At 47.3% G+C, this 111580-nt stretch overlaps 1 protein-coding gene across 1 annotated transcript; it reads right to left on the bottom strand.

The window, feature by feature from the left end:
• Positions 1-31503: 31503 nt before the first annotated feature.
• LOC143929632 (uncharacterized) lies at positions 31504-91259 on the bottom strand. The gene is made up of 7 exons (XM_077453543.1): positions 91163-91259; positions 88505-88786; positions 76414-76770; positions 68273-68602; positions 59803-59892; positions 46334-46762; positions 31504-36670 (listed from the first exon to the last, which is right to left on the bottom strand). The coding sequence occupies exons 2-7, from the start codon at positions 88587-88589 to the stop codon at positions 36612-36614; spliced, it is 1350 nt and encodes a 449-aa protein (XP_077309669.1). The 5' UTR covers positions 88590-88786; positions 91163-91259; the 3' UTR covers positions 31504-36611.
• Between the last annotated feature and the right edge of the window lie 20321 nt (positions 91260-111580).

The following is a 111580-nucleotide window of genomic DNA, read 5'->3' as shown; positions in this document are numbered from 1 at the left end:
ATGAGCAGGGACAACTGAGGACACTGATGTAAGAATGGGTTTGCGACATATGAGGAAAGGGGAGGCTGTGAAGTCTATGAGCCATCGGGCAAACTTGTGATTTGGACCTCTGCTAGAAGAAAATTTTACTGACCGGACCTCCATTCATTTTAATTCAATGCTCGTGCTCTAGAGGGAGCCTGATGGGTGCTTTCACATAGTTCCAGTCGCACCATCACAGGGGTTAACTCAAGAGCCTTTGCCCTCAGTTCCTCTATGACTGAAAACCAGTAGTAAGAATGGAGTTCTGGACGTTTTCTATTTGATGGTTTAAAGAAGTAGGTAGGGAATATGAAAGTGGATTTCATTAGAAAGAAAGTGGACAGAATGTTGTAGAATTATTAATGAGTGGCCCTCGCAGAACAAAAGTGCCTTGATGGATGTGAGACAAGAAAAGGCTGAGGATATTTTGATTAATGTGTCCAGTCCATGGCAGAGACAGTAAATGGGGATGTGACTGAATAGTAACTTTACTGCCATAAAGAAATAAGGATTTGGATGGGCTTTGCTAAGAGAAGTGTGCAGCAGCATTGAAGCCCAGAGAGAGGAGAGAAGAGACAATACAACAAACTTGATGCTTTTATAGCCCAAGATGAGGAGCAAATGTTTATGCTCATCTAAAGCCAGAGACCAGCAACATGAAGAAAAAGATGGTGACGAAGGCAAAGATAGGACTGGTGCCAGTACTCTAGCACTAAGTTCAACTGAGAGGTGTCCAATTTGTCTGAACAATCTTTCCCTGGAGGTTGGCTTTCCAGAAGATTGTTGTCATGTTTTCTGTATATCCTTCATTCTTAAATGATGTGAAACCTCCTCATCCTGCCCTGTTGACCGCAAACCCATTCAAACAGTGTATGAAATAGATCTGGTTGGTGGATGCATCAAGATCCACGTCGTGGCAAGAACACAAAAAGACTTGGTGCAAACTGCAGCTGCAACCTGTGCCAGTGGTGCTTTACAAAAGGGATGATATTATTATTATTATTATTCAGGATTTATATAGCGCCAACAGTTTGCGCAGCGCTTTACAATATGAGGGCAGACAGTACACTTACAATACAAATCAATACAGGAGGGATCAGAGGGCCCTGCTCGTTAGAGCTTACAATCTAGAAATGATATGCTTTAGAACGGATTTTATGAAGAAATTTGCAAATTAGATCTTGAAAAGAGCAAGGACAAAACATTTGTCATCAGCAAGGCTGAGCAAGTATGGAGCAATTCTGCTTGATTTAGGAGAAAGAGAAGTGAAAATATTTACTACAATCAATCCGGCCAGCTTTTTCCTAGAGAGAGAAGACCTTGAAGAGGAGGGTGACCACATCTACTTAAAAAATATGGAAGAATAAATGCAGAAAATCTCCCAGTAAAGGACACTCCTCTTGAAAATTCTGATCTGATCCTGTTGGCAGAGGGTTCACGCCTGTACAAAGATGGAGTTCCCAAGAATGGCATATGTGGTAATAACATTGGAGGAAGTGATTGAAACCCAACTACTCCCTTCATCACTTTCATCGCAGGTTGCCAAAGTGGTAGTACTCACCAGCGTCTGTGAGGCCACTAATAATCTAACATCCCAAATCTACACAAGGCTGGGGCAAGGATTTCTGACACCCTAGGCAAAACCTCATTTTGCCACACCCCCCCACCCTTTGCCCTGCCCGTGTATACAGTGGCAGTGTATATGCTCATCCTCAGGACACAGAGGGGATTCCCAATTATAAAGCACAATAAATCCTAGTTCTCAGGTCACAAAGTGTGCCCCTCATTACAAGGTGTATAAAACCTCCATCCCCAGGTCATATAGGGGCTCCCCCATTATAAGTATGTACTGAGGTCCCCATCCTGAGAACACACAGGTGGTGCCCATTATAAGTACAGTGCCCTCCATCCTTTAGGATACACAGGGGTTTCTCAATATGAGCGCAGCCCCCCTAATCCACAAGATGGGGGGCCCCCAATTATGAGTACACTGTCTCTGCTCAGGACACACAGAGGCCACATGTACACATATTCCATCACTGCACATGTTACATTACTGTACCCTCTCTACTGCACGTTACATTGCTGTACTCCAGCTGCACACATGTTACATTGCTGTACCCTCTCTACTGCATGCATGTTACATTGCTGTACTCCAGCTGCACACGTTACATTGCTGTACCCTCTCTACTGCATGCATGTTACATTGCTGTACTCCAGCTGCACACATGTTACATTGCTGTACCCTCTCTACTGCATGCATGTTACATTGCTGTACTCCAACTGCACACGTTACATTGCTGTAATCTCTCTACTACACACTTTTTACATTGCTGTACTCTCTACTGCACACATGTTACATTGCTGTACTCTGTAAAAATAGCTTAGTATTGCAAAAGCTTTGAAATGATGACTGTGCGACAAATTTCTTTATTATATTTCTGAGTCAGCTTGAATCAAAATGTGTGATTTATTTTCACACAAAAGTTACAAAAATGCTTTCAATAGTTGTATGTTCAAATACAAAATTAAGGCAGCTTAAAATATGATTAAAAATATGAGATAAAGTTTTTTGTTTCAAAATAAAGGTCAAAACATGTGCTCAAAAGACAGCTGCTGTTTCCTTTGTTCTGAGAGCCGTTGTCTGTATGTTGCTTGCTGTACGTTGGAAGAAGTGTGTAAGAAACGGAAGAGCTGTGAAAGAGAGCTTCTCCAAAGAGCATCTCTCCTTATATCAAGTCTGTTTTCTTTGTCAAAATTCACACCAAAAACCAAACACTCCCATTCCTCTCCTCCTCCCATCCAAGGGTGGGAGTCAAGGGTGTGTAAAATTTGACCATCATGTCTAATTAGCTCCAGACTCTTAGCCCCTGTACACACGGTTGGAGATTTCGACAACCAAATCCATCGGATTTTGCCCGTCGGATCTTGTCCGAAACTGTTGCATACACACGGTCGGACTAAGTTGTCGAAAAATCCGATCATTCAGAACGTGATGACGTAATTTCGTTACGATGGGACTACGTTCAGGCTAGTAGCCAATAGCTCTGATGTAGGAATTTGATCTGAGCATGCGTGGCACTTGGTCCGATCAAAATTCGCTACACATGATAGGAGTATGTCCGATCGAACCAGTTGGTTGGAAAATATTTCCAACAAGTTGGAAAATTGGCTCCGACGGAATCAGTCCGATGCATACCACACACAGTCGGATTATCCGACAACACGGTCCGATAGGACACATTCCGACGGATTCTCCGACCGTGTGTACAAGGGCTAACACAGGGAGAGAGGGGGATAGGAATCAACTCTTCACAGACTGAGTATACATATCATTTCTCAAATATAGATACCCATTACATAGAAATTCCTTCATGAAAATACAATCAGTTATATCAATCAAATATAATCTGACAACTTCTTGAAATTGAGAACTCAGTTCAAATGTCACCATCTGTAGATAATTAGCTCAGAAAACTCACATTCATACTATTTTTTACAGGGGAACTCTTCAGAGATATATTTTTTAAAACCAAATTCAATTTTGAATATTAAGAATATAACATTCCCCTCTGTAATATGAATAATTACCATATTTCATATCTAATCATCCCTACGTCATTCATGTCACAAATACTCTGTCTTTGATCTAATATTTCCAAATGTATTTTCATTTGTAACTGAGTTTGCAACTCCAAAACCCATTCTCCTTTTAAGATTATTTTGCAATAAATCATCTCCTCTCCTGATTTCACTTCTAATTTGATAATATAATTTTTTTCATTCTAAACATTAAACATAACTGGAATATAATGAATAACATAATAATAATAAAAAGAAAAATTATAGGATGTGATAAAATATTTCCTGCTGCTGAAGTTATTGAAGTTTTTCCCCAAATTGATACACTATTACTGAATCTTTTCCACCAATTATTTCCTGAAAATTCTGACCATTGATGAGATATTTCTTGTAAATTACCTTGTTCATGTTTAAATATTATTTCTGCATTCTGAAGTTCCTTAGCTAAAGCTATCAGTAAACCTTTATCCTTTGAATTACATTTGCCCACGGAAATTCATCTATCCGAGATATATTGTATTGTGTGGGAAGAGCACTTACATTTTTCATAAGCATATTTGTTAAATTTGTTCTCAACCCATTAACACTTATTGCTACAATGTCTCCTTCTATACAATATAAGCCTTGATTTAGGTTTTCTGTATTTGTACAAGAAGATCATTTTTTTTAACCCTTTCTGTATCTGACATAATCTGAAAACAAACCTTCTTTTTATCTACAAGAGTAATTAATTCAGAAATAGTTTCAATTTTTTCTATTCTTGCTGAACATAATGTATGATTATGATAACAAGAATGAAATATACTTTTGTCTTGATTAGGTAGACAAATTACTTTAGCCTGGAATTGTAAACATGATGACAGATCTAATTGTTCTAATGTAGAACTTTCATTGTTAATTGCAAAATCTGTATACTGTAATGTATAGTATAATAATTGTGTATTGCTGGCAGGTAATCCCAAGACAGTAATTGGAACCAATATTTGTTCTTTCCCTGCTACTGGAACCATAGAAGAGCTATAACATACATTCTGATTGCATCCTATCCATTTATTTACCCATAAATATGTATGATTTATAGCATATATATATTCTCTGGGTAAATTCTGTAAAATGCCAAGAGGCATTTCCACTCTGAAATGCTTGCGCAATTATTTTAAAATTAGTGGAATATTCAGTCTGGATTTCTAAACATGCTCGGGATATATGAGAATGTTGTTCACTTGTCATTAAATTAAGAGTAATATTTTGAAGATGTAATCTGGATGGACCCACTACTTGCAAATTGCTGCATTTGTATATTCCAAAAGCCAATATGAAGGAATAGTAGTGGTATAAAAAGCACTTGCAGGTTTAATCAATCTTGTTTTTTTGGACAATTCTCCTTTAAGGGGGCGTGGCAATAGGGGTGTGTCCTATGCCTGCATATTTTTGCTGATAGGTGTCCCTCATTCCCATCTCAAAATGTTGGGAGGTGTGACATTCTTCCCCCCTGACCACCAATGTAGGGAACATTCTTCCCACTGATCACCAATGTAAGGAGCATTCTTCTCACTGATCACCAATGTAAGGAACATTCTTCTCACTGATCACCAATGTAAGGAGCATTCTTCCCACTGATCACCAATGTAAGGAGCATTCTTCCCACTGATCTCCAATGTAAGGAGCATTCTTCCCACTGATCACCAATGTAAGGAACATTCTTTTCACTGATCACCAATGTAAGGGACATTCTTCTCACTGATCACCAATGTAAGGAACATTCTTCCCACTGATCACCAATGTAAGGAACATTCTTCTCACTGATCACCAATGTAAGGAACATTCTTCCCACTGATCACCAATGTAAGGAACATTCTTCCCACTGATCACCAATGTAAGGAACATTCTTCCCACTGATCACCAATGTAAGGGACATTCTTCTCACTGATCACCAATGTAAGGAACATTCTTCCCACTGATCACCAATGTAAGGAGCATTCTTCTCACTGATCACCAATGTAAGGAACATTCTTCCCACTGATCACCAATGTAAGGAACATTCTTCCCACTGATCACCAATGTAAGGAACATTCTTCCCACTGATCACCAATGTAAGGAACATTCTTCCCACTGATCACCAATGTAAGGAACATTCTTCCCACTGATCACCAATGTAAGGAACATTCTTCCCACTGATCACCAATGTAAGGAGCATTCTTCTCACTGACCACCAATGTAAGGGACATTCTTCCCACTGATCACCAATGTAAGGAACATTCTTCTCACTGATCACCAATGTAAGGAACATTCTTCCCACTGATCACCAATGTAAGGAACATTCTTCCCACTGATCACCAATGTAAGGAGCATTCTTCTCACTGACCACCAATGTAAGGGACATTCTTCCCACTGATCACCAATGTAAGGAGCATTCTTCTCACTGATCACCAATGTAAGGGACATTCTTCTCACTGATCACCAATGTAAGGGACATTCTTCCCAATTTTTCTTTATTAAAAGTCTTGCAATCATTAAGCATAAAATCACAATATATAAATATACATAAATATATACATATTTACATAAATTAAAATGAATATAGCAAAACTGCTCTCAAACCAAAAAAAAAAAAAAAAATACTTTACAGCAATAACATAAATCCTATTACGACTCACACCACTACACCAGACATAAAACTTGTGAGGTCAAGAAACAATCCCGCACCTATTATGCATGCAGCCCTTCTTCAAAAAGAAGATACTAACCAACAAAAGCTAAGGGAGTGAAAGAACCAGAAAAAGAAAAGAGCTCCTCACCCAGAGATGGGCAGTTCACCAAAGGCAGGTCTGATATTCCTCCACGCCCTTATCCAGACTGCCCGAGGCTCCCTGCCCTTCTCAAGACCCCGAATTTTCCCAACCTCACCCAGAATATCGTGCACCACCACCTCAACAGAGAGGACTTTCTTCCGCAGGGTAATCTGGCACCGTGCATTCCATGTGAAGTAACGGACAACTATACTAACTAAAAACAGTGTATCCAAATCAAAATCCCAGTGAGTCGGGAATGCCCCATACACCCACTCCGCATAACTCATGCGATAGAAAAAGGGGATGCCTAGAGCCCTCCCCACCCTTTTATACACCTCTATGTTAAAGGGACATTGGAGCAAAAAGTGGTCCATAGACTCCACTTTACCAACACACTCCGCTCTAGGACAATCCCGATCATCCACAGGGCGATGCTTCAAGTTCCCTCTCACATAGAGCCTTCCATGGAAGGCGAGCCAGGCTTGATCCCTAAACTTCAAGGGGATTCTTTCTAAATTGATTAAACGCAACCCTTCCCTCATTACAGAGCCTGGGCAATCCCTTAAGGCCAGTGACACACTGAAAGCAGAGCCCAAAATCCTCTTCTCCAGAAGCTTCCTGGGGAGGGACTTGATATCCTCCACTGTCACCTGCCACTGCCGAAGTATTTTCAGACACGGGGCAACATAAGCCGGGAGCTTGCCATGTCGGACTCTCAGACTTTTCACTGGCCCGCCATCTTCCCAGGATCGCAGAAAAGGCCTAAAACAAGATTGAAAAATACCCACCCATCCCGGCGGGTTCTCTGCTAGCATGTTACCAAGATTGTACTTTAAAAACAGCAGAGAAAAGAAAACTATTGGGTTGACCATTCCTAGGCCACCCTCCCGCCTAGACAGGTAAGTTACATTGCGTTTGATCAGGTTCAGCCTACTTCCCCATAACAGTTGGAAAAAGCAGCTGTACACCCTTGCATAGAGAGATACTGGCAAGATACAGACGAAGCTGACATATAAAAAAATTGGGACCAGGTACGTTTTGATCAAGTCAACCCTCTCCCTCAATGAAAGCTTCCATTTCTTCCAACTTGCTACTTTGGCATTGGCACACACCAACCTGCTTTCCCAATTTCGATGACCATAGTCACCAGGACCAAATTTGATGCCCAACACTTTAATTTCCTGCTGGGGCTCTGGGAAGGCATCCGGAAGTTCGAAGCTTTCACCTTCCTCACCCATCCAGAAAACTTCACTCTTTTCATGGTTGACTTTAGAACCAGAAGCCTCCGTGTACTGCTCTATCATAGAGACCACCTCCTGCGCCTCCTCCGTTCCAGAGACAATAACAGACACATCATCGGCATAGGCCACGACCTTCAAAGGTGGCACACCAGCAATGCCCAAAGGCACCCCGCACAAAGATCCACTCTCTAGCCTTCTTATGAAGGGGTCGATTGCGAATACATATAACAGGGGGCTCAGAGGACATCCCTGGCGCACACCAGAGCCAACCTCAAAAGGCCGTCCAACCCAACCATTAACCAGTGGGAAGCTCTCAGCCCCTTTATATAATGTCTTCAGCCAATCTATAAACCTCCCCTGCAGGCCGTATCTACCAAGTAGCAAATACAGGTACTCGTGATTGACTCTATCAAAAGCCTTCGCCTGATCCAATGCCAGCAAGTACTTTCTCCATCCAGCAGCCCTGCATCGTTCCAAAGCCTCCCGGACAGCTAAAACCGCTGAAAAGGTACTTCTACCTTGGACCGAGCAGTGCTGATGACTGGACAACAAATCGCCTGCCACTGACGACAAGCGCCAAAAAAGAATCTTCGCCAAGATCTTTCTATCAACATTGAGAAGACTGATGGGGCGCCAGTTCTCAATCATTGAGGGGTCTTTACCTTTTGACAGAAGAATCACAGCGGATTGCCTCATGGAGGGAGGGAGCGAACCTTCTTCTAGACAGCTGTTATAAACCTCCGCTAAAAAGGGAGCCAGAATGGACTTAAAACACTTGTAGAATTCAGCTGTCAACCCATCTGGCCCAGGCGATTTTTTGGTAGCCAGCTTCTCTATAGCATGAACTACCTCATCCACTGAAATTGGTTCTGTCAAATCCATCAAAGGCAATGTACCATTTCCCAATCCTGGAGTAGAATCCAGAAAGCTTTCCATCTTGTCCCGACAAAGGTCCTTTCTTCCCAGAAGGTCTGCATAATATGATCTGAAGATCTCCAGGATCCCTGATCTGGACTTCACCAGGGAACCCGTACTATCCCTCAGGCCTATGACCGTCTTAACTGCTATGCCTTGCTTACAGTTCTGGTAAGGATCAGGCGAGTGATATTTTCCATAATCCCTCTCCAGAACCAAGGAGGCATGCCGGTCGTATTGACACTTTCTAAGAAGAAACTTCACCTCAGAGATCTCCCCTGGATCTCCTCTATACGAGACAAGACGATCAAGCTTCCTCCGCAAATGCTGGTAGGCAATGTACATACCAAGCTGCTTCTTCTTACTTATGGCCTTGAAAAGTCCAATCGCCCTTTGTTTCACAAGCTCCCACCACTCTGACTTAGTGCTGCAAAAGTCCAGAATAGAAACCTGTGCCTGGAAAAAATCCTCAAAGGATTGTCTTACCTCTACGTCTTCCAGGAGAGCCGAATTCAGTTTCCAGGTACCCCTTCCCCTGGGTGGAGTGTCCGAGGCATTCAGAGTCACAGACAGCATACAGTGGTCAGAGAACTCCACCGCCCTCAACTCAGGAGCCGAGAAAGCAGAGTTCTCCTTTAAAAAAAACCTATCTATCCTACTCTGACTATTCCCTCTCTGAAATGTGAATCCCGTGCTGCCAGGGCAGTGCTTAATATGCACATCTACCAGGCCTGCTTGTCTCACCATATCTCTAAGAAAAACGCTATCGTACGCCAGCCTGTCTATGGAGCCTCTCCTGTCTTCAGGCCTAATTATGGTGTTAAAATCACCTCCAAAGACAACCTGCTGGGATGTAAAAAGGAAGGGCTTGATCTCTGTGAGGAGGCATTTCCTGCCCCATCTTGACTGCGGTCCATAGATATTAATCAGACGCAAGTCCTGCCCCCTAACAGAGACGTCCAAGACCATGCATCTCCCAATCTCTACCTCAATTACCCGCCGGCACGTTACCATATCGGTTTTAAAAAGGACCGCAACTCCGCTGCAGGGCTCTGCCGCAAGAGACCAAAAGGAGGGACCGCATCTCCACTCCCTTTTTGCTAGATGGACATCGGCCAAAGTATTGAGCCAGGTCTCTTGCAAAAATAAAATCTCGGCATCAAACTCGCTGAGCAAAAATAAGGCAATATCACGAGCTCTTGCAGATTTCATGCTGGCGACATTAATGGTCGCCACCTTTATCGGAGTGGGAACTGCCATCAGGATGATTGGGGTAGTCGTTTCTTAACCTTTGCCACACTCTCATCACCAGAAACAGCTCTCTTCAAACTATGTGACTCCCCCTCATCCATGGATGATAAAGAAAAAGATATATCAGACATCCCATCACCTGACAAAACTGAAAAAGGGTTACCAGGAGGAACCCCTCCTGGGTCCGACTCTGAGGAAGAAATAACTACTTTATTTGTCTTCCTCTTCTTCTTTTTCTTCCTCCTAAACGTCTCCCACCCCTCATCATCTGAATCCCCCTCAACAGAGGGTGAGACATGGGATATGGACACCCTTCCATCCGCCCCACCCCCATCCAGCACCCCCACATTCCCCTGACCACGTTTGCGCTGCCGAGGGACAGGGACTGGAGGCTGAGAAGGAAGATCCGCTAAACCTGCCCCCCCAGCAGCCTCCGCTAGTCTGGAGGACCTACGTACAGCAGGAATAGGGACAACCACATGGGGGACAGACTTAGGGACCACATCACTAGAGGGAACAGAATCTGAAACAGAAGGAACTGACACAGGAGGGACAGACTCAGGGACAACATTACCAGGGGGAACAGAACCTGAAACAGATGGAACAGACACAGGAGGGACAGACTCAGGGACAACATTACCAGGGGAAACAGATGGAACTGACACAGGAGGGACAACAACAGTTACAGCGGCCTGATCCTCCTTATCCAGCCTCTGCAGCTCAGCCTCCAATCCTTGCAGGTTATGTAAAGCCTCTGGACACTTACTGTAAGGATGGCCAAGCTGTTGGCACAGATTGCACCGAATTTGGGTACAATCTTTCGCCAAGTGGTCCAGACCCTGGCATAGCGAACACTTTTTACGGGTGCAGGTAGAGGCAAAATGGCCCTTTTCACCACATTTATTGCAGACTTTGGGCTGTCCCTGGTAGAAAATAGTCAGCCGATCTCTTCCCAGAAAAGCTGAGCAGGGCAGATGTTGGACTACATTGCCCAGCACCCCCAGTTTTAGTGACACCGTCCAGGCCCCTGTCCATATCCCATGCTCATCCAGGACCTTCCGCAGTGGAGTGAGGACCTCACCATATCGGCGTAGCCATACTATCAAATCAGCCTCTGGTATGGATTCGTTACGCACCAGGATGGTCACCGATTTTATCAGAGGCTGCCTGGAAATCACCTTTGGCACCAAACCACTCCACTGCGAAAGGCCCTGGCACCTCCTATGTCGCTCCCAAAATAAATCCAACCCCTCAGGTTTTACAAAAGATAAATCAAATTCATAACTCCCCACTGGGCAAATCAAAGCAAAAATATCCACAGCTTTAAACCCCATTTCCAAAATCAACTCTGCCACCCTCCCCCTCACTGGTGGGGTCCCCTCCCCCTCCCACTTGAACTGAACCACATTCCTCCTCCTATACCCACCACCAAAACCCCCTATATTGTGACCACCAATATTTACAGTATTCCCCCCACCCTCCTTGGTGCGACTCCCCACAACAGATGCATAACTCCCCATATTCCTCCCAGCAGAAGAGATATTTGTGTGTTTTGAACTGTCTGAGACATCTTTAGCAGATATCGATTGTACAGATTTGGTCTGTACAATCGATGAGTCTTTCCTCTGAGCAGAGAGAGAAATGTCATCTTTGCTTTTCCCAGCAGTATTAACCCCTCCACCATCACCACCACCACCCACCACATTCATTGTTTTATCATGACTGCCATTGTTAATACTTGCTGGTATATTCACATGTCCTGCAGTCTTCCCAGCAGTGTCAGTTCCCACTGCTGTGCTGGTGGAATCTTCATCTGGCCTGTTCTCTTCCATCAGGACAGGGCTTTCTGCAGAGGACAGTGCAGGCTGGACTGACACATCCATGGCTTCCATTGCACATGGTGCAGTATTCTGACCCCCTCCCCCACCAGCATCAATCAGCTCTGCTGGAACACAGAGAGGCTCAGGTGAAGCAATCACATTGCAGGTGTCAGACACAGTGTGTGAAACACATGCAGCAAATGTGGTAGTGGAACTACAGGTCTCAGCACATGCGGGTGCAGCAACATCCATGTTCAGGGGATTTGGTGCAGGTTCATCCTCATTCCCTGGCTGATTCTTCTGAACATCCTCCGGGACCTCTGATGGATTATCAGACATTACAAGCTTGTCTCCTCTCAGGGGGGATTCCATCCTCTGGATGAAGGTCAGGGTGCCATTCTCACTCTCAACCCCCTGGCTGGTTGCCGCCGGCGACTCCAAGGCCTTACATGGGGGGAGAGGAGCAGAGGCAGATGGACCCGGGTCATCCATATGCTGAGGCTGATCCACTGAACACGATGAGGACTGGCTGACAAACCTTCTCTCGTTTTCAAACTTTTCTTTAAATGCTCCACTTTTTTCTTTTAGTTTTCCCAACAATAAAGTTTGCTGCTTTACTTTTTCCTCTAATTCCTGTAGCTCAGGCTTCATGGCGGTGCGATTCTTACTCCAGGCCTGGAAGTATTTGGCTTTGAAGTTTTTAAGCTCCACTCTCAAAACTTTAAGTTTCTCCTCCGCTCTCCCAATCGCCCTAAAGCGATTAACAACCTTAAGGCTGAAAACGCTGGCATCCATACCAGGGCCCGGACCCACAGACAGATCCTCCACCTCCTCCTCACTGGGCCCCGTGTCATCAGGGGGATCCATCTCAGGGCCTCCCCCAGGATCAGGCATTATTCCTGGGCCGAGCTAGCAGGCAAGGCCCAGGCTTGAAAAATGGGTGGTTCTCACAGAGAGCTCTTTGGGTGTGTCCTCCTCCTCCTTCCCACTGATCACCAATGTAAGGAGCATTCTTCTCACTGATCACCAATGTAAGGAGCATTCTTCTCACTGATCACCAATGTAAGGGACATTCTTCCCACTGATCACCAATGTAAGGAGCATTCTTCTCACTGATCACCAATGTAAGGGACATTCTTCTCACTGATCACCAATGTAAGGGACATTCTTCCCACTGATCACCAATGTAAGGAACATTCTTCTCACTGATCACCAATGTAAGGAGCATTCTTCTCACTGATCACCAATGTAAGGAACATTCTTCTCACTGATCACCAATGTAAGGAGCATTCTTCCCACTGATCACCAATGTAAGGAACATTCTTCCCACTGATCACCAATGTAAGGAACATTCTTCCCACTGATCACCAATGTAAGGAGCATTCTTCCCACTGATCATCAATGTAAGGAACATTCTTCTCACTGATCACCAATGTAAGGAACATTCTTCCCACTGATCACCAATGTAAGGAACATTCTTCTCATTGATCACCAATGTAAGGAACATTCTTCCCACTGATCACCAATGTAAGGAACATTCTTCTCACTGATCACCAATGTAAGGAGCATTCTTCCCACTGATCACCAATGTAAGGAACATTCTTCCCACTGATCACCAATGTAAGGAACATTCTTCCCACTGATCACCAATGTAAGGAATATTCTTCTCACTGATCACCAATGTAAGGGGCATTCTTCTCACTGATCACCAATGTAAGGAGCATTCTTCCCACTGATCACTAGTGATGGACGAACTTCCGACGGGACGTTTCGCGAACGCGAAACGCGAACGGACACAAACGTTCGCGAAAACGACCGTTCGCCGCGGGCTCCATTGACTTCAATGGGAGGCGAATTTCGCAAACCTTTAGGTCGAATTTGCGGCCACGGGGTAATTATTAGGGGGTAGCACGTAGTCCCACCACCTGGACAATAGCATAATACATGTATGAGGTGAATTTGGGATCGATAACTACAAGCATTTTTTTTTTATTTGGGAAATTGTTCTGACAATTCAGGACTATGGAGCTAATGAAGGCAATGGAGGAGAGGGAAGGTCAGGGACCAGGGTAGGCAAACAAGAGGGTGCAGGAGATACAGAGCACTGACAGCAGCACCGTAATACAGAGCACTGACATCAGCACCGTGACATACAGCGCTGACAGCAGCTCCGTGACATACAGCGCTGACAGCAGCTCCGTGACATACAGCGCTGACAGCAGCTCCGTGACATACAGCGCTGACAGCAGCTCCGTGACATACAGCGCTGACAGCAGCTCCGTGACATACAGCGCTGACAGCAGCACCGTGACATACAGCGCTGACAGCAGCTCCGTGACATACAGCGCTGACAGCAGCTCCGTGACATACAGCGCTGACAGCAGCTCCGTGACATACAGCACTGACAGCAGCTCCGTGACATACAGCGCTGACAGCAGCTCCGTGACATACAGCGCTGACAGCAGCACCGTGACATACAGCGCTGACAGCAGCTCCGTGACATACAGCGCTGACAGCAGCTCCGTGACATACAGCGCTGACAGCAGCTCCGTGACATACAGCGCTGACAGCAGCTCCGTGACATACAGCGCTGACAGCAGCTCCGTGACATACAGCGCTGACAGCAGCTCCGTGACATACAGCGCTGACAGCAGCTCCGTGACATACAGCGCTGACAGCAGCTCCGTGACATACAGCGCTGACAGCAGCTCCGTGACATACAGCGCTGACAGCAGCTCCGTGACATACAGCGCTGACAGCAGCACCGTAAGCAGCCCCAGGAGGAAGTCAGCACAGCACAGGGATGGTGTGATCCCCTCATAATAAGAACCCCCAGGAGGAAGTCAGCACAGCACAGGGATGGTGGGAGCCCCTCATAATAAGAACACCCAGGAGGAAGTCAGCACAGCACAGGGATGGTGGGAACCCCTCATAATAAGCAGCCCCAGTAGAAATATGACACCGCTCAACCTCTTCAAAGAGGAGGGTAGGGGCATATAGTACGGTGTGCTTTTTTGGGTCAGGGAAGTGAGCCAAATGAATTAAGAAGGTCTGTGTGCTTGATTCCAAAAATTGTTTATAGACATATACATGGTCTACTGATCACATGTGTTGAATTCCTCCGAGATCCATGCCTCATTCATTTTTAGAAATGTGAGGTAGTTAACACTGTGGTGAGCTAGGCGAGTACGCTTATCGGTCACAATCCCCCCTGCTGCGCTGAACGTCCTTTCGGACAGGACACTGGATGAGGGGCAAGCCAACAGTTCGATTGCAAATTGGGCAAGCTCTGGCCAGAGGTCAAGCCTGCCCACCCAGTAGTCTAGGGGTTCATCACTCCTCAGAGCGTCCACATCGGCCGTTAACCCAATGTAGTCGGACACCTGACGGTCTAGGCGTTCCCTGATGCTGGATCCGGATGACACCTGTCGATGGGTCGGCTGAAAGAATGACCTCATATCCGAAGTCACCAACACATCTTCAAACCGGCCTCTTCTTGCAGGCGCTGTTGGATTGGTACCCGCAAATCCTTCTCTGGGAGTGGGAATTGCTCCTCTGCCAGCGCACGCAAAAGCAGAATGCAGCATTTCTCGAAGCAAGGCCTGGAAGTGCTGCATTCTGACAGCCCTCTGCGACGGCGGTAACATTTCCGCCATTTTGTGTTTGTACCGGGGGTCTAAGTACGTTGCCACCCAGTACTGGTCCTTGACCCTCATGCTTTTTATACGGGGGTCCCTATTAAAACACTGGAGCATGAAGGCCCCCATTTGCACTAAAGTGGAAGCGGTGTGGTGGCCTGGCTCCTGCTCATCATCCAGGATAATGTCGTCCTCTTCATTCTCCTCTCCCCATCCTCGCACAACAGGGATCCCAGAAAGGTTTAAAGCATGCTCTTCTTGCTCCTGCTCATCCGCCCCGGCACCATCCTCCTCTGACTCCTCATCAGACTCCTGTTGTTGACTTGTCTCAGATAGAGTAGCCCCCCCTGGGAATTCATCCAGCATTGCGACTTCCTCATCTTCCCGCTCCTGCTCCTCCACAGCCTGATCAATGACACGACGCAATGCACGCTCCAGAAAGAAGGCATAAGGTACCATGTCACTGATGGCGCCATGGCTGCGACTGACCAGTTTGGTGATCTCCTCAAATGGCCGCAGAAGTCTGCATGTGTCGCGCATGAGCAGCCACTGGCGCGGTGAAAAAAAACCCAGCTCCCCAGAACCGTTTCTTTCGCAGAGTTCATACAGGTAGACGTTAACTGCACGTTTCTGCTGGAGCAGCCTATCAAGCATATAGAAGGTTGAGTTCCATCGCGTCGGGCAATCGCAAATAAGACGTCTGACCGGCAGATGGTGTCGCCGCTGAATGTCAGCAAGGCGAGCCATGGCCGTGTAAGATCTTCTGAAATGGGCCGAGATTTTCCTTGCCTGCCGCAAGATGTCCTGGACCCCAGGGTATTTGACAAGGAATCGCTGCACGACCAAGTTTAAGACGTGTGCCATGCACGGCACGTGCGTGATTTTGCCCTGTTTCAATGCGCTAAGCAGATTGGCACCGTTGTCACACACCACTTTACCAACTGTCAAATTGAGCGGTGTTAGCCACTCATCTGCCTGTGAACGCAAAGCTGAAAGGAGTGCCGGGCCAGTGTGGCTCTTTGCTTCCAGGCACAACAGACGCAGCACGGCATGGCAACGTCTCACCTGGCATGTGGAATAGGTTCTGGGGAGCTTGGGCGGTGCAGTGGAAGAGACGCTAGCAGCGGAAAAGGAGGAGGCAGCTGAGGAGGAGAGGGAGGAGGATGGAGTAGGAGGAGGAGAAGAAGAGTCAGGCCTGCATGCAATCCGTGGCGGTAAAACCAAATCTACACGGGTGCCACGGGTTACATGCTTGACGGCCGTCAGAAGGTTCACCCAGTGGGCAGTAAAACTGATATACCTTCCCTGCCCGTGTTTGCTAGACCACGTGTCTGTGGTCAGATGTATCTTGGCACCGACACTGTGTGCCAGAGATACATTCACTTGCCGCTGAACATGGCCATATAGCTCTGGGATGCCCTTCTCTGAGAAATACTTCCTTCCTGGGACCTTCCATTGTGGTGTTCCAATGGCCACAAATTTGCGAAAGGCCTCCGAGTCCACCAGTTTATATGGCAGTAGTTGGCGGGCTATGAGTTCTGACAAGCCAGCCGCCAACCGTTGGGCAAGAGGGTTATCCGGCGTCATCATTTTTTTACGCTCAAACATTAGGCCCACGGAAGCCTGCCTTTTTGCAGAAAAATGTGAGCTTGGCGTGATGGAAGGTGGAGTGGAGGACAATTGTGAGGAGAGAGGAGAAGGAGAAGTAGAAGACGAGGCTGGACGGTGAGAGCCTGCAGTGTGGCTTTGTGTGTTCCGTTGCTCCCACTGGGCTCGGTGATGGCTGCTCATGTGCCTTCTTAAGGCGGTCGTCCCTAGGTGAGTATTGGGCTTACCGCGACTAACGCGTTGACTGCAAAGATTGCAGATGGCAACGCTATTGTCAGCAGCGGACACGTTAAAAAAAGCCCACACTGCGGAGCCATGTGCCGGTGTCCTGGGAGCGCCAGATGTGACCGTACATGGTCGATGACTCGCTCCTGATACATTTGCAGTCTGCTTTGTCCCTGCTGTGCAATGTAAGTCATTGCTGCTTCTCCTCCCTATCTGCTGGTCCATATCTCCCTCTGAACTCCCCTCCTCTTCCTCTCTTGTGGGCACCCACGTGACATCACTAGACACGTCATCATCAACGTCACCTTCCCCACCGCTATAAGTAGAGTAGGCAGCAACACCGGGGACCAACCTCCTCCTTGGGCTGATCTGGGTACTGGCGTCAGACTGCTGAGTAGCGCTTGTTGCTACCTCCTCTTCCTGATCCAATACCAAGAGTGGCTGCGCATCAGAAATGTCCTCTTGATATGGATCGGAAAATAATTCCAGTGACTCAAGCGGAAGGTATGTGGTGGTGGTGGTGGTGGTCGTGTTGTTGGTGGTAGTGTCTTTGGGGGTGCACATAGCAGAGAGTGAAGAAGAGGGTGCAGATCGAGAGGATGAGGAGGGTGCAGAAGAGTAAGGCTGAGCGAGCCACTCAACCAAGTCTGGTGCATCCTTTAAAGTAATTGAACGCACCTTCTGCAACTTCCCACTTTGGCTCAAGCCTGTTGCTCCTGCCCTACCCCTACCACCCCTGCGGAAGGGCCTGCCTCTTCCTCTGCATGTCATTTTTTAAATGACCCTGTGACAAAACTCTTAGTCCCTATACCGCTGAAGGACTGCTGCAGTATATGTGAGCGGTCAGCAGTGGTGCACGTCAACCCTATCTATTGTGGACCTATAGCGGTCCTTACAGAACAGCAGACTGTACCGCACTCAAGCCTATGTACCGTAGCACCCTATACCAAGTTACCAGTCCTTATAAGAACTTTTGTGGACCAAGCAGGTTGTGTATTAGTGTTTAGCAGACTGTACGTCAGTCCCTATACCGCTGAAGGACTGCTGCAGTATAGGGCAGCGGTCAGCAGTGGTGCACGTCAACCCTATCTATTGTGGACCGATAGCGGTCCTTACAGAACAGCAGACTGTACCGCACTCAAGCCTATGTACCGTAGCACCCTATACCAAGTTACCAGTCCTTATAAGAACTTTTGTGGACCAAGCAGGTTGTGTATTAGTGTTTAGCAGACTGTACGTCAGTCCCTATACCGCTGAAGGACTGCTGCAGTATAGGGCAGCGGTCAGCAGTGGTGCACGTCAACCCTATCTATTGTGGACCGATAGCGGTCCTTACAGAACAGCAGACTGTACCGCACTCAAGCCTATGTACCGTAGCACCCTATACCAAGTTACCAGTCCTTATAAGAACTTTTGTGGAACAAGCAGGTTGTGTGTTAGTGATTAGCAGACTGTACGTCAGTCCCTATACCGCTGAAGGACTGCTGCAGTATAGGTGAGCGGTCAGCAGTGGTGCACGTCAACCCTATCTATTGTGGACCGATAGCGGTCCTTACAGAACAGCAGACTGTACCGCACTCAAGCCTATGTACCGTAGCACCCTATACCAAGTTACCAGTCCTTATAAGAACTTTTGTGGACCAAGCAGGTTGTGTATTAGTGTTTAGCAGACTGTACGTCAGTCCCTATACCGCTGAAGGACTGCTGCAGTATAGGGCAGCGGTCAGCAGTGGTGCACGTCAACCCTATCTATTGTGGACCGATAGCGGTCCTTACAGAACAGCAGACTGTACCGCACTCAAGCCTATGTACCGTAGCACCCTATACCAAGTTACCAGTCCTTATAAGAACTTTTGTGGACCAAGCAGGTTGTGTGTTAGTGTTTAGCAGACTGTACGTCAGTCCCTATACCGCTGAAGGACTGCTGCAGTATAGGGCAGCGGTCAGCAGTGGTGCACGTCAACCCTATCTATTGTGGACCGATAGCGGTCCTTACAGAACAGCAGACTGTACCGCACTCAAGCCTATGTACCGTAGCACCCTATACCAAGTTACCAGTCCTTATAAGAACTTTTGTGGAACAAGCAGGTTGTGTGTTAGTGATTAGCAGACTGTACGTCAGTCCCTATACCGCTGAAGGACTGCTGCAGTATAGGTGAGCGGTCAGCAGTGGTGCACGTCAACCCTATCTATTGTGGACCGATAGCGGTCCTTACAGAACAGCAGACTGTACCGCACTCAAGCCTATGTACCGTAGCACCCTATACCAAGTTACCAGTCCTTATAAGAACTTTTGTGGACCAAGCAGGTTGTGTATTAGTGTTTAGCAGACTGTACGTCAGTCCCTATACCGCTGAAGGACTGCTGCAGTATAGGGCAGCGGTCAGCAGTGGTGCACGTCAACCCTATCTATTGTGGACCGATAGCGGTCCTTACAGAACAGCAGACTGTACCGCACTCAAGCCTATGTACCGTAGCACCCTATACCAAGTTACCAGTCCTTATAAGAACTTTTGTGGACCAAGCAGGTTGTGTATTAGTGTTTAGCAGACTGTACGTCAGTCCCTATACCGCTGAAGGACTGCTGCAGTATAGGGCAGCGGTCAGCAGTGGTGCACGTCAACCCTATCTATTGTGGACCGATAGCGGTCCTTACAGAACAGCAGACTGTACCGCACTCAAGCCTATGTACCGTAGCACCCTATACCAAGTTACCAGTCCTTATAAGAACTTTTGTGGAACAAGCAGGTTGTGTGTTAGTGATTAGCAGACTGTACGTCAGTCCCTATACCGCTGAAGGACTGCTGCAGTATAGGGCAGCGGTCAGCAGTGGTGCACGTCAACCCTATCTATTGTGGACCGATAGCGGTCCTTACAGAACAGCAGACTGTACCGCACTCAAGCCTATGTACCGTAGCACCCTATACCAAGTTACCAGTCCTTATAAGAACTTTTGTGGAACAAGTGAGTTGTGAATGTTTAGCAGACTGCAGCAGAAGGGCAGCAGTCAAGTATAATATCCTTTCTATATTTGGAAGAAAGAATATTATACATGTACAAGCCTATTACTGTACCACTGATACCAGTCCTGAAAAGAACCTTTGTGGAACTAATAATAACAGCAAGTCTTTAAAATTACCCTCACTGCCTGACAACACTGCTTCCTTCCTGTCCCTATACAAATTGGCAAAAAAAGAGAACGATTAGTGGTTACTGGAACAGCTCTTTTGTGGACCTTGATAGTAACAGCTAATGATGATGATGATGATGATGATGATGAAAGACTAATCTGGCTGTCCCTGTAGCATACACCGTCCTTTCCCTTTCTCTAAACTAACAAAAGACACTCAGGCTGCTGCAAGAATCAGCAGCACAGCAAACCTATCAACACCTAACACCTATACCAGTCCTGAAAAGAACTTTTGTGTACCAAATAGCTAGTGGTTTATCTCTCCCTACTCCACACAGGAACCTGTCCCTATCTTAACAGAAGAAAGAATGTAAAATGGCCACCGGATCGGGTGTATTTATAGGTTAGGGGGAATGTACAAGTGTCCATGTGCTGTCATGTCTCAATTGGCTGTCCTGTATCACATGATAAACGTGTCACCAAAGGTTAAAGTTCTTGTATACATTAAACACGTAAGTCCGCCGCGGCGAACGACGGAAAAAGGCGTTCGAACGTGCGGACCGCGAATGTCGGAAATTCGCCGCGAAACGACCGCCGGGCGAACCGTTCGGCCATCACTACTGATCACCAATGTAAGGAGCATTCTTCTCACTGATCACCAATGTAAGGAACATTCTTCTCACTGATCACCAATGTAAGGAACATTCTTCTCACTGATCACCAATGTAAGGAATATTCTTCTCACTGATCACCAATGTAAGGAACATTCTTCTCACTGATCACCAATGTAAGGAATATTCTTCTCACTGATCACCAATGTAAGGAACATTCTTCCCACTGATCACCAATGTAAGGAACATTCTTCTCACTGATCACCAATGTAAGGAACATTCTTCCCACTGATCACCAATGTAAGGAACATTCTTCCCACTGATCACCAATGTAAGGAACATTCTTCCCACTGATCACCAATGTAAGGAATATTCTTCTCACTGATCACCAATGTAAGGAACATTCTTCCCACTGATCACCAATGTAAGGAACATTCTTCCCACTGATCACCAATGTAAGGAACATTCTTCCCACTGATCACCAATGTAAGGAACATTCTTCTCACTGATCACCAATGTAAGGAGCATTCTTCCCACTGATCACCAATGTAAGGAGCATTCTTCTCACTGATCACCAATGTAAGGAACATTCTTCTCACTGATCACCAATGTAAGGAACATTCTTCCCACTGATCACCAATGTAAGGAACATTCTTCTCACTGATCACCAATGTAAGGGACATTCTTCCCACTGATCACCAATGTAAGGAACATTCTTCTCACTGATCACCAATGTAAGGAACATTCTTCTCACTGATCACCAATGTAAGGAACATTCTTCCCACTGATCACCAATGTAAGGAACATTCTTCCCACTGATCACCAATGTAAGGAACATTCTTCTCACTGATCACCAATGTAAGGAACATTCTTCTCACTGATCACCAATGTAAGGAACATTCTTCCCACTGATCACCAATGTAAGGAACATTCTTCTCACTGATCACCAATGTAAGGAACATTCTTCTCACTGATCACCAATGTAAGGAACATTCTTCCCACTGATCACCAATGTAAGGAACATTCTTCCCACTGATCACCAATGTAAGGGGCATTCTTCTCACTCATCGCCTTAATCTAGGCTTACCTGTAGGTCAAAGTGGTTTGTAAGGGTTTACAACCACTTTAAGGGGTTATATCTGATGGCTGTGTGAATGCTTTAGACATTCTCACATTTTTTATAAACAGTCATCTCATGTTTTTTTGGAGCTTACCGTTGCTTATCTAAATCTTGTGGTGCACAATAGGAGGAGATATCTGACCAGTGTGGATGACTTCTATAATGAGTTCTTCCCCTTTATCTCTGTTTTCGTCAAGAGTTATGTAGGTAGAACACAAATAGCTGTATGACATAAAAGATCCCCTTGGTTTGAGAGGCTGTATTTCTCTTTCCAAGGGGCGAGTCAATTTAATTGTGGATCAGGGTAAGATGTTCTTCCGGGTATTTCCAGGACGCAATCTTTTCTTTGCCAGCAGTTCTTAACAAGTACAACTTAATTTCAATATTTTTTGGTTTGAAAGCAAAAACCATGAAGGTCAGGGTGGACCTCTTCATATGAACCAAATCATTCAGCCCAACAATCTCTGAAACCTCTGGTGGATCTGCAGGAAGAGATCAAGAATCAAAGATGATGATATACAGGTAGATCTCTAACCAAACATGCATGGCAATATATAAGCACAGGTGTGTGAAACGCGTTTGAGGCCACAGGAGATGTGTGTGCTGGCTGTGTCCTCGTTTTTAATGGATCTGAAATAAAACTACTATTTTTATGCTAGTTAGTGCCACTATTTCCTTTTTTCCTCTAAACATGGCTGGTAACCTGGATCAGATCCAGTGGCGTCACTAGGGTTGGTATCACCTGGTGCTGAAAAAATTGGTGTCACCCCCACTCCCCCTCCACCAACTATAGTCCGCCCTCAGTACAGACCCCCTCCACTAACTACAGGCCCCCTCTCTCAGTATAGACCTAATCACTAAGTACAGACCCCTTTCCCATAGTATAGATCCCCCTCCCTCAGTACAGACCCCATTCACTAAGTACAGACCGCCCTTCATCAGTATAGCCCCCCTTCAGTGCAGACCCCCCATCTATCAGTTTAGACCCCCTCAGTGCAGACCTACCTCCATAAGTATAGACCTCCCCTTCTCAGTGCAAACCCCCCTCCATCAGTATAGACCCCCTCAGTGCAGACCCCCCCTCAGGGCAGACCCCCCTCTCCATCAGTGCAGACCCTCCTCAGTGCAGACCCCCCCTCCAGTGCAGAACCCCCTCCATCAGTGCAGACTCCCCTCCATCAGTGCAGACTTCCCTCCATCAGTTCAGACCCCCTCCATCAGTGCAGACCCCCCTGTCCCCTCCCATAGTGCCCCCCTCCCCAGCATATGTCCATTTGCAGTGCATTAAACTTTACAGACCTCAGAAAAGAGCGCCATAGACACGCCGGCGTGTGTCCCTTTGACTCCCTCCTTCTCCTGTGTAGATGTAAACAGAGAGGAGTGGGAGGCGGCTTCAGCCCGCTCCACTGTGCGAGACGCGAGATATTAGTGTAGGGGTGAGGATTATGCGGCCTGCAGTGTTAGCGGTGCTGCTGCCCACAGGTGTCACCCCTCTGGCAGATGTCACCCGGTGCGGCCCACACCCCGATCCCCCCCAGCGACACCACTGATCAGATCCAAACTAACTTGATCTCTCTTCTTCCATAACAAACCTGACCTCAAAATTGAAAGCTGAACTGCAGCCTTCCCTTCAGTCTTGCACAGTTGTACAAGCTTGTCTTCTGGACTGAAATTCCTTGCTCTGATTTTCCTGCACTCTGTGAGCTTCTCACAATGTGCATTAGAAGCTGCAGCAAGTCAGATATGCTGGTAGCAGCATGTCCAGGATCATTTAGCTCTTTCCCTTCTGGCTGAACTGCCCCTGGCCCATCCCTTTCCCTAAGTGGATTTCAGTTTTTCAATTATGCCATGCACATAGAATTCCGACTCCTCTAGATTGACACCCACCCATCAGTCGTGTTCGGTTCGCTGCCAGAACAGCCAAACAGGGGAAAAGTTCGGACTCAAACCCATTGAAGTCTATGGGACTCAAACTATAAAAATCAGAAGTCCCCATTTTAAAGATTTATATGCAAGTTATTGGGCATAAAAAGAGTATAGGGTCCCAGGTACTGCCCTGAGGGACATGAATCATTGCAAAAAGATTTTTCTAAAAAATATCGCTTTTATAGGAGCAATTATTTTAATGATGCTTGAATTAAAAAATAAAAAAGTAAAAATTCCTTTAACCACTTGAGATCCGCGCTATAGCCAAATGACGGCTACAGCGCGGATCTCCTTTTCCGGGACAACGTCAATAGACGTAGTCCCGTGTACGAGCGGCCTGCGCGCCCCCTGAGGGGCGTGCGCGGCGCTCTCTGTGATCGGCGAGTCCATGAGACTCGCCTGATCACCGATCCGTGCAAGGGGTCGATCCCGACCCCTTATCATGTGATCAGCTGTCAGCCAATGACAGCTGATCATGTGATATAACGGAGCCGGTAATCGGCTATTATTCCTCCTCGCGCTGACAGCACGAGGAGAAAAAAAAAAAGCCGATCACCGGCGGCCGTGATCGGGACATCAGTCCCGATCACGGCCAGCCCTGTTAGTGCCCACCTGCCCCCTGCCAGTGCCCACCTGCCCCCTGCAGTGCCACATTTATTAAAAGTGCCCCGTCAGTGCCACCCAGCAGTGCCCATAGTGCCACCCAGCAGTGCCCACAGTGCCACCCAGCAGTGCCACCCACAGTGCCACCCAGCAGTACCCACAATCTGCCTCAAAGGTGCTGCACCCCAGTGCCACATATCTGTGCCCATCAGTGTCATCTACCAGTGCCCAGCAGTGCCGCCCATCAGTGCCCAGCAGTGCCACCTATCAGAGCCACCTATCAGTGCCACCTATCAGTGCCCATCAGTCCCATCTATCAGTGGTACCTATCAGTGCCCATACGTGCCACCCATCCGTGCCACCCATCCGTGCCATCTTATCTGTGCCCATCTTTGCCCATCAGTGCCGCCTTATTTGTGCCCATCGGTGCCGCCTTATCTGTGCCTATTAGTGCCGCCTTAACTATGCCTATCAGTGCCCACCAGTGCAGCCTATCAGTGCCCACCAATGCAGCCTATCAGTGCCCACCAATGCAGTCCATCAGTGCCCACCAATGCAGTCCATCAGTGCCCACCAGTGCAGCCTATCAGTGCCGCCTAATCAGCGCACTTCAATGAAGGAGAAAAATGACCCGTTTGCAAAATTTTATAACAAACTATTAAAACATGATTTTTTTATTTATTTATTTTTTGCATCTTTTTTTGTTTGTTTAGCAAAAAATAAAACTCCGAGCTGTAACTAAATACCACCAAAAGAAAGCTCTATTTGTGGGAAAAAAATTATAAAAATTTCATTTGGGTACAGTGTTGTATGACCGCGTAATTGTCATTCAAAGTGCATCAGCGCTGAAAGCTGAAAATTGGTCTGGGACTGAGGGGGGTTTAAGTGCCCAGTAAGCAAGTGGTTAAATATAGTGCCTGGGGGGTCCCTTTAGTCTGCCTGTAAAGTGGCACATCTGTACTGTGTATAGAACCTGCTGCAGCAAAACTTACATTTGTAAAGAAAAAAAAAAGACATTTAAATAGATTTTCCCCACAAGCTTTCTTCATGTAGTAAACAACGGCTTGGGGATCCAGTTTGTATGATGAGGCTACATTTTAGTGCACTCAGAACAAGATAAGATTTTTTGGGATAAATTTTGGTGTCTCTATGGCAGACTTTGGATGGAAATAACACATTTTTGCACCACAGTGAGCAAACATTATGTGAAGAAGCCGAATTATAGTACACTCAGGTCAAGATTAATAAAAAAAAATAAAAAATAAAGTCTGATGTCTCTTTTGCATACTTTGGATAGAAGTAACAGGTGTGGAAAAATTGGTCTTTGGGTGTTAGTAGGGCCTTCCCATCGTAACCTTCTAGAGGTATTCTTGATGAAAGCAAGAACTGGCCTTGGCTCAAGCTGTCATGGCATGAACCATCTCTGGGCCTGCAGAAATAACCTCTGAAATAACCTCTGCTCTGTTGTGGCTCCTGTTCCCTAGACAGACCACCTGAAGCACTGCATGGCATCTTTTAGCCCGACTCATTGAGTAGCCCCTTGAACGCTTAGGGGGTACTGGTGGGTTATAGGACAATTAAGGAGAGGAGAGCATGGACAAATCTCGCATTACCACCACCAGCTGTATGGAGATGTGGTGGAAAAACAAGCTCCAGCACTGAGCCATGTCCTGCATCCTTCTGAGTTACCCAGTGTGCTGTGAACAAAATAGATTGTCCCTGACCATGCTTGCTGGACCATGTGTCAGCAGTAATGTGGACCTTGCTGCTGACTGCCTTGCCCAGCCATGCCAAAACATTGCCTTCCACATGATGTTACAGAGCTGGAATGGCCTTACGTGCAAAGAAATAGTGACTGTGAACCTGCCATTGTGGTACAGTACATTCTGCTAATTCACAGAAGGGGCAGAATCCACTAGATGGAAAGGCAGGAGTTGTAAGGCCAGCAATTTGGTCAAGCTCGAATTTAAATGCTGGGCATGTGGGTGGCAGTGAGTGTATTTTTTATTTTTTTATGCAGCAGCTGGGGCAGAGAAATTTGCCTGCTATACTCTACAGCTGGTGGTGTGCTGCTGGCAGATGTCTTGCAAGGACCTGTGACACCCTTTGCTATACCATCATCCCTGTCACTGGAGGCTGCTGAGGTCATCATCATGAGATATAGAGGGGGTAGAGATCAAAGGTAAGGAGTGAGGAGGAGATGTGTGTCCCCTTTGTGTGGCTTTCAGGTACTCTTGCCAATGGGCTGAGTGGTGGAAGGTTAAATGCCTTTTCAAGCATGTGGTACCCAAATGGCTGGTGTTTTTGCCACACTTGATCTGCTTGCAGCAGAGATTGCAAATTGCAACAGTTTGATTGGCTGCACATGTGCTAAAGAATGCCCACACAACTGAGCCATGGCTGCCTCTGGAGGACATCCTACCTTGTTGGGGTTGTGCCTCCCCCTCACTTTCCTCTTCTGCTCTATCAGGCAGCCAAGTCAAGTCAGTGACCTCATAATCATCCCCTCCATCCTCATCACTGTACCCAACTTGGCAATACACTGCGGGGAACCTGTTTCTTGTCTGGTCATTAGCCTAGGCTTATGACATCATGCACAGCTCTCTCTCTCTCACTCTCCTGAGCCAGGAAGGGAGGGGGGATGAGTCATAAGAGGGCCAATGAAAGCTGCAGAGCTGGAGGTGTGCCTCTGTGTGTTTGTGTAAATCCAGGAAGTGAACAGGCAGCAGCTTCAGCTGCCCACAGTTAAAATGGCTGCAGTCAGACTCAGTGGAGGGAGCTTTCTGCAGCATATTTGGCAAGTACAGAATCACAGTATATATAAAATAATATGCAAAGTCGTTGGAGGGAAGCTTCAGAATGGCAAAGATGTTTTTATTACAAATGATGTGAGCAGACTGCAGTTCCTCTTTAAATACCACCAAACGAGAAAATCTATCTGTCTAAAAAAAATAAAAAAATGTCATATGGGCACAGTGTTACATGACCGCACAATCGTCATTCAAAGAGGCCCTGGGCAGGAAGGGGGTGTAGGAAGTGCCCGGTAGGCAAGTGGTTAAAATAGCACTGCATGTGTACCCAAGCACTAAAACCTTGTTCACACGAGCATCTTACAGCAGACAGAAAGTGCTACGCTAATTCATAAAAAAAATGCAATAAATAAATTAAATTAAAATCCCACAGTTAATTATGTGTCAATGAAGAAAAACTCGTAATTAATGAGGTGTGAATAAATAAAACAGGACAATTAATCATGCACAAATAAATAAATAAAAATCACACTGTTAATCAAATAAAAAAATAATAATAATAATAAACCTATATCTAGCCACAAACCTAATATGATGCAGATTACCAGTCTGGTAATCTGGATCTTTTCTGGATCCACAGATATCATGGTTCATCCAGACATCCGTCACATTAGGAATAGGAAGCAAACACCTCACATAGTGAGAAACCATCTAGCAATTTTATTTTATTAGAATATTGTACTAACAATTAAAATTGAGCAATTGCGCATTGTAAATGTAGCAGCCATAACCCTTGGCAGGGCGGCCTTAACTTTTGGGCTTACCGGTTACCTCCGCTTGGCTTGTTCTTCCACGTCTAGGGGTTCCCAGGGTTGATACCCAACAACTTTGGACGCTGACACCAATAAAGTTCTTTTGAAAGGTTTTTATTTGCAGGGGTAACATCCAAACAAACACAGTCTCGTATGGGAACAGAGGGCAAGGGTGGAGAACTCAGGAACCTTGAACTGTAGATATAATAAAGTCTCTAATACCACCCAGAGAGTAGCCACTCGCAGCTGGGCACTTCAAGGCTGAACAGATCTCTACCCAGAGATTATGGCAGTCAGCACTTTGATTCAGAACTCGAGAAATCTCTGACCTTGAACAAGTTGTAACTGGAAGTGAACAGGAACCTTTTTCCTCAGTACCTGGAACGTTCTCTGTCTCCTTGACAGTACTGGAAAAAGTGTGAATTCACCAATGCCCTTCCCAACTCAGAGACCAGGAACTTCTCAGGATTCCAGCTTGTTGGCCCTCCTCCGAGGAGTCCTCCCCCGATCGCTTACAGGAGCGGTGGTGCCCCTCCAAGCCGAGAGCACACCCGGACTCCTTGAATCCTCCCTCAGTTACTGCGCCTCGGACCAGCCGGTTCCGAGACTCGGGAACCAGGCGGGTCTATTGGGGATAATCAACCGAAGCATGTTGCGGAGCGATGGACGCTCCCATGAATGGGACCCCTCGCAGGGCTACCCCAGTCCAGACTCAGGAACAGTCTGCTAAGGCCTCACAAACGAACCCTGAACATGTGACTTCAACATCTTAAGTACCCTTCCCCAGACTCCTCAGCGGGACCCGGCACACCCACTGATTGGCTCCGGGGAAGCTGATACCCAAACCGTCCAACCAGGCCTTGTTCTGGCCTGTCATGTGCACCTAACTGTACACACAATTGAACTATCCGGCGGACTTAGTACGGTGATCCTAGTCTGGCGGAACACCCGCCGGACTTAGCAGCTGAGGTCCACCGGACTTGCCCACACACGACCGGACTTTTCTGGCAGACAAACCGCCGTACTATGGCGGGAGTCCGCCGGACTTTTGAAATGAACGGACTTGCCCATACACGGAGGAAAGTCCGTTCATTTTGAATGTGGCTCCAGGCAGACGGGACTAGCGAAGGACGTCAGTGTTGCCGCATCCATGGGTGAGATTGACACGTCGCTGGCCCCATCACCTGGTATGGACTTAAAGGGGAAGCCCTACGCCGAAAAAACGGCGTGGGGGTCCCCCCCAAAGTCCATATCAGACCCTTATCTGAGCATGCAGCCTGGCCGGTCAGGAAAGGGGGTGGGGACGAGCGAGCGCCCCCCCCTCCTGAGCCATACCAGCCCGCGCGCCCCCCCCCAAAGCACCTTGTCCCCATGTTGATGAGGACAATGGCCTCTTCCCGACAACCCTGGCCGCTGGTTGTCGGGGTCTGCAGGCGGGGGGCTTTTCGGAATCCGGGAGCCCCTTTATGATGTCACAGTCCCGGAGGATGCTGGGACTGTGACATTATAAGGGGGTGGGGTCACCATGTGACATCATCCGGTGACCCTGCCCATTGTCCCTATATAAGTCGCCGCACAACGCGTCCCTGTCATTGCGGCCAGAGAGAGCGTCGAGTCAACATCTCAAGGAATAAGAAGAGAAGGTGGTGGGGACAGAAGACCGGGCCACCGCTTGTAAAAGAGCTATAGGAAGAAAGTGGAGGCCCAGCAAGAAGAACCAAAGAGGGGGACAAGACCCCTAAAGTCGGAAGAAGAGGCGGTGGCGACAGGAGACCGGCCACCGCTAGTAAAAGAGCTGGAAGAAGAAAGCGGAGGCCTGGCAAGAAGAACCGAAGAGGGGGACAAGACCCCCGAAGTCGGAAGAAGACCCCCGGGCGGCGGCGAAGAAGAAGAAAGCCTGGCTCCTCTGCTAGTAAAAGAGCTAGCAGAAGATAGCGGAGAAGTCCAGTGAGAAGACCCCCCCAAATGGAAGATCACCGGAGCTGTGCAATCAATTATTTTAAAAACATGTGTTGTGTTTTTTGCTTTACGCTTTTTTTCACCAGGTGAATGGGTAGGGGTAAATGGTACCTCAATACTCATTCACATAGGGTGGGGGGCGGTATCTGGGGCCCCCTTATTAAAGGGGGCTCCCGGATTCCGATAAGCCCCACACCCGCAGACCCCGACAACCAATGGCCAGGGTTATCGGGAAGAGGCCCTTGTCCTCATCAACATGGGGACAAGGTGCTTTGGGGTTGGGGGGGCTGCAGGACCCCCCTTCCCCAAAGCACCCCCCATCTTGAGGTCACGTAGCCTAGTACAGCTGAGGAGGGGGGGCGCTTGCTAGTCCCCAGCCCCTTCCTGACTGGCCGGGCTGCGCACTCGGATAAGGGCCTGATATGGACTTTGGGGGGACCCCCATGCTGTTTTTTCGGTGTAAGGTTTCCTCTTTAAGTCCATACCAGGTGACGGGGCTAGCGAGGTGTCAATGTCGCCGATGGAGGTGGCGACATTGACTTCCTTTGCTTGTTCTGGCTACCTGGAGCCGCGTTCAAAATGAACGGACTTTTCTCCGTGTGTGGGCAAGTCCGTTCATTTCAAAAATACGGCGAACTTCCGCCATAGTCCGATCATGTGTGGGCAGGTCGGCTCGTTCGGAAAGTCCGGCGGACCTCCGCTGCAAAGTCCGGCGGTTTGTCCACCAGACTAAGTCCGCCGGATAGTCCGATCGTGTGTACGCGGCATTAGAACCATATCCCTATTGGCCATACCCAGGGCCGTCTTTAAGGCAGGGCAAAAGGGGCAGCTGCCCTGGGCCCTGTCATTGTTGTGGGGCCCAAAACAGCTGCCTCATACTTGCCAACTATCCAGGTTTAAATTCCCTTGTCCCTTGAAGTTTTATTCCTGTGCTGTGTCCCAATATCTCAGTGTGAATTGCTGGTACTAATGCTGCCCAGCTCTGTCCTATTGTTGTGTACAGGTGACTCACCTGCAGACCCTGTAATTACATATAAATAACCAGCATTTTTATGTAAATAGCGGCGACAAAACTAAGTAAAGAGCTGCGACTGGCGGCATTGATATGTAAATAAAGGTGGCATTCATATGTATATCATGCTCCCCTGCTGTGAGGAGCTGATGTGCTGTAACCTCTAGCAACTGATCAGTGAGCCGTAATGTGTGCTGTATCCTCTAGCAACTAGTCAGTAAGCAGCAATGATATGCTGTAACTGCTGGCAACCAATCGCAATTGCTGCCTGATCTGATACAGAAAACTGATTTTAAGTCTAGCTGCTATTTATTGTATGTCTCAGAGTAGGTGGAGAGGGAAATTGCATTGGGGGGGGCCCAAGAAAAATTTTGCCCAGGGTCCAATCTATATTAAAGACGGCCCTGGCCATACCTTTATCCAAAGACTGAGAACAAAGGAAGTGGGGAGAATTATCTCCCATATCTAGCAAAGATAAAGAGACAGATTTGAGGAGTGGAATTTTTATTTTGCATTTGTTACAAAACTTTTTCTGAAAAATTAAAAAAATTGCAACATTCATAAAAGTTAATTATGTGACAAACTGGAACACTGATGGTTGATGGAGGAGGACATATGTTGAAATGGATTCATACAAAATACATAAAAATAATACAAAGACAGAAGTAATATGTAGCAGCATTACTGAACAGATGTCATCTATCTGTAACAGGGAAGCACATTGCACACATTCTGTATATTGAAGTAGGCAGCCATGGGGAAGGTCCCAGGAACAGCTGGCCACAATGTATTTTTTACAAAATAGTTCACTGGAGCCCAACTCTGGGAATTAGACAAAATCTACCCCCCCGCCTTCACAGCAAGGGTTAAATGCACATTATGTCGGGGGGGGGGTAAAGGAAGAGGCTGAACAGTTCCACACTCTGGGGAAAAAGAAAAGTAGAAAGGTCAGCAGCTACAAATACTGACTTTTAATAAAAGGATACTTACCTGTCCTGGGATCCATCTATCCACCTGTTTGATCCAGGCAGTCCGGGTTTGAATCATGTGTCCGGGTTACAGCCCACCTGAAAACTGGACACAATATTCAGACAAGAATGTGGCTTTGAACAGAGCTTGACAGGAGGGTGAGGGGGACACTATGTGCGCCTCATTACTGTTCTCTTTGGAGTGTCCCAGGTCTGTTAGAATCCTATAGTGCAGGAGTCGTCAACCCCCGGGGGCCGCGGCCTTTCTGCAACCAGGCTGCGGGTTCTGTCTGTTGAGAAGTGCCTGCTATCGAATAGTGCCCGGGCCGAATGGCGCATGCGCCATACGTAACGGCACAACAGCTGAATTTGCCATCAACTGTTGTGTCGGCGAGACAGCGCCTGTGCACAATAGTCCGACTGAAGACAGTTTTCAGTCAGACTGTGCTGATGAACACGCTGATGAGGCATGTTCATGTAGGTGAGGGGCGGATTTTTACCTGAAGGGGGCGGACAGTTTTTTTTTTTTTTTACTAGTAATGGTGGTGATCTGCGATTTTTAGTGGGACTGCGACATTGCAATCAAACACTTTTGACCCATTTTTGGGACCATTGAAATTTACACAGCGATCAGAGCTATAAAAAAAGCACTGATTACTGTGTAAATGTCACTGGTAGGGAAGGGGTTAACACTAGGGGGCGATCAAGGGGTTAAATGCATTCCCTCTTCTGTTTTTCTTACTGTGTGGGGGGGGGGGGTGGGACCAACTGGGGGAGGAGACATATCGCTGTTCATAATTACTACAAACAGCAGATGTGTCTCTTCTCTCTGTCAGAACAGGGATTTGGGTGTTTACACACCCTCTCGTGTCCATGATCACGGGTGGCCGGCGACGATCGCGCCCTGCCGGCCATGTTTACTAGGTCCCCGGCCATGCAGTGGACACGCGCCTGCTATGGCTCTTAAGAGGGAAGACTGTTCTCCTTTTTTCCTACATAACCGGGATGGAGGTATCACCTCATTTAAAGTCCCAACCCTTCTTTTCTATTAAGAGGGAAGACGTACGGGTACGCCCTTTTGCGGCAACTAACCACTTTGAAGAGATAAATGTGCATGGGCCGGTCGGCAATTGGTTAAAGTAGCACTAAAGGCAGGGGCTGCTTGGCTTCAGACTCTCTCTCTCTCTCTCTAATAGGACATTATACAAAACAGTTTGTACAGAGGAAGGAGTCACTGCTCCGACTTATTCAGTTTAATGTGTAAAATCCAGCTAAGGCTATTTAACTATCTAAATTTAGGATTTTTTTTCCCCCCAAGGGCGATAGGAAGAGCCTGTAAAAAATTTGAAAAGGAAAGCTTTTTACATTCTTCTTAAAGGCCAAGTTCACATTTCTGGAAAAAAAATAAAAATAAATGAATGCACATATTTTTGAAGGGAAAAAAAGTGCATGTATTTTTGTTTCACAGGAGCTTGCAGAGCATTGTACCTGTGATCAGTGGATGGAGGGTGCAATGTCAGGCTCCTGCACACTCCCCCTCTGGCCTCCTGCCCTTACCTCTGTATGGGCTTTCAGTATGAAAGTTAGCGAGATGTCAATGGACTGCGAGAGCGCTCATCAGCACCCTCGCAGTCTATTGAGAACTGTCTGCAGCAGTGCCAGACGGGACTTGTAGTTTCTTAATTTACAGATTCCTGTGAAAGAATGATTCGGCTGTGTGGGTGGAGCCCTGCAAACCCATGCCTATTTTATGCTGCCCCAGGGAATAGGGGGATTAGGAGGAGAGAGTATGCAGCGCATACTAGCTCATTAAGAAATCCTCACCTTAGAACGAGGCGCCGGTATCTCAACCGGTCCACGTCGAGGGAACTGACATTTTGCCTTGGCGTGTCTTCCGGGTATCACGACTTCGGCGCTGTGAGTGACCTGAGCCGGGATGTCGTCACTCCTGCGCATGCACACGGGAGAGTTCTTTCTGGCGTCTGCTGGACTTTCAGCCGAGAATCCCCGGAGCGCATGCGCCGCTAAAGTCAGCGGCTCATTGGGAGGGGAATATCTCCCAAACCGTATAGGTTTAGGAGATATTCTTTTTACCTACAGGTAAGCCTCATTATAGGCTTACCTGTAAGTAAAAGTAAAAAAATGACTTTACTTACAGCTTTAAACGTTATGTTATTTCGCTTCACCCTTTGGCCACTAGGGGCAGAAGCGCCACCAGAGGCATGTGCGCCTGTTGCTCGCCCCCCCGGGGTCAATGTGAGTGCTCGGCGGGTGCGATGACCCGATGTAAACACACAGCTCCCTGTTCTTTCATGGGAGAAATTACTAATCAAATGTTCATACAAAGTATGAACAGCGATCTGTCATTTCGCCTAGTAAGTCCCATCCCCCCCTTCAGTTAGAACACACAGTCAGGGAACACAATTAACCCCTTGATCGCCCCCTAGTGTTAACCCCTTTACTGCCAGCGACATTTTTACAGTACTCAGTGCATTTTTATAGCCCTGATCGCTGTAAAATTGTCAATGGTCCCAAAAATGTGTCAAAAAGCGGCTGATGTGTCCGCCGTAAAGTCCCAGTCCCGATAAAAATTGCAGATCGCCGCCATTACTAGTAAAAAAATAAATAATAAAAATGCCATAATTCTATCCCCTATTTTGTAGACGCTATAACTTTTGCGCAAACCAATCGATATACGCTTATTGCGTTTTTTTTTACCAAAAATATGTAGAATACGTATCGGCCTAAACTGAGGAAAACATTTTTTTTTTATTTATTTTTTTATTTTTTTCAAAAAATATATTTTTTTTTCAAAACATTTTTGGGATATTTATTAGTGCAAAAAGTAAAAATTTCCGTTGTTCTTTTGTTTATAGTGCAAAAAATAAAAACCACAGAGGTGATCAAATACCACCAAAAGAAAGCTCAGTTTGTGGGGGAAAAAAAGGATGCAAATGTTGTTTGGGTGCCACGTGGCACGACTGCGCAATTGTCAGTTAAAACGACGCAGTGCCGTATTGTAAAAAGTGCTCTGGTCAGGAAGGGGGTAAAATCTTCCAGGGCTGAAGCGGGTAAAAGATTAAACTTTTTCTTTAAATTTGCCCAGGCATCAGATATATTTCATTTTAAATGAATGCAAGATAAGTCATGTGACAGTTTGCCACAGAGATTATCATGCTCCTCCCTCCCGAGAGTGACTATCTGCTTTTCTATCCAGAAAGATGGCACCATCTTTACTAAGGCATGGTCACCAATGCCATCTATTATTATAGAGGATTTATATAGTGCCACCAGTTTACACAGCGCTTTACAATGTACCATTACAATACAGTTCAATACAGAAGGAATAGGAGGGCCCTGCTCATGGAGCTTACAATCTAAACGGAGGGGGATGTGGTACAAAAGGTAATGGCTGCGGGTTATGATCTGATGGAGTGGATAGGCCTCCCAGAATAAATTTGTTTTCAAGGATCACCTAAATGCGGACAGGGTAGGGGCTGACCGGACATACTTAGGTAGGGAGTTCCAGAGGATGGGAGAAGCTCTAAAAAAATCCTGGAGGTGAGCAAGGGAGGAGGTAACAAGGGAGCTAGAGAGCAGGAGGTTGTGGGAGGAATGGAGAGGACAATTTGGTCAATATCTGCAGATGAGGTTGGCGATTTAGCTGGGTGGCGATGTGTCTACTTTCCAGACTTGGATGCTGGCTCAGAGATGGCACAATCAAGTAAATTATGGTGCTTGCCCAGTTCTTCGCTTTCCATATTTTTTGGGGTTTATTTGTTAATTTTATATTATCACTGGTTGTTTAGCACTTTAGAGTGGATGGCGTAAAGGATACCGTTTGACTATTTTTTTTCCATCAGTTCTTGACTATGTTCAAAAATGTCTGACACGGATCAGCCCCTGCTGCTGCCTCTAACCTCCTAACTTGTTGTTACAAAGTTACAATGTTGCATCCTGATCACTGGGGGAGAGGGGACTGAGGAAATGCCTCCTCCTGCCTGCAGCAGACTGGTGACATCATCCTAGGCAAAGTCACTGGATCGGACCACAAGGATGGCTTTTTAATACTAAAAAGGTGGAGCTTTTTTTTTTTCGAAAAATGATACTGTTGGCAAATGCTGTTTCATTTGTCAGAAATGTATTTATGTAGTCTTGTAAAAGTTGTTGAGAGATCTGTTATGAATAGGTATTTAATCATTAAAAACAAAATACGTAGAATTAAGACTGAGTAGGACAGATTATGCCAACCTGGACTGATACTAAATCTGGATGATTTGCCCCAAAACTGGGTTTTTAGGGCAGCCAGTAAGAATCCGGGAACTGTTACATTTCTCCTCTGGACCATAGAGGAAGCCATTAATCCCAGCAAGGGTTGGCACAGGTTGGAAGGGGCTTGAGTTGCTGATCTTGTCTATTTCCATTCTCCTATGTTTGGACTTTTGGTGGTCACTTTGAATTTGAATGTTTCCCTGGTGTCCCCCATTTCCGGCTTTTACTACATAACTAGTGTAGTGCTTTACAGATCATCTTCAACACTTCTTCATTTATGGTTGGGGTTTGTAGGACTTTATTCTGCTCACGCAATTCAAGGAGGTGGATGGTGGGAGTGCATTGGAAGCTCCATCTACTGGTCAATTTGGAGCTCTTGATGCTTCAGTGGAATCGGTTCCCCAACTGGTTCAGCTGCAATATAAAAAAAAAACAAAAAACAGACGGTGAATATCTGGGGTGAGTTTTACTAAAGTTTGTTTTGGCGCTTTAAAAATGTTACATAGTATGGTTGAAAAAAGACAAAAGGCCATCTAGTTCAACCAATAGGGAGGGGGAAACAAACAAACAAATATATATCTATATCTATATATCTATATATCTATATATATATCTCTATCTATCTATACACACATACATTATTATATATATTAGGGCTGTTACTGATTAAAATTTCCATGTTCGATTAAAAAAAATTGGTTAATCGATTAATCGACTAATTTCAAATAATTATATTGCACATACAGATCCAACTACTTTTAGCTAAATCTCCTTGCATTGCAACTCAGCATTAGTCAGTGGTAAATGTGGTATACACTATATACAATCACCCGACACTAGTTAGTTTCCACAATCCATGACTTAACTTCACAGTTCACACAAATATGTTTTAAATTCAAACTGTAGCACTGACGCAAGTCATTTTTTTTCCACAGTAGCGTGACAATCCCTCCACCTCCAGGCTAACTAATCCCTCTCACCTTAGGGCTGTGGAAATGAAAGATTAATTCCTCGATTAATCAATTAATCTGTTTGATCGATTAAAATTCTTTTGATCGGTACTCACCTCTCCGGCGGTTTCCAGATCTTCAGAGAGTTCCGTCGGAGATCCGGTGACGTCACGGACATCGAGGTCACTGGACTCCTCCCCCATTCCCCAAGTGCCTTCGTCTGCTAACGAAGGGAAGGGTGGAGGAGTCCGGTGAAGTTGAAGTTCTGATTGAACGTAACGCATATGGGGGAGGAGCTACGCATGACATCACCCGCTGCTTCCCTACGGAACTAACACGATTGTCGGCTTTACATGCTGTGTTTTTATCATCTTTATGTGAGTAGTTTGTGTTTGAACACAAAAATAAAATCTTATACTTAAGTGGTGAGCACTTAGATCTTTTCTTTCTACCCATGACCTGGCGTCCTTGCTGAGATCTAAGGAGACGTGAGAGAAGTTTATGGTCCGTGTTAACCCTTTTGATACCCGCTTGCATGACCACCTGTTTGCACAGGGGTCCATGCCATAAGGTGAGAGTGCTTGGTTAGACCGGAGGTGGAGGGATTGTCACTCTACTGTGGGAAAAATAATGACTTACGTCAGTGCTACAGTTTGAATTTAAAACGTATTTGTGTGAACTGTGAAGTTAAGTCATGGATTGTGGAAACTAACTAGTGTCGGGTGATTGTATATAGTGTATACCACATTTACCACTGACTAATGCAGAGCTGCAATGCAAAGAGATCAGCTAAAAGTGTTAAGGAATCCAATGTACATAATGATAATCAGAAAATGTCTATTTGCTTATGTGTATACATGTTCCCATGCTCCTTACTTATTATGTAGCATACAGATTGACCCTGTTCTGCGGAGCCAAGATGGCGTCTATACCCTACATCCCCCGCATTAAAAGAATGCATTCGAGATAACAGAACCAGCTTCAACCAAACTTCAAGCATCAAGTTTCTTCATTTCTCTTGTATTGTAACCAATAAGATGTACCAATTAGACTGACATAGTAATGACGTATCTTTCTGTATAAAATATTAACACCGCCCACGAATAAATCAGTATTTAGAAGTAGCCTGAGCTGAACATATCTCAGAGAGTGTTTACTTCTAATGTGCATGCACATTTATACTTTTTAATTAGAAATAGCAGCAGATAACCAAGAACTAATTTATAGTTCTTATCCATCACAACTGGCGCCCATGTGTGGGGGCTTCAGGCCACAATCGAAGGGAGACCGCATTCCAGGACTGAACGGCTGGCCAGATCAGAGAAGGGGGTTAAGCGCGCAGCCCTAACAGTACGGTAAGCATATTTATCCTTACCATTTGTACGACCTCTCTGGTTTGGCTGGTTGATTTGGTCTTGTTGGCTCCTTTTGATTGTTCAAAGAGGCAGGTAACTTATTTCTCGCCTGAAGCCGTTTTAACGAACCTGCTAATGGTTTTCTGCTGACTATTATCTGTTCAGTGTCTGTCATTCTGAAGGATTGCAAATTTAGCAGACTGAAAGTGCAGCTGCAGGCGTGTGTCCATCCTCACCCCTAGATTCTACCTTTAGTGGTGGGGTGGAATTCTGCAGGCATTTATAGACGGGGTTACTCGAGGTTGGCTGTGTAGGACCTCTGAGGGTTAATCTCAAGCTGTGAATTAGGGCAGTTTGAAAGAAGGCTTGCGGAAGTGGCAGCCTTGCAAAACGTCTATGAATGTTCTGCTCGGGAAAGCTTTCCTGAGGGTTTATCTCAAACTGTGAATTAGGGCAGTTTGAAAGAAGGCTAGCTGGAATTTGGCAGTCTTGTGACTCAGGTGAGCTTTTCCCGAGAGCTATCTTTGCAGTTCAAAGAGTGTCAGGTGTCATGTCCTGTGTGTATTTGTCCATTACTGTTTGATATACACGAAGAGGGTGATGGTGAGAGAAAGTGGCTACCTGAAGGATCAGTTGGGCCATAAGTCACTGCTCCACACCACCTCTGACGTGCTAGTTTTGACCCTCGAACAGTCAGGAGTGTGCAGTCAGGAGTGTGCGAGGAGACAGATCTCTCGCAGGGATGCGAGCCCCCACCCTAGGAATTCTTTGATAAGACAGCAGTCAGAGGAGTATTAACCAATTTGTTGCCTGTATTCTCCTCTTGAGCCGTCCGAAGAAAGAAAGAAAGAAAGAAAGAAAAAAAAGAGAGAGAGAGAGAGAGAGAAGGGAATGCTAGAATGTGATATTAGAAGAGGAGAGAAGATGTTGCAAGAAGCAGAGGAATGGCATGTGCTGATAAGAAGACAAAGTAGAGTCTGTGTGATAACGGCTTATTGGATGTGGCAGAAGCATGGTACAGGTCGGCAAGGTCATTGCACAAAGAAGGTTGGATAGAAGAGGAAATCAAGAAAGATGCAAATTGTACTATGTATGTGAATCACAGAGTTGATAATGTGGCTGTACCGCCCCCATATACAAAAACTGGAACGAAGGAGGAGAGGGACAACCCTGCTATCCGCCCACTCCCTTCTCACCACCCCAACTCGAGCACAACCCACTGTGACCACTCCCGGGCGGCCATCTTGGTACACCCAAGCCCTCACTTCAGGCACAGCCCAGTGCACTTCCTGCTGGCGGCCATTTTGGTACACCCAATAGGCCCAGCCATGGCATATAACCAGTTCTTCCCGTTTTAAACCAGGATGGTTCCTACCACACACCTGTCTTCCCTAATATGGAAGCACTACCTTCACAGGCCGGATATGTTAATGATGAAGAAGTGTCCGAGTGGGAAGACCAGCAACAGGCAGCAAGGCCACCTGCTGATTTAATCCCTAATCCGGCTCCGGACTCACAGTTCCGAGAGGATCTCAAACATATGCTGACAACCATGAGAAACAGTGCCCATTCTCAGCCCCTGCCCCAACACCAGTCTCGGTTGAAGGGGCACCGGTGATGTATGTCGCTTTTACCCCATCACAAGCAGCAACCTTAGTGACAAGTCTGCCTGACCCAGGGAAACAGCCAATGCCCTTCTACCGCAGGATAGTGCAGATACAAGAAACTTACTCAGCAGCCTGGAGAGACTTGATCAGCCTATGCCAAATTAAAGCAGGACATGTCTTTTGGCCGGTCATGCAGACAGCCTTCAATGATGCCTGCCTGGCAAGTGCCACTTCTTACACCTCAGGCTTTGAGTTCTGTGCACAACTCTGCGACTGGGAAAAGGAGAAATTGGCAGATCAGACCACCACAATCCAAGTTATTGCCCAAGATAAAGGGGAGTCTGTGGATAAGTATCATGCTAGACTCATACAGGCCTTTGAACATCTGGGCTTCTCCCTCTATGAAAAGACACACACACACACACACGTGTTATCATCTGCTTTTGTCTCAGGACTCAGACAGGATATCAGAAAAAGCCTGATGGTGGCCCGCCCTGAATATCGCTCAATGAAAATGTCCAATTTACTGTTGGTGGCCAGAGGGATAGAAAACCAAAAAGGAAAAAAAACAACGCCCCTCATGGTAACACAAGACGAAGATCCCGCCTACACTCGTCCACCACCACTGCCCAATACCAGGGAAAAGATCATCTGTTACAACTGTGGGAAGCGGGGTCACATCAGAAGAGTACGCAGAGCCCCAAGACATCTGAGACAAGACAGGGATCTCCGCGAAGTGCAACGTGGACATGAACCTCCACCACCACCACGCCCCAACTCATGCTAGGAAATGAGAAAACCCGTGTCACCCCTTATGACAGTGTCCTCAAATGAGACTGGGGGACCCCTAGCAAAGGTCACGTTACCTATACAAGGAAAACCTACCACTTGTCTCATTGACATGAGTGCAGCCAGGAGTGTGTTGAGGGCTGAGGACCTGCCTGATAATTCTTTCCTTTCCACTATTGATGTTTCCTGCGTGGGAGTGGATGGGGTGCCCCGCTCCAGTCCACTCACTGAGCCTCTCCAAGTGAGGACATTTCCTGATTTGCTTACCAGATTTGTGGTGTCCTCTACATGTCCCTTGAATCTACTAGGAGCTGATGTGCTGTCCAGACTACAGGCGTCAATCATCTTCACACCTGAAGGGGGGGTGAAGTTACATACTCCCCTATCCTTGGAAGACTCATCTGCTTTGTATTCTCTGCCTCTCCTGATGACACTTCATTAAGCAATAACTCCAAGTTCAATACCAAAAGAAGTACTTGACGGAATTCCTACCTGTCTATGGTCCACAGGCCCGGAAGACATTGGTCACTTAAAAGTGCCACCAGTTTCAGTCAAGCTCAAAGAGGGCACATCATTGCCCCGGAAACCACAATAACCCCCCTAAAGTTAGCTCAATCTGCAGCTATTTTGAAGCATGTCAAGGCCCTCGTGTCAGATGGAGCCCTGATACCCTGCGCATCTCCATGCAACACACCTCTGTTCTCTAGGAAGAAGAGAACCCCTAAAAGAGAACAAGCTGGTTGCGGGGGTGTCCCTGACTGCAAAGTACCTCACAGTGGTGGACCATGCAAACGCTCTCTTCAGTGTCCACCTTCACCCCTCATGCTGGTACCTTTTGCATTCACCCACGAAAAGACAGCAACGTACCCAGACAGTTATGCCAAAAAGGGGCACAGAACTCTCCAAGCTAGTTTGCAAACGCTATGGCTATCATCCTTGACACATAACAAGAGGATCACCTGGAAGTGACTCTCCTCCAATATGTTGATGACCTTCTCCACTGTGCAGCTGACTTACCCACTGTTGAAGTCACCTCAGAAAGCCAGTTGGGCTATCTTGCCACACAGGGTTGCGAAGCCTCAAAGCCCAAATTGCAGTGGTGCTCAACATCTGTAATTGTTCTTGGACACTGTCTTGTCCCATGGGACAATACACCTCACTGAAGACAGGGTGTAAGCAATCTCTGACATCCCACTGCCACAAGGCCAGAAGCCCCTTCATTCCTTCCTTGGACTAATTTCCTATTGCAGAGCATGGATTCCAGAAGGCTCCCTACTGATGCAAGCTTTGTATGATGCCCTGAAATCAGACCCCTTCCAGATGTCTCCTGAAACAATATCCAACTTTGAGGCCTTCAAGCACACCATCTCTGGCGCTAGGGCTCCCAGACTACGACAAAACGTTCAAGCCCTTTGTATCCGAACATCTGGGACATGCTACAGGTGTACTCGCCCAATCACACGGCATCTGCCTACGCCCTATAGGATATTATTCCTGTCAGCTGGATGCGATAACACAGGAGGCCCATCGTGTCTGCGAGCCGTCTTTGCTGCACAAGCCTTGTTTGACAAAACTTTGGACTTGGCCCTCGGACTCTGCCTCGTTCTGCTTGCTCCCCATGACATTGCTCCCATACTCCACCAAGATCCAGCCGAAACATCTGTCCATTGCCAGACACTTGAGACTCCTGTGTTTCTACCTTCTAGACAGCATTACTCTATTACGTTGTCAAACACCGAAACCTACCACCCTTCTTCCACTTCTCGAGGGGGGTAAGGAGGAGGAGTCGAGTCTTGACTTGTCACCCCATGCCTCCATCGAACTAATGCGGCTGGAAACCACGCATCTCCCCACCATGAGTGAAATACCCCTGCAGGATCCAGGTCACCACTGAAAACTCGGTTCTCCAAACTGAAACCTTACCGCCGGTGATGTCTGCACAGGTGGCAGAACTGCAAGCACTTACTACAGCATGTGAATTGGCAGAGGAAAAAAGAGCCAACATTCATACGGACTCAAGATATGCTTTCAGCGTTGCCCATTATTTTGGTGTTATCTGGAAGGACAGAGGGTTCCTAACGGCTGCAGGAACACCTGTGAAACAGCTCAGCCATCAAGGACTTGGACGCCCTGCTTCTCCCAACCCAAGTGACTATTCTAAAAGTAAAAGCACACAACAAACTCAACTTGAAGGAAGCTCGAGGCAATCTAGCCGATTCAGCTGCCAAACAGACAGCCAATGGTCCACGGGAAGTGGACAGCAGGGTGGTAGAAGAAGACCACTCCATGCTTACCCTACAGACTCTCCCAGTGGACAGAGTTTATCTGAAATAATTACAGGAAGCAGCAAGTCTGGATGAGAAGGAAAGCTGGAAACGGAGAGGAGGAACTCTCAGAGATGGACTATTCGAGTGCAACAAGAAGCCTTGTCTACCCAGGAACTTCTGCAGATCATGCACTATCTGCAACAAATGTAACCCAGAATGTACAGAAAAGGCACAGAAGAAGCACCTGGCAAAAGCTCTTATACCCCTTCCAGAGGATACAAATTGATCACTCCCAAATGTCAAAGGAGTGACAGATTCGAATACGCCCTAGTGGAGGTGGACATGACTGCCAGGACCACAGCTAAGGAACTACTGAGTGAGATAGTATGTAGATTTGAGGTCCCAGAGGTGATAGAGAGCGATCAGGCCCAGCCTTCACAGCAACCCTTACAAAAGATTAGGGCAGCACTGGGGGTTCAGTTGGCTCTACACACCCCTTACCACCCTCAAAGTAGCGGGAAGGTAGAAAGGATGAAAGGGACACTAGAAAAACAGGATGTTAAAGATAGCCCAAAAGACTAACATGAGTCGGCCAGACAGTTTGCCCATTGCCCTGTTCAGTGTCAGACACACACCCCGGGGGTAACATGCCCTATCCCCCTTATAAAATTTAGTTTGGTTCAGCCCCCAGACTTGGCTGTCACTTTCCACAACAGTTACAGTTGCAATCTGATGTGTTGACTAATTATGTGACCTCATTATCAGGAGAATTAACCCAAATGCATGTCCAGGTGTTTTCTTCCATTCCAGATCCTGAATTAGATACAGGAACACACCAACTACTACCTGGTGATTGGGGGCTGGTAAAGAAATTTGTGAGAAAACATTCTCTTGAACCCAGATATGATGGTCCATTCCAAGTTTTGCTGACCACAGCCACCTCAGTGGAATTGGCCGGGAAGAATACCTGAATACACGCCTCCCACTGCAAGAAAGCTCCACCCCCGAGGACAAGATCCCGCCCACTTCATGACGACCATGCTGCATATCCTTTTTCTGTTTGGTCTAGGGGGGAGGCTCAGGAGGTGGTCATCACAAAAAAAAAAAAAATGATAACATAATTACATTTTGGTACAACTCTTCAGGGACACATGTGACCACCTTTACCTTTGATTACTGTGACATAGTACCTTGTCCGTTTGACTCTTTCATGGCAATGCCATTGGTACAGTGACATCCCTGTTGGTAAGGTGAGACATCCCTGATGGTAATATGTGTGTTTTACAGACAGTTACTGGGGCCAGAATTGTGGTTCCTGGGAGGGGCAGTGGGTTGAAACATAGGACCAGATTAGAGGGTATCTGGACCGGTGAATGTGCCCTGAAAAGGTGATTACGCCCCTCCATATCCTAGCAGAAGATACCCCTGATACATACACTGACCCAGCACACAGTCAGAGGAGGAAGCGAGCAGCTCTCTCCGGAAGCTTTGACCCTCATGTGTACATAGATGCTATAGGGGTCCCAAGGGGGGTCCTGATGAATTCAAAGCCAGGGAATTGCTGGCCAGTTACCCCCCCACTTCCTACATGACATTCCAGAACCGGATGGCCTTAGACATGCTGTTAGCTGAGAAAGGAAGTGTCTGTAAAAATAGAAAAAACGGGAACCTGTTGCACCTACATTCCTGATAATACCGGCCCAAATGGTAAAGTAACTTTAGCTATAAAGAAATTAGAAGATTTGTCATTGGAGTTGAAGAAGAACTCCGGTATTACAGACCCATGGGATCAATATTTTAGCTGGATGAGTGGGTGTCAGAAGGTGCTCGCCCAGATAGGGGTAACGGTACTAATAATCCTGGTTCTCTTACCCCCCGATTGTATGCTGTATTCTACCTTTCGTAAAGAAGTTAATGACAACAGCCCACCTACATTTCTCCACCAAGAAGAAGAGGACCCTCTTATGATGGAGGGTGACAAACCCTTCACTCCTCTACAGTCACTCCCTGTCCAAAATCACACAATCCTCTAGGGTTATAGGGGTAGATAGCACCTGATTGCCCTTCTCCAGCTGTATCGAGGGGGGTAGTGAACTAGTTGCTGCCCAACTCTATATACAGCTTAAAAAGAGTTGCTGAGGAGAATGGGCCAGGTGAGTAGGACCTTTTAGATGAGGGACAGAAGAAAATAGCCATTTTAGGGGGGACTGTTAAGGAATCCAATGTACATAATGATAATCAGAAAATGTCTATTTGCTTATGTGTATACATGTTCCCATGCTCCTTACTTATTATGTAGCATACAGATTGACCCTGTTCTGCGGAGCCAAGATGGCGTCTATACCCTACATCCCCCGCATTAAAAGAATGCATTCGAGATAACAGAACCAGCTTCAACCAAACTTCAAGCATCAAGTTTCTTCATTTCTCTTGTATTGTAACCAATAAGATGTACCAATTAGACTGACATAGTAATGACGTATCTTTCTGTATAAAATATTAACACCGCCCACCAATAAATCAGTATTTAGAAGTAGCCTGAGCTGAACATATCTCAGAGAGTGTTTACTTCCAATGTGCATGCACATTTATACTTTTTAATTAGAAATAGCAGCAGATAACCAAGAACTAATTTATAGTTCTTATCCATCACAAAAGTAGTTGGATCTGTATGTGCGTTTTAATTAATCGAAATTAGCTTAATCGATAGAAATAAAAAAAATACAACTCCCATGAGGCATAGCAAGACTGACAGCCACAAGCATGACACTCAGAGGCAGAGCATGATGGGACTTGTAGTTTTGCAACAGCTGGAGGTCCGCTAATTGCATATCCCTGCCTTAGACACTGGCGAGAAAAACTGATGTGCTCCTGGAAGGAGGAGGGGTTATATAGGGAGTAAACTTCCTTTGATTGGGTTTACCAGTGTCAACACCTGAAGGTAGGCCTATAACTATAACCCATTAACTAATTACTTAAGGCTCGGTGTCCCATTATGTACGATAAAGAAAAATGTATTAGACAAATTATGGAGATTTGTGACAGCTGTGTAAATTGAGACATTCGCACATTTTATTTTAAATAGTCATCTCATGTTTTTGGAGCTTACCTTCGCTTATCTGCATCTTCTGGCATACAATATGAGATAATGTTTTAGCAGCTGTGTTCACTTCCACAACAAGTTTTGCCCCTTCATCTCTCTCTTTGTCAGGAGTTATGTAGGTAGAACACAGACAGCTGTATGATAGGAAAGATCCCCTTGGTTTGAGAGGCTGTGTTTCACTTTCCAAGGAAGAGCCAATTTGGTTGAAGGCCAGGGTAAGATGTTCTCCCCCATGATAGTCTCCTTTACATTGTATTATCTGTTGAGGTGGCGGGAATTTCCAGGACTTGATCTTGACGCTACCGTCAGCTCCCATCAAGTATAGATGTATTTCAATATTTTTTCGTTTGAAACCGGAAACCATGAAGGTCAGGGTGGACCTCTGCATATGAACCAAATCATTCACTCCGACAATCTCTGAAACCTCTGGTGATGCTGCCGGAAGAGATATCAAGGATTAGGACATTGGCAAGGAGAATGTAAGGACCGATAACTGTAGATTGTGATATACAGCTAGAAGCACAGGGCCCTCTTAATAGCATCATTGACCCCTGGGCAAAGTAACGCACTGGGGCCCCTACCAGCCTGTCCCAATTTACGCAAATACTCTCAAGAATTAAGTTATAAATAGTTGATAGAAGTAAACGTATATTTATTAGTACTTTCAATAAAATCGATTTTAAACATCAAGAAAGCATTTCATAAATCAAAGACTAATCAACACATAGGGCACAGTACAGGGGGTCAGGAAGGCACAATACGGGGGGGGGGGGGAGAATAGTACATGTTCTAGGATGCTGCTCAAGACACGGCCATCCTGGGACAACTTAGTAAAAAGCGTGGCTTGCCCAGCAAATCTGGGGCAGTTGGCAAGTATAATGTAAGACAAGACTATCACGGGGCCTCCATACACTGGGTTGCCCGTGCATTAACCAAGCATGGCTGATAAGCTGGACCAGATCCAAACCAACCCGAGTTCCTCTCTGGGAACCTGACCTGAAATTTTGAAACTAGCCTCCAGCCTTCCCTAAAGTTTTTTCTGGCTCCTCTCCTGGACTGAAATGGCTTCCTCTGATTTCACTGCACACTGAGCTTGCAATTTGCATTAGAAGCTGCGGCAATTGACATCTAGCCCCCCTCATTTCCCGACTTTAGGACATCCAGAATTATTGTCCTGGAGGCTCAGCATCACATGGGGGCATCAGCTGGGGTTTTTCTCCTTCCTCTGGACCAACTGTGGGTATAGGATTCTGTATATGGGATTGTATGATTTTTTATTGGTTGAACTGGGTGGACTTGTGTCTTTTTTCCAACTTGACTAACTATTGTAGCACTAACCCCTGAAGGAGCTGCTGGTTATTTTTGGGCTTACCGTTACCTTCCGCTTCTCCTTGTTGCACGTCTAGGGGATGTCCCGTGGTAGATGGTAGATGGCCCAGTAACTTGAGACCGACAATAGATACAGTTGAATGGATTTTATTTGCAAACTTCAACCATTGAACAGTCTTTTAACTTGGAATCAGAGGGTTGGAAAGGAGTTCAGATACTCTCAATGTCAAAGTCTATAAACGTTAAGGAACTTGCTTACTTTGACTGCATCCAGAGAATAGCCATTCACAGCTGGATAAGCATGCAGGTTGGACAGTCCCTCTCTCACAAGGCCTAGCAGCCAACAAGGTGCTTACTCAGGAACAAAGTCTTTATCACCAACGTTGTGGCAGAACATGTAGGGAAACTAAGCTGTAGAACACTTGTAGGATACCTGGATCTTTCAGCCACTTGGCGATATCCACAAGTCCGGATTCTCTCGGTTACTTCAGCCCTTCCAGGCTCTTGTTAAGAAAACCAACCCGTACGTGGTGTTCTTCTAAAAAGAGAGTCTTCCCCTGGAATGCTTGAAGTTCAATGGGTCTCTCCCGAACCGGAGATGGCACCCAACCACCTCAGAATCCTCCTTTAGTTCCCTTGCCTTGGGCTAGCCATCCCCGAGGCATTAAAGTCGGGTGGATCCGCACCCCAGGCCATAGCCTTCCTGGGGGCTGGTCAGGAGGACCAGGACCATGTAATCAACACTTCATACTGGACCGGAACCCCAAACCATGTGACGTCCGTGTCTTAAATACCCTCTCCCAGAGGGCACAACGAGAGGGCCACTCCCACTGACCTGACTCCGGGAGAGAGCAAAATAAGCGCCTAACCAGACCATAGTTCCACACCTACCACCAGAGGCAGTGCCCCCTTGCGGCCAGTCTGAACATCTCACAGCCCAGTCAGACTGACACAGAAGTCAATTTTAGGTAAATAGACCCAAACCAAACTGTAGTTTGGGTAAAGTAAAATTTTGAAAACACATAGCGCGTGCTCTTCAGGAGCCCGCCGCTACACTATGTAACTGTCATCTAGGTCATACATCATGGAAATAGAATGCTAACTTTTCCAGGTTGGCACTCACCCATCAAGACATTTTGACATTTGTGCAAGTCCTCGCAAGAGCCAGGCTACTAGAATGAATACTTGAGAGGCTTACTGAGGGTTTCAGGAAGCTATGCACAGCACTAGGGATGAGCGGAACACCCCCCGGTTCGGTTCGCACCAGAACTTTCGAACGGACCAAAAATTTGTGCTAACTTTAGAACCTCATTGAAGTCTATGGGACTCGAACGTTCGAAATAAAAAGTACTAATTTTAATGGCTAATATGCAAGATACTGTCCTAAAAAGGGTTTGGGGACCTGGCTCCTGCCCCAGGGGACATGGGTCAATGCCTAAAATGTTTTTAAAAATGGCCGTTTTTGCGGGAGCACTGATTTTAACGACGATTAAAGTGAAAAAAAAAGTGAAATATTCCTTTAAATATCGTGCCTGGGGGGTGTCTATAGTATGCCTGTGAAGTGCCACCTGTTTCCTGTGTTTAGAACAGTCCCTGCACAAAATGACATTTAACGGAAAAAAAAATCATTTAAACTGCATGTGGTTTTAATGTACTATCTGGTTCCTGCAATATGGATGAAAATCATTGAGAAAAATGGCATGGGTAGCCCCCCCTGCCCATTACCAGCCCCTTTGGGTCTTGTATGGATATTAAGGGGAACCCCGTACCCATATTTAAAAAAAGGAAAGACGTGGGACCCCCAGGTCCTATATACTCAGAACAGCAGTATACAGGCAGTGCAAACAAGACAGGGACTGTGTAGGTTTGTTATGTTAAGTGGAATCTGTTTGTAATTTTGAACTGGTACATTTTTAAAGTGTAGCTCCAGTCAAAAAATCTATTTTTAAGCTTTTTGGAAATCATAGGGAAGGGTTATCACCCCTGTATAATTTCTTTTGCCATCCGTCTTTTTTCATCTCACTTCCTGTTGTCTCCTTTTGTTTGCAAGTAGCAGACGTTTGTAAGTTGGATGTTTGAAAGTAGGGGCCTGCCCTATATGCTCTGCAGAAATGGCGGAACAAGGTGTTGGTGTTGCCACAACATTGCAAGCCCTCAAAGTGACTCTTGGTGGGCGCTGGAGCGCCCTGCTGTGAACGATTATATCAAGAATTGTAATTACATGCCATTGTTGAACACTGGTAGAAAAATTGGGCCTTTGGTGGTTATGGTGATGGTGCAACAACACTATAAGTCCTCACAGTTACTCTCGGTGGGCACAGGAACAGGCCCTGCTGTTAAATATTATATCAAGAATTGTAATTACATGCCCCTGTTAAACAGGGGCTGAAAAATTGGGCCTTAGGCACTGGTGCTGGTGCCACGACACTGCAACCTCTCCCATATACTCTAGTTGTAGTGCAGGAATGAGCCCTGCTGCAAAGCATTGCATCAAAAATTGTAATTAAACGCCCCTGTTAAACAGGGGCTGAAAAATTGGGCTGGTGGCATCACCCAGAACCAAAAATGTTCTTCCAACATATCAGCGGAGGAGGAAGAGGATAGACAATCAACATAACAGGACAGTCACTCAGCATCAGCATAGGCAGTCTTGAAGGGATGTGATATTTTAAAAAAAATTATTCGGTTACATCAGCTTCAGGTGCTTGGTAGCTGTGGGTGATCCAAGACTGATTCATCTTTATAAAGTTCAGTCGATCAACTGAGACGGTGGACAGGCGCACCTTGTGATCGGTAACAAAGCCACCAGCAGCACTGAAGGTGCGTTCCGAAAGAACGCTGGATGCAGGACAGGCCAGTAGCTCAAATTGCATACTGTGCAAGCTCTGGCCAGTGATCCATCCTCAAGACCCAGTAAGCCAGAGGATTTTCGGTGGGAAAGGTGTCCAAGTCTGACCTTGCCCCTAGGTATTCCTGCACCATCAGACGCTGGCGATGGTTGCTGTAATCAATCATACCTTGGGGCTGCGGACTAAAAAATTGTCTGAAAGCATCGGTCAGACGGCCACCTTCTCCACCGCTCCTTCTGACCGATGCCTCAGCAACACGTTGTCCAGGACCAGGAGTTTGTAACCTCCCAGTCTCTGGGAACGCGTTGCACAGACCTTTCTGCAAGGCCTCCCAGAGATGTCTCATCCTCTGCTCCCTCTGCGACGGCAAGATAAGGTCAGCAACCTTACCCTTGTACCGTGGATCAAGGAGAGTGGCCAGCCAGTAATGGTCCCTCTTCTTGATCCAAAGAATACGAGGATCCTTCCGCAGGCTTTGCAGGATCAGGGAGGCCATGCAGCGTAGGTTAGCTGAGGCATTCGGTCCAGAGTCCTCTGGGTCACTAAGGACAACATGATCCGCAGCTACCTCCTCCCAGCCACGTACAAGTCCACGGGTTTCTTGGGACTGTAAATCATCCTACAACACTGCTGCTACTGATGCTGAGTGCCAGCCTCCACCTCCATGCTGACACAATCATCCTCCTCCTCCTCCTCCTCGTCCTCTTCCTGTGTGATGGGTGGGACAGGAGGAACACTGTCTGGATAAAGGGGGCCTTGAGAGGCAAGGAAGTCCTCCTCTTGCTGCCTCTGTTCTGCCTCAAGTACCCTGTCCATTATTCCATGCAGCGTATGCTCCAACAGGTGGACAATAGGTACAGTGTCACTGATGCATGTACTGTCACTGCTCACCATCCTTGTGGCCTCCTCAAATGGTGACAGGACAGTGCATGCATCCCTGATCATGCCCCACTGGCGTGGTGAGAAAAAACAGAGCTCCCCTGACCCTGTCCTGGTGCCGTAGTCGGCCCTATGCTGCGTGTGCAGCCGCTGCAGCATGGCCAACGTTGAGTTCCACCTAGTGGGCATGTCACATTTAAGGTGGTTTTTGAGCAGGTTCAACTCCTTTTGGAGCTCAGCCAGCCGAACACAGGCATTAAATGATCGGCGGAAATGCACACAGACTTTCCTGGCCTGCTTCAGGACATCCTGTAAGCCTGGGTACCTGCCCAAGAACCGCTGAACCACCAGGTTAAGGACATGAGCCACACAGGGCACATGGGTCAGTTGTCCCTGTCGGAGGGCGGAGAGGAGGTTGGTGCCATTGTCGCAAACCACCAATCCCGGCTTAAGCTGGCATGGCGTCAACCATCTCTCGGCCTGCCCCTGCAGAGCTGACAAAATATCTGCCCCAGTGTGGCTCCTGTCCCCCAAACAAACCAGCGCAAGCACGGCATGGCATAGTTTTGCCTGCGTACTTGCGTAGCCCCTTAAACGCCTACCGAGCACTGCTGGTTCCGAGGATAGAGCACTGGAAGAGGCCATGGAGGAAGAAGAAGAGGAGAGGGTGGAGGAGAGAGGTATGTCACAACCAGTAGTAGCATTTTGGAGGCGTGGTGGCCGAACAACCTCCAACATTACTGCACCTTGTCCTGCATCCTTCCCAGCTGCCAGAAGAGTGACCCAATGGGCCGTGAAAGACAGGTAACGTCCCTGTCCATGCCTGCTGGACCATGAGTCAGCAGTAATATGCACTTTACCGCTGACCGCCCTGTCCAGCGAGGCAAGGACATTGCCTTCCACATGCCGGTAGAGAGCCGGAATTGCCTTCCGTGAGAAAAAGTGGCGCTTGGGGACCTGCCACTGAGGAACCGCACATTGTACAAACTCATGGAAGGGGGCCGAGTCTACCAACTGAAAAGGCAGCAGTTGAAGTGCTAGCAATTTAGCCAAGCTAGTATTCAACCACTGGGCATGTGGATGGCTGGGAGTGAACCTCTTTCGATGATCCAGCAGCTGGGGCAGGGAAATTTGCCTGCTATAATCGGACGTGGGTGTACTGCTAGCAGAGTGCCCGGAAGCACTTGGCTGTGACACACCTAATTCTACACCTTCATTCCTCTCAGAGCAGGTTTCAGAGAGGACTAAAGGTCTAGTGGGGTTGGAGATCCCAGCTGATGAGGAGCGAGGAGAGGTCCGCTTTGTTCTTTAGTGTGGGTCTTTGAGGTACGCTTGCCAACGAGCTGCATGGCAGGTCAACATATGTCTGGTCAAGCATGTGGTGCCCAAGCGGCTGATGTTTTGGCCACGCGAGATACGCTTGAGACATATGTTGCAAATAGCAGCGGTGCAATCTGATGCACTCGTCTCAAAAAAGGCCCACATCAAAGAACTTTTAGAATTAACGCGCAGAGGCAGCGCCCAGCACAGGCGGAGCTCTGCGGTGTAATTCAGTTGGTGTGCTGCCCCTAAGCTGGCCTCCGGAGGGCATCCTGCCTCCTCCTCTTCTCTCCTACCAGGCACCCACGTGGAGTCAGTGCCCTCATCATCCCCTCCCTCTTCATCGCTGGAGCAAACCTGGCAGTATGCTGCAGCTTGTGGAACATGACTGCCAGATTGCTGTCCTTCTTGAGCATCCCCTCTCTCTGCACTAACGCTACTGCCTTCCTCTAGCTGAGTATCATCATCAGAGCCTACAAAACACTGGGCATCCTCCTGGAGCATGTACCCAACACTGTGCTCAAAGAGTTCAGGGGACTCCTCAAGAGGATGTGTTGGGTCTAGGGAAGGAGTCACTGATGATGACATTGAGACGAGGGAAGACGATGCGTTGGCAGCTGCTTTGCTAGTACCCTGAGCCTGGGTGAGAGAGGATGAGGAGGATCAAGAGGGCTTGGTCATCCATTCTACCAAGTCTTCGGCATGATGCGGCTCAACACGTCCAGCTGCCGAAAATAAGGACAAGCGTGTCCCATGGCCACGTGCTGATGACGATGCACCGCGTCCACGACCAGCACTGTTGTCTCTAGACACAGAGCCTGTTTGCCCTCTTTTATCGGCTTGTGCCTGTCTGCCTCTCCTTGTTGGCCTTCCAGACATGGTAATGGCCTGAAGGGAGATGGGAAAACCAGCAATTGGGTAGTGTATATTGTACTGGAGGCACACAACACCCACTAACTCCTGCAGATGCCTTTATTATAGAACAGGAATTAAAGGGTAGATACCGGTGTATACTGTGCTGTGCTGGAGGCACACAACACCAACTAACTCCTGCAGATGGCAGATGGCTCAATTAGAGAAGAGCTATATAGGTGGATAATGGTGTATACTGCGGTCAGGGCACACAGACAACACCCACAATCTCCTACAGCTGACTGAAAGCTCAATTACAGAAGAGCAATATAGCTAGCTATATAGGTGGATAATGGTGTATACTGCAGTCAGGGCACGCAGACAACGCCCTGATTGGCCCCTGCCTGTGGCCAATCATGGCTCTCCTCGCTGGCTGGAATTCGGCCAGAAAAAGTCTGGTGGAGCATACACACGGTCGCATTTTCCAACCAAAAGCTCTCATCAGTCTTTTGCTGGCCGAATTTGCGATCGTGTGTACGCGGCATAACAGGTTATCTTCTAGGATTGCCCTGTATTTCGTGCCATCCATCTTCCCATCAACTCTGACCAGCTTCCCTGTCCCTGCTGAAGAAAATCATCCCAACATGAAGCTGCCACCACCATGTTTCACGGTGGGGATGGTGTGTTCAGGGTGATGTGCAGTGTTAGTTTTCCGCCACACAGCGTTTTGCTTTTAGGCCAAAAAGTAAAATTTTGGTCTCATCTGACCAGATCACCTTCTTCCACATGTTTGCTGTGTCCCCCACATGGCTTCTCTCAAACTGCAAACAGGACTTCTCTGATGAATGCTCTCCTTGCCCGGCCGGTCAGTTTAGGTGGACGGCCATGTCTTGGTAGGTTTGCAGTTGTGACATACTCTTTCCATTTTGGATTGGACAGAGCTCCGTGAGATGTTCAAAGCTTGGGGTATATTTTTATAACCTAACTCGGCTTTATACTTCTCCACAACGTTATCCCTGACCTGTCTTGTGTGTTCCTTGGTCTTCATGCTGCTGTTTTCTCACTGAGGTTCTCTAACAAACCTCTGAAGGCTTCACAGAACAGCTGTATTTATACTGACTAGGGATGAGCTTCGTGTTCGAGTCGACCATACGTTCGACTCGAACATCGGCTGTTCGCCCGTTCGGCGAATTCCGAACGTTATGGGCCGTTCGCGCCAAATTCGTGTGGCGCTCACGGCCCACAATGCACAATGCACTGCATTGCTGGCTCATGATTGGCCAAGCATGCACTGTGACCCCACATGCTTGGCCAATCACAGCGCCGACAGCGAGGAGAGCCATAATTGGCCACAGGCAGGATGCCTGTGGCCAATCATAGCTCAGGCTGTGTAGTACACGCCCCACACTATATAAGGCCGCCAGCGCGGTGGCCTTGTGTAGTGTGTTGGCGTCTGTAGCAGTTAGTGGGTGTTCTGTGTACCTTCAACACAGTACACACCGATCGTTATCAGCCGATTTTTCGTTCTTGCTCTTCTGTAGTGGTTGTTGTCTGCGTGCCCTGACCGCAGTATACACCGCTATATTCACCTATATAGCTAGCGATATATCTATCTTTTATAATAGAGCTTTCAGTCAGTGTTAGGAGATTATGAGTGCTGTCTGCATGCTCTGAACGCAGTATACACCACTATATCCACCTATATAGCTAACTATCTTGCTCGTTTTAAATAGAGCTTGCAATCAGTTGTAGGAGATTGAGCTACACTTTAAAAATGTACCAGTTGAAAATTACAAACAGATTCAACTTAACACAACAAACCTACACAGTCCCTGTCTTGTTTGCACCGCCTGTATACTGCTGTTCTGAGTATATAGGGCCTGGGGGCCACACGCATTTCCTTTTTTTAATATGGGTACGGGGTTTCCCTTAATATGCGTACAAGACCCAAATAGGCTGGTAATGGGCAGGAAGGGCTACCCATGCCATTTTTCTCAATGATTTTCAACCATATTGCAGGAACCAGATATAACATTAAAACCGCAAGCAGTTTTAAATGACGTTATTTCCGTTTAATGTCATTTTGTGCAGGGACTGTTCTAAACACGGGAAACACGTGGCACTTCACAGGCATACTACAGACACCCCGCAGGCACCATATTTAAAGGAATATTTCACTTTTTTTTTTTCACTTTAATTGTCATTAACCACTTGCTTACTGGGCACTTAAACACCCTTCTGCCAAGACCAATTTTCAGCTTTCGGTGCTCTCACACTTTGAATGACAATTACTCAGTCATGCAACACTGTACCCAAATGAATTTTTTGTCCTTTTTTCCCCACAAATAGAGCTTTCTTTTGGTGGTATTTTATCACCTCTGGGGTTTTTATTTTTTGCGCTATAAATGAAAAAAGACCGAAAATTTTGAAAAAAAACGCATATTTCTTTGTTTCTGTGACAAAATTATGCAAATTATTAATTTTTCTTCATTCATTTATACTGCTACATATCTTTGGTAAAAATAACCCAAAATTTGTGGATATTATTTGGTCTTTGTGAAAGTTAGAGAGTCTACAAGCTGTGGTGCGAATCGCACAAAATTGATCACATCTGATGTACTGGTGGCCTATCTCGATTCTTGTGACCCGAACAAGTCAGGAAAGTACAAATACCCCCCAAATTACCACTTTTTGGAAAGTAGACATTCCAAGGTATTTAGTAAGAGGCATGGGGAGCTTTTTGATGTTGTCATTTTTTTCCCACAATTCTTTGCAAAATTAAGATTTTTCATTTTTTTTTCTCCACAAAATTGTCATTGTAATAGGTTATTTCTCTCACATGGCATGTGTATACCACAAATGACACCCCCCAAAAAATTCTGCCACTCCTCCTGAGTATTACAATACCACATGTGTGGGACTTTTTCACAGCCTGGCCACATAGAGAGGCCCAACATGCAGGGAGCGCCATCACGTGTTCTAGGAACATAAATTACACATCTAACTTGTTGACTACTTATTACACTTTTGAAGCACCAGGACAATGACATGTGACACTGATGACAGATGGCACTGATACGTGGCAATGATGACACTTATACGTGGCACTGATGACAGGTGGCACTAATATGTGGCACTGATGACACGTGGCACTAATACGTGGCACTGAAGACACGTGGCACTAATACGTGGCACTGAAGACACGTGGCACTAATACGTGGCACTGAAGACACATGGCACTAATACGTGGCACTGATGACACGTGGCACTGAAGACACGTGGCACTAATACGTGGCACTAATACGTGCCACCGATGACAGATGGCACTAATACATGGCACCGATGACGCGTGACACTGATGACAGATGGCACTGATAAGTGTCATTGATGGCACGTGACACTGACAACAGATGGCACGTGACACTAACAGATGGCACGTGACACTAACAGGTGGCACTGATGACAAATGGCACTGATACGTGGCACTGATGACAGATGGCACTAATACGTGGCACAGATGACAGATGGCACTGGGGACAAATGGCACTGACAACAGGTGGCACTGGGGGCAGGATGGCACTGGGGCAGGATGGCACTGGGGCGGATAGCACTGGGGCGGATAGCACTTTTTTTTAACTTTTTTTTTTTTTAATCGAAGCAAAGCAGAACGGCTGCCGCTGCAGCGGTTCATCTCTCCCCTCTCACACTCTGTCTGTGTGAGGAGGGAGAGCGGCGCTGAGAGATGATCTCATATGTTTACATATGAGATCATCTCCCATTGGACACGCCGATCGCGCTGTAAACGGACGCTGTGATTGGCCGTTTACAGCGATCTGTGTTTGCCTGTCCCCGGGGGACACGGCGAACACAGAACTTCCGCGATGCGCACCCGCGGCGGCGCGCATTGCGGAAGTAAACATTAGGACATCCAGGGACGGCCACCCGGACGAAAGCGCCTGCTCTACGGCCGTCATTCGGCTATAGGGCGGGCGCGAGGTGGTTAAAATCAGTGCTCCCGCCAAAACAGCCATTTTTAAAACTTTTTTTTGCATTGACCCATGTCCCCTGGGGCAGGAGCCAGGTCCCCAAACCCTTTTTAGGACAGTATCTTGCATATTAGCCGTTAAAATTAGCACTTTTAATTTCGAACGTTCGAGTCCCATAGACTTCAATGGGGTTCTAAAGTTTGTACGAATTTGGGGTCCGTTCGAAAGTTCTGGTGCGAACCGAACCAGGGTGTGTTCAGCTCATCCCTAATACTGACATTAAATTACACACAGGTGGACTTTATTTACTAATTAGGTGACTTCTGAAGGCAATTGGTTCCACTAGATTTTAATTAGGGGGTATCAAAGTAAAGGGGGCCGAATACAAATGCCCCCCCACACTTTTCACATATTTATTTGTAAAAAAAGTTTAAAACCATTTATCATTTTCCTTCCCCTTCACAATTATGTGGCACTTTGTGTTGGTCTATCACATAAAATCCCAATAAAATACATTTACGTTTTTGGTTCCAACATTGGAAAATGTGAAAAATGTCAAGGGGTGTGAATACTTTTTCAAGCCACTGTACATACCCTTTAAAATGGGCAAACCGTTCCTGAAATAACGTTTTGCGATGCTAAATAAAGCAGAATATTTGATTTATTAATGCCTAAGGGCCCAGTCTCACAGCTGCGGTGTGGTGCATTGTGTTGATGTGCCAGCCTATTTAAATGGGCTGAAAACACGCCATAGCGCAGTGCACAACAAATGAAACCCGCACTAAGCTGGGCAACAGCGCACCGACATGCATGGTAGTGTGCTATGATGTCTTGTGGTGCACTGCGACCCAGGGACGTCAGGGTACCATTAACAATGATTGGCCATGCATTGCACCAACAAGTGTAGCCACTGGATGCAGTGACATCTGCAGTAGCACGCCTCAAATGTATGGGAGGACTTTAAGGGGGTCTATTTAAAAAAAAAAAAAAAGAAAATCACTATGTGACTGTCTCAAGCATTCGCACAGCCGTCACAAATAATTTGCCCAATACATTTATTTCCTATGACCATCTCCTCCATCTAGTGGCTATAATGTGGTATTTCACTGAGTAACCACTTCCCGACCGGCGCACGCCGATGTACGTTGGCAGAAAGCCACGTCCCTTTAAATTTGCCACCGCGTGCGTGCGTGCTGGGACCTCCGTGAGTCGGATCGCGGGTCCTGTGGACTCGATCGCCTCACGGAGAGGAAGAACAGGGAGATGCTAATGTAAACAAGCATCTCCCCGTTCTGCCTAATGACAGTGTCACTGATCTCTGCTCCCTGTGATCAGAGCAGAGATCAGTGACGTGTCATACCCAGCTACGCCCCCCCCCCCCCACAGTTAGAATCACTCCCCAGGGCTCACTTAAACCCTACACTGCCCCCTAATGGTTAACCCCTTCACTGCCAGTGTCATTTACACAGGAATCAGTGCATTTGTATAGCACTGATTGCTGTATAAATGACAATGGTCCCAAAAATGTGTCAAAAATATCCGATGTGCCATAATGTCGCAGTCACGATAAAAAAAAAAAAAAAAAAAAAAAAAAATCGCTGATCGCTGCCATTACTAGTAAAAAAAAGAAAAAATATTAATAAAAATGACATAAAACCATCCCCTATTTTGTAAACGCTATAACTTTTGCGCAAACCAATCAAACGCTTATTGCGATTTTTTTTTTCTTTTTTTACCAAGAATATGTAGAAGAATACGTATCAGCCTAAACTGATGGAAAAAAAATGTTTTTTTTATACATTTTTGGGGGATGTTTATTATAGCTTATTGGGATTTTTTTTATTATCAAAGACATGTTGCAGAATACAATTTGGCCTAAATTAATGACGAAATTAGATTTTTTTTTTTGGATATGTTTTATAGCAGAAAGTTAAAAATTTTGATATTTTTAAAAAAAAAAATTTTTTTTTTTTTTGTTTATAGCGCAAAAAATAAAAACCGCAGGGGTGTTCAAATACCACCAAAAGAAAGCTCTATTTGTGGGCAAAAAAAAAAAAAAAAAAAGGACGTCGATTTTAGCTGACAACAAAAAAATAAATGTATCAGGCAAGTACTGTGATGATTCATTATAAAACAGACAAACCGTGAAAAATGATGGCTGCGGTGAATGCGGAGAAGTCGTTAGCTTTACGTGCGTTAAAAATGAATACGTTTAAACATATTTTTATGACTTTCGAAAAAAAAAAAAAACGGTGCTTACCACGTAGGAAAAGATAAATAACACCCGCCAAAACCAATCCAAGAAGCAAGATGTTCACCTTTAGTTCCAAAAATGAATAACCAGGCAGCTCTGTAAAGATATAAAACAGATAAAAATATGAAACAGATGATAAACTGGAAAAAGCCATTGTTCCTCGGCATGCTCTACTGTGAAAGGCTATATATATATATATATATATATATATATATATATATATATAATAAATTAAAAAATAAAACAATTGAAGAGACGTTTGTCCTGCAAAACTGCACGTGCATTCATTCCGTGCAAATGCCGGTAAAATCGAATCTTATTAGGCTCTTTTTTCTCCAGTATATCATAATAACCCCCTAGCGCAAATTAGATATCACAAACTCTGAAGAAAGCTGCGCGCCTTCAAGCTTAACCATTTGCCCTCTGGAAGATTTCCCCCCCCCCCCATAGAGATTTTTTTGATGATGTTTAATCACCTCTGTGGTTTTTATTTTTTGAGCTAAAAAAAAAAAAAAAAAAGCCAGACAAAAAACGATTGAAACAATATTTCTTACTTTCTGCTATAAAATATATCCAATAAAATAAAAAAAAAAATCTAATTTCTTCATAAATTAAGCCAATGTGTATTCTGCCACATATTTTTGGTAAAAAAAAAAAAAAAAAAAAAAAAAAACGGAGTTACGTACCGGTAACATCCTTTTCCGGGAGTCTTTCAGGACAGCCACCTTAGAGAGACCCTGGCTCCTCCCCTCTCAGGAAACACCGCCTTCAATTTCAAGATTTAAGCCTCGTCCTCCCTCTGTTCCTCAGTTCTTCCAGAGTACCTCCGGCCAACTGAGGAGACACAAGAACACGTCAAACAAACAAACTTTCAATCTTACCTGACGGTCTCGTGTGACGAGTTCCCGACGATCTCCAAAAACCTGGGTGGGAACCGGGGCTGTCCTGAAAGACTCCCGGAAAAGGATGTTACCGGTACGTAACTCCGTTTTTCCCAAGTTCGTCTTTCAGGACAGCCACCTTAGAGAGGATAAGCGAGCACATTACCTTAGGGTGGGACCACGGCTTGCAGCACTTTACGACCAAAGGCCTGGTCTTTGGCTGACAGAAGATCCAGTCTATAGTGTTTCACGAACGTAGCAAAACTGGACCACGTTGCAGCTCTACAGATCTGTTCAGGAGATGCACCAGCCCACTCTGCCTGAGAAGTTGCCACTGCCCTGGTTGAGTGTGCTCTAATCCCAACTGGGGGTTCTAACCCCCCTGCCACATAAGCCTGCCCAATGGCTAACCTTAACCATCTGGCTATCGTACGTCTAGAGGCTCTGGAACCCTTCCTAGCCCCTGAAAATAACACAAAAAGTGAATCAGACTTCCTGAACTGACTTGTGCAATCTAAATAATGAAGGACACATCTTCTAACATCCAATCTATGAAAGATGTGTTCCTGTTCTCTTACTGGATTTGAACAGAAAGTAGGTAGCACAATCTCCTGGGCTCTATGAAAACTAGAGGCTACCTTAGGCAAAAAGGCCGGATCCGTCTTAAAAACCAAACGGTCCGGAAAAGCCTGAAAAAAAGGTGCCCTAACAGAAAGGGCTTCGAGTTCACTCACTCTCCTTGCTGTAGTGATCGCCACCAAAAACACCGTTTTGAGAGTGATCAGTTTTAATGAGCAACATTCCAATGGCTCAAAAGGTTCTCCTGTGAGAAATTGTAAAACTAAAGAAAGATCCCAAACTGGGAAGGGGGAATTTGAAACAGGTCTCTGCCTACTTAGGGCTTTGAAGAATCTCATTATCCAAGGGTCTGAAGCTAGCTGCCTTTCTAAAAAACACGCTTAAAGCGGATACCTGACCCTTCAGAGTTCCAAGGGCTAAACCTTTATCTGCCCCAGCCTGTAGGAACTCTAGAACGGCTACAGAGCTGTGCACATTGAAGGAGCTCTCTGAGCACCAGCTATTGAACCGCCTCCATACCTTTAAGTAAATGGTCCTGGTTTCCTTTTTCCTGCAGTTTAGGAGCGTGGCTACTAAGCGATCTGAGAAGCCCTTGCCCTTCAACAGTTCTTCCTCAGAAGCCAAGCTGCAAGGTTCCACCGCTCTACCTGAGGACAGCAGATTGGACCCTGAGAAAGGAGATCCTCCTGGACTGGGAGAATCCAGGGGGGTTCTACAGACAGGCCCTTCAGAATGGAGAACCACGGCCTCCTGGGCCAGTGAGGTGCGATTAGAATAAGGGTAGTGTTCTCCACCTGAAACTTCCTTAACACTGCCGGAATCAGTACGGGAGGGGGGAAAGCATAGCACCTGGAGAAACCCCAATTCTGTGCTAGTGCGTCCACCGCCAACGCCCCGTCCCCCTTGTTTATAGAAAAGAAGCTGGCTACCTTCGCGTTTTCCCTCGAGGCAAAGAGGTCTATCGAAGGAATCCCCCACCTCTGGGTGATCATTTCGAAAACCTCCTGTTTGAGAACCCAGTTGCCTTCTCTCAATGTTCTCCTGCTGAGGAAATCTGCCACCTGATTTTGCTCCCCCTTCAAGTGGACTGCTGACAGGGACAGGACATTTGCTTCGGCCCACCCGAGGATAGCTTTTGTTAGGGTCCATAAGGATTCGCTCCTGGTGCCCCCCTGTCTGTTGATGTAGGCTACCACTGAGGAATTGTCCGACCTGACTTTTACGTGATGCCCCCTGAGTTCTCTCTGAAAGGTCCTGAGAGCCAGATCTAATGCCCTCAGCTCCCTCCAATTCGAGGATCTCTTCGACTCCCTCCTCTCCCAGGTACCCTGTATCAGGCGGGAGTCTAGGTGTGCACCCCAACCTGAGCTGCTTGCATCGGTTGTGACCACCCTGGATATTGGTAAAACCCACTCTAGGCCCTGGGACAAATTTGCTCCCTTTCTCCACCACCAGAGGGACCTCTTTACCTGGTCCGGAACCGACACCAAAGAATCCAGGGACCCCTGGCTGTGATCCCAAACCTTCAGTATAAATAATTGCAGGGGACGGTAATGTAATCCCGCCCACTGGACCGCCGGGAGCGTGGACGTCAGCAAACCCAATGCCGACATGACCCTCCTTACTGAGATCTGGTGGCTGCCCTGGAGAAACAACAGTGCCTTGTCTACCTTTTGAATTTTTTCTGAAGGGAGGAAGACTTTCTGTACTGTTGAGTCCAACACATATCCCAGGAAGGTGACCCTCTGGGAAGGATCTAAGTTGGACTTCTCCAGGTTCAGAAGCCAACCCAAGTTTACTAACAGGTCTCTTGTTGTCTGTAAATCTCGAGTCAACTGTGTCGGAGAAGGGGCAAACAGGAGAAGATCGTCGAGATACGCGATCACCGAGATTCCCCTGAGACGCAGATAGGCCAGAACTTCTGCCATTACTTTGGTGAAGATCCGGGGGGAAGAGGATAGCCCGAAGGGAAGAGCCTTGAACTGTAGGTGTAGCACCCCTACCGCGGTTCTTACTGCCAGTCTGAGGAAACGCTGGTGGGTCTCTGCGATGGGAATATGCAGGTATGCATCTTTTAAATCTATCGATGCCATGAAACAGTTTGGTGGAAGAAGTGCTTTCACCGAGTAAACTGAATCCATCCGAAACCTTTTGTAGGTGACTGAGACATTCAGAGGCTTCAGGTTCAGGATAAGCCTGAACTTTCCCGAAGGCTTGCGAACCACAAACACGTGGGAATAGAAGCCCCTGCCTGTCTCTCCTGCTGGGACCCGTACTACCACTTCTTGTTCCTCTAACTCCTGCAGAGAGGAAAGAAGGGCAGACGATTTTTCTGCACATTGTGGCAGCTCGGTGACAAGGAGTCTCAGAGGGGGGAGTTCTGAAAACTCCAAACGGTAACCTCTTCTGATGACCCCCAACACAAACTGATTGGAGGTGATCATCTCTCACTGTGGGACGAAGGCCCCCAACCTTCCTCCCACTGTGACCCTGTCACTGAGACTTTTTGGGCTGTTCAGGAGGGCGAAAAATTGCTCCCCCGCGCCCTTTGCCCTTGAGCCCCCAACTTTTCCTCTGCCGACTAGTTCTAGGGGCTTCAAACTTCTTCTGAGGAAGAGTCTTTTTCTTTGACTGCTCCCCAATTTTCCTCTTAACGGGAAAGGCCTTTTTCTTATCTGCCGTGCGATCAAGCACTGCTTCAAGACCTGGCCCAAACAACAAGTCTCCTGTAAAGGGGATCCCACAAAGCTTTGCTTTTGACACATTGTCCCCCTGCCAGGTCTTCAGCGATAAAGCCCTCCTAGCTGAGTTGGCCAGAGCCGAGGACCTTGCAGACATTCGCACGGATTCAGCTGAAGCATCCGCAATGTATGCTATCCCCTTAAGCAGCATGGGAAAGGAGGATAGAATGGTCCCCTTTGCCGTCCCTGCTTCAATGTGCGCATTAATTTGGGTAAGCCAATACTCCATATTACGAGCCACCACTGTGGCTGCCATGGCCGGTTTAAGATTCCCCTGTGATGAATCCCAGGCTCTCTTTAGGAGTGAATCCATCCTTCGATCCATAGGGTTTGAAAGTACCCCCATGTCCTCGAAGGCCAGATCAGTGTGTCTGGACACCTGGGAAAAGCAGCATCTAATCTGGGAGATTTATTCCAGACGAGAGCCTCCTCTTCCGAAAAAGGAAACCTTCGTTTTAATGCCCCAGAAAAGAAAGGTTTCCTCTCAGGATCCTGCCATTCCTTCTTGATGGCATCGATCAAGATGTCATGCACCGGGAACACCCGTTTTTTCTGTTCCCCCATGCCCTTGTACATCTGATCATGGAGTGACAATGCCTTCTTTTCCTCTTGTATGCCTAAAGTGGTATGAATAGCTCCTAAGAGCTCATCCACTTCCTCCAGGGAAAGCTTATACCGTGAGGTTCTACTGGATTCCCCATCCAACCCCTCATCGTCAGATTCCCCTTGGGAGTCTGAGCCGACACTGTCAACCTCTTCCTCAGCTTCCTCTCTGGGACCCCCTGGATTCTCTCCACCTGCAGGAGGAACATCCACAGGGCTGGATGGTACACTCTGCTGCGCTGGTGTAGGAGTGCTCTGGGGCTGAGGCCACTGTAAACTAGAAAAAAAGTGTCTGGAAGGACTGGAAAGTATTAGAGAGTTCCATCACAGAAGCCGCCAGATCTGCCCCCTGTTCTGCTGCCTACTCTCTAACCAATCCCTCAATACACTCTCTGCAAAGTGCCTTGGACCAGGAATCCCCCATAGAGGCTCTACATGAAGGACACTTCTTCCTAGAACCATGGGGGGACTTGCTTGTGGCTTTCTGAAAGACAAATAAAAGAGAGAGCAGCATAAAATTAAAAAAGAAAAAGAAACACCAGCGCTACATAGAGGACCACCGGGAGTGCCCCCCCCAGGATCAACCACCACCAGGATCCCAGACGCACTGCCCTTCCCCCCGACCACCAAGGGGGAAAAAAACACCAGTGGAGCTACTGGTTATAATGTAAGGGAACACCTCCCCAGGGTTCCCCTTACCTTTGAGTGGCTGGTGCCGTTATCTCCAGGAGCTCTTGGAGCCTCTGCTTCAGACATTCTCCTGTTGAGGAAGAGTGGTGCGAACGTGCCTCCTACAGCTGCCTGTACAACTTTAGAAAGAGAGGCTGCACCAGCCGAACGCTTGGTCCCCTTTCACGTGCCGCGTCCGGAACCGGAAGACGCGGATACAACGAAGAAGTCCGCCCCCACCGGAACTGACGTCGCCCGTCATCCGGTCCGGCCTCCAGCTCCAAGCCGACTGCTAACACAGGGGGACCTTGGACGTCTCGTTGCAGCGCCCCCCTGGGCGAACGAAGGGATGGACCGCCCCAAACTTCCTGCTTTCCCCAAGCAAAGTTTAGAGTGCGTGTAAAAAAGGTCAGTACGAGGGTCCAGCTCCCCAGCCGACCGGACTGCCTACCCTGTTGCAGCACCCTCCTGGGCGAACGAACAGGAGAACCTCTAAAACTTCCTGCTTTCCCCAAGCGAAGATTAGGGTACATGTAAAAGACGGTCAGTCAAAAACCAGCTCTCTGGCCGCCCAGACTGCCGAACCCGTCGTAACACCCGCCTGGGTGAACGAACGGATGAACCTCTAAAACTTCCTGCTTTCACCAAGCGAAGATAGAGTACATGTAAGACGGTCAGTACGACAGAGTCGGACTGCCGAACGGAGTCAGAGCTCCGTTTCAGATACGTAGCCTCAGTTTCGCCAACTGATTTAGCTAAGGTTCCTTAGCGGTGTCTCCCCGCCGGAGGAAACACCATAACTGAGGAACAGACGGAGGACGAGGCTTAAATCTTGAAATTGAAGGCGGTGTTTCCTGAGAGGGGAGGAGCCAGGGTCTCTCTAAGGTGGCTGTCCTGAAAGACGAACTTGGGAAAAAATGCTAATATGCGTATATTGATTGGTTTGCGCAAAAGTTATAGAGTCTACAAACGGTGGGATATTTTTATTTATTTATTTTTATACTAGTAATGGCGACAATCAGCGACTTATAGCGGGAATGTGATATTGCAGCGGACAGTTGGACACTTATAGGGGACCAGTGACACTAATACAGTGATCAGTGCTAGAAATATGCACTGTCACTTAACTAATGACACTGGCTGGAAAGGGGTTAAACATTAGGGGCGATCAAAGGCTTAACTGTTTCTAGCCCAGCGTTTTAGTGTACTGTGGGGGAGGTGCTTTTACTAGGGGAAGACATGGATCCTATTCCCTGCTTTGCAGAAACACAGGATCCATGTCTTCCCTTCTGTCAGAACGACGATCTGCCTTATTTACATAGGCAGGCTGGCGTTCTGGCTCTCTGCCTAACGATCAGCGGGTGCCGGCGGACATAGAGTCTGCGGTATCCGCAGATCAGCTTCTGCTGTGTTTAGTCAAAGCGGGAGTGGGCCATCGGCAGCATGCCCCAGACGTGATTCAGCGCAGTAGTGCCACCTTGCCACCGTACATGTAAGTTATACAGTCGGTAAGTGATTAGAAAGCTAAATAATAATCAAAATTATATAAAAAGACAAACTGCGTTCACACAAAATTACTCTAAATCAGGGGTCTCCAAACTTTCTAAACAAAGGGCGAGTTTACTGTACTGCAGACTTTAGGGGGGGCAGACCATCGAAAGTACAAAATGTCCCTGCATCATTGGGAGTAAACAATTCCCCATTATTTGTCTCAGTGGGAGGAATTGTGCCCCATCACTGGTGTCGTTGGGAGAAATTGAGCCCCATCATTGGTGTCGTTGGGAGAAATTGAGCCCCGTCATTGGTGTCATTGGGAGAAATTGAGCCCCATCATTGGTGTCTTCGGGAGAAATTGTGCCCCATCATTGGTGTCATTGGGAGAAATTGTGCCCTATCATTGGTGTCATTGGGAGAAATTGTGCCCCATCATTGGTGTCATTGGGAGAAATTGAGCCCCATCATTGGTGTCATTGGGAGAAATTGAGCCCCATCATTGGTGTCATTGGGAGAAATTGAGCCCCGTCATTGGTGTCATTGGGAGAAATTGAGCCCCGTCATTGGTGTCATTGGGAGAAATTGTGCCCCATCATTGGTGTCATTGGGAGAAATTGTGCCCTATCATTGGTGTCATTGGGAGAAATTGAGCCCCATCATTAGTGTCATTGGGAGAAATTGAGCCCCATCATTAGTGTCATTGGGAGAAATTGTGCCCCATCATTGGTGTCATTGGGAGAAATTGTGCCCCATCATTGGTGTCATTGGGAGAAATTGTGCCCCGTCATTGGTGTCATTGGGAGAAATTGAGCCCCATCATTGGTGTCATTGGGAGAAATTGAGCCCCATCATTGGTGTCCAAAAAAATTGTGTTTGAAAAAAAAAAACACTGCACAAATACCGTGCGACATTCAAAAATTGCAACACCCACTATTTCATTCTCTAGGGCCTCTGCTTAGAAAATACATAATGTTTGGTGGGGGTCTAAAGAATTTTCTACCAATTAGCCCAGAGCTGAAGTGGTTAAATATATTCCTCAATAGCCAATTTGTCCAGTTTGTGAGCACCAAATGCCTCTGAAACCCATTTATTGTTTTTTAAGGGTAGCAGTGACATCCTCACTGTGCTGTACATGCACAGAGAGCAGAGCTGTGGGAGGGGCCTAGCAAGCTCCACCCACTACAGGCCGCCTACAGAAAATGACAGGGGGGGGGGGGGCGGAGACAAGACCGGTCATCCTGCACAAGGAGAGAGAGCAGAGCTGTGGGTGGGGCCAAGCAAGCCCCACCCACTACAGGCTGCCTGCAGAAAATTACAGGAAGGGGCGGAGACCAGACCGGTCTCTCTGCACAAGGAGAGAGATCAGCAGGGAGCGGTCTTTACTACAGGAAGGTAAAGTCTCACACTGGATTACACAGATATGGGAAAAATATACAAAGCTCACCGAGAATCAAGAAGAATACACATGACCGATGGATTAATATTTGATTTTCCTGGGGTTCAGCTTACCTTTTACTATCAGAGTAAAACTGACTTCCTGGTCATGGCTGGAGGAGCCGTGTGTCACTACACAATAATACACATCTCCATTCTCCTCTGGACTGGAGGGTTCCACCACCAGCTGGCTGCTCACATTGAAGGTCCCATCGCTGTTCTCCTGTATCTCGGTTCGATAAGTCGGTTTGTCCAATAAAGACCAGGCATCGGAACTCTTATTGTGCTTCCCCCATTGGATCTTCACCACTTTTGGGTAGAACTTGCTGACTTCACAAAAAACGGATTCCTTCCCTCTAGGTTCAATGGTAAGTTCAGTTTTGGAGAGGGTGATGTTTGGCTTGGCTGAAATAGTCACAATATTGGTCATTTAAAGTTCTCTTATCAGAAGAATTCTGTAGACCTTAAAAATAGAACTACAGTGTAAAGGCAAAACGTTTTTTTCATAGTTATGTATAGAGGGGAGAGGAATGTGTGTGGTCTGGCTGCCCAACACCTTTTGTGTTGCATGGTGCCACACTCTCTGCTTAACAGTCCTGACCCCTGCACTCTGTGTAATATACACCCCTGACCCCTGCACTTTGTGTAATATGCACTCCAAACCCCTGCACTATGTGTCATATACACTTCTGACCCCTGCATTATGTGTACTATACACCCCTGACCCCTGCACTATGTGTAATATACACCCCTGCACTTTTTGTAATATGCACCCCTGAGGCCGCGTACACACGCGGGGACTGTCTGCCGAAACTAAGTTCGTCAAACAGTCCGCTCAAACTTTTGAATGAACGAACACGCCCACACACGGCACTTTTTGAGCGGACAAATACGGAAAACTTTGTTCGTCGTACTAAGTCCGCGCAACTTTTGAAATGAACGGACTCGCCCACACACGAGGCAACAGTCCGCTCATTTCGAGCGCGTCTCCAGGTAGGCGGGGCCCGCGACGGAGACGTCGCGGGCTCCGCCGCCTGGAATGTACTTAAAGGGGAACCCCAACGCCGAAAAAAATCGGCGTGGGGGGTCCCCCCAAAGTCCACAACAGACCCTTGTCCTAGCACGCTACCCGGCCGGCCAGGAAAGGGGGGCGAGCGAGCGCGCCCCCCCTCCCTAGCCGTACCAGGCCGCGTGCCCTCAACATGGGGGGTGCCTTGGGGAAGGGGGGGCCGCGCGGCCCCCCCCACCCCAAAGCACCTTGTCCCCATGTTGATGAGGACAAGGGCCTCTTCCCGACAACCCTGGCCGTTGGTTGTCGGGGTCTGCGGACGGGGGGCTTATCGGAATCCGGGAGCCCCCTTTAATAAGGGGGCCCCCGGATACCGGCCCCCCACCCTATGTGAATGAGTATGGGGTACAATGTACCCCTACCCATTCACCTGTAAAATAAAAGTACCCAAAAAAAAAACACAACACACGAGATAAAATATTTTATTGCACAGCTTCGGGGGTCTTCCGTCTTCGGGGGTCTTCTCGCCGGACTCCTCCACTATCTTCTTGTAGCTCTTTTGCTAGCGGAGGAGTCCGGCTTTCTTTCTCCCCGCCGCCGGCCTCTTCTCCCGACTTCGGGGGTCTTGTCCCCCTCTTTGGTTCTTCTGCCGGGCCACCGCGCCTTCTTATAGCTCTTTTGCAGGCGGTGGCCCGGTCTTCTGTCGCCGCCGCCTTCCGTTCTTCTGCCGGGCCACCGCGCCTTCTTATAGCTCTTTTGGAGGCGGTGGCCCGGTCTTCTGTCGCCGCTGTCGCCTTCTGGTCGCCTTCTGTTCTTCTTCTTCTTCTCCAGGAGATGTTGACACGTCGCTCTCTCCGGCCGGAATGCCAGAGCCGCGCTGTGCGGCCACTTATATAGTGACAATGGGGCGGTGTCACATGGTATATGTCACATGGGTTGGTCACATGGTGACCCCGCCCCCTTACGATGTCATAGTCCCCATGTGACATCAACCCATGTGACCAACCCATGTGACATATACCATGTGACACCGCCCCATTGTCACTATATAAGTGGCCGCACAGCGCGGCTCTGGCATTCCGGCCGGAGAGAGCGACGTGTCAACATCTCCTGGAGAAGAAGAAGAAGAACAAGAAGAAGAAGAAGAAGAAGAAGAAGAACGGAAGGCGACCGGAAGGCGACAGCGGCGACAGAAGACCGGGCCACCGCCTCTAAAAGAGCTATAAGAAGGCGCGGTGGCCCGGCAGAAGAACGGAAGGCGGCGGCGACAGAAGACCGGGCCACCGCCTGCAAAAGAGCTATAAGAAGGCGCGGTGGCCCGGCAGAAGAACCGAAGAGGGGGACAAGACCCCCGAAGTCGGGAGAAGAGGCCGGCGGCGGGGAGAAAGAAAGCCGGACTCCTCCGCTAGCAAAAGAGCTACAAGAAGATAGCGGAGGAGTCCGGCGAGAAGACCCCCGAAGACGGAAGACCCCCGGAGCTGTGCAATAAAATATTTTATCTCGTGTGTTGTGTTTTTTTTTGGGTACTTTTATTTTACAGGTGAATGGGTAGGGGTACATTGTACCCCATACTCATTCACATAGGGTGGGGGGCCGGTATCCGGGGGCCCCCTTATTAAAGGGGGCTCCCGGATTCCGATAAACCCCCCGCCCGCAGACCCCGACAACCAACGGCCAGGGTTGTCGGGAAGAGGCCCTTTTCCTCATCAACATGGGGACAAGGTGCTTTGGGGTGGGGGGGCCACGCGGCCCCCCCTTCCCCAAGGCACCCCCCATGTTGAGGGCACGCGGCCTGGTACGGCTAGGGAGGGGGGGCGCGCTCGCTCGCCCCCCTTTCCTGGCCGGCCGGGTAGCGTGCTCGGACAAGGGTCTGTTGTGGACTTTGGGGGGACCCCCACGCCGATTTTTTTCGGCGTTGGGGTTCCCCTTTAAGTCCATACCAGGCGGCGGGGCCCGCCTACCTGGAGACGCGCTCGAAATGAGCAGACTTTCCCCCGAGCGGGAACAGTTTGCTCATTTCGAAAGTGGCCTACACACGGGCGGACTGTCCGCTCAAACCAAGTTTCAGCGGACAGTTTTTCGGAATTTCCGAAAAACTTTGTTCGTCAAACTGTCCGCTGAAACTGTCCGCTGAAGCCCCACATACCAGCGGACTGTCCGCTGAAACACTGTTCAGCGGACAAAGTTGAGCGAACAGTCCGCCCGTGTGTACGCGGCCTGACCCCTGCACTTTGTGTAATATGCACCTCTAACCCCTGCACTGTATGTATTATGCACCCCAGACACCTGCACTGTGTGTATTATGCACTCCTGACCCCTACACTGTGAAATATGCACCCTTAACCCCTGCACCGTGTGTACTATGCACTCATCCTGACCCCCGCACTCTGTGCAATATGCACTCATCCTGACCCCTGCATTCTGTGCAATATGCACTCCTGGCCCCTGCATTCTGTGCAATATGCACTCCTGTACTCTGTGCAATATGCACTCCTGATGCCTGTACTGTGTAATATACACCCCTGACCCCTGCACTCTGTGTAATATACACCCCTGCACTCTGTGTAATATACACCCCTGACCCCTGCACTCTGTGTAATATACACTCCTGACCCCTGCACTCTGTGTAATATACACTCCTGACCCCTGCACTCTGTGTAATATACACTCCTGACCCCTGCACTCTGTGTAATATACACTCCTGACCCCTGCACTCTGTGTAATATGCACTCCTAACCCCTGCACTATGTGTCATATACACTTCTGACCCTTGCATAATGTGTACTATACACCCCTGACCCCTGCACTATGTGTAATATACACCCCTGCACTTTTTGTAATATACACCCTTGACCCCTGCACTCTGTGTAATATGCACCCCTGACCCCTGCACTTTGTGTAATATGCACCTCTAACCCCTGCACTGTATGTAATATACACTCCAGACACCTGCACTGTGTGTAATATGCACTCCTGACCCCTACACTGTGTAATATGCACCCTTAACCCCTGCACCGTGTGTACTATGCACTCATCCTGACCCCCGCACTCTGTGCAATATGCACTCATCCTGACCCCTGCACTCTGTGCAATATACACCCCTGACCCCTGCACTCTGTGCAATATACACCCCTGACCCCTGCACTCTGTGCAATATACACCCCTGACCCCTGCACTCTGTGCAATATACACCCCTGACCCCTGCACTCTGTGCAATATACACCCCTGACCCCTGCACTCTGTGTAATATACACTCCTGACCCCTGCACTCTGTGTAATATACACTCCTGACCCCTGCACTCTGTGTAATATACACTCCTGACCCCTGCACTCTGTGTAATATACACTCCTGACCCCTGCACTATGTGTCATATACACTCCTGACCCCTGCATTATGTGTAGTATACACCCCTGCACTGTGTGTAATATACACCCCAGACACCTGCACTGTGTGTAATATGCACTCCTGACCCCTACACTGTGTAATATCCACCCTTAACCCCTGCACCGTGTGTACTATGCACTCCTGACCCCTGCATTCTGTGCAATATGCACTCCTGACCCCTGCATTCTGTGCAATATGCACTCCTGACCCCTGCATTCTGTGCAATATGCACTCCTGCACAATATGGACTCCTGACCCCTGCACTCTGTAATATGCACTCCTGACTCCTGTACTCTGTGTAATATGCACTCCTCTTGACCCCTGCATTCCGTGCAATATGCACCCCTGAGCCCTGCACTCTGTGTAATGCCGTGTACACAGGACCGGACTTTTTAGACTTTTGAACAGCAAAGTTCCAATGGAACGAAGCCGTCGGACAATTTGATCGTGTGTGGACTTCATCTGACCTTTTCTGTCGAAAAATCTGCCGGACTTTAGAACATGTTTCAAATCTTTCCGCCGGAACCAATTCCTATCGAGAAAACAGCTCGTCTGTATGCAGGTCCGGTGGACCAACAACGACGCAAGGGCAGCTATTGGCTACTGGCTATTGAACTTCCTTTTTCTAGTCCCGTCATACGTCATCACGTTAAACGATCAGACTTTGGTGTGATCATGTGTAGGCGAGTCTGTTTCAGCGGAACTCTGTCGAAAAGTCAGTTGAAAAGTCCATCAGAGTTCATTCCAACAGAAAGTCTGGTTGTGTGTACGTGGCATAATATGCACTCTTGACCCCTGCATTCTGTGCAATATGCACTCCTGACCCCTGCATTCTATGCAATATGCACTCCTGACCCCTGCATTCTATGCAATATGCACTGCTGACCCCTGCATTCTGTGCAATATGCACTGCTGACCCCTGCATTCTGTGCAATATGCACTCCTGACCCCTGCAATTTGTGTAATATGCACTTCTGACCTCTGCACTGTGTGCAATATGCACTCCTGACCTCTGCACTGTGTGCAATATGCACTCCTGACCCCTGCACTGTGTGCAATATGCACTCCTGACCCCTGCACTGTGTGCAATATGCACTCCTGACCCCTGCACTGTGTGCAATATGCACTCCTGACCCCTGCATTCTGTGCAATATGCACTCCTGACCCCTGCATTCTGTGCAATATGCACTCCTGACCCCTGCATTCTGTGCAATATGCACTGCTGACCCCTGCATTCTGTGCAATATGCACTGCTGACCCCTGCATTCTGTGCAATATGCACTCCTGACCCCTGCAATTTGTGTAATATGCACTCCTGACCTTTGCACTGTGTGCAATATGCACTCCTGACCCCTGCATTCTGCGTAATATGCACTCCTGACCCCTGCATTCTGCGCAATATGCACTCCTGACCCCTGCAATCTGTGCAATATGCACTCCTGACCCCTGCATTCTGTGCAATATGCACTCCTGACCCCTGCATTCTGTGCAATATGCACTCCTGACCCCTGCATTCTGTGCAATATGCACTCCTGACCCCTGCATTCTGTGCAATATGCACTCCTGACCCCTGCATTCTGTGCAATATGCACTCCTGACCCCTGCATTCTGTGCAATATGCACTCCTGACCCCTGCATTCTGTGCAATATGCACTCCTGACCTTTGCACTGTGTGCAATATGCACTCCTGACCTTTGCACTGTGTGCAATATGCACTCCTGACCCCTGCATTCTGCGTAATATGCACTCCTGACCCCTGCATTCTGCGCAATATGCACTCCTGACCCCTGCATTCTGTGCAATATGCACTCCTGACCCCTGCATTCTGTGCAATATGCACTCCTGACCCCTGCATTCTGTGCAATATGCACTCCTGACCCCTGCATTCTGTGCAATATGCACTCCTGACCCCTGCATTCTGTGCAATATGCACTACTGACCTCTGAACTGTGTGCAATATGCACTCCTGACCTCTGAACTGTGTGCAATATGCACTCCTGACCTCTGAACTGTGTGCAATATGCACTCCTGACCCCTGCATTCTGTGTAATATGCACTCCTGACCCCTGCATTCTGTGTAATATGCACTCCTGACCCCTGCATTCTGTGTAATATGCACTCCTGACCCCTGCGCTGACACCTAGCCCTTAGCTAGGTTCACACTGCTGCGATGTACGAGATCGGATGTGATTCGCACCGCACTGCAGTGCAAATCACATGCGATCTCTGTGTGATGCGATTTCAGCCATACAGATAGTATGGCTGAATTCGCATCGCATCCGGCCCAAACTCGCACAGGACCCTTTTTTTTGGTCCGCAGCAGAATCGGATCGCATTGGGTGTTCACACCATGCGATCCGATTCCTGTCCGAGTTTGCAGATCGCACTGCGATATGCGAACTGATCTGGGGGTGTCATTAACATTTCACTGACACTCCCAGCAGTCCGCATAGGGCAGTGTGAACTGCCGCCGGGAGACATGCGATGCGGGAACCCTCAGCGGATTTGCGGCGTTCACGCATCGCAGCAGTGTGAACCCAGCCTTAAAGTTCAACATCAAAACAGCGTTACGGATTTCAAAATACTGTATTTCACGATATAAGCTCCGTTTACTTGTAAAAATAACTATCAAATGCAAGACTTAGGGGGTGTAAAAAGATGTCCTTCTGACTGCATGCTTACTGCAGACGATTGCGGGGTGTACCAAGATGGCCGTCGCAGAATGTCACTTCCTAATCTGTTGGGTTTGCCGATGTAGTGTCATATTTTGCTCCCCATCATAGAATGCTCCGGAAGGGACGTTGCGGCTATAAATTTAGCACTGCGCATGCGCGATGCGTTCCAAACACTTGCGCCATGCCTTCCAAATGATTTGCGACAATGCAGACCAGTGAAACGGTCAGATAATGTCAGAGAAGTGAGGGGAGGTAATCCCCTCCCTGAGCCACAGTTACCCGCTCTCTCTCCGCCGCTCTCTGCTCTGTCTAAAGTTAATGTCACGATTACCTCCCCTCACTCCCGTGACATTATCTGACGGTTTCACTGAACTACATTGTCGGAAATCCTCTGGAACGCATGATGCAAGCGTTTGGAACGCATCACATGCACAGTGCAAAATTTCTGGCCGCAACGTCACTTCCGGAGCATTCTATGATGGGGAGCAAAATATGACACTACACCGATTCTGACGGAACACTGGAACATAGGCAGCATCAGTTTCCGGGTGTAGCAAGATGGTTGCAGCTTCAAGCAGCACCTATGTTTGATAAAGGGGCAGTTCCATTGCCTTGAAACATGTAGCCACCTCCCCTCCACTTCCTGTCAACATCACCTAGCTGCGAGTGGTGCTGTTCAGAGCCACAGCTATCTTGCTACACCCAAAAGCCAGCTACAGAGGGCAGGAGTGCATATTGTACAGTGTGCAGGGGTCAGGAGTAAGTAATGCACAAAGTGCAGGGGTCAGGAGTGTGTAAGACACAGAGAGCAGGGGTCAGGAGTGTGTAAGACACAGAGAGCAGGGGTCAGGAGTGTGTAAGACACAGAGAGCAGGGGTCAGGAGTGTGTAAGACACAGAGAGCAGGGGTCAGGAGTGTGTAAGACACAGAGAGCAGGGGTCAGGAGTGTGTAAGACACAGAGTGCAGGGGTCAGGAGTGTGTAATACAGAGAGCATATAGATCTATACTTTTTTTTTTTTTTAATACTGACTGAGAAGTCACTGTGAATGTCAGGAATTAGCATTTTCAGAAGGATGTCAGCCATGGCTGCTCCCATATTACTTTGTATCTGCACTTTGTGGATTTGGCATTTAGAACGTCACTTACCTAATACCGTCACAATCCTTTTATCTGATGCTTTTTCAGGAGTGACAATAATTGTGCAGGTGTATTCCCCTTCATCACTTCCCTGCACGTGGTGTAAGGTGAGACTGGCGTTTCCTCTTCTCAGTTCTCTCTCGTCTATGGCAGACCCCGGTCTAATCTGTGCATGATTGTTGTAATCTGTGAATTTATATACATCCGTCTCACTTCCATTTGGTAATCTTTTGCTCCAGCGGACGCCCACAGTGGACAGATCCAGATCCAGCTCCTTGTCAGCATCCTTAGCCAGAGTACACGGGATTGTTAAATTCTGCCCCACACAAGCTTCCACGGTCAAGTTCGTTCCCTCTATATGTATATCTGGAAAATAAAGCAAAGTGTATGAATGACATACAAATCCATGGCATCCATCTGCCCCTTGGTACTTGTTTAATACCCCAATCAGGGTAGTTCTGGGATGTCTCTGCCTTGCCCCACAAATCAATGATGCACAGAGGGCAGGAGTATGAAAACCCTTATGCCCTGTACACACGGTCAGACTTTCCGACGGACAATATGCGATCGGATCGTGTTGTCGGAAAATCTGACCGTGTGTGGGCTCCATCCAACGTTTTCCGTTGGAATTTCCGACACACAAATTTGGGATCCAACGTTTTCCAACAACAAAATCCGATCGTTTAAATTCTGATCGTGTGTAGACAGTTCCCCACACACGGCTCATGTGTAAGGTAAAGTCTACAGGCCTGGAAATATCAGTTTGTAGATGGATAGAAAACTGGCTAAAAGACAGAATTCAGAGAGTCGTGGTTAATGATTCTTACTCTGAATGGTCTTCAGGTTATCAGTGGTGTACCCCAAGGTTCAGTGCTGGGACCCTTACTTTTTAATATCTTTATAAATGATATTGGGTCTGGGATCAAAAGTAACATTTCCGTCTTTACAGATGACACCGAGCTATGCAGTGGAATAACCTCCTTACAGGATGTCTCCAATTTACAAGCCGACCTCAATGCTCTGTCTAATTGGGCGACTATGTGGCAGATGAGGTTTAATGTTGATAAATGTAAAGTTCTGCACTTGGGGGGTAAGAATATGCATCATACATGCTAGGGGGAGTACAACTGGGGGGATCCATAGTGGAGAAGGATCTGGGGGGGGGGGGGGTTGGTGGATCATAAGCTCAATAATAACATGCAATGCCAAGCTGCGGTTTCCAAATCGAGCAAAGTCCTTTCCTGTATTAGGAGAGGTATGGACTCCAGAGAGAGAGATATCATTTTGCCCCCCTGTACAAATCATTAGTAAGACCTCATCTGGAATATGCAGTTCAGTTTTGGGCTCCAGTTCTCAAAAAGGATATCGGGGAACTGGAGAAAGTGCAGAGAAGGGCAACCAAACTGATAAGAGGCATGGAGGAGCTCAGCTATGAGGAAAGATTAGGTCAGGGGTGTCCAAACTTTTTTCAAAGAGGGCCAGATTTGATGAAGTGAACATGCGCGAGGGCCGACCATTTTGCCTGACATTCTTTGAACCATTAAAATTCGGTCTAAGTGTGTTTGTTCAAACACTAATACACGGCCCAACAAGAATTCTCGTGCCTTTGTGTGTTGAAGAGATGAGCTCGGGCGTGTTATTTGGATATACCGTGTTTATTGGCGAATAAGAGGGAAGTTTCAGGAAAAAAAACCTTAAAATTTTAAATAAAAAACTCTGAAGCAAAATAAGGGTCAGTGCCCATCTGCGCGCCTACCATTGCTGGGAATGCAGCCCCCACCATTGCCAGGAATGCAGCCACCATTAGCCAGGATTTCACTCACCATTGCCATCAGTGCAGCCTTGGAGGGGACGTGGAGGGGGCAGGACGAGCGCCAAAGAACAGGAGAATCTCCTGTTTACACAGCGGCCTCTTTAAGAGAAAGTCCCGCCTCCTTTTATGGACAGAACAGTCGTCCAATGGCGGAGACGGGACTTCCTATTACAGAGGCTGCAGTGTAAACAGGAAATACTCCTGTGTGCACGGCACTCGTACAGCCTCCTATCTCCGATGCGCTGGGAGATCGCCGGGGGCCACAAAAGATATATATGTTTAGATTACCAGGCGGGCTGTTCAAAACTGGCCCGCGGGCCGGACTTTGGAAATGCCTGGATTAGAGGAACTGAATTTTTTCTCTCTTGGGAAGGGGAGATATGATCAACATGTATAAATATATAAGGGGTCCAGATAGTGAACTTGGTGTTGAGTTATTCACTTTACAGTCAACAAAGAGGACAAGGGGGGGCACTTTTTACGTCTAGAGGAAAAGAGATTTCATCTCCAAATACGGAAAGGTTTCTTCACAGTAAGAGCTGTGAAAATGTGGAATAGACTCCCTGCAGAGGTGGTTCTGGTCAGCTCAGTGGATTGCTTTAAGAAAGGCCTGGATTATTTCCTAAGTGTACATAATATAACTGGGTACTGGCATTTAGCCCTTGTACACACAGTCGGATTATCCGAAAACACGGTCCGATCGGACATTTTCCATCGGAATGTCCGACCTTGTGTACAAGGGCTTAGAGGTAAAGTTGATCCGGGGAAAATCCGATTGCCTCTCGGGGGGGAATCAGGAAGGAATTTTTTCCCCTGCTTTAGCAAATTGGATCATGGCTCTGCTGGGGTTTTTTGCCTTCTTCTGGATCAACTGTGGGTATAGAATTGGGTATATGGGATTGTATGATATTATTATTATTATTTTTTATTTTTTTTTGTGGTTGGACTGGATGGACTTGTGTCTTTTTTCAACCTGACTAACTATGTAGACAATTCCGATGGACAAAGTGCCACAGAATAAATTACGAGATGAAAGCTATTGGCTACTGCCCTCTTTATAGTCCCGTCATACGCAATCTACGTCACCTCGTTCTGACCGATTGAATTTTCCAACAACTTTGTGCGACCGTGTGTGTGTGTGTGCGCAAGACAAGTTTGGGCCAAAATCCAATGGATTTAGCAGTCGGAATGTCCGGCCGTGTGTACAGGGCATAAGAGTACAGAGGTCGTGAGAAAGTAACACACACAGAGGCACCAACAAAGAGGCACTATGCGTTCCATTCAAACCAATGATGGAACATTGATTATGCCCACTAATGCCAGGGCATTCTCTGTTCCCACTGGTCACAGTCTGCCCAATCACTGACCCACCCCCACCCACCATCCCCCTTAAAGTCTGAAAGATTATAAACTGGTCCTTTGATTAGAAAATTTGGAGGCCCTGGTTGATGTAAAATAATTCATCCTCAGCGTTTGCTGACGATAATGGTGGCACAGTGGTGTAGTGGTTAGCACTCTCACCTAGCAGTAAAAAGGGTCGCTGGTTCGAATCCCAACCACAACACTACCTGCCTGGAGTTTGCATGTTCTCCCTGTGCCTGCGTGGGTTTCCTCCGGGTACTCCGGTTTCCTCCCACAATCCAAAGACATGCAGGTAGGTTAATTGGCTTCTGTCCAAAATTGGCCCCAGTATATGAATGGGGACCTTGGATTGTGGGCTCCTTGAGGGTAGGGACCAATGTGAGTGTGCAATGTACAGGGATAGGGACAATGAACAGGGATAGGGACAATTTTAGACACTCACTCAGGTTGAACTGGATTGCCTTTATTCAACCTTACTAACTATGTAACTATTTGTACCATTGCCCAAAGCAAGGTCCATAAAGATTTGGATGAGCGAATTTGGGGTGGAGGAACTTGACTGGCCTGCAGCTGACCTCAACCCAACAGATCACCTTTGGGATGAATTAGAGCAGAAACTGCGAGTCAGGCCTTCTCATCCAACATCAGTGCCTGACCTCACAATAGGCTTCTGGAAGAATAGTCCAACATTTCCCATAGACACACTCCTAAACCTTGTGGACGGCCTTCCTAGAAGAGTTGAAGCTGTTATAGCTGCAAAGGGTGGGCCAACTCAATATTGAACCCGCCGGATTAAGACTGGGATTCCATTAAAGTTCATGTGCGTGTAAAGGCAGGTGTCCCAATACTTTTGAAAATATAGTGTACATTGAAAACTGGAGTTAGTACTTACCGGTAACTCCTTTTCCGGTGGTCTTCCAGGACAGCCCTTGAGAGATGGAGCTCCTCCCATCGACACAGGAAACACATTGCCACAGTTCAAAAGGCGGTCCCTCAGGTCCCTGGTCAGTCATTCACCAAGAACCGAAGGATGGAACTGAAAAACATATAAACCATAACAGGTAATAACATTAGTACATCACTACAATCAAATAAAGGGTGGGATCGTGCTGTCCTGGAAGACCACCGGAAAAGGAGTTACCGGTAAGTACTAACTCCAGTTTTCCCAAGTGTTCTTCCAGGACAGCCCTTGAGAGGATCCCCAAGTACTTACCAGATTAGGGGGGGACCACGGCCTGGAGGACTTTCCTCCCAAAGGCCTGATCCTGACTAGACATTAGGTCCAGTCGGTAATGCCTTGTAAAGGTGGAAAAGCTTGACCATGTGGCTGCTTTACATACCTGCTCCGGGGTGGCACCAGCTCTTTCTGCCCAGGATGCAGACAACGCTCTTGTGGAGTGAGCTTTAACACCCTCAGGAGGATCTCTATTCAAGGCCTTATACCCCTCTGCTATAGCTAGCCTAATCCATCTAGCTATGGTTACTTTTGAAGCTTTCTGTCCCCTACGCTGTCCGGAAAAAAGGACAAAAAGGGAGTCTGAGATTCTGAATGGATTTGTTATTTTAAGATATTCTAGAATACATCTCCTCACATCCAATAAATGAAAACGTTCCTCTTTCTCATTTGCTGCATTTTGACAAAATGAAGGGAGGACAATATCTTGGGACCTATGGAAGCTAGATGCTACCTTTGGTAAGAACCCAGGGTCTGTCTTTAGTATGACTCTGTCTTCTAGGATCTGTAGGAATGGTTCCCTGATGGAAAGGGCTTGGATTTCACTGACCCTACGGGCTGAAGTGATTGCCACCAGGAGTACTGTCTTAAAGGTAATAAGCCTTAGGGAGGCCTCTGAGATAGGCTCAAAGGGTGACCCCAAGAAAGCTTTTAGTACAACTGCTAAATCCCAGGATGGGACTTTTGTGATTCTGACTGGCTTACGTCTAGCGACTGCCTTACAGAATCTAGCGACAAAAGGATTTTCCTGTAAGCGTTCATCTAGGTATACACTTAAGGCAGCTATCTGTACCTTAATAGTACTTAGGGTTAAACCCTTGTTTACACCTTCCTGTAAAAACTGTAGAATATTAGCCGTATTTATGTCACGGCTATTCAGCCAGCTATTAAATTTTTCCCAGACTTTTTTGTAAATAGCCCTCGTGACTGGTTTGCGACTCTGTAGTAAGGTCGCAATTACCTCATCTGACAGGCCCTTACTCCTTAAGATTTCCTCCTCAGTAACTACGCTGAAAGCTTCAGTGTGGCGACCTGCGGATGGTAAAGAGGTCCCTGCAACAGGAGGTCCTGTCTGTAGGGAAGTCTTAGAGGCGGACAATCTGTCAATTGTAGCAACGTTGTGAACCACGGTCTCCTGGGCCAAAAAGGTGCTACTAGAATCAAACAGGTTTTCTCCTTGAGGAATCTTGCTAGGACCCTCGGAATGAGATGAAGAGGGGGAAATGCATACGCCAGACTGAAAGTCCATGGAGTTTGCAAGGCATCTACCGCCAGGGGTTGATCTCCTGGGTTTAGCGAGAAAAAATTGGGAACCTTTGCATTTTTCTTGCTCGCAAAAAGGTCTACCTCTGGTTCTCCCCAGTGAGCTGTTATGAGATTGAATGCCTCTGGGTGTAAGGACCATTCTTGGTTCGAAATCCTCTGTCGACTCAAGAAGTCCGCCTTGTTGTTCAGCTCCCCTTTCAGGTGAACTGCAGAAATAGATTCCAGATTGGCTTCTGCCCACTGGAGAATGCGTCTGGCTACCAACATCAAACGAGGACTTCTGGTTCCTCCTTGTTTGTTTATGTATGCTACAGCCGTCGTATTGTCTGAACGGACTTGTAGATGGTGACCCTGTATTGCGGGGTGAAAAGCTAGAACAGCTCTCAGGATTGCTGTTAGTTCTTTCCAATTGGAAGAAAAACATTTCTCCTCCGGGGTCCACTTGTCCTGGACCCAGCTTGAGCCTAGGTGGGCTCCCCAGCCCCAACTGCTCGCATCCGTTGTTAGTGTTGAAGTGATAGGAAGGACCCAATGAACCCCTTTGTTTAGGTTCTCCCTGTCCTTCCACCACCAGAGGGAGCGTTTTACCCTTGAGGGGATCGATACCTCCTCCTCCAGATCTCTGCCTTTTAATTGTTCTAACAGAAAACCCTGAAGTTCTCTTTGATGGAACCTGGCCCATTGTACGGCTGGAATGGCTGCCGTCATAAGACCTAAGACCGACATTACTTCCCTCACCGTACACTTGGGGCTGCATTGAAGAAAAGATATTCTCTGCCACAGATTCAAAATCTTTTCTTCCGGCAGTATAATTTTCTGATCTACAGACTTGATCCAGTACCCCAGATACAGGATCTCTTGTGTTGGGGTTGTCTTGGATTTTTCCTGACTGACAATCCACCCTAATCGACTCAGGCTGAGTTGAGTCAATTCCAGGTCCTGAGAAAGACGACTCTCTGAGTGGGCTGTTAGGAGCAGATCGTCTAGATAGGGGATAATTGAGACTGATTGAAGCCTCAGTGGAACTAAGGCCTCTCCGAGAACCTTGGTAAAGATTCTCGGAGAGGATGATAGACCGAAGGGAAGTGCTCTGCACTGAAAGTGGTAAACCTTTGTGTCTATCTGCACTGCCATCCGAAGGAATTTCTGGCATTCCTCCCTTATTGGAATGTGCAGATAAGCATCCCTTAGGTCCAGGGTTGCCATAAATGTCTCTTTCTGCAGGAGATTCTTTATGGAATAAATGGACTCCATCCGAAATCTCTTGTAACGGATGGAGCGATTCAGTGGACGGAGGTTCATAATTAGTCTGAATCTCCCTGACGGTTTTCTTACCACAAAAATGTGCGAGTAAAAACCGTCCCCTTGTTCCTGAATAGGGACTGGTGTCAATACTTCTTGATCTACCATTTCCCCTATTAGTAAAGGTAAGGCCCTGGCCTTTTCTGAGTGACTTGGAAGCTTTGTCACCAGAAACTTGGAAGGAGGGTTGCTGTGAAATTCCAGCGCATGACCCCTTTTTATTATATTTAAGACAAACTCGTTCGAGGTTGTCTCTTCCCATTGTGGAAGAAATTTGCTCAATCTTCCTCCCACAGGAACCCTGACGTCACTGGGGTTTGGGATCCTGATTGGGGCGGCTAAACAGTATGCCCCCTTTTCCTTTCCCTTTATGTCCCAACCAATGTTTTTTGGGGGTTGAACTCTTCTCTGGTTTAGAGGGTTCCTTAAAGGGACGAAAAAATTTTCTTTGAAAATTTTTCTTTTTTGCGGGAAAGGTTTTCTTTTTGTCCGCCGTCCTAAGGCGGAGTCTAATTCAGGCCCGAAGACTAAGTCTCCTGTAAAAGGGACGCTGCACAGGCGGGTTTTAGACGCCGTGTCTCCCCCCCAGGTTTTCATCCATACTGACCTCCTTGCTGCCACTGAAAGTGCTGCAGATTTAGCCGTAAATTTTACGGAGTCCGTGGAGGCGTCAGAGATGAAACTGGTGGCCTTAAAAAGCATAGGGAAGGATTTCAAAAGCTCCCCCCTAGGAGTGCCTGCCTTTAAGTGTTCTTGTAGTTGCGATAACCAGAACTCCAGGTTTCTAGCTACACAGGAAGTGGCTAGAGCTGGTTTTAAGCCTGCCATAGAGGCATCCCAGGCCCTCTTTAAGACAATTTCTGTTCTCCTGTCCATGGGATCTTTCAGGTGGCCCATATCCTCAAAGGCCAGATCAGCCTGCTTTGAGATTTTGGACAGAGGGGCGTCTAGTTTAGGATTTTTATTCCAGACCGCCTCTGGGCTCTCATCAAAAGGGAACCTTCTCTTAAGGGATTTAGGAAAGAAAACCTTTTTGTCTGGTTCAGACCACTCCTTAAGGACAAGGTCAGAAAGCACCTTATGTATAGGAAAAACCCTTGCTTTCTTTTTCCCCAGAGCCTCATACATTTGATCATGTCTGGATAACTGAGTTTCTTCCTCCTCAATTTCCAGCGCATCATAGATAGCCCCCATTAGCTCATCTACTTCCTCGAGAGATAATCTATATTTTGAGGCTTTGGATGTTACTTGATCCTCTTCCTGACCCGAGTCAGTGTCAGAGGATTCGGGGCTAATCAACGTGGGGCTAGGCTCCCTGACCATACGGGGCTCCCCTGAGCTGGGTGTTGTAAGGCATGGTGAGGATGAGATTATAGTTGTTTTACTCATGGAGGCAGCTGCAGCTGATCCCACGTCAGTGATTAACTCCCGGAGGGACTTAAAGGTCGACGCCATTTCCTCTTTAAAGGAGCCCAAAAACTTTGCTAAAGGGGAATCTGCCTCAGATTTAAGCAAGCTTGCAATGCATTGCTTGCATAGGGCTTTGTTAGAGCCAGAGGACAACCTATTCCCACAATTAGGGCACTTTTTGCGGCCTGTCTTGTCTTCCCTTGGCATCTCTTTAGCCTGAAAATAAGAAGACAAAGGATTTCTTAGCGTCAGCACCATGTCCCTCTTAGAATCACCACTAACAAACAACCTCACTGTGAGTAAACCGCCACCATGGGGCACTACAGGGCCCAGCCTACAAACACCACCGCTCCACCAGAGTAATAGCATGCCCAGCAGCCTACCTGGGTTTGGCTGGTGCCTGTCTCCGCCGGAGTATCCTGGGGAATAGCCTCCATGGTCCCCCTCTGACGCTCCGAATCCCGCCGCTAATCCGGTATAGCTGGACGCTGGTCGGGCTTCACAGGCACAGCGCTGGCTCTCCCTCTCCTCCTTGTACCCTTAGAGACCCGGAACCGGAAGTCTTGGCACGCAGTGATGACGCGGTTCCGCCGGAAGTGACGCTCGGCGTCTCCGACCCCACCGCAACAAGGAGCAAAGATGGAAGGTTCCACTCACCGCTCCTGGGGGAAACCGCGCCATTCTGCCCCTGGCCACCTCGGCACTGGAAGGAGGAGGGTAACGGGTCTGCTCCGAATCAGCTGGACGGTACCCGAGCCATAAAGAAAGGTATGGACCCAATACTGCAGCCAAAAAACAGGACCCGGTCCCTTATGGCTAACAGGTTCTCAGGCAGCCCCTGAGAGGGGCCTTCAGGTTCCTGGCAACATGTTCCTCCGACGGAGGAAACACAAATGACTGACCAGGGACCTGAGGGACCGCCTTTTGAACTGTGGCAATGTGTTTCCTGTGTCGATGGGAGGAGCTCCATCTCTCAAGGGCTGTCCTGGAAGAACACTTGGGAAAAAAGAAATGTTATGTATGTTTTTAGTGAACACAATGTACAGGGTAATGGAAAGCAGCAGTCACACACGCAGGTTGAACAGGTTGAACCGGTCTCTAAATTCAAATCTCACCAACTATGAAAGAATCCCCCAGCGGCTACAGTGGGCCGTCCATAGAAATGAGGCCTCACAGATCTCCTCCTAACCAGCAGCCTAGGACTTTGCGAGAGTGAGAAATGATCGATCGTTTTGCATCAGTCTTCGGCGCTGAGATACTTTGTTCTTGAATATGATCTCTATTCCAATCGATCAGATTATTAGATCACATTGGTGGAAACAGAGATAAGATGGTAACTTACAATAGAAAGTTATTGATCCTATCTTAGCCGCCGGCTAAAATCCACTTTTGCATGGGTTGCCGATTATTCTGATCAGAAAAGAAGTCAATAGTTTATCACAGCGTGTGTGGCCATCATAAAAAGGTGATTGTACAATCAGATTGATTAGGATAAGGCCAGCTTAATATTGGCCATACACACTTCGATACACAATCTTTTTATTTTCTGATCAATCTATAGTCAGCAATCCAAGTGAATGATATGAGAAAGAGGGTTTAAATCAATAGTTAAGATAACGTCCAACAAAATTCTACCAAGTAAGGGGGTAGCTGGGGAGAATCGTAAATACAAGTGGCTGAGCCATGGTTTTACCGCCCGATGGCTGCCCACCCAAACGCTAACATCGCAACCAAACAGTGCTGTACATATGCTGTGGCAGCGATGCTTTGCTTTGCAGCTGCGGCATTTTTAATTTGGGCTGCAGAGTTTGGCAACCTAAACAATTCAATCAATATGTATCAGATCAGGCAGGCTCTTGCACTATATACTGTATTTGATGAGTGGTCTATAAAAAACTATACAATCAGATTGTATAGTGTATGGACAGCTTTACCAGGCAGATGGCCTTTCTGCACATGGAGCTGAATTAAGGCTTCAAGTCCTCCTACCTGGCTCCATGGCCATCGATAGGTGGGGGGACCACCAGTTCTCTTGTAGTGGGCCCGAGTACACGGGGGGGGGGGCACACAGGGAGAGGGATTAGTGATGGACAATCGTGTCTCTCTCTTCCTCCAGCAGCTGAAAGCTGGTCTCTCCCCGCCATCAGCTTTTATCTGCTGAGAAAGACAGTCGTCCCTCCCTAATCCCCCTCCCTGTGTGCTCATGCCCCCTACAAGAGGACCGGTGGTCTTCCCTATCAGCACTGGCTCTAATGTTAGCTCTGCTCCTGGGTTTGTTATCTCTGCAACTTTGTTTCTCTCCCTCCGTCTCTCTGATACCTGAGCTACAACTACCCAACCTGTGTATTTTTTATTTATTAATTCAGTTTTATCTCCCCCCTCAGGATCCGGCCGGGTGGTGCTGCCTCTATCGTCTGCCCCCCTCAGGGTCCTCAGCTCCATCGGGTCCTCTCTGAGCCTCCCGGCAGACAGAGAGGGGAAAGGATGGCGACACCTTGGTGGTGTTTTGTTTTTTCCTCTCCCCCTTTCTTTTTTTGCACCACCATGGTGGTCTCTTCCTCCTTGGCTATCAGGGGCCACAATTATCTGGCGGCGGCGTCCCGCGACATCCCCCCCCAGCGTAATTGGCCCACCACGCACACTCGTGTGACGGGAACGTCTGCTGTGGGGAAATACACATTTATACAACTTTCTTTACAGTGTATTGGGATTCCTTTTGATGCTTGGTGACCTCCTTGCAGGACTCATTCCCCACCCCCCCCCCCCTCCTTGTCAGTGAACTCAACCTCCACCCCCTCCCCTCGTGGGGTTGTTTTTTGACCCCTCCCCTTTTCTCATGCAGTAAATGCGACCTCTTGTAGGCTCTCTTGGTGGCCTGCTGGCTGTGTGTCTTGTCGAGGGGTGGGCGCTACTTTGGTTTGCGCTGTGCGGTTTGGGCCTCTGGGGGAGACGATCTGAAGCAGAATTGCCGGAAGGCTAAAAAACGAAAAATCGCTCTTTCTGGTAAATATAAATCACCTCACTCATCGTGCAACTTTGTTAACCATTCAATATCATTGCTTGGTTTTCACTGTACTGATTGATATTTTGTATTCTCTAGAAGTCTATATCCTTATCCCCCCTGAAGAAGACCACTACCGTATTATGGTCGACACGCGTTGCCATCATTTTTGTAAGACTTTTTTTTAGTTATTTTACCATTGTATGTCTTTTGTAAGTTTTTATACAAATATGCAATTTATGCCCTCTAGCCCTTCATTTTAGAGCCCCTGTCTTGGCGGACAAAATACGGAATTTAGTAATAAACTTTTTTTTATACCTCATCTTGGATTTATTTGCTGCAACTCAAAGCCCCTTGGGGAAATTTCTATACTCTATAAAGTTTTATCTTTTAGATTTAGCAGGAATTCTGTGAGTTATGTTGTATTTGTGTCTGCTAATAATGGTTTTATTGTATTTTCAGCAAATCATAGCTTTAATATTTTCTGGGGGGGGGGGGGGGGCGATTTCTATCAGCAGTCCTGCCTGGCTCTGACCTCATTCTAAGGCCTCATGCATACGGGACATTATAATATTTTTTCCACCCAACAGGAAAACACCCCTGCCAAAAACTGCTGATAACAGCCTGTGTGGGCATGTACACATAGGATAACATGACGGGGAGTTTATTGGCGGCAGAGGCCTAACAGTTGGAGGCAATCAGGGTGACTTACCTTCTGAATGAGCCACGTAGGGGCAGAAGATTGTCAGTAATAATCCCAGAGCGATCATGTCTCCTGATATCTGTGCAGATCTCATGCTGTAGATGCAGATTTGCCGAGCTCAGCTACAGACAGAGCAAACTCCACCGTGTGTTCAATGAGAGGAACGGAAGTGTGACGTCATCACGTCCCATGAAGTGCAGAATAATAGGATGGGTGAAATGAATGCCGTGCCCCTGGAAGTGGCAGAGAAACACAAACAGCGGCCGTACTCCAGGGGGCGCTCCACACCTTCTACACAAATATATATATATATAAATGAATGAATGCCAAAGATATAAATGAATCCCAATGTGTTACATGGAGGACTTTTGTAATCAGTGAGATAGGAAAGAGAACACAGCTATGGAATTCCACATCATTTTGAGCTCATCAGAGCCCCTTCTATCAGCATCTCCCCCTACATCAGAGCCCCCCCCCCCCTTTACATCAGAGTCCCAATCAGAGCCCCCCCTTACATCAGAGTCCCCATCAGAGCCCTCCCTGTACATCAGAGTCCCCATCAGAGCTCCCCCCCACTTACATCAGAGTCCCCATTAAACTCCCCCTTACATCAGAGTCCCCATTAGAGCCCCCCTTACATCAGAGTCCCCATCAGAGCCCTCCCTGTACATCAGAGTCCCCATCAGAGCCCTCCCTGTACATCAGAGTCCCCATCAGAGCCCTCCCTGTACATCAGAGTCCCCATCAGAGCCATCCCTGTACATCAGAGTCCCCATCAGAGCCCTCCCTGTACATCAGAGTCCCCATCAGAGCCCTCCCTGTACATCAGAGTCCCCATCAGAGCCCTCCCTGTACATCAGAGTCCCCATCAGAGCCCTCCCTGTACATCAGAGTCCCCATCAGAGCCCTCCCTGTACATCAGAGTCCCCATCAGAGCCCTCCCTGTACATCAGAGTCCCCATCAGAGCCCTCCCTGTACATCAGAGTCCCCATCAGAGCCCTCCCTGTACATCAGAGTCCCCATCAGAGCCCTCCCTGTACATCAGAGTCCCCATCAGAGCCCTCCCTGTACATCAGAGTCCCCATCAGAGCCCTCCCTGTACATCAGAGTCCCCATCAGAGCCCTCCCTGTACATCAGAGTCCCCATCAGAGCCCTCCCTGTACATCAGAGTCCCCATCAGAGCCCTCCCTGTACATCAGAATCCCCATCAGAGCCCTCCCTGTACATCAGAGTCCCCATCAGAGCCCTCCCTGTACATCAGTCCCCATCAGAGCCCTCCCTGTACATCAGAGTCCCCATCAGAGCCCTCCCTGTACATCAGAGTCCCCATCAGAGCCCTCCCTGTACATCAGAGTCCCCATCAGAGCCCTCCCTGTACATCAGAGTCCCCATCAGAGCCCTCCCTGTACATCAGAGTCCCCATCAGAGCCCTCCCTGTACATCAGAGTCCCCATCAGAGCCCTCCCTGTACATCAGAGTCCCCATCAGAGCCCTCCCTGTACATCAGAGTCCCCATCAGAGCCCTCCCTGTACATCAGTCCCCATCAGAGCCCTCCCTGTACATCAGAGTCCCCATCAGAGCTCTCCCTGTACATCAGAGTCCCCATCAGAGCTCTCCCTGTACATCAGAGTCCCCATCAGAGCTCTCCCTGTACATCAGAGTCCCCATCAGAGCTCTCCCTGTACATCAGAGTCCCCATCAGAGCTCTCCCTGTACATCAGAGTCCCCATCAGAGCTCTCCCTGTACATCAGAGTCCCCATCAGAGCTCTCCCTGTACATCAGAGTCCCCATCAGAGCTCTCCCTGTACATCAGAGTCCCCATCAGAGCTCTCCCTGTACATCAGAGTCCCCATCAGAGCTCTCCCTGTACATCAGAGTCCCCATCAGAGCTCTCCCTGTACATCAGAGTCCCCATCAGAGCTCTCCCTGTACATCAGAGTCCCCATCAGAGCTCTCCCTGTACATCAGAGTCCCCATCAGAGCTCTCCCCGTACATCAGAGTCCCCATCAGAGCTCTCCCCGTACATCAGAGTCCCCATCAGAGCTCTCCCCGTACATCAGAGTCCCCATTAAACTCCCCCTTACATCAAAGTCCCCATCAGATCCCCCCTTACATCAGAGTCTCCATTTAACCTCCCCTTACATCAGAGCCCCCGCCTCACATCATAGTCCCCACCAGAGCCCCCCTTACATCAGAGTCCCCATAAGAGCCCCCCCCTTACCTCAGAATCCCCATCAGAGCCCCCCTTACATCAGAGTACCCATCAGAGTCCCCCTTACATCAGAGTCCCCATTAGAGCCCCCTTACATCAGAGCCCCCCCTTACATCAGAGACCCCATCAGAGCCCCCCTTACAACAATGTCTCCATCAGAGCCCTCCCTGTACATCAGAGCCCCCCTTTACATCCACGACCCCATCAGAGCCCCCCCCCCCCACTTACATCAGAGTCCCCATCAAACTCCCCCTTACAGCAAAGTCCCCATCAGAGCCCCCCTTACATCAGAGTCTCCATCAGATCCCCCCTTACATCAGAGTCCCCATTTAACCTCCCCTTACATCAGAGCCCCCTTACATCAGAGTCCCCAACAGAGCCCCACCCCTTACAGAGGAGGAGGAGGAGGAGGAGATAACTGAGCTGAATGTATTATTATGAGTGGGTTACCCTTGTGAGGAGGGGGAGGCTGTGTTTGCTCAAGCAGGGCTCCTCCTGTCTCTGAAGCAGGTAGATAGTTTGTCTGGAGCCTGGAGGAGAAGTGAACTGCTTCTGGAGGAAGTACATGTACTGAATGTTCCCCTCCCTACTCATTACCAATTTACCTGCCCACCAGTACACAGGCACAGTCCCCTCCCATGCATTACCACTTCCTGTGTCTGTGAGCTGCTGGGGTACTACAAGTCCCAGCATGCCAGGAGATGGAGGCAGCAGTGTGTTCCCTCAGACTGATTTTTGGGTAAAAAGTGCTGGTGTGTGTACTGTGTATATGTATACTGTGCACTACTGTGTGTGTGTTTGCATACTCTGTGCATGTGTGTGTGTGTGTAATATATATACACACACACACACACACACATCTATTGTATATACTCTGTGCACGTGTGTGTATCTACTGTGTGTGTGTGTGTGTGTATATATATATATATATATATATATTCGTTTACGAATTTCGGATCCAAATTCATAATGAAAATTCGTAATTGTTACGAAAAGTTAATGAACCTAAAAGTTAAAACCCCAGGAAGTCAGCACAGGGATGGTGGGAACCCTATGGGGAATTTCTATGCTTACGAAATTTATACGAAATTTAGTTAACGAATTTTGGAATCCAAATTAACAGAATTGTGACTGGTGTTTTGTTCACCAATCAGAGGAAGTCAGCACAGCACAGGGATGTTCGGAACCCCTCATAATGATACATTCATCATAATGAACTTTCGTATTTCGTACGAATCCGAATTGAATTTCGTACACGATTTTTTTTCCTACGAAACAGAACAAAACGAAACAAATTTTTTGACGGCGTCCATGTCTATTTCAGGCAGCAAAATAGCATAGCTTAATAGCTGCAGGCAAGATTGGGAAAACGTTCTCCAAAAACACAACTTCAGGATCCACCATTGCAATAACATTCACTCTCCTCACTGGATTAGTAAATACGTTGAGAAAAAAAGAACAGCCCCCCCCCCCCCCCCCCCGTTTTAAAACCGAAATAGTTAAATGAAAGGTTGCACTTATACAATACAGCTGAATAGAAAGCATGTACAAATGACTGAAGCCGCGTACACACGGGCGGACTGTCTGTCCAACTTAGTCCGTCATACTTTCGAATGAACGGACTTGACCACACACACCACTTTTTGAGCGGACTAATACGGCGTACTAAGTCCGCCATACTATCCGCCCTACTTTTGAAATGAACAGACTCGCCCACACACGCGGAGGAAAGTCCGCTCATTTCGAGCGCGTCTCCAGGTAGGCGGGGCCCGCGAAGGAGACGTCGCTGACCCCACCGCCTGGTATGGACTTAAAGGGGAACCCCAACGCCGAAAAAAATCGGCGTGGGGGTCCCCCCCAAGTCCACAACAGACCCTTGTCCGAGCACGCTACCCGGCCGGCCAGGAAAGGGGGGCGAGCGAGCGCCCCCCCTCCTGAGCCGTACCAGGCCGCGTGCCCTCAACATGGGGGGGTGCCTTGTCCCCATGTTGATGAGGACAAGGGCCTCTTCCCGATAACCCTGGCCGTTGGTTGTCGGGGTCTGCGGGCGGGGGGCTTATCGGAATCCGGGAGCCCCCTTCAATAAAGGGGCCCCCGGATACCCCTCCCCACCCTATGTGAATGAGTATGAGGTACAATGTACCCCTACCCATTCACCTGTAAAATAAAAGTACCAAAAAAAACACAACACACGAGATAAAATACTTTATTGCACAGCTCCGGGGGTCTTCTCGCCGGACTTCTCCGCTATCTTCTTGTAGCTCTTTTGCTAGCGGAGGAGTCCGGCTTTCTTTCTCGCCGCCGGCCTCTTCTCCCGACTTCGGGGGTCTTGTCCCCCTCTTCGGTTCTTCTGCCGGGGCCACCGCGCCTTCTTATAGCTCTTTTACAGGCGGTGGCCCGGTCTTCTTCTTCTTCTTCTTTTGCCTCGACGATCTCTCCGGCCGGAATGCCAGGGACGCACTGCGCGGCCACTTATATAGGGACAATGGGGCGGTGTCACATGGCTTTATGTCACATGGGTTGGTCACATGGGTTGGTGTCACATGGGGACTATGACATAGTATGACATCGTAAGGGGGCGGGGTCACCATGTGACCAACCCATGTGACATAAAGCCACGTGACACCGCCCCATTGTCCCTATATAAGTGGCCGCGCAGCGCGTCCCTGGCATTGCGGCCGGAGAGATCGTCGAGGCAACATCTCCTGGAGAAGAAGAAGAAGATGAAGAACAGAAGGCGGCGGCGACAGAAGACCGGGCCACCACCTGTAAAAGAGCTATAAGAAGGTGCGGTGGCCCGGCAGAAGAACCGAAGAGGGGGACAAGACCCCCGAAGTCGGGAGAAGCGGCCGGCGGCGAGGAAGAAAGCCGGACTAGCAAAAGAGCTACAAGAAGATAGCGGAGGAGTCCGGCGAGAAGACCCCCGAAGACGGAAGACCCCGGGAGCTGTGCAATAAAGTATTTTATCTCGTGTGTTGTGTTTTTTTTGGTACTTTTATTTTACAGGTGAATGGGTAGGGGTACATTGTACCTCATACTCATTCACATAGGGTGGGGGGTCGGTATCCGGGGGCCCCCTTATTGAAGGGGGCTCCCGGATTCCGATAAGCCCCCCGCCCGCAGACCCCGACAACCAACGGCCAGGGTTGTCGGGAAGAGGCCCTTGTCCTCATCAACATGGGGATAAGGTGCTTTGGGGTGGGGGGGCCGCGGGGCCCCCCTTCCCCAAGGCACCCCCCCATGTTGAGGGCACGCGGCCTGGTATGGCTCAGGAGGGGGGGGGGGCGCTCGCTCGCCCCCCTTTCCTGGCTGGCCGGGTAGCGTGCTCGGACAAGGGTCTGTTGTGGACTTGGGGAGGACCCCCACGCCGATTTTTTTCGGCGTTGGGGTTCCCCTTTAAGTCCATACCAGGCGGCGGGGCCAGCGACGTCTCCTTCGCGGGCCCCGCCTACCTGGATACCCGCTCGAAATGAGCGGACTTTTCTCCGGGCGGGAAAATTCCGCTCATTTCAAAAGTACGGCGGACTGGCATACACACGGGCGGATTGTCCGCCGAAATGCGAGTACGACGGACAGTATTTCGAACATTCCGAAATACTTAGTCCGCCAGACTGCACGCTGAAAAAGTCAGCTGAAGCCCACACACGAGCGGACTGTCCGCTGAAATGTGTTTCGGCGGACTAAGTTGGCCAGACAGTCCGCCCGTGTGTACTCGGCTTTAGGAATCCAACCATCAAGATGGCCACGGTCAGCACCAGTGCGTGATGAAGTCACGCGCCGGGACTCAACCCAACGCGTTTCGTCGCCAACGGCCTTCGCCAGGGACTTTGCCTGTGGGCAGCATCACGCTGATTATATATGTTATATTTTAAGAACCGGGTGGACCTGCCTAATTTCTTAGCGTGCATTCCCAACGCCGCCATGTGTTCCAGATTCCGGAAGCACATCATCCAAACTATAGGAGAATTATCATTACTGGGACCAGAAAAAAAACCAATTCTACCTAAAAAGTCCAAGGCTGGGTTCACATATGTGGTTTCCCGGCATCCAATTCACGAGTGTGACTGGCTCTCACTAGAGCCGGTTCACACAGGTGTGACTACGCCGCGGTCCGCATTCCAAAATGGGTCCGGTGCATGTTTGGGCCTCATTCGGGGTTGTTCGAGATTTTGAGTTTATTACTATTTTAAGTGATAAAAGCGATTGACGGTCGAAAGTTCAGAGAACTTTTGTGTGGCCGTGTGTATGCAAGCCAAGCTTGAGCGGAATTCCGCCAGAAAAACCATCCAAGATTTTTCAGACGAAAATTTCCGATCGTGTGTACGGGGGCATTACACTTGGAGGCTGTGGAGAGTGTGTACTAGTTTGCTCCAAAGAGAAGATCTGCATTCCCATTCGGCGGTGTGCGCTTTTCATTAGCACAGTGTGGTAAGAGTCCAATCCTTAGGGGTGCTGCTTTTTACTCCCCATATAAGATTAAAGGGGTTGTAAAGGTTCATTTTTTATTTTGTACATAGGTTCCTTTAAGCTAGTGCATTGTTGGTTCACTTTCCTTTTCCTTCGATTTCCCCTTCTAAATGTTTTTTTTCTTTGTCTGAATATCTCACTTCCTGTTTCTCCTCAGAAAACTTCTCACCATCATCCGAGCGGTGTTTAGTCAGCCAGAACAACTTACTGAACAGCTTACTGAGGAGGAACAGGAAGTGAGAAATTCAGACAAAGAAAACAAAGAAAAAAAAAACATTTAGAAGGGAAATCGAAGGAAAAGGTAAGTGAACCAACAATGCACTAGCTTAAAGGAACCCATTTAGAAAATAAAAAACGAACCTTTACAACCCCTTTAAGGCCTCATGCACACTGGACGTTATAATATGGCAGTAGCTTTGCAGTGAATTTTCTACTTTTTTCAATGTTTTTTCAATCGCGTTTTTTAGGGTTTTTCCGAGTTTTTTTTTTTCAATGGATCAAAAACGTTAAAAAACGCTGGGTGAGCGTTTATTGGCGTTTATCAGCGTTAGAGCGTTTTTACAGCTGAAAAACGTCCCTCAGAACCCAATAGTTCGATTTTTTTTTTTTTTTACTACTCAAAACGCCACTGCCCAAAACTGCTGATAACAATTTATGTGTGCATGGACACATAGGATAACATGAAGGAGAGTTTAACCGCCGCAGTTTTACGGAGGCTGTTTAAAGGAGGATATCGGTTTTATGGCAGCAGCTAGCTACCATAACCCCGGTAGCCTCTTCTTCAGCGGGCGGTCCGCTACAAGATAAAAGTGCTCTCGCCGCGAGATCCATTTTATCAATGGCGGAGAGGGCCCCCCCCCCTCCCACCGCGAACCGGTGCCCTCCGCCGCTTACCGGAGCTGTCGGCAGCGGCGGAGGCGATCGTGTCCTATCTTCTGTCAGGTATGGAGTTCAGTGAGGGGAAGATGGCTCCCACCCATCTCCACACGTCACTTCCGCCCACAGCTCTTAAAAGGGACAATTTAAAAAAAAAAAAAAAAATTTTTTTAATTAGAATTTTTTTAATTCTTTTTTTATACTTTTTTTTTATTGCATTTTAGTGCAAATATGAGATGTGAGGACTTTTTGACCCCAGATCTCATATTTAAGAGGACCTGTCATGCTTTTTCTATTACAAGGGATGTTTACATTTCTTGTAATAGGAATAAAAGTGACATTTTTTTTATTTTTTTTTTTTAAACAGTGTAAAAATAAAAAATAAAAGGTAAAATAAATAATAAGAATAAAAATTAGTTTTTTTTTAAACGCGCCCTGTCCTGCCGAGCTCATGCGCAGAAGCCAGCGTGAGTAGCGCCCGCATATGAAAACGGTGTTCAAACCACACATGTGAGGTATCGCCGCGATCGGTAGAGCGAGAGCAATAATTCTAGCACTAGACCTCCTCTGTAATGCAAAACATGCAACCCGTAGAATTTTTTAACCGTCGCCTATGGAGATTTTTAAGGGTAAAAGTTTGTCGCCATTCCACGAGCGGGCGCAATTTTGAAGCGTGACATGCTGGGTATCAATTTACTTGGCGTAACATTATCCTTCACAATATAAAAAAAAAAATGGGTTATTTTATTGTAGTCTTATTTTTTTATTCAAAAAAGTGAATTTTTTTCCCAAAAAAGTGCGCTTGTAAGACCGCCTGCGCAAATACAGTGTGAAAAAAAGTATTGCAATGAACACCATTTTATTCTCTAGGGTGTTAGGAAAAGAAAAACAATAATGTTTGGGGGTTCTAAGTAATTTTCTAGCAATATATATATATATATATATATATATATATATATATATATATCAGCATCTTCGGTTTTCCCAGTCGGAATAAACTCCGACAGAGTTCCGCTGAAACTGTCTTGCCTACACACGATCACATCAAAGTCTGACCTTCTAGAACGCAGCGACATACAACACATATGATGGGACTAGAAAAAGGAAGTTCAATAGCCAATAGCTGCCGTCTCGTACTTTCTTCAGAGCATGCCGCGTTTTTGGTCCGTCGGAACAGAGGAGAAATATTTAAAACATGTTCTATTTCTAGGTCCGTCAGAATAAAAAAAAAAAAAAAAAAAAAGTCAGATGAGGCATACACATGATCGGAATATCCGATGAAAATACTTTTTTCTGTTGGACATTCCGCTCGTGTGTACGTGGCATTAGTGACACTTTTGACACTTTGTGGGAACCAGTGACACTAATATAGTGATCAGTGCTAAAAATATGCACTGTCACTGTACTAATGACACTGGTGGGGAAGGGGATAACATCTAGAGCAATCAATGGGTTAAATGTGTGCCTAACAAGTCTTTTCTCACTGTGGGGGGGGGGGGTGCTTTTACTAAGGGAAGACATAGTTTCCTGTACCTGCTTTGCAGGAACAGAGGATCAATGTCTTCCACACTGACAGAATGTCAAACTGCCTTGTTTACATAGGCAGACCACTAGGCGAGTCCGCCGGATCCGCTGATTGGCTCTGATACCCAGAAATGCAGGATCACGTATATAAGTGATCCTGCGCAGCGCGACCACCCAGTAAATCTGCTATCAGGCGATCGGAAACTGGATAATATCATCAGCATTATGATAACTCACAGGCAGGGGGCGCTCTATCATTGCTCCGGCTGGCTCTGTCACAGTGTGTCACATAACATGGCTTCTGGGTGCTGATTTTGTTAACTTCTGACCAATAAGTGCCCCCCACTGCCTGTGAGTTCTGATCCCATCCAGAGACAGACACAGTGCAATGTAGTCTATTCACAGACACCCCCAAAGCTCACCTGTGTTGAAGCCTTGAAGGCACTGGCAGCCCCCCGATTGGATCTGCTTCCCCTCTATTGCTGCTGCTGGACATCATCAGCTGAGCTCAGCTGCCTCTCTCTGCCCGTCGCCTCCGCCACCGGCCTCACAGCCTCTCAGGTCTCACTCTCCGGGCCCCGGCTACTACTGGGTGGGGAGCGGAGGAAAATGACTCCACCGGGGAAGGCAAGGTGATAATCAGGCAGGCGGCTGGCCGGGATCTGAGCCAAGGCAGAAGAACATGTGAGCGGAGCTGAATGGGCATGTGCCGGAAACTGAAGAAATAGTCCATCCGCTCCGACCAGCACATCATCATCAGAAAGGGGCACAGATAATGGAAAAAATACACCCGCCTAAGCTAGTAGGAGCGGGGGAGGGGTGTGCAATTCAGATTTTTTTTTTCATTCTGCACCGACTGTCTTTAAAAATTGCCCCAGCTCCTGTTGAAGTCAATTCCGGGGACAAAACTGGGGACAGAATTGGTCCGGGGACAGTGTCCTCAATCCGGGGACTATCCCCTGAAACCAGGGACATCTGGTCACCCTAGTCTAGACCCCCGAACCCTCCATAAAGAGTACCTGTCACCACCTATTACTGTCACTGTTTACATTCCTTGTGACAGCAATAAAAGTGATACAAATTTGAATTTTTTTTAAACACAACTTAATAATATAAAAATAAATAAAATAAATAAGAACATTTTTTTTTTAAAGCGCCCCCTCCCAGCGAGCTCGCGCAGCAAAGAAAACGCATACGGAAGTCACGCCCACATGTGTAAACTTTGTTAAAATCACACATGTGAGGTATCGCCGCGATCATCAGAGCGAGAGCAATAATTCTAGCATTAGACCTCCTCTGGATATTTTTAGGTACCGTAGTTTGTCGCCATTCGACGACTGCGTGCAATTATAAAGCGTGACATCTTTAGTATCTATTTACTCGGCGTAACATCATCTTTCATATTATACAAAAAAATTGGGCTAACTTTACTGTTTCGTTTATTTTTTTTTTAAATCTATGAAAGTGTCCCTTTTCCCAAAAAGTTGCGTTTAAAACACCGCTGCACAAATACTACCGTGTGACATAAAATATTGCAACAATCGCCATTTTATTCTCTGCTAAAAAAAAATACATATATATATATTTATATATATATATATATATATATATATATATATATATATATAATAATGTTTGGGGGGCTCTAAATAATTTTCTAGCAAAAAATGAAAGTGTTAATAATGCCTCACAAGTGAACACGAGTTAGGAAGAGAGGGAAGGAACACTACACTATGGAGAATGTAACATCCAATATCTCTTCCTCCTACTGAAGCCATCACCTTATCATATGTTACCAGCTGTCATTATGGAAGTCTCGTCTTTGCTTATCTTTGTGAATGAATGAAATACTTGTATAGCGCACAATGCGAACTGAATCGCCTCTAGGCCTCTGAAGAATAAACCACTTTTCTTGAATATTGTACAAACGAAGGATTCTTCAATCTCTACTATGAAACAAATTCCTAACACAGGTGTGAATTCAGGAAAAAATTCAGACCTGATTTGCACCTGAAGCAGTGAATCGGAACGCCCCCTATTGACCATCTGTGGGACATCCTCAAATGGAAGGTGGAGGAGCGCAAGGTCTCCAACATCCACCAGTTCTGTGATGTCATCATGGAGGAGGGGAAGAGGACTCCAGTGACAACCTGTGAAGCTCTGGTGATCTCGTTTTTTATCCATACCATCAGGTTTTTTTTTTTATTTTTTTTTATTTTTTTTAGGGCTTTGGAAATTAAAGATTAATTCCTCGATTAATCGTAAATTTTTTTGATAGATCAAAATTCTTTTGATCGGTACTCACCTCTCCGCCAGTTTCCGGGTCTTCAGGGAGTTCCGTCGGAGATGTCCGTGACGTCACCGGACTCCTCCCCCCCTTCCCTAAGTGCCTCCGTCTGCTAACAAAGGAAAGGGGGGAGGAGTCTGGTGACGTTGAAGTTCTGATTGAACGTAACACATACGGGGGAGGAGCTACACATGACATCACCCGCTGCTGCCCTGCGGAACTAACACGATTGTCGGCTTTACATGCTGTGTTTTTATCATCTTTATGTGAGTAGTTTTGTGTTTGAACACAAAAATGAAATCTTATACTTAAGCGGTGAGCACTTCGATCTTTTCTTTCTACCCATGACCCGGCGTCCTTGCTAAGATCTAAGGAGACGTGAGAGAAGTTTATGGTCCGTGTTAACCCTTTTGATACCCGCTTGCATGACCACCTGTTTGCACAGGGATCCATGCCATAAGGTGAGAGTGATGAGTTAGACCGGAGGTGGAGGGATTGTCACGCTACTGTGGAAAAAAAATTACTTATGTCAGTGCTACAGTTTGAATTGAAAACGTATTTGTGTGAACTGTGAAGTTAAGTCATGGATTGTGGAAACAAACTAGTGTCGGGTGATTTATATAGTGTATACCACATTCCGACCCGATCCGATCCACTAAAGTGTGATGGAGGAAAACCCTATTTTTCATCCGTCTGGCGGAAAGGATGAAAATGGACACTATGGTTTATATACATCCGATCCCCCATAGAGGAGAGCGGCGCTCAGACAGGTGTGCAGAGACCGACCTGTCACCAGCCTGCTCAGCGGGGATCGACAGAGCAATTCCCCCACCGAGCAAAGTTTAATCAGCACCCCTCTTTAATCAGAGCCCCCTTTATAGCAGCATCCCCTCTGATCAGAGCCCCCTTATATCAGCTCCCTTTAATCATAGCCCCCTTATATCAACACCCCCCCTTTAATCAGAGCTCCCTTATTTCAGTGCCCCCTTTAATCAGAGCCCTTTTATATCAGTGTCCCCCTTTAATCAGAGTCCCCTTATATCAGCGTCCCCCCCTTTAATCAGAGCCCCCTTATATCAGAACCCCCCTTTAATTAGACCCCCTTTAATCAGCGCCCCCATTTAATCAGAGCTCCTTATATCAGCACCCCCCTTAATCAGTGCCCCCTTATATCAGCACCCCCCTTTAAGCAGAGCCCCCTTATATCAGCGTCCTCCCTTTAATCAGAGCACCTTTATATCAGCATCCCCCTTTAATCAGAGCCCAATGATATCAGCATCCCCCCTTTAATCAGAGCCCCCTCATATCAGCGTCCCCCCTTTAATCAGAGCCCCCTTATATCAGAGCCCCCTTATATCAGCGTCCCCCCTTTAATCAGAGCCCCCTTATATCAGCGTCCCCCCTTTAATCAGATCCCCCTTAAATCAGAGCCGCCTTATATCAGCACCCCCCCTTTTAATCAGAGCCCCTTTATATCAATGTTCTCCCCCTTTAATCAAAGCCCCCTTATATCAGCGTCCCCCCTTTAATCAGAGCCCCCTTAAATCAGCATCCCCCTTTAATCAGAGCCCCCTTTTATCAGCGACCCCCCCCTTTGATCAGAGCCCCTTTATATCAGAACCCCCTTATATCAGCATCTCCCACTTTGATCAGATCCTCCTTACATCATGATTCCTCATCAGAGTCCCCCTTACATCAGAAACTCCACTTAGATCAGAGTCCCCCTTATATCAGGGCCCCCATTAGAGTCCCAATTACATCACTACCCTCCTTATATTAGGGTCTCCATGAGAGTCCCCCCTACATTAGAGCCCTCCCAAAATCAGACTTCCCATTAGATTCCTCCTTACATCAGAGTCCCCATCAGAGCCCCCCCCCCCCCTTATATTGGAGTCCTCATAAAGCCCCCTTTACATCAGAGCTCCCATTAGAGTCCCCCCTTAGATCAGGATTCCCATCGGAGTCCCTTCTTACATCCTGAAGATCCCCCCGCACTATCGGTAAAGCACAGCTGATTTAGCAGCTCTTTAACAGTGCTGTATGGGCCGGAGAGGGCGCTTTTAACTCAAAAAAAGGGGTTCACAAGGGGTTAAAAGTGCCCGAAAAGCACCGCTAACAAATTGCTCCAGTCAAAAGCCAATATAAAAGAATAGTAGTGGTAAAAAAGCACTTGTGGGTTTGACTAATATTTTTTTTTGCATAGTTCTCCTTTAAGGGGGGGGGGGGGGGGGACAAAGGGTGTGTCCTATGCCTACACACTTTTGCTAATAGGTGTCCCTCATTCCCATCTGAAAAAGTTGGGAGGTATGCATAGGTAATCTATAAAAAAAAAAGTACAATCAGATTGTATAGTGTATGGACAGCCTTATCAGCCAGGTGTCTGTCCAGCACATGGGGGTGAATGAATGACTTGTATAGCGCTGCAAAATGGGAACTGAATCGCCTCAAGGGGTGAATGGAGGCCTCAAGTTCTGCTACCCGGCTCTGGCCTCATTCTAACAATCAGAGGCAATCAGGGTGACTTACCTTCTGAATGAGCCACGTAGGGGCAGAAGATTGTCAGTAATAATCCCAGAGCGATCATGTCTCCTGATATCTGTGCAGATCTCATGCTGTAGATGTAGATTTGCTGAGCTCAGCTACAGACAGAGCAAACTCCACCGTGTGTTCAATGAGAGGAACGGAAGTGTGACGTCATCACGTCCGATGAAATAAACGCCGAACTCCGTACAATCGACATTCATTCCACTGCCAGGGATTAATGTACACCTTTGTTATCTCTCCCAGCAATCTCACACACCCTGGGTAATATTTTCAAAGACGACTTATAAGTATTTACACAGCCGTCCCCATCACCCAACACCGGCCGTACTCCAGGGGGGTCTCCAGACCTTCTACACATACAAACATTACAATTATTCTCATGCCGAAAAAAAAAACTGTTTTATTAATCAATGGCTTAAATGTAAATGAATCCAAAAGTTTTACTTGGATTTTTTCTGTGATAAATTTAGAACAACAGAGAAAAAACTTCAGTGAACAAAGTTAAGAAATTCCAAGTAAAGTTGAGCCCAACAGAGCCCCCTTATATCAGCTTCCCCCCCTTATATCAGCGTCCCCCCTTATATCAGCGTGCTGATACAAGCATATCAGCATCCCCCTTTTAATCAGAGCCCCTTTATATCAGTGTCCCCCTTTAATCAGAGCATCATTATATCAGTGTCCCCCCTTTAACCAGAGCCCCTTTATATCAGCTACCCTCGTTAATCAGAGCCCCCTTATATCAGCACCCCCTTTTAATCCGAGCCCCCTGATCAGCGCCCCCTTATATTAGTATCCCCCCTTTGATCAGAGCCCCTTTATATCAGCCCCCCTTTTAATCAGAGCCCCCTTATATCAGCGTCCCCCTTTTAATCAGAGCCCACTTATATCAGGGTCCCCCTTTTAATCCCCCTTTTAATCCGAGCCCCCTTATATCAGCGTCCCCCTTTTAATCAGAGCCCCCTTATATCAGCGTCCCCCTTTTAATCAGAGCCCACTTATATCAGCGTCCCCCTTTTAATCCCCCTTTTAATCCGAGCCCCCTTATATCAGCGCCCCTCTTTTAATCCGAGCCCCCTTATATCAGCATCCCCGCTTTAATCAGAGCCCTTATATCAGCATCCCGCCTGATCAGCGCCCCCTTATATTAGTATCCGCGCTTTAATCAGAGCCCCCTTATATCGGCATCCTCCCTTGGAACTTTTTTCTGTAATCAGCGATAAATTTAGAACAACAGAGGAAAAACAAAGTTAAGAAATTGCAAGAAAAGTTGAGCCCAACAGAGCCCCCTTATGTCAGCGTGCTGATATAAGCATATCAGCATCCCCCTTTTAATCAGAGCCCCTTTATATCAGCGTCCTCCTTTAATCAGAGCATCATTATATCAGTGTCCCCCCTTTAATCAGAGCCCCTTTATATCAGCGTCCCCCTTTAATCAGAGCATCATTATATTACTGTCCCCCCTTTAATTAGAGCCCCTTTATATCAGCGTCCCCCCTTAAATCAGAGCCCCATTATATCAGCACCACCCCTTTAATCAGAGTCCCCTTAAATCAGCACCCCCCTTCAATCAGAGCCCCTTTATATGAGCGTCCCCCCTTTAATCAGAGCCCCCTTATATCAGGATCCCCACTTTGATCTGAGCCCCTTTATATCAGTGAACCTCCCTTTGTTCAGAAGCCCCTTATATTACCACCCCCCCGATCAGCTCCCCTTTATATTAGTATCTCCCTTTGATCAGAGCCCCCTTATATCAGCGTCCCCCCCTGCACCACTCCTTTAATCAGAGTCCCCTTAAATCAGCATCCCCCTTTGATCTGAGCCCCTTTATATCAATGAACCTCCCTTTGTTCAGAGCCCCCTTATATCAGCATCCCCCCTGCTCAGCGCCCCCTTATATTAGTATCCCCCCCTTTGATCAGAGCCCCCTTATGTCAGCAAAAAAAATAAAAAGTCTAAAGTGCAGCGCTCCAATAAAGCAAATGATACAACTAAATGTGATTGTCCATGTGTGCCTTATATCAGCATCCCCTTAAATCAGCATCCCCTCTTTAATCAGAGCCCCTTTATATCAGCGTCCCCCCTTTAATCAGAGCCCCCTTATATCAGGATCCCCCCTTTGATCTGAGCCCCTTTATATCAGTGAACCTCCCTTTGTTCAGTGCCCCCTTATATTAGTATCTCCTCCTTTTATCAGAGCCCCTTTATATTTGCATCCCCCCTTTGATCAGAACCTCCTTATGTCAGAATCCACCTAACATCACTGTCCTCCCTATATCAGGGTCCCCCTTACATCAAAATTCCCCCCTTACATCAGAGTCCCCCCTCATATTGGAGTCCCCATCAAAGCCCCCCTTACATTGGAGACCCCATTAGAGCCCTCCTTACATCAGAGTCCCCATCAGAGTCCCCCCTATATCAGAGTCCCTATGATAGCCCTCTCTTATATCACAGCCCTCCTTATATTAAGATCTCCATGAAAGTCCCCCTACATCAGAGCCCTCCCTAAATCAGGGTTCCCCTTAGAGCCCTCTTTACATCAGAGTCCCCATCAGAGCCCCCATCAAAGCCCCCTTTACATCAGAGCTCCCATCAGTGTCCCCCCTTATATCAGGGTCCCTATGATAGCCATCTCTTACATCAGAGTCCCCTCTTGCATCATAAGGCCAGATTGTAAAATCTCCTTTAGACCCCTTTCACACTGAAGATCCCCCCGCGCTAGCGGTAAAGTGCCACCCATTTTAGCGGTGCTTTACCAGTGCTGTGCGGGCCGGAGAAGGGCACTTTTAACTCCAAAAAAGGGGTTAACAAGGGGTTAAAAGCACCCAAAAATCACCACTGCCGAAGCGATTTGCAGGCGTTTTAGCAGTGCTGCCCATTGATTTCAATGGCAATGGCGGTTTAGCAGCGATGTATTCCCCAAGGACGCTGCTTGCAGGACTATTTTTACAGGCGCTATTTTTAGCGCTAAAAAGCCTGTAAAAGGGGTCATAGATTTACCAAAACAAGGTAATATGAGGACAAACCCAAACAATCCATTCAATTACTATCAAACCAGGCAGGCCCTTGCACTACTGTATATAGTTAAACAAATAGAAAAAGATTTTGTGGGACTTTTGAAGCGCAAAAATAACAAAGAAAAAAATATAAGAAAATATATACATTTTTAATAAGTTAAAAAAAGATGAATACATAAAATAAACATTCCAAAGAATCAATCACGAAATACACAGAACCAGATGCAAAGCTGATTATTTTTCTACATGTTTCGCCATACAAATAGGGCTTCCTCAGGAGAATGTTTATATCAAGAAAAGTTAAAGGAATGAAAATGATAAACAGTTTTCAATTTTTTTTTTTTTACAAATAAATATGTGAAAAGTGTGGGGGGTGCTTTTGTATTCAGCCCCCTTTACTCTGATACCCCTAACTAAAATCTAGTGGAATCAATTGCCTTCAGAAGTCACCTAATTAGTAAACAGAGTCCACCCGTGTGTAATTTAATCTCAGTATAAATACAGCTGTTCTGGGAAGCCCTCAGAGGTTTGTTAGAGAACCTTTGTGAACAAACAGCATCATGAAGGCCAAGGAACACACCAGACAGGTCAGGGATAAAGTTGTGGAGAAGTGTAAAGCAGGGTTAGGTTATAAAAAAATATCCCGAGCTTTGAACATCTCACGGAGCTCTGTTCAATCCATCATCCGAAAATGGAAAGAGTATGGGACAACTGCAAACCTACCAAGACATGGCCGTCCACCTAAACTGACCTGCCGGGCAAGGAGAGCATTCATCAGAGAAGCAGCCAAGAGGTCCATGGTAACTCTGGAGGAGCTGCAGAGATCCACAGCTCAGGTGGGAGAATCTGTCCACAGGACAACTATTAGTCGTCTCTCCACAAATCTGCCCTTTATGGAAGAGTGACAAGAAGAAAGACATTGGTGAAAGAAAATCCTAAGAAGTCCATTTTGTAGTTTACGAGAAGCCATGTGGGGGACACAGCAAACATGTGGAAGAAGGTGATCTGGTCAGATGAGACCAAAATGTAACCTTTTGGCCTAAAAGCAAAACGATATGTGTGGCTGAAAACTAACGCTGCACATCACCCTGAACACACCATCCCCACCGTGAAACTTGGTGGTGGCAGCATCATATTGTGGGAATGCTTTTCTTCAGCAGGGACAGGGAAGCTGGTCAGAGTTGATGGGAAGATGGATGGAGCCAAATACAGGACAATCTTAGAAGAAAACCTGTTATGCTGCGTACACACGCCCGTTTTTTCCATCACAATAAACTCTGACGGTCTTTCCGACGGAGTTCTGCTGAAATGGACTTGCCACCACACGATCACACCAAAGTCCGTTCGTTTAGAACGCGGTGACGTACGACGGGCCTAGAAAAAGGAAGTTCAATAGCCAGTAGCCAATAGCTGCCCTTGCGTCGCTTTTGGTCCGTCGGAATAGCACACAGACGAACAGTTTTCCCAATAGGAATTGATTCCGTAGGAAATATTTAAAACATGTTCTATTTCTAGGTCCGTCAGAATTTTTGAGAAAAAAAAAGTCAGATGAAGCCCACACACGATCGGAATATCCAATGAAATGATTCCGTCTGACCTTTTCTGCCGGAAAGTCCGGTCATGTGTACGCAATCAGAGTTTGCAAAAGACTTGAGACCGGGGTGGAGGTTCACCTTCCAGCAGGTCAACGACCCAAAACATACAGCCAGAGATACAATGGAATGGTTTAGATCAAAGCATATTCATGTGTTAGAATGGTCCAGTCACAGGCAAGACCTAAATCCAATCGAGAATCTGTGGCAAGACTTGAAAATTGCTGTTCACAGACGCTCTCCATCCAATCTGACAGAGCTTGAGATATTTTGCAAAGAAGAAGAATGGGCAGAAATGTCCCTCTCTAGATGTACAAAGCTGGTAGAGACATTGCAGCTGTAATTGCAGTGAAAGGCGGTTCTACAAAGTATTGACTCCATTAAGGGATGGGAGTGTTATGGGATAGGGCCAACTGATTATGGCAATATGAGATAAAGCCGATATGTGCTTGGTGTCTGTTGTTGTTTCTGCGAAGCAGGATGTTAGGAATTTGCTGTACATGTTCCAAGCTGTGTGGTAGGCTTTGAGCGTGTTGTGGGACCGAGACTGGTTGATGAGCTGGGTCGCTCCGTGCAGATGCTGTACTAGTCCAGAGTCAGCTGAGACCAAGGAGGGATAAGGGCTGGTACTAGGTCGGCTCCAGGTTTCTGGTAAAAGGGAAGTGTAACTAAAGCGGTACAGTGCGTCTGTTGCGAGGTTGCACTAGCCTGGAATGAATGTACAGTGAACATTAAACTGGCGCTGAAGAGATAATTGTATGAGCTTGTGTAGAAAGGACATAAATGAGAGCGACTTGGACCTGCATTTATTAACAAGATCGGCCGTGGCCTGGTTGTTGGTGGTGAAAGCCATGGTTTGTCCTGTCCAGATATGACCCCAGAGTTGAGCGGCTGCCACGAGTGAGTATAGCTCGATGAGGGAGGAAGTGCGGGAAAACCCGGGGTTTAGGAGTATCTCTGGAGGCCATGGCAATATCTCTGGAGGCCATGGCAATTGCAGCGAAGCCTGTGGAGGCTGCAGCATCTGTGACTACCTGGGATGATAGAGGCAATATTGATGGTATAAACATTGATATACCATTCCACGTAGTAGGGAACCCTCCCACCAGTGGCGTAACTAGAACCTTCAGGGCCCCGATGCAAGAAACCATGAAGGGCCCCCCTGAACCCCAGCCAGGGCCCTTCCCTCCGAGTCCGGCGGTGGAACTCCAGGGCGTGGTAACAGGTATGACCTTTGTGAGCCCTGTTGTTCCACCACTGAAATCAGTAGTTTTTTTTTAATTATTTACTTTTAGGTGCCCCATTGGGGGACTATCCCTAGGCAGGATGGGGTCCCCGTCCCCAAAAGAGATGAGTTCCTTTTCTCCAAGACCTTTCATCATCTGTGTATGACGGGGGAGGAGGGGGGCTGGCAGACAAGCCTGCAGTGTCCTCCGGGGAGCCGTCTCTCATAGGGCTGCACTGCATCTGTGTGCTTAAAGTTTGTTTACCCGGGAGAAGTATGCAGTGCAGAGTGGGCCGGGACTCTGGCTGGGGAGAACAGACATCGGACTGAGCGGCAATACATGGAGCAAGAGAGGGGTACTCTGAGGAGCCATCCGAGGACACAGGTCATGCAGGGAATGGACAACTAAAGAGCAGCCAGTGCGATAGTCGAGCATGGAGCTCTGCTAGTCACGCTCCACCTCCAGCCACCTGTGTGCATGGTGCACTGGTACCCCTAGCTGCCTATGCTGCTGCCAGCCATATGTAGAGGGGACTGCATGGGCCCCCTGCAGCACAGGGCCCAGTTGCGGTCGCGACTGCTGCACCCCCTATAGTTACGCCCCTGCCTCCCACATTGATAGGTCTGCTACTGCCACGGTGTCTAACTTGAGGATCTAATCAGGGTCCTGTGTCTGGGAGAGGAAGACCAGGAGGCGTGACACAAAAGATTGGCCCTGAGGAATGATCCTTATTGCAAAATTTAGCATTTCCCAAGAGAGACTGAAGCTGCTTCTTAGTACACCCCTGTGTATGGGGGAAGTCTTGGAGAACTGACCTGACGCGGGTCAGCTTGTCAAGGGGGAGGCTGACCTGCATTGAGTTGTTAATTTGAAATTAATGTAGACCTTGGGTCTGGATTGTTATATTTTGGAGACCACGAGCTGAAGGACGTAATGGTTTTAAAAGCGAGTCAGGTGGTGTCTATATAGTACGTGGCTGCCAGTGCCACTAAAGGAGAATTCGCTAGACCATATAAAACCGCAGACGGGCGCTTGGACGACTAGACTGGGGAACATGCAAGGATTTTAGACATGTCCTAAAAGATGGCACTTGTGATGGGCAAGCGTTTGCCGTTGGCTATGGGCTGATGCTTCTGGATGCCACATAGAAGGGATCTTACTGTATGGGCCGTAAACACAGATGGCTCTCCGTGGTCCTATAAAGGCCCATACACACGATCTGACTTTTTGACAACAAACATGCAAATTAGCTGTTTTGGAGCAACATCCGACCGTGTGTACGCTCCATCGGACAAACTTTTTCGGCTTTCATCTGACTTTTGTTGGCTGTGCGAACGGACAAACTTTCCGGCAACAAAAGTCCGATGGAGCAAAGTCCGATCGTGTTTACAGAAAACCATCGGACTTTTTTACAATGTACAAACACGCATGCTCAGAACCAATGCAAAAGATCAGACAAAAATACAGAAGTTGACCAAAGGTGGTGGTAAAAAGCAGAAAAACCACGTGATTTGGTGAAAGTTGGCTGAAAAAGTCCTGCCGTGTGTATGCAATACAAGTTCATGCCCGACGGCCTTTGTACAAAAATCCACGGGAAAGTTTGTATGAAGTCCGATTGTGTATATGAGGCTTAACTACTTCCCACCTGGCCAATGTATATATACTGTGTTTCCCCGAAAGTAAGACAGTGTCTTACTTTCTTTTTATCCCCAAAAGCCCCACTATGTCTTACTTTCGGGGTATGTCTTATATTGGAAAAAAATTGTCGAATTTTTTGTTTTAACCATAAAATTAACATTTATTAACAACCTGAACAGTATTGTATTCACCACAAAACAGTTTTGCATACGGTAGGCGTGTCCTAAGCCGTCAAACAGCTCATGTGGGCACAGCAAAATGCAAACCTGTACCTACACCTGTATCTAACCCAGTGTGATACAGTACCACCTGCTGTATTTAATCCAGTGTGACACCTGCTGATACCCACTGGGTTACATACAGCAGATGATACCCCAGTATGCCAGTGTGTATGTTTTACTGATGTATGATTAATACTGTGTGCATTACCGTATTTTAAGCAGGAGGCGGCAGTGACAAGTGCAGGGGACGGCGCGGTGACGTATGGAGAGGGGGATGGCTCAGGCGTGGGCAGGAGGCGGCGCTCATTAAGATCAGAGGGAAATGGCAGACGCGGCGACGTATGGAGAGGGGGACGGTGCAGACGTGGGCAGGAGGCGGCGCGCAGCTAGATGAGAGGGAGGCGGCAATACCCCCGTGTTTCCCCGAAAGTAAGACATATGTCTTACTTTCGGGGTACGGCTTATATTAGCCGACCCCTCTGAAACTCCCGATACGTCTTACAATCGGGGGTGTCTTACTATCGGGGAAACACGGTATATATGGCCAGGTGGGAGCTCTCTACTTCTGACTGGACATTCAGGAACGTCCTTCAGAAGTAGGGGGATCGCTCGCACATGCCCGCGCATCGGCGCGATCCCGATGCGCTCGTATAACACGGCAGTAAGGCTCTGTGATTGGCCCTCCTGATCACATGACGGCCGTGTCCAATCACAGCCATCATGTGATGTAAACAAACAGCCGGTTGCTAGGCAATCGGCTCTACTCTCCTCACATGGAAATGGTCGCTGAGGAGAGGAGAGCAGATCGCTGCAGCCGGCTGGTAATCAGTGAGTATGAGCTGTTTTTTACAGCTTTTTAATCACTGATTACCAACCTAGTCTAAAACACAGTGTAAACACAATGTCCCCAAAACACACATGTCCCCAATAATAAAAACACATGTCCCCCACATATGTCCCACTAAAATCACATGTCCCAATGATTATCTGCACACATATGTTCGTGATCACCTACACACATCTGTACATGATCATTTGCATACATATGTCCGTGATCACACAAACCAATTATTATACACTTAACGGAATTTTTTTTTACCAAAGACATGTAGCAGAATACATTTTGGCTTAAATTTATGACAAAATTAAATTTTATTGGATTTCTTTTAAAATAGAAAGAAGAAAATATTGTTTTTTTTTCCAAATTCACGCTATTTTTTTGCTTATATCGCAAAAAAAAAAAAAACGGAGTCGTGAATAAATACCACCAAAATAAAGCTCTATTTGTGCAAACAAAATGATAAAAATTTAATTTGGGTACAGCGTAGCATGACCGCGCAATTGTCATTGAAAGTGCGAGAGCGCTGAAAGCTGAAAATTGGGCTGGGAAGGAAGGGGGCGAAAGTGCCCAGTATTGTAGTGGTTAAGTGGCAAAACGATACCAGGTGGAAGATGAAATCTGAACTCAACTGACCTAAG

This window comes from Lithobates pipiens, unplaced genomic scaffold (genome assembly GCF_037356315.1).
Source record: "Lithobates pipiens isolate NorthernLeopardFrog02 unplaced genomic scaffold, aLitPip1_a1.2 Scaffold_24, whole genome shotgun sequence".
NCBI lineage: Eukaryota > Metazoa > Chordata > Amphibia > Anura > Ranidae > Lithobates > Lithobates pipiens.
This window is presented reverse-complemented; position numbering and strand designations above follow the sequence as displayed.

What these genes read in the sequence shown, in the direction of transcription:
- LOC143929632 (XM_077453543.1), bottom strand. Translation starts at nt 88,589, where the DNA reads ATGAGATCTGCACAGATATCAGGAGACATGATCGCTCTGGGATTATTA. An exon ending in CTACGTGGCTCATTCAGAAG is followed by an intron (nt 76,771 to 88,504) that starts GTAAGTCACCCT and finishes TTTATTTTCCAG; the next exon opens with ATATACATATAGAGGGAACG. An exon ending in AAGGATTGTGACGGTATTAG is followed by an intron (nt 68,603 to 76,413) that starts GTAAGTGACGTT and finishes TGACTATTTCAG; the next exon opens with CCAAGCCAAACATCACCCTC.